This window comes from Pelodiscus sinensis, chromosome 28, assembly GCF_049634645.1.
Source record: "Pelodiscus sinensis isolate JC-2024 chromosome 28, ASM4963464v1, whole genome shotgun sequence".
Lineage (NCBI taxonomy): Eukaryota > Metazoa > Chordata > Testudines > Trionychidae > Pelodiscus > Pelodiscus sinensis.
This window is the reverse complement of record NC_134738.1, coordinates 15,058,533-15,159,680: the sequence shown is the minus strand read 5'-3', so window position 1 is coordinate 15,159,680 and position 101,148 is coordinate 15,058,533. Positions and strand designations below refer to the sequence as shown.

The following is a 101,148-nucleotide window of genomic DNA, read 5'->3' as shown; positions in this document are numbered from 1 at the left end:
AATGGATTTATAATACAGATGAGTTCCCCAGTGGGGATAAGAACTGCCCTGAATCTAGGCCCCAACAGGCCCAAACTCACACGTGAATTGAAATCCAAAAAAGTTTCGCTAACTCTTTGTTTGAAATGTTGACCTGCTTTCTCCCTGTCCTGCAGGGGGATGTCAGGACATGGCACCCTGCATGGCTTCCAGCCCCGATGGTGTGGAAATCCCACAAACATGTGTCCTTGCCACAAGATTTTCAGCCTCCGTTCTTGACCGGAGGAATGCAGAGAGGAGCTGCTCGGGTTGCTGACCTGGACTGACCTGCCAAACCTAAGCACTGGAGCTCCCTGGTCAGTGGTTACCTGGGTATCAAGCAGAAAAACTTGCCGTGGTTGAATCTGGCCGGCAACTGGCTATGGGCAGATTCGGAGCAAAGCCTTTCAGAAAGCCCCTGCCAGAGCGTATCCCGCTCAAGTAACACTTGCTTTGTTTTTCATGCTGGCGTTAATCCCATGGGTCGTCCTGGGATTACTTCCTGTCCCTCTGGGATGCTTCTCCTGCTGTCTCCTTGACCGGACGCTGTGGGCGAGCTGAGCCACGGAGCTTGGGAGAGAAGCAGCAGCCGTGCGGAACCTGGGCCCTCCATGCGCAGAGGGACGGTCGGTGTAGGCCAGACTCGACACAGGTGCCGTAGACCCCTTGCCGCCCCCCCGAAAATGCCCTGGAGCAATTCAGGTCACTCCAGGAGGGGCTGCCTGGCCCCTTCCTTGTCACACGCTGAGGGAAATGGCCCCTTGGCGCCACGGCCAGGCCAAGGCACTGCTCAGAGCCCCCCTAGGTGGTGATGCTACTGGCTGGCGGTCCGCACGGGGCGACCCCCCAGTGATTGGCACACAGGGCGGGGCAATCTCTTGCATGGGGCACCCAGTGGGGGGGGGGGCAAAGGGAGCAGTTGCCCCAGGGCCTGTCAAAGGGGCCCCCTGACTCCTGGCGTTACTATGGCAACGGCAGCAGCCTTTACATTGCTGCTGGATTGCCATGGGACATGTACAGGGGGAGGGGCTGCCCTTAGCCCCGCCCCTTGCAGCTAAGGCCCCGCCCCTTGCAGGGGCACAGAGCCGGCCCCCCCACACCTTGCCACGGGGTGGCTGTTGGCCCCACTGCCCGCATTACAGCAGCATCTGACCAGTTCATCAACCTGGATGCGCTTCTCTTCTTGGCCCCCCCGGGGAGGCAGGGCCGCGCTGTTCTCCCATCGTGCAGCGGGGCGCTGAGGCACCGGAAGACCCATCCCAGACCACACAGCAGGACTGCGGTGGAGCAGAAGCTGAGTCGCTGGTCCGAGCTCTAACCACTGGGCTCTTCTTCCTCTCGGCCACACATGGCGTAACTGTGAATTAGCCTCTGACTTAAAGCCGAGTCACGGCCCTGTTTTCTCTGCATTCTGGGTGTTGGTGCAGCAGGATTAAAATAAGGAACGACACCACGAAGCAATGGCTGCTCCTGCAAATATATATCAACAAAAGGCCACTGGACTGCCGGTCCCCGGAGACCAACGCTCTTTTCTGACTCGTGGAACAGGGCCAAGCTGGGCAGCAGCAGGACAAGTTACCCTCTGTCTTCCTTCTACCCGCCCCAGCACACCCCAGTCAGAAGAGAAAGCCTCTTCGCGGAGCGGGAGGGGAATTCAGTCCACGCCGGCCCATGCCGTCCTTGGCGTCTCTTCTGAGACCCGCAAGTGATGGTGGGAAATGTCACAGGGCAGTGGTCTCCTTTAAGGGGAGTCTTTCAAAGAAACTGGCCTGTCTTGGCCCAGCTGTAATTAGCTGCCTAAGCAGCTGGTTGGCAGCACATTGGCTAATGAGCACCCACGGCTGGGGAAAGGCTACTGGAGGGAAGGGCGCTCTACGCCAAGGGGCTCTTCTGGAGGATGGCAAGGAAAAGGGCTTTAGGAAGAGCATCCAGCCTTCGAGGAGCTGCCTGCAGCCAGGGGAAGGGCTGCGGTGGGCAGGGAGGCTAGACGGACCCTGTGGTGGGAAAAGAGCCTGGGCATGCGGGTGATGGACTCAGTTCTGGTCTTCACTACATCCTCTGGCAAGGAGTTCCACAGGTTGACTGTGTGTTGTGTGAAGAAAAACTTTCTTTGGTTTGTTTTAAACCCACTACCTATTAGTTTCATTTGATGAGCCCTAGTTCTTGTGTTATGGGAACAAATAAATAACTTTTCCTTATTCACGTTCTCCACATCAGCCATAATTTTAAAGAGCAGCCATAAATCATTAAGCGGGGGAATCCAATCACTGAACAACTTCCCAAGGGTCGTGGGGGATTCTCCATTGCAGCCAAATGGGATGTTTTGCTGAAAGATCGGCTCTGATTCCAAGGGGAGGTATTTGGGGCATGATCGCTGGTCTGTGCTGTGCTGGAGGTCAGACGCGATGAGCACAGCAGTCTCTTCTGGCCAGGGAATCTCAGATACACTTGGATGGACTCTGCCTGCCTTCTAATTAGCCAGGGCGAAGGGCTCTCTCGTGTCCCTGTTGTACTTCCATTAAAACACCAGACTCTGGAAGGGGGAGGGAGGAAGGGGCTGTTTGATACGCAAACGCCGTGAGGAATGTATTGACAACCCTGTTGGGGAAACTAAGGCAGGGTGTACCTGTGGGGCCACATCTGCCATGAGTCTCTGAGTGAGGCACTTGGGGCCAGATTTTCCAAAGTGCTCAGTGGCTCCCAGCCAGACTTGTCAAAGGCCCTGACACCCCACTCATACCTAGAATGCTGAGCTGCGTCGTAACGCTGTCCCGGGGGTGTTTTCCCAGGGGAACTGGACCGGTGCCATCCAACTCGCTTTGCACTGGCCGTGGAGAGACGGGGCTTCGGTCATGACCAAACTAGGCGAGAGTGGAACTGCTGGCTAAGCAGTGAAGGTCCCTGTAAAGATGCTGTATTCCCCCGCCCCCGTCTCTCCAGGGCTGGGCAGTTATCAGACCCAGATCTCCCCCAGATCTCCCCAAGTGCAGCTGTGACCCATGATGGAAGAGGCTGTTCAGAGAGACACGGATGGCTCTTGATTTCTGTCCCGCTCACGCTGGAAGGTAACAAGTGATGGCTCACGCCACTGCCTAGCTCAGACGTCTAAGCTCTCTGCTCTAGCCGACTGCGGCGTTTCCCTGACGCCGGGCGCAGGGAGTGGGCGTTGTCATTTACCAGCTGACAAGCGTCACCTCTATACGTGAGCTTGGAGCCTGGCGCTGACGACCCTCGGAGCGTCATTCATTCGATTACCACCCGGGGGAGGAGCTCTAGGGACTTCGAGTAAATCAGAAACCTCAGAGACGTCCAACCCCCCGCCCAAGGCAGGACCAAACCCATCCTCCCTGCCAGGGCTTGGTCCAGCCGGACTTAAAATCTCACTTCGACTCTGTTAATTAAATTAAAGTCGAAATCCCACGACTCGGGCACAAAGGTCCCGCCAGCGGTAGCCCTCCAAGCTCCCCAGACACTGCGTCTAGGAGGAGACCAGCAGGGAGGCTGAGGGCAAGCGCATACAAATACAAACAGTGACACGGATGGGTTTCCCCTTTCCCCGGAGGAGCTGGATTATGATCGGCCCTCTCTGCAATCGGAGCCGTCCCCGGTAGATCCCGGTGCTCCGCAGCCACTCTGCCATTTCTCGGGCTGTTTGCATGAGTCTTATGAAACAATGCCGGGCTGCAGACAGCAAGGTGCGGGCAGGGAGGTGACATCCGCGGTGGAGTCACTTCCATCAGATACGCTGTGCTTCTGGCCAGGCCCTGGCTGGACTCCCATCCTGCCCCAGCAATGCAAGCCCTGCTCATTGGAGGTCTCCTCCGGGCATGGGGAGCCCTGTGCTCTCCAGACGGACATTGGGAGCCTGAACCGAACTGCTGGCCTGTCACGTAAAAACTGCTCCTGAGTATTTTCCGGCCCTGGTACGGGATCGGTTCCCACTGCAGGAAACCCTGGCAAGCAAGTGGTCTGATTCTCTGAGGCTACGTCTGCCCGGCAGGTATCTGTTGGCAGAGCGTAGGCTAATGAAGCGCTCATTAGAATTTGTCGCGCTGTCATTTGCATATTTTGCGAAAGAGGTTTTTGTGCAAAACCAAGCAGTGTAGATGGGTCTGTTTTCCCAGCCCCCCCCCCTCCCCCCCATTGCACAAGACCCCTTATGCCTCAAAAAAGGAGCTATACGGGATCTTGCACAGAAGGGTTTTTGCATAAAACGGGCCCGTCTACACTGCTTGTTTTTGTGCAAAGCCCTCTTGCTCAAAAAGCATCGGCAGAGATATGCAAATGACAGCGCGACACATGCTAATGAGCGCGTCATTAGCATACGCTCTGCTGACAAATACCTGCCGTGTAGCCGTGGCCTGATTGTTACAGAGCTTGTTGAGCTAGTGCCGTTCCTAACACCTTGTGTTAAATGCCCGTGGCCCATAGATGAGCCATCTCCCCACAGCTGGGCAGGATGTACTTGTCCGATAGCCCACGGGGCAGTAACCTCACCCACAAGGCCTTCACCATGGTTCCTTCTGCCCCCCCAGCCCTGGGCTGTGTCAGCGTCTCCAGGGAATAAAAGCATTTTCTGCCAGTGCCTGGGTGCTTTTTGCCGCATGCTTTACACAGCAAATGGAAGTGAAAAGCTTCCACCGGCTTTACCAGGATCCAGCTCTTTGTGCGGCAGCGGCACCAGGGGAAATGCATTCACCGGCCAGGAGGAAAAGCCCAAGATGTTATTACATTCCGGGGTTTTTTTTTATGACTGTCAGGACTTTGTTTCTTCCACCCACTGTGAGTGAGTGAGCTCATTCCCGCCACTCAGCTATCTCCACTGAGGGAGACTGTAATGGAATAAACATCTCCGCTGGCGCCGTGAGGCACCATTCCCGGCGCGAAAGGTTAGCAGCCTGCGGTCTAGTCCTGGGGAAGAGGGACCCGTCAGCAGCCCAGGCATTCAGCACAGACGTCTCTGCAGACTGGGCGGATTTCATATCTGGGCATGTCGCTCCTTGGCTGGCCACGTGACGTGGGCCCAAGTTCCGCCAGGTGCGGGGACAATCGGTGTGCCAGCGGGTGCGCTCTCCACAGCCGGGGTGGGGAGATGTGGCCCTGGCTTGCCTGGATCCAGCCCCTGAGGCGTGTGGCTCCCCCGCAGCATTGGGAAGCCCATGCTGGCGCTACAGCCCCCGTCACCTTCACCGTAGGGCTGGAGCCCACAAAATCTACTAGCGTGGGCCCCCAGTCTCCGGTGTGGGAGGGGAACGTGGCGGGTGTCTTTCTGCGTCTCAGTCGGGGGCCACGTCCGGGAGGGCTTGGGGTTTTGTTTTTACTTTATTTTATTTTTTCTTCTCACTTGTGTGTGGCCCTGACTGATTTTTCTGTGGGTCAGCAGCCCCTGACCCAAAAAAGGTTCCTCTCCCCTGGTTTACAGGCAGGGGTGAGCAGCTGCTCGCACAAAGCAGTCCCACGTGCGTTCACGGGACAGCTGGATTCTAGCATGCCCCCCTGGCCAGCACTGAGGGGGGCTCACAACTCGCGTGTGTGTAAAACGTGGAAGAGGCTGGGCCTGATTCTCTGCTCTGCACTTTGGAGAGATTCTTATTTACACGAAGGCCACAGGAAAGGAGCCTTGGAGGGAGGGCAGATGTAACATTCTCCTGCTTTAAGGCCTCTGCTGCCTGCTGTACCGCCAGGCGCGCCGTGCGGGGGCGCTGCTTGTCCCAGCTGGCCCTGCACATTCTGCCCCTCCGTGTGAAACAAACAGTGTTGCTGACGCAGCTCTGCTTGTGCTGGGACGTCGCCCGGCGCAGCCACGAGGGCCACAAACGACAGCTCGGCTGTGCCCCCAGACTGGGCCTCCGTGAAAATCAGGCCCCTGTGTGTGCTCATTTAGATCAGTGCAAAGCGGGCATAAAGTACTTCCAGCAGCAGTTCACACTCACTTTGCACGGGTGCAAACGACCGGGCCCAGTAATCATCATCCTCCTTTGTCTGGCTTGTCCAGTCACCTCTTTATTGAATCATGGGCCTGGAAGGGACCTCGAGAGGTCGTCTGCTCCAGGCCCCTGCCCTCTCAGCAGGACTACGCGCCAGCTAGATGATCCCCGACAGAGGGCAAGGGCTGTCTCTTGCTGTGTGTATGTGCAGCGCCTTGCACATGGGGCATCTGGAACCCGTATCGCGCAGAGCCGGCTGATTGACGGTGCCATACCCAGTTTTTCTCGGTGCCTGGGAAAGCCGCTTTGCCGCGTTACTAAGTGGCTGTGTTCGGAGAGGCAGAATTCTACGGGCGAGATCCTCAGCCGGGATATGTCAACGGAGCTGCACGGATTTACACTGGCTGTGGCTCTGGCCCCATGGTCTGGGAGTTCCAAAGCAGGCATGGCAGGTTTCCACGGGTTTGTGGGCTCAGCAGAGCTGCTTGAGCCTACTAGAAATCGTTTGAAGCCAGAGAGAGCTCCTGCAACCCTGGGATGTTCTATTCTGCCTGCCAAGAGCCAGTAGCAGATTGATCTGCTTTGCATCTAGCTAATGCCTTATCCTGGGATGCGTTTGTTAAGAAGGATTAATGGGATGTGTCAGCCTTAAACAGTTAATGAGGGCTCTTTTGCACATAGCATCTGCCTGTTCAGGATGGATCAGGGCATGGGATGAGGGCAGTTTCGCTAGTTTCTATTGGCTATCCCTGCAGTATCACAGCTGATAAGTGGCTTGTAAGAGCTGCACAGGACAAGTTCCAGCTGACACTCACCCAGCACAGCTCCTGCAGCTCTTTTTTGCCTTCACCTCGGAGAGCTGACACCTGAGGATTCCTGGCCTAAGGGAACCAACAGAATTCTCCATTAAGCCCTGACCTCCTTGAAGTCATTGGAAAATCTCCCAGTGCTGGATGAGATGAAAGCCTTTGCTAACTTCATCTAAGCAACGGGCTCAAATTGCAGCAAGGGAGGTTTAGGTTGGATATAAGAAAAACTTCCTGTCAGGGTGGTGAAACACTGGAATAAGTTGCCCAGGGGGGTTGTGGAATCCCCATCACTGGAGATATTTAAGAGCAGGTTGGACAGATACCTGTCTGGGATGATCTAGATGGTGCTTGGTCCTTCCGGGAGGGCAGGGGACTGGACTTGTTGGCCTCTCGAGGTCCCTTCTAGTTCTAGGATTCTGTGAGTCTTGATTCTAAAGTCTGGCTCCCACATAGCACAATGTTAGGAAGATTGACCGAGGAATCTGCAAAGAGCCTCAAAAGCAAATGTTCACCATTCTGGTCACTGGGCAGAGAATCTGGGGAATGTTTTCTCCCAGGTCTTACCTGAACTGGCTTATTTCTTAACAAGGGCCTTTGATTTGGTTGGCTTTGTTTTGATTTGAGGCACAGGCTGGACCGAAATAGCCGAGGCCCCAATTCTGGAAAGCCCTTAAGCACGTGCTTCTTTTTCAGCAGGTATTTAAGTTGCATTGAGGTCAGTGCAACTCAAGCAGGAGCCAAGGGGCTTGCCTGGCTCGGTGCCTGTGGAAGACGTGGGTGTAAAGAGAGGAGGGAATCGGGGAGGGAGGGAACGGGCATGCCGCATGCATCCAGGTGTTTTGCCCACTTGGAAAGCTCTCCATCGATGTGAGAATCGGCCTGCTGAGCAAGCTCAGGGTTTGTCCGGCAGCGTCCTGATTTCCTGTCTCTAAAGCGAGCTCTTGGGCGGGTCAGAGACGCAGTGAACGAGCTGTCGGAGCAACACGCAGACTCCTGGCCGGCTCTCTGAAGGGACCCTCTGGACAGATGCGCTGGCACCGACAAAGCTTTCATCATCCACATCTGGCCCAAAGTAACTTGGCTGAGTACGGGCCTGACGCTGCAAAGCAAACTCAGTCCCAGAGCTCCCGAGAGGTTCGTGGACTGAGGAGCGACTGGCTATATTGTGCCCCATGGCAGCAGCTTTCGTTAGTCATCACAAAGGGGAGCATCCTGCTGCCGCTCAGATCAAAGAGATTTTTGCCAGTGACTTCTCTGGAGCCAGGAGTGGCCCATTTCTCTTCGCGCTCCTATGCGGAAGGCCAAACTTCACAGCTGCGTCTGCACATACGGTTGAAGTCTCGTGCCAATCGGGTAATTAGACAAGATGAAATTTAATCCAAATACGCTCGTGCATCTCAGCCAAGACGTTTGGTGCAGACGTATCCCGTTCGAGGGAGTTTTCATCAAAGCCGGGTTATTTATTTTGGTCCAGGGCTCTCTGATTACTTCTGAGCATTGGAACAGTCCTGCTGTCCATCTGGAAACAGAGACCCACGGTGGGGCAGGTAACCTCTTCGATGGGACGAGGTTGTGGAACCTCCATCGTTGGAGATTTTTAGGAGCAGGTTAGACAGGCGCCCTAGGGGTGAGCTTGGAATTGATAACTTGGGGCTCATTCTTTATCCTATAACAAACCTGAGGTTGTCAAATAATTTGTGTTGACGTTAGTCATCAGAACCTAAGAGTGACCAGACGGGTTCTGACCAAAGGTCCAGCTAGCCAGTGTCGTGTCTGCCACAGTGGCCAACGCCAGGTGCCCCAGAAGGAATGAACAGAACAGGGAATCTTCCAGCGATCCCTCCCCTGTCACCCAGCTTCCGACAAACAGAGACTAGGGATACCCTCCCTGCCCATCCTGGCTACTAGCCATTGGTGGACCTGACCTCCAGGAATGTATCTAGTCATGGAGTGTAGGGAATTATTTGCAAGGTTCCATGTACTAAGGAATGAGCCAGTCTGGTTTAATAGGGACAGTTTTAAACCTCGCGCATGCTTGTGACCGATTTGGTATCCTGATCTGTTGTCTATGCTGCGCATATCCCTTGGCCATCCTGTATCTCCTCAACTCTCCCCGTCAGACCTTTGGCACTGCGGTGTGGAGCCGTATGGCGTATGTGTTTTACATAGTCACTGACAGGCCCTGAAAGAGCACGGACCATGCTGTCGACCTCATCAGCTTCCTGTACCATGCCAGGGCTGGGCGGTCCTGCCAAATAGAACCGGAGCATCTTGTACAGCGTGTAATACACTGGGCTACACACAGATGGTACTGCCTGTGTGGGGCCAGGTCCGTGAGAGGGGTTAGCAGCACCTTTGGGCATTGCTGGCGTTTTGAACACCGTGGGAGGAATCCTGGCCCTATTAACATGAAAGGGATTTTTGCTTTAACGGGGCTAGAATTTCACCTTGTGGTTTGGAGGTTTCCATAAGGTCCTTTCCAATGGAAGGGTCTGTCCCATCCTCCCTCTGATCCAAGCAATCTCAGGCACACAGAACACACGGACGATGTTCCAGCTTTGTCCTGACCCTTAGCAACACTTGGTAACACAAAATGTTCTAATGTAAAGAGCACATAGGAGAATAGCCTCATGACAGAGCCATGGCTCCAAAATGTGCATTTCTATCTGTTTCTCATTTAGCGAGCAGGGAAAGGTCTCAACCCCCACTGGAAAGACTTGGGCTTTCTCCACTGGCAAAGAGCGCTGGTGTTTTCCCTTCTGTTTCTGCAGAGAACACAGGGCAGACTTTGCTTTTCTGTCCCCCACAACCTTATTCAATGTGAAGTCAGAAATCTCACCTGTCTCCCCGTCCATCGTGTCTAGAGCCTGATCTTTCTGCTGTTGTCTATAATGGAAAACATATGTGCGGGGAGGTGACGCTCCCTGGATTTGCAGACAACTTCTTGTCTCACCCCCTCGCTGCCAGGCCCACTCAGACAAAGCTTTCTGCTTATCATAATGTCCTGACACGGTTCCTCCTTCGTGCAAAAAGAATGCACCTTGCTTCCAGAGCCTTCTCCCGCTCCGGAGCGCTGACCGTTATCAGATCTCTCTAGAGAGCTTCTCCCTTCCAGAATCACTTCACGGTTCTGGGGGTCTTCTACCGGCAGAGCGGGTCTGTTCGGAATTCAGTCGCAGAACCAAGGCAGCCTTTGTCCACAGGAACGTCCGCTATTCAGGTGCTCCGAACCCACAACCGGAGCCACGTTTTCCCGAGCTCAGCTCCTATCTAGGCACCTTGTTTTGAACCTGCCTTATTTTGGAGCCTAAATGATTGCCAGGTTCTTCTGAAAATGAGACTCAAGTCTTGGGTGGTGCCGTCTGCTCCCCCGGCCATTTGCGCCTGCCACGCTCCTTACGCGTTCGTAACTAGCTGCTTCTCCCCTTGTTGCTGTCCCGAGTTATCCAATTACAGACCGGGAGACTCAGGGCAGGCTCTGCACCCCAACATAGGCTGCAGCTACATGCACGTGGCTCCTGGCCCCTGGCCCCTGGCCCCTGGCAAGTAACCTTAGCCTCTGCCCCGAGCTAGGAGCTGTTCTTGACTCTCACATCCCAGGTAGGGATAAAAGCTACAATTCACTGTTTGCATTCAACAAACATCGGCCGGGGGTATAATACTTGTGCCAAAAGCTGCTCACAAACGGGCTCGTTTCAGAGCATGTTGTAAACAAAACATTTGCATCAGCCTCCCATTCAGAACATCCTGCTGTCCCGCGTGGCCTTGCAATGCTGATGAAAAACATTGTTTTCTCAAAATCAGCTGGGCTGGTCCACGGGACACGGTGGAATCATCACTCAGCTCAGCAGTTCTCTAGTGCTACCCCCGGCTGCATCGACCTAGCGCTGTGTCTCTCTGGCCATGTCTCCATGTGCGGGAAGATGGACGCTGCGGAGATCGATTTTCTGGCATTTGATGGAGTGGGTCTAGAAAAGACCCGCTAAATTGAACACTGAGGGCACCTCCATCAGCGCTGGTCGTCCTGCTCCTTGCGAGGAGCGTTTCTGCCATCGCCCTGGTGCCAAAGCTCGGCTTGAGGCACGTCACCTCCAGCTGCATTTGTACGTAGCTGGGATTGTACACCTTACCCCTCCCTTTCCCGTCGCGTGGACCTGGCCTCAGCCGTAGGGAAGAGCCCAGTGTCCTCCCACGTTCAGTGACCTTAGCTCAGTGGTCCCCAAGCTTTTGGGGCTGCCGGGCCGGGCGGGGGCAGGGCTGCGCATGCGCCATGTGCTCAGGGGCGACACCGCACATGTGCCGCGTTCTCAGGGTGGGGGCCACGCATGCGCCGGGTGCTCTGGGCCCACGGTGCAAGAATGGCTCGGGCCGGCCCTGGTCATTAGGCAGGCACACATAAATGCCCTGGCGGGCGCCATGGTGCCCACGGGCACTGCCTTAGCTCATGCTGCCCTGCCCAAGCTGTGCCCCGACTCCTCTCCCTCAGAGCCTGGCACAGGGTTGGTAGGAGACTCCTATCGGATGTACCGGCCCAGTGAGGTGGAGATAGGCATGACGTCCGGAAGTGCAGGGCTCTGTTCCCCGCTCCGTGTGGGGTGTCCTGGGACAAGGGGCAGGCACTGCTGTGTTAGAGACAGGAGAGGTACGCGGGAGACTCGCTGAACCCCTCAGTGCAAAGGGGGAAAAAGCCTTTTGTTCCCCAATGCCCAGAAGCGGCCTGGGCCCCCGCTGTGATGTCCCGCCCCCAAGACAGAGCACCACACTCAGCTGGGAGAGAATCGGCTGCAGAAAACAGCACCTCCAGCTTCCACCCGAGCAACGAGCAGGCCCAGCTCGGCTCCCGTGTCTCATAAGAACATAACATAAGAACGGCCGTACTGGGTCAGACCAAAGGTCCATCTAGCCCAGTAGCCTGTCTGCCAACAGTGGCCAGCACCAGGTGCCCCAGAGAGGGTGGACCGAAGACAATGATCAAGCGATTTGTCTCCTGCCATCCCTCTCCAGCCTCTGACAAACAGAGGCCAAGGACACCATTTTATCCCCTGGCTAATAGCCTTTTATGGACCTAACCTCCATGAATTTATCCAGCTTCTCTTTAAACTCTATTAGGGTATGTCTACACTACAAAGTTAGTTCGAACTAACGGACGTTAGTTCGAACTAACTTTAATAGGTGCTACACTAGCGCTCCGCTAGTTCGAATTTGAATCGAACTAGCGGAGCGCTTAGTTCGAACTAGGTAAACCTCATTTTACGAGGACTAACGCCTAGTTCGAACTAGCTAGTTCGAACTAAGGGCTGTGTAGCCCTTTAGTTCGAACTAGTGGGAGGCTAGCCCTCCCCAGGTTTCCCTGGTGGCCACTCTGGCCAACACCAGGGAAACTCTATGCCCCCCTCCCGGCCCCGGACCCCTTAAAGGGGCACGGGCTGGCTACGGTGCCCGTGCCAGGTGCAAGCCTGCCAGCACCCAGCTAGCAGACCCTGCACCTGGCACGGCACAGAGCCACCCACCCGATGCCCCCCAGCCCACCCCCTCTTGCCGGGACCAGGCTGGCGGCTCCCGGGAGCTTGCCCTGGACCGCAAGAGGCGGGCACCTTCCTGGGCTAGTGCGGACATCGTGGACCTCGTCCACGATCTCCGCACTAGGCACAGGAAAGTGGCCGTCTAGGGCAGGAGAGCTGCCAGCCTGGCCACCCAGGACCAGGTGTGCATGAAAATCAAGGGGGTCCACTGAGACCCCCGACCCTGAGCCCTGAGCTTACAATGGCCGTCCTGGGTCAGACCAAAGGTCCATCTAGCCCAGTAGCCTGTCTGCCAACAGCGGCCAACCCTAGGGACCCTGGAGGGGATGGACCAAAGACAATGACCAAGCCATTTGTCTCGTGCCATCCCTCTCCAGCCTTCCACAAACTTTGGGCAGGGACACCACTCCTACCCTCTGGCTAATAGGACTCCATGGACCCAACCTCCATGACTTGATCTCACTTCCCTTTAAACTCTGTTCTAGTTGTAGCCTTCACAGCCTCCTGCAGCAAGGAGTTCCACAGGTTAACTATTTGCTTTGGGAAGAAGAACAACTTTCTCTTACTAGTTTGAAGCCTGCTACCCAGTCCTTTCCTTTGGTGTCCTCTAGTCCTTCTTTATGGGAACTCAGGAAGAACTTTTCTGAATGCACCCTCTCCACCCAACCCCTGCTTTTAGAGACCTCTATCCTGTCCCCCCTCCGTCTCCTCTTTTCTAAGCTGAACAGTCCCAGTCTCTGTAGCCTCTCTTCATCTGGGACCTGTTCCCAACCCCTGATCATGTTAGTTGCCCTCCCCTCTCCCAGCCTTTCTCTTCCCCTCTCCCACCTCCTTTTCCCAGTCTCCCCCAGTTTTTTTTCAATAAAGACAGAGTCAATGTTGGAAGAAACGTTATCTTTATTTTGTACATCAATAAGAAGGGGGGCTAAGGAAGGGTAAGTGGAAGGAGGTGAGGGAGGAATGGGGTACGAGCCCCCGATGGGGAGGACTGGGCTGGCTCTGTGGGCTCCTCACGGTGGAAGCTCTCCTGCAGCCCCCCAATTACTCCCTCTCCCCAGATGGCAGCCTGCGGCAAGTGCAGCTGGGCTGATGGCCGAGTGGTGTGATGTGCCCAGTGTGGGCACTCAGGGCACTCCAAGCCAGAACTTCTTTGCAAGCGGGGCACCCCTTAGAACTGTGTGTCCGGGGTGGGGGTCGGGACCCTTTAAGCGCAGCCCTCGGTTAGCCTGAGACAGCATCTCCATGCTCTAAGTCCTCCTTTTATGCCCTGCCGGCACTGCTTCCGGCCATCCTTAAGCCCTGTTCAGAGTCCACTCAATGTGGACTTGCTAGTTCGAACTAGCAAAACGCTAGTTCGAACTAGTTTTTAGTTCTAGATGCGTTAGTTCGAACTAGCTTAGTTCGAATTAACTAATTCGAACTAAGTTAGTTCGAACTAGCGCTGTAGTGTAGACATACCCTTATAGTCCTAGCCTTCACAGCCCCCTCTGGCAAGGAGTTCCACAGGTTGACAACACGCTGTGTGAAGAAGAACTTTCTTTTATTAGTTTTAAACCTGCTACCCATTATGTTCTTATGTTATGTTCTTAAGACACACTGGCGTTTGCCACGCTCCAGCATCGGGTTATGCTCACGCTAGCCTGGCGCTCCAGTGAGGTTCCCTGGTTAATAATGTTCCCCACCAGAAGTAGGGAGCAGCAGAATGTGTATAGCACGGGGAATGTGCTGTCTCCAACAGGGGTTGCTGCTAGCAGACGGGGGATTAGGGACCTTGGGAAGGAATGGGAAGCCACTGTCCAATATATAGGAAAGATAAACAACAAGGAGCCCTGTGGCACCTTAAAGACAAACAGGTTTATTTGGGCATCAGCTTCCGTGGGTAAAGCCCGCTCCATCAGAGGCGCGACATGGAAATGTCGGCTTGGCAGGGACGTACACACATGCATAGAGGGGTGTTACGTTGCTATGGGGAGGGCCGGTGCTAACGGGGACAATTCAATCAGGGTGGATGCGGCCCGTTCCCAACACTCAGTGAGGTGTGAATGTCCAAGGGGAGGAAATGACTTTTTGTAGAGCTGGCCACTCCCAGCCTCTACTCACTCCCAGGCTGCTAGTGTCAAGGGGGTGGATTCATACGCCCGCGGTTTCACCCTGGCCTGGTTCTGAAGGTTTTTGCTCGAGTGCAGCAACTGTCGGGTCTGTTGCTGGGTGCTCAGGGAGACCGAAGTGCTCTCCCTTTTGAATGTGGCCGTTCTAGAGGTCTGACTTGTGTCCTGCTTACAGGCAGCCTCCCCATGTGGAACAAACACTCACCGGCAACTGCACACACACGCCGGAAACACGCAGTCCCTGCCCCAACCCCCGGTGCCAACTCTGCTCACATGTCTACTTGAGTGACAGCGTCCAGCACCTAACTCGTCAGCCACACCGTCAGGGACTCATTCACCTGCATTCATGTGCCATGCGCCACTGGCTGCCAGCACTGCCCCTCTGCCACGCACGTGGGACACACCACACTGCCTCGGGGAAAAGAATAAATGGACACAAGTCAGACCTCAAGAACGGTGAGTGAGTGAGTAGAGCTGGGAGTGGCCAGCTCCTACAAAAAGTCATTCCCCCCCCTTTGGGTATTCACACCTTCTCACCGAGTGTTGGGAATGGGCCACATCCACCCTGATGAACTGTCCCCCTTAGCACCAGCCCTCCCCAGAGCAACGTAACACCCCTCTTGGCAAGTGTATGAATCCCTGCCAAGCCGACGTTTCCACTTCACGCCTCTATGGAGCAGGCTTTACCCACAAAAGCTGATGCCCAGATAAACCTGTTAGTCTTTAAGGTGCCCCAGGACTCCTTGTTGGTTGTGCTGAAACAGACTAACCCAGCTCCCCTTCTGAAACCCGTCACCGCAGGAAGGGCAGTGCGTGTGTGTGAAATAGACCAAGAATGACCTGCTGAGCTTGCACTCACGGCTCTGCGTTTAAAACACGGGACTGGCCACGACGGGGTTTCCTGGGAGGGCTGCTGGCAGGTTTTAGGAAAGGGGGGTTTGAAGGGAAAGGCTGGTGGCCCCCACCCCGACTTTCAGAGCCCAAAGGCTGCCCTGCTCGCTGGCGCGGGCTTGGAACATCCCAGCGAAAGTTTTGGTTTTTATGGAAATCTTTGTGGACAAAGTGGAGTTGTTTTTAGCTTTTGGAAAAAGGCCCATTTTAATCAGAAATGATCTTTTTTTAACAAAAAACGAAAACACATTGTGAATGGTTTTCTGTGAGAAGATGTCTTTTCCCAACTCACGCTGTAGCCACCCCCGAGTGCTCTTATCACGGGACTGGCCTTCCGGTGTGGGACCCATCGTACTGCCTGCCCGTCAGCGTGCCATTTCGCTCCCGCCGGCCTCGCTCTCCCCTGCCCGTGGTAGCATCTGTGCACCTCGCAGCCTTTTACGTCTTCAGCCTCATCATGCTTCTGTAAAGCGGCAGAGCTCTTATGCCCACCATGCAGATGGGAACTGAGGTACTCAGGGCGTGCACACACGGCCGGTAAGACTATGGGATTTGAATGGTAGAGGGCAATGACATGTTGCCATCTACCCGCCCGGTGTGGATGCTGCTGGTGCTACCTAAAAGGTACCTAGTTTGTGTTCCTGTGGTCCTCTTTCACATGAGACTGCAGTCACGCAAAGTCGATACCTTTCACTTGGCACTAGCAGTGTTGATTTCGAGTTCTCACTTGGGCTCTGGGTAGATGTCGCCTCTGTAACTCGCGCAGCGTCACACAGGAAGTGGGCGGGTTCGTAACATGTCTAGCGAGTGATCTCTGCTCACTGTGGGTTACATAACTGCGTAGTGCAGTGGTTCCCAAACTTTCCGCCATCACGCCCCCTTTTTGAGTTGTGAGAAACCCTCACGGCCCCCTCCCAAAAAAATACCAGCATCACTTGGAGTGGGATTGACGGAGGGTGTGTGTGGCTGGGTCGCCTCGTGCCCCCCCGGAATTTCTTACGCCCCCCCAGTTTGGGAACCCATGTGTGCGTACTTTGTTACAAGTAAGAGATCTGACGAATATCACCTCTCTCTCTGCACGTGGCCTGCAGCTTGCAGCTTTGCTCTGTTCATGAACACTGTGTATTTGATATTCAAAATTCAAGCTGTTTGGTTGGAGACATGGTGCATGCAGTTAGCTTTCTTCCTCAGTTGGATAAACATAATCGTTAGAACCAGGCGGGGCTGTAACAAGAGGGGAGCAAGCGGGGTGCTCACCCCGGCCGCATCATGATCAGGGGCACAAATATGCAATACATAAAAATAATAAGCTGCAAAAGTAAAGAGCATGATGCCTGCTAACCTAAGCGGGAGAGGAGGGGGGTGCATAATTAATATTTTTTCCCGGGCACAAAAACACCTAGTTATGACACTGGAACCAGATTTCTGGTACAAACATCGGAGTTATGAATTTGAAATTGACATGCTGCAAATATTCTTCAATATGTGCTTTTAATTCCCGATTTCAGCAAACACTCTTGACAGCAAATTCCTGGGCTGGAATTTTTGCCAACAAAAAGGACTAATTAAAAAATGCACAAAAAGTCACAGACATTTTTTGCAACATTTCCTCAATTCAAATACATATATATTGACAGCCAGTATTACCTCACCATACAGCTGTATAGTGACTCTCCCTCCATGATGTGTGACTACACTATTATATTGACTGCCTGCACTGCACTGCGGTATAGTGTTATATTGACTGCCTGCACTGCACTGCGGTATAGTGTTATATTGACTGCCTGCACTGCACGGCGGCATAGTGTTATATTGACTGCCTGTACTGCACGGCGGTATAGTGTTATATTGACTGCCTGCACTGCACTGCGGTATAGTGTTACATTGACTGCCTGCACTGCACGGCGGCATAGTGTTATATTGACTGCCTGCACTGCACGGCGGCACAGTGTTATATTGACTGCCTGCACTGCACGGCGGCATAGTGTTATATTGACTGCTTGCACTGCACGGCGGTATAGTGTTATATTGACTGCCTGCACTGCACGGCGGTATAGTGTTATATTGACTGCCTGCACTGCACGGCGGTATAGTGTTATATTGACTGCCTGCACTGCACTGCGGTATAGTGTTATATTGACTGCCTGCACTGCACGGCGGTATAGTGTTATATTGACTGCCTGCACTGCACGGCGGTATAGTGTTATATTGACTGCCTGCACTGCACTGTGGTATAGTGTTATATTGACTGCCTGCACTGTACTGCGGTATAGTGTTATATTGACTGCCTGTACTGCAAGGCGTTATAGTGTTATATTGACTGCGTGTACTGCACGGCGGTATAGTGTTATATTGACTGCCTGCACTGCACGGCGGCATAGTGTTATATTGACTGCCTGCACTGCACGGCGGTATAGTGTTATATTGACTGCCTGTACTGCACGGCAGTATAATGTTATATTGACTGCCTGCACTGCACGGCGGTATAGTGTTATATTGACTGCCTGCACTGCACGGCGGCATAGTGTTATATTGACTGCCTGCACTGCACGGCGGTATAGTGTTATATTGACTGCCTGCACTGCACGGCGGTATAGTGTTATATTGACTGCCTGCACTGCACGGCGGTATAGTGTTATATTGACCGCCTGCACTGCACGGCGGCATAGTGTTATATTGACCGCCTGCACTGCACAGCGGTATAGTGTTATATTGACTGCCTGCACTGCACTGCGGTATAGTGTTATATTGACCGCCTGCACTGCACGGCGGCATAGTGTTATATTGACCGCCTGCACTGCACGGCGGTATAGTGTTATATTGACCGCCTGCACTGCACGGCGTTATGGTGTTATATTGACTGCCTGCACTGCACGGCGGTATAGTGTTATATTGACTGCCTGCACTGCACGGCGGCATAGTGTTATATTGACTGCTCATGTCACATCGCTGCCTCCGCATATTATACTGACACAAATCCCACTGCACAGCGCTGCTTAAATGTGCCATTCCTGAGTGGCTCGTTTGCACTTCTCTCTCTGATTTCACCCAGTCCTGGGCCCCTCCTTCAACTCGCTGTGCTCACAGCATCACGGGAAAATATGCAGAGCCTTCTCTGTGTATTAATAGTTATAAACAGAGAAGTAAGGAGCCTTCAAATAGCACTGGATATGTTTAACATCCAGAGCTGTCCTTACCCATGTGCAGAATACCCAGTTGTGTAGGACACCTGAAAATTTGGGGCACGGCTGGGTCTTAATGTCCATCCGCCCGCCTCTTCCACTCCCCCCTGCACTCACCGCACCAGCCCCAGGGCACTCTGCTTTCCACTGCCGCGGAGAATTGGGGTGTTGCGGGCCAGGAGGGTGGCTCAGAGGGGTGTAGCAGAGCAGGCTGGCCCTATGTGCTACATCTTCATCCTGCCACCAGCCACTTCCCTCCATCATTAGCCACTGGTCCCCCCACTCCTGGCTGGGGGGCAGGCAGCAGGCGGGGAAAACAGAAATGACGGGACAATTTGCCTGTTTTAAGAGAAAGTTGAGACACCTTCAGGAGAGTTAAAATCCAGGACTGTCCCTTTAAAAATGAAACACCTGGTCACTCTAGCATCCAGGTATGCGCTTCCCACCAGCTCCCAGGCATCAGTAACACACTTTATCTGCTGTGAAATGTCCCAGTTCCCAGCGGGATGACTTCATTGCAGTGCATTTATGAAATACAGAACAGAGATTCCAAGTGGTTCTCTAACTCGGCTGAACTGGCAAGTCTGTCAGCCCGGTTCCCTTCCCCCAGTAATTTATGAAACGCGAGTGCAAGGTAGAACTGCACTTGCAACACTGTTTTCCAGGCACTTTAGCCAAGAAGAAAGCATTTGGATACCATCTGAGCCCACAAGCATACAGTGTGAGCGGCTTAACTATGTAACAACACTGTCTCCTCCGGAGCCTGAAAGTTCCTGTGGGAAACTTGGTAGAAACCTTGTGGTCACTGGAAACCGTGAGTTAAGAGGAACCAGCTTCTACTAGCTCATTACAAAGAATAATGTCCCCTTTTAGTCTCCGAGAGGGAGCTGTGCTAGTCTGTAACTTTAAAACCAACAGGTGGTCCTGTGGCACCTTAGAGACTAACCAAAATATTTAGACTCGTGAGCTTTCATAGGTAAGACCCACTTCATCAGATGAATTGGAGTGTAAATAACAGATTTCAGGGTATATATAAGGCAAAAGCATTTATCTGTCAATTACTGGATCTGTGTTAAAGAGGCTAATTAAGTGGGCTGGATGTGTCCCATTCATTGCTCTTGATGTGAAAATATGGATATAAAAGGCAGGGGAAAATGGCTTTGTAGTGTGTTAATCAGTTAATATCTTTATTCAAGCCCAGGGTAACAGTTTCAGATTTGTAGATGAATTCAGTCCCCTTTTAGGTACTCTTACCTTATTAACTGTTGGAAGTGGGCCACATCCACCCTGATTGGATTAGCCTCATTAGCACTGATCTGCCAGAGAGTCATGATTAAAGGGCTAGAACACATGACCTATGAGGGGCTACTGAAAGAATTGGTTTGTTTAGTTTGGAAAAGAAAACCCTGAGAGGGGACATGACAGCAGTTTTCAAGTACCTAAAAGATTGCTATAAGGAGGAGGGAGAAAAATTCTTCTCCTTGTGTGACGGCGCGTTGGGGGTCCCCCGTCTCCTGCACCCCGAAATGGCACAAACAGACCCCACCAGTAGAATTGAGGGTGGTTTATTGCTCCTCCAGGATACAGCATAGCACAGATGTAATCTGGTTACAGGAACTGGGGCTAAGAGGCCTCAGTGCCCCCTTTGAGATGGGGGGATCCCAGCCCCCTCCCCAGTTCCTTCTTCCCTGCTTTCCAGCCAGGAACCAACTCCCTCTCCTATTCCAGCCCTGCCCCCAGTCAGGGCAGCATTCCACCTTCCTTTGTTCCTCTCCATGGGGGTCAGCTGGCCAAACCAGTTGGGATACCCTCTTTGCATAGTGACTCATCGCTTGTCTGCTCGGTGGTGCTACAGACAGCAGCCAGAGAGTTAGCAGGTTACCCCCCACTACGTCACACCTTGGCCTCAGAGGGTAGGACAAGAACCAATGGGCTCAAATAGCAGCAAGGGAGGTTTAGGTTGAACATTAGGAAACACGTCCTAGCTGTCAGGGTGGTGAAACACTGGAATAAATTGCCTAGGGAGGTTGTGGAATCTCCATCACTGGAGAAATTTAGGAGCAGGTTAGATAGACACCTGTCAGGGATGATCTAGAGGGAGCTTTTTGAGGTCCTTTACAGTTCCAGTGTTCTATAATTTCCATGTAATGTAACGCTCCCATGCTTGCATGTATGTAGAAATCCCTGCCATACTGCAGCTTCCACTGCATCATCTGATGAAGTGAGTTGCAGCCCACGAAACCTTCTGTCCAAATAAACATTAGGGTATGTCTACACTGTAGATTTTTCTCAGAAAAACGGCCATTTTAACAAAAAACTCATTACGTCCACACTGCAATTGTGTTCTGAAAAAAAATCAATCAAAAGAACAGAGGGGTTTTTCCAACTTTGGTAATCCTCATCCAATGAGGAAGAAGCCTTTTTCCAAAAGAGCTCTTTCCCAAAAAGGTGTGTGTGGGGAAGAGGGAGTTCTTTTGAAAGAAGAGGAAAGAGGAAAAAGCACAGGTGCCCTGTTGGCCACTCCGCCCATAGCAATCACAACTGAAATGTGAGAGAGTGTTCATTCAGTGTGGATGCTCTCTTCCAAAAAAGCAGATCACTTTTTCGATGCACTTTTGCAGTGTGGACGCCTTCTTTTGGAAGATGGTTTTTTGGAAGTTCTCTTCCAGAAAAGCTTCTTCTGAAAGAAACCTGCCATCTAGACGTAGCCTTAGTCTCTAAGGGTATGTCTAGACTACAGGGTTTTGTCGACATAGAGCATCTAGACTACATCCAGTTCTGTCAACAAAGCAAGCCGCTTTGTCGACAAAGCAGTGTGGACGCAAAGGACAGTGTAGATGCAATAATGCCTTCTATCAACAGAACTCTGTCGACAAATGGCGTTATTCCTCGTAGAATGAGGTTTGCATACGTCGACAAAACTGCTGAGTTTTGTCGACGTTATGTCGACATAACTCAAAGGCAGTGTGGACGCAGGTATAGTTTTGTCGACAAAACCCTGTAGTCTAGGCACAGCCTAAGGTTCCCCAGGACTCCCGGTTGTATTGCCTGAAACAGACTAACCGCTCGGAGACTGTGGGCATTAGTTACTCCTCTAGGCTACTTGGGGTATTTGCCAAGACGGCGGGAGAGGCTGGTTCCATGTGTGTCTCCAGGAATTGCCTGAGCATCTCAGACCAAACATCTGCCCCGGCTTTTATCTCATTAGTCACGCAAAGAGGAATGTCCAAGCTCAGGGCTGTTTTCCAGGGTCCCGTTTCACCGCTGGGAGGTCACTCTCTGCCCAGAAGCGTTCGTTAAACTGCCAAATGAGCTGGGAAACCCATCGCAGCCTGCCCTCCCCTCTGATCTCCGCCATCCCGCCCCGCCCCTGCAGAGGCAGCGTGTGGGGGAGAAGGCCCTGCAGTGTCTCGGAACTCGCCCGACAGAAAACCCCAGCCCGGGGCAACGGCTTGCTTGGAAAAACATTTCCAACGAGATGGCACAAAACGTGGCCCCCTGCTCTCTCCCCACCCACTTCCACTGGCAGAGGGGAGCAGAGACGGGAGGGAGCAGCAATCCAAGACTCCGCAGAATCCTCTTCCCTCCCTAGACACACGCTGTACAAGGGCTGGAGGCAGCTCTACCACCAGGCAGAGCCAGATTCCAGGGAGGAAGTAAGTGGGAGTTACCAGTGCTTCCCATGGCCGTGAGCTCCTTCTGAGGGCCTGGAGGTGTCTGGCTCTGAGCTGCCAGGCCCAGAAATCGGAGCCCAGTCCTGACACGCCCTGGCATAAATTAGGGTATGTCTACACTACCCTCCTAGTTCGAACTAGCGGGGTAATGTAGGCATACCGCACTTGCAAATGAAGCCCGGGATTTGAATTTCCCGGGCTTCATTTGCATAAGCGGGGAGCCGCCATTTTTAAAACCCCGCTGGTTCGAACCCCGTGCAGCGCGGCTACACGGGGCACGAACTAGGTAGTTCGAACTAGGCTTCCTATTCCGAACTACCGTTACTCCTTGTGGAATGAGTAGTAACGGTAGTTCGGAATAGGAAGCCTAGTTCGAACTACCTAGTTCATGCCCAGTGTAGCCGCGCTGCACGGGGTTCGAACCAGCGGGGTTTTAAAAATGGCGGCTCCCCGCTTATGCAAATGAAGCCTGGGAAATTCAAATCCCAGGCTTCATTTGCAAGTGCGGTATGCCTACATTACCCTCCTAGTTCCAACTAGCGGGGTAGTGTAGACATACCCTTACATACTGCTTTGTGGCTCTTTCCCTCTTGGGGGTGGGTTCCCCTGGGGTGTACGAACCCCGGGCCCTGTAATTCCAGGGCTGCTTTGATTATTTTCTCTGCCTCTCAGATGGAAAAGCAGACTGTCAAGAGTCTTTACTGTGCTTTTCACTCCAGAGAAGCCTACAGGGGTATTAAGTGTTTATAAATCGGCCTGGCGGGCCGCCAGCCTGCACTGTGCCAAAGTCGCACATACGGGAGCATTCCTGACAATTGCAACAGAACTGAAACGTTGCGCGAGTGAGTTACCAGGCTCAGCTACGGAGCTGAGCGTCATCATGCCAGGAGAAGGACGTGCCTGCCAGCCACGGACTATGGTTCCTGGGGATGGAGATGGAGCAGGGCCCCGGGGGGGGGGGGGGGGGGGGGGGGGAGCAGGCGACAGGGAATCTGGGTTCTGTCTCTTACTCCCCCTTGCAGTGAGTAAGCCCTGGTCTACACTAGGGCAAAATAACCCCCCTTCGGTCGAATTTATAAGTGGAGCATCCACACGACCCAGCCCGTTACTTCGAAATAAGGAGCCGCTTATTTTGAAATCTGGGCTCCTGCTTTCCATCGGGGAATAGCGCTAATTTCGAAATAGCGGTAGTATGGACACTCCGACGCCAGAGCGATGGGAACTAATTACCCCCCAGTGCCCTGGGGCTCTAAGTCGAGGTAGCGCATCTACACTAATGGAGCCTGCCTGGGTCTAATATCGAGGCTCCCCGTTAGTGGGGACATGCCATGTTGAATTTGGACCATTGGGAGTTATTAAGTCAAATTTAGTTATTGCGAAATAATTTTCTAGTGTAGACGTGGCCTTAGTGACTTGGGCAAGTCCTTCTCCTGGGGTTCTCTGTAAGTTTGAGCTCAAGATCCCAACCTACCTGGGGAAAGTGGGTGAGACCTTTTGTTGACAGGTAGTCCTACAAGCGGCAATAGAATCCTGCTCGCCCATGCAAACAGTGGTACAGGAACATATGTCAGAGGGGGGGGTCAACATTCCCTCAAATCTTTTCCATGTGTGGAATAAATGTTGCTATGTGCACTGAGGAATGTGCAAATGTGCACCACCAGAAAAAACACAAACCTAGCTGTGGACATTCAGCTGATCAGCTTTGCAGCCTTGGAATCTCTCTTGAGCAGCTGCACAAATGAATGGCTTACAGGGGAGATTGGCGGGGGTATTGAAATCCAACCCTCTTATGCCCCTCCAGCATGTGGGGCCTGTAGCCAGGACTCCAGGGTGGCAGCAGAACCCCCTGGCATGCCAGGTCAGCTACTGAGCCAGCTGGCATGGAGGGCGGTAGTTGGGACCCTGGGCAGCTGGAACCCCAGCCCCTGGACAGCAGCTGACCGCTCCACCAGAGGTGTGGGGGCAGCAGCCAGGACCCCTGCATGGGGGGATGTCAGCAGAGGCAGCTAGAATGTGGGGTGGAGGCCGGGAGCCCAGAGATACTGCAGCACCGCCTGTACCCCTAGTGCCTGCGCCTATGTGTGCACACTTTTCTCTCTACGGAGAACAATGACAAATACACATTTTAAGTGGCAAAGATTTGCCCCAGACTGTGCTTTGACTGTCCAGTTTCCATCTTTCTCTGCACCTTGGAAAAAATTATTTAGTTGCCTCTCCCACGTAGTATTTATACAGCCGGCTGGAGAACAACAGTTCCATTTGGCAACAACTTTTGAGGAGCCAAAACTTGTTTTCATTTTGCCTTGGAATAGGAAGAAACCTGTCGAGGGCTTTGCAAAATGGAATTGTTGGAAAGGTCAGAGACTGGATTCGGGTCTCTCTCCTTCGCTCTCTCTGGCAGTGACCTGAGACTTCAGAAATCTTCTCGATGAAGAACTTTAAGGAAACTGATACCTCCCTGTGAAACATTTCAGCTTGGACAAGACGGTGGGTTTTTTCTGTGCAGAAATGTTTAGCCAGAAATGTTCCAACCAGCGCCACTGAATATGTGTGAAACAAAATACAGGACTATGTAGCACTTTGAAGACTAACAAGATGGTTTATTAGGTGATGAGCTTTCGTGGGCCACACCCACTTCCTAAGATCAAATAATGGAAGAAAATTGTCACAACCATATATACCAAAGGATACAATTTAAAAAAAAGAACACATATGAAAAGGACAAATCACATTTCAGAACAGAATGGGGATGCGAGATGGGGGGGGGAAGGAAGGTAAATGTCTGTGAGTTAATGGTATTAGAGGTGATAATTGGGGAGGCTATCTTTGTAATGTGTGTGTGTGTCTGTGTGTGTGTCTGTGTGTGTGTGTATGTGCGTGTATGTCTGTGTGTCTGTGTGTGTGTGTCTGTGTGTCTGTGTGTGTGTCTGTGTGTGTATGTGCGTGTGTGTCTGTGTGTGTGTGTGTATGTGTGTGTGTGTGTGTGTGTGTGTTTAAAACGTGATTTGCTGTCGTATCACAACAACGAAATAAGGGTGAGTTCTGTGGCACCTTAGAAACTAACCAATATGTACAGAATCCTGAGCTTTCCGTAGCTCCTGACTGTGCACTTTGGTTGGTCTCTGGTGCCATGGGACCACTCCTTGTTTCTAAAGTGACGGACCGACCCGGCGACCCCTCGCTGATTATTCTTTCATTTCTATGACTGTGGTCTGAAGGAGCCCTAGGACTGGCTCATGCCCCCCCGTGGTTTGTGCTCTACAAACACAAAACAAAAAAGGGTCTCTGGCCCCAAAGACCTTCCAATCTCAGCTTGAGGCAAGAGGCTGCAGCTGGATGCAGACCGACAGGGGTGCCGGGGACAGTGAGACAGTAGGGACCGTTCCGCTGGCTTGCAGGGTGAGTGGGGGAAGATGACACCGCAGACAAGAGGATCCAAAGCTGTTCTCCAGGCTGAAACATCTGGTATTGGACATCCACGCAAGAACACATCCCAGGCACACCCCCTGTATGGAGCACTGGCATTGCTAACGATGCTCCGCAAGGCAGTCAGCCGTCAGGCAGGCCCTGGACTGATTATAGCTGGCCTTAGTCTCTGAAGTACCCCCAGAGCATTCGCGAGGAGGCGTGTGCAACCCTAACGCCAGGAACGTGCACATGATGATCTTCTCCGGGTCCAGTGGAACTGGGCTCAGACCAACCACAGCTATTTGCTGACACTAGAAGAAACAGTTTCCTTAGTGGGAAGGAGGGGGGGGGGGGAACCTAAGTCCCGGGGACCAGATGCAGCCACTGGCTTGTCTGGATGCAGCCCCTGAGGCTTGGGGCTCCCCCCAGGATTGGGGAGCCCACGCTAGTGAGGGGCGGGGCTGTTTGGTTCTCACTCGTGTGCAGCCCCTGACTGATTTTTCTGTGAGTCCGTGGCCCCCACCCAAAAACGGTTCCGGCCCTGCCTTAGTCCTACCCCAGTGGGGCCATGTTGAAGGCAGATAAGGAAGCGGGAGTGAAAAGAAGTGGCTTCCCTGCTACAAGTGAGCAGAGGGGAGGGGGACCAGGGGGGTGCGGGTAACTCAAAGCTTGTGGGACAGGGGTCTGGAAGCGGGGCCCTTGGGTGAGCCAGCAGGGGAGACTAACATACCCTGGCACCTCCCTCCCCCGCAGAGGATGCCAGGTGGCCTCGGGGACTAAGCCTCAGCGAGGCCAGGGACAGGCTAATTCCCAGAATCACAGGGTGGAAGAGCCCTCGGGAGGCCTCCTGCAAAGTCCCAGCGGAGAAGCAAACGCCCCGGCCCCGGCTTCTGCCCCCCTCCCTGCACACCCGGGACAGAATTCGGAACAATTGGCTCGCCCCCGCTGCGCTTCCCAGCCCGCCCGGTCCCGCTTCCCCGCGCTGCGCCCAGGCAGAGAGAAGCGAGGAGGCGGAGGGGACCCGTTTGTAGCAGGGGAGCTGCAGCTCGGACAGGAGCCCGTCCAAAGGCCCCGGGCTGGGGCACCAGAGAGCAGGAGCAGCGCCAGCGCCGCGCTCATCCAATCTCCGGGCCCTTTCGGTTGTCCCCGACTCCCCCTTCCAGCCGGGGCAGCCCCGGCCCGGGCTCCGCCTGGAACGCGCGGCTGGGTTGCTCCGTCTCCGCCCCGGTGAAGGTGCAGGGCGATGGGAGGGGGAAGGGGCCAATGTTGGAATCTGCGAATTTAAACTCCCCGCGGGGCCGGCGGGGAGAGGAGGGACGGGAACGGGCGTGATGCGAATGGGCGTGTTCCGCGCTGCTTTCTTCTTCCCCTACAAATGGGGCAGCGCCGCTGCGTCCTGCGCCTTTAAGGGCTCCTCCCTTGAGCAGCGCCACCGGGGTGTGTGTGGGGAGGGGGTACATCCCCTGCGGCAGCCTTTTCAGTGCTCCGGGGAGATGGCTCGGGCTCGAGCAGCCGCTCACACGTCCAGTGCGGAGCCGAAACTCCGAGCGAGGCGGGAAGTTTGCTCTTAAAAGCTGGCGCCCCCGCGGAGAGCCAGAGGCGCGGAGACAGGGGCGCACGGGGAGGCGCGGAGACGGAAGCGCACGGCGAGTGGCGCACGGCGAGGCGCGGAGACGGGGGCGCACGGCGAGGGGCGCACGAAGCTCCCCATGTGAGATGGCTCCTTGGCCCCAGATCAACGCCACCTCCTGGGAGGACGCAGCCGCCAACTGCACGGGTGCCGCCAGCCTGAGCCGGCAGTGGGCCATCGGGGCCGCCCTGAGCCTCACGGTGCTGGTGACCGCGGCCGGCAACCTGCTGGTGATCCTCGCCATCGCCAAGACACCGCGCCTGCAGACCATGACCAACGTGTTCGTCACCTCGCTGGCCAGCGCTGACCTCATCATGGGCTTGCTGGTGGTGCCGCCAGGGGCCACCATCGTGCTGAGCGGCCGCTGGCCCTACGGCACCCTGGTGTGTGAGCTGTGGACCTCGCTGGACGTGCTGTGCGTCACAGCCAGCATCGAGACCCTGTGTGCCATTGCCGTGGACAGGTACCTGGCCATTACTTCGCCACTGCAGTACCAGATGCTGGTGACCAAGGGCAGGGCGCGGGCTGTGGTGTGCCTGGTCTGGGCCATCTCTGCCTTCATCTCCTTCCTGCCCATCATGAACCACTGGTGGCGGGACGGGGCCGATGAGGATGCGCTGAACTGCTACCAGAACCCGAGCTGTTGTGATTTCGTCACCAACATGCCCTACGCCATCGTCTCCTCCATCATCTCTTTCTACGTGCCACTGCTGGTCATGATCTTCGTCTACGCCCGTGTCTTCGCCGTGGCCACCCGGCAGATCCGGCTCGTCGAGCGGGACAAGGTCCGCTTCCTCCAGGAGCCCCCCAGCCCCAGCAGCAAGGGCCCTAGGGGCACTCGCTGGAGGAGACCCTCCCGGCTGCTGGTCATAAAGGAACACAAGGCGCTTAAGACCCTGGGCATCATCATGGGCACCTTCACCCTCTGCTGGCTGCCCTTCTTCGTGGCCAACATTGTCAAGGTCTTCTACAGGTCCCTCATCCCCGGCCAGGTCTTCCTCTTCCTCAACTGGCTGGGCTACGTCAACTCGGCCTTCAACCCCATCATCTACTGCCGCAGCCCCGACTTCAGGAGCGCCTTCAAGAGGCTACTGTGCTGCCCCCGGTGCGCGGACCGCAGGCTGCATGCCGTCTCCAGGGACCTCAGCCGGTGCCCGTGCGCCTTCACTTCTCAGGGATCCTCCCCGGGAGACAGCAAGCCCGTGGTACTGGGGCAGCCCCCCGGGCAGGAAGAGGATGGGGGAACCAGCAGCAGCAGCAGCCGCTCCAGCAGCAGGAGTGGGGAAAACATCCTCTCCTACCTCCATAGCAATGGGAACGGCCATGCCCAGCGCCCCCTGTGGGAGATGCAGCTGCAGGGCACCCAGACCACTCTGTGTCTACAGATGGAAGAGTAGGTATCAGTGGCCACAGCTACGGGGAGGGGGTTTGAGCTGGCTGGGGGCGAGCCCCTGGGTTTGCATGGGGTCAGTGGAAAGTATTGGGAGCTGGTGCTTGGAGAAGCTAGAACCGGCTCCATTCGTGGAAGAGGTTAAGCCGGGGATGGTCAAGGGATAGCCAAGGTCCAGAGAACATTTGAAAAACACGATAATGAGTCAATGAAAAGATTTGGGGGTTTGTTCAAAACCAGCCAGTGGTCCCAGCTTTGGCCCTGGCTGTAAAGCACAATTGCAGAGTCCACCCTTCCCTCCAGGCTCAGTGTCACCGGTTGATTTAAAGCAGGCCGAGATTTCCATTCCGCACAGGGATGCCTGGCCTGAGCTAATCCCACGCAAGCTGTCCAGGAGACTGTTTATCCATCCCTGGAAAAAAGGTGTTTTCTGCCAGCACCAGATGAGCCTGGGCCAGAAGCTGGCGCCGTTACAGTGACCTCGCGCTTTGGAAATGAGACTCCTTGGGAAAAAACCATCCCTATCCAGTTAGGCACTTCCAAATTGAGTTTGTTATGGGAAATCCCTGACAGTATCCAGTGTCAGGATGGGAAGGAGGGCCAGTGCTGTAAAGGTTTTAAAGGCAGATGGTACCTAGTGGGCTTCTCAAAAGCACCTGTCTTTGCAAACCTGGCAGTTAATCTAGAATTCCCTGCCTCCCGTTTGATTTGCCTAGTCATTGTTTTTCAGTCCGATGCAACCTAATTGTTTCCAGATTTCTGGTGCCCCCGTCCTAGCTTAAAATGAGAGCTTCTTGAGAGGTTTATCAGCTAAATATAACGCCAGCAATAAACAGAAAAATATGATTTGTTTGTTTTCCAAGAAGCTTTACTAAAATTAAAATTTTACTAAATAAAATCAGCTGTGTAAACACGTACACGTCGGGATTGCCCTTCATAAAGAACAGAAGACTTCGGAGTTTGGCCCCTTTTAGCCAATCAGAACATCCAGTAACTTCCTGCCAAGACCAGGAATGTTAGTTGTATTTTTGCTCCGTTCTGGAGCTGAAATAAGTTTTTCGTGTCTCTCTAGTGCGATGCTCGTGTTTCTCACGTGTTCTCTGGGGAGGCACTTCCAACCCCAGGCTGAATCCTGAAGACCTCAGTCAGTCCATACACATGGGGTGCGTCTAGACTACAGGGTTTTGTCGACAAAAGTGGACTTTTGTCGACAAAACTATACCTGCATCTACACGACATAATGTCAACAGAACTCGGCAGTTTTGTCGACGGTGGTCAACCTCATTCTACGAGGAATAACGCCTTTTGTCGACAGAAGGCGTTATTGCATCTACGCTGTCCTTTGCGTCCACACTCTCATGTCGACCAAGCGGCTCACTTTGTCGACAAAAGCTTGTAGTCTAGACATAGCCTTGGAGATCTCCCATTACAGCCGACTGGATTCAGTCAGGACTAAATACATCAAAATCGACCTGTTTCTATCTGCTAACATAACCCTGTCACCACAGTGTTTAAACTCCATTCCCAGGCTAGATATCCATTTCTGATCTGTGACCCAATACGCCAGACGCTTTGAAAACATAAGTTCATAGGGACAGTTGCCAATTCATAATTATTTTTGTTATTTATGATTATGAATCAGACTGTTTATTTTCAGGACAAACCATGAAGTCTCGACTGAGGCCTAGAGCTGGTTAGTGGGTTTCTGTGGGATTTTCTGGGAATTTTTTACTGGGTTTGCAACAGTTTGAAATTTCTTCAAAATATTTCAATTGTGAAATGTTTTCAAGCAGCTCTCAGGACAGTCACCCTGCCCGGCCACATGCACATGGCACTTTTCAGTGAATTTGTTAATTGGAAAGAAAGACGGGGAGGGTTGTTGGTCACAGACAGAACTTTCGGGGACGTGCTTTTCCTTGACGTAGGTTACTCTGGCTAGTCCTTAGCGAGGCAGAGTTCCAGTCAGCTGTAACGGGAGATCTCCCTGCGTATGGGATGTCTCAGGGCTTCGGGTGTCGGTCTTGTGTTGACAGTGCAGCACCAGAGAACACAGCACTTTGGGCCACACCTGAGAAGTCCAAGGCCCCTGCTGGCAGGCTTTGCCGTGTGACTCAGACAACACGAGGGCAGAGTGAGTGGAGAGATGAGTGAAGCGATACCGCAGAAGCAGTGGGTTTTAAGGCGGGATTGATCCATGACATGGTCCCTGGGTAATTTCTCATGGAAGCGGTCAGTTTCGTGCATGGCACGCGTGAGTAGTGCACAGAGACTAGCTGGGAGGACGTAGCAGGTGAGAGCAAGCTGAAGATCTGGAGTGTCTGTTCCGCAGCGCAAATCCACCCAAATGAAGCCGAGTTGCTCTGCGAAACACGCCGCCCCAGGTGTAATTTCTCAGGGGATTCAAGGTGAAATCTTGCGGCCATTGAACTCAGGGGCAAAACCCCCACTGACCTCAGGATTCAAACCAGGCTCTTTGGCCTCTTTAAGTCTCGCTTGTTTGTCTGGCTGTTCCCTTCATGTGGCCGTTATGAAGACAGGCAAGGAAGCGAGAGGAATTACCTGCCAAAGAGCCCATGATTAATTTAGTGTCTTGCTTTTCAAAGATTTACCTGCACTGAAGCTCCTTGAGCAGCTTGAAAGGGAAGGAAGAAGAGAAGGAAGTAAGTCTGGATCTCTAATCGCTTGGAAAATGCTGTGATATTCCTTAGGGTTTGTGGGGTCCTGTTGCTGTACTATTACACTGGCGCCCTGTGCCCGATGCAGCCCGGGGCGGGGGATGGTTTTTAGGGCTGTGATTCCATCACCGGCAGCCCCGCGCTAGGGAACTAGCTTTAAAGCAGAATTGAAACGCGGGTCCTGTCGACTCGCACAGTCAATTCAGACACGGGCAGGAGGGACCTGGGATTGGCAAAGGGCTGTTCAGCGGCTTCACTCCCACTGGAACGGCTCCTTCCCAGGCTCCATGTCTGCTCGCGGCTCTGCCAGGCGGTGCCACTTGCACGTGAACTAGCCCCTCTCCGGAGGAAGCAGAGCCCCAGAGCAGGGATGGGAAGAGGCGGGAGGGTGGACACTAGGACCCAGCGGTGCCCCACATAGCTGAGTATTCTGCACATGGGTAAGGACGGCCCTAGATAGTCCCGCTACTATAGGTTGTAATTCCCTTCACCGGGGCTTCCTGGCATCTGTGGCCTGGCATGTTCCTGGGTCCCAGAGCCCAGGGCGAGGGAGGTCTGGTGGTGGGGCAGGAGTGCCGTAAGAGGCACTGGCCACTCAGCCGGGAGCACAGTGTGGGGGTGCTAAGGGGGGAGGCCAGAGAGCAGGGCAGGGAGTGTTGGCCCAACGGGAGCTCCCTGGCCCCAGCATCTGGGGGGCTGTAGCCTGGCTACGGCTGTGGACCCCCGGAACCAGCCAGCGAGCCCCGGCCCTGTCCCTCCATCCTGGCCACAGCGCTCCAGGCCCGGTTGCAGAGCCAGGTGGCTGCAGAGCTCTGGCCATGGTGCTCTGGCCCTGGCAGTAGCAGGGCTGGGGAGAGCCCCAGGGGACTGAGGCAGCAGCGGGGGCAGGCGGGAGCCTGAGCCCGGTGGCAGCAGGACCATGAGGGGAGGGAGCTTCCTTGGTCTGGCAAATCCCCTCGTTCGGGACCAGTCAGGTCCCCAGGGTGCTGGACCAGCAAGGTCCAACCTGTAGCAGCATCACGTTTTCAGAAGAGCTCAGGGTGCTGAGCACCCACGGTTGGCATCTGCAGGCCGGCTGAGAGGAGGGGCCAAGGGGTCAGTCACCCCGGGGCCTCAGGCTTCAAAGGTGTCTGGGACTCCTGGCCCCCACTGCTACTGAGGCAGAGAGTGGGCCCTTTAAATCACCGCCGGAGTCCTGTACATTCCATGAGTCTCTGAGGACTGGGAGCCTTGGCCCCGCCCCTTCCCCAAGTCCCCGCCCCTTCTGGGAGCATGGAGCTCCTCCGCACCTTGCCAAGGGGCCCGCACAGGCTGTCGGCTCCCCTGGGTGTCAGGTTTCCAACCGAGCTCAGCACCAGCCAGACCCCCAGTGCGCCCAGCTCGTCTTGCAAACCTGGTCACGAATTTCAGCGTTGTGCATGGAATTTTGCATCTTTCCGCGTGATTTAGACAAGGACGCCAGAGCCCTGAATTCCCTTTTGAAGTTGTTTTTCCCAGCGAGGTAGCATTCAAATCCATGGCCACCGCTTTACATTTCCATGGGGAATTATCACATCATTACCTAGTAATGCTCCGTAGATAAAGATCATAGAGCAAATACATAGGGATAGCAACGGCCCAGATCCTCAAAAGTATTGAGCTTCCTGTCTTTGCTGACGTTAGGAGCCTTAAAGCCGTCGCGGCGCTGAGCCAAAATGCTTTGACACCCCGTGGGAGGGAAGCTCTGTAGAAATGTTTATTTCTGTAAATCGGTTTGGATGAAAGGAGCACCAGCGATGGGGGGAATGTCTGGAATTCACCGTTGGGTTTGGAAAATGTCAAAAAATTCCAATGTGCCTTTCTCCAAACTGCCCAAGGATGCAAAATGGGGTTTCAGAACAGACTTCCCCATAAGAACGCTGGGACCTCTGCTCGGAGTCAGAACTAGGAAAACCCATCAAATCCAGGTGTTTCAGAACCTCAGAGGGGAGCTGTGATAGTGCGTAACTTTACAAACTACCAGCAGGCCGGTGGCGCCCTAGAGATGAACCAAAATATAGACGATATCATGAGCTTTCCACTTCCTCAGGACGCTCATGATACTACGTATAGCTTTGCTAGTCTCTAAGGTGCCACAGGACTACTCGTTATTTCAGAACATTGACGATCATTCAGTCCAAATGGCACATAATAGTTGAAGGCAAAGATGGCTACTTATTTGGTCATTATTGGTGCCTTTAGCTCTAAGGAGAACCACCCCAAACCTTTGCCCAAAATGTCACCTGGAGGAGACTCTTTTCTGAGACTTTTCTGAGAAATTCTCTTCTCGTATTTGGTTTTTTTGTTTGTACTGGCCCCTGGGTCTCCTGGGCTGAAAGCAGAGACAGCGAAATGTCACCAGAATATACAGAGGTATCTTGGCCCATCCAAAATTGGGAAGTCCCAGGAAGCTTTTGGGAGAAGACAGCTCCCATGAGATTCCTACGTTAGAAGAGCAGACACCAAGGGTATGCCTAGACTACATGGCGCCGTCGACAGAGCCATGTAGATGAGTTTACTAGACATAGGGAAATGAAGCGGCAATTTAAATAATCGCTGCTTCATTTACATAAAATGGCCATGGTGCTGTGCCGATCAGCTGTTTGGCGGCACAGCGCGGTAGTCTGGACGTGCCGCGGTCGACAAGGGAAGCCCCTGTAGACTGCTACGTTATGCCTTGTCGACCGCGGTGCATCCAGACTGCCCCGCTGTGCCGCCAAACAGCTGATCGGCACAGCGCGGCGGCCATTTTATGTAAATGAAGCGGTGATTATTTAAATCGCCGCTTCATTTTCCTATGTCTAGTAAACTCATCTACATGGCTCCTTCGACAGAGCCATGTAGACTAGACATACCCTAGGATACCAACCTGTGTGGGGTTTGCTTGTCCTGTCTTAGCTGCAAGTCACCTAGGCTCACTGGAAGCGCAGGATCTCGGTGTGTCAGGACAGCCCTGCATGCTCCCAAGTATGGTCTGGATCCTGATCCAACAAAGCGCTGAAGCACATGAGTAACTTTAAGCACATGAGTAACTTTAAGCACACACGTAGTCCCTTTGATTGCTCTGTTACTTTATATATCACTAACACGCTTGAGTTACTATAGTGTACATGCTTCTGTTCCACAGGATGCATTTCTTTAAACTTCAATGGGACTTAAGCGTGGGCTTAAAGTTAAGCATGTGCTTAAGAGCTTTGGGTATGGCTACACTACCCACCCTGGCTCAAACTAGGGTGGCTAATGTAGTCATTCAAACTTGTAAATGAAGCCCGGGATTTAAATATCCTGGGCTTCATTTGCATGTTCCCGGGCGCCACCATTGTTAAATGCCCGGTAGCTCAAACTACCTGCCCGCGGCTACACGTGGCACAGGCTAGATAGTTCGAATTAACACTCTTAATTTGAACTTCCTAGCCCGTGCTGTGTGTAGCTGCGGGCAGGTAGTTCGAGCTACCGGGCATTTAAAAATGGTGGCGCCCGGGAACATGCAAATGAAGCTCGGGATATTTAAATTTTTCTTGCAAACTACAGTTAATTCTTTCTCTTTCTTTCTTCCAGGGATGTGTCAAAGCCCCTCTCCTGGGCCGTTGCTCTCGGTTTGTGTGTCGGCTCCTACCCCCCCCAAAGATGAAGACGCGCAGCCCCCTAGTCTTTTTACTTTTGAGGTTCACTCAGGTATTTTGAACGTCCGTCCCTTCATTTCCTGCCTGCTTTCCAGGCTTGGACACTGCATAGAGGAAATTGGACCTGAAAGACACGTGTGACATAGGGGAGGCGTCTTTGGAACCGGTCTTCCCTGTACACATGGCAAACGGGCAGGAAAGAGGTGGTCTCCCGCTGTCGTTAGTTATTTCCAGCAAGAGCCCCTGACAGACGTTGGACTGATTCCCAGGTGCCGGCGGCTGCGCCTAGAGAGGTTACTGTGACTTCGCCATCTCTTGTGATGGCTGGCTAGAGTCAGGGCTAGAAGGAGCCCCCGCGCCTGGAGATGGGACGTTGGACTCAAGACGAGAGACCTCCCTCCCCGAGGCTAGGCAGCTGAATTTGAGTACTGCTCGGGACACGGGTTACATGAGGAACTGACCGAGCTCCCGGGGACCAGCGTGTGTAATCAGCCTCCAGAGAGGCTCCAAGGGAAGGAGACGCTTCCTGTATCGACAGCAAGAGAATTCCTACCTCAGAAGCAGCGAGTCGGAATGCAGCTGGAGTCTGAATCTGGGAGCCAGACCTGGATTCCCTTCGAAAGGGGCCCTGGCAGGGCGGGGGCTTCAGCAGACCCCTTTGTGCTGCCGTTCGTGGCTGTGCCCGGTGGCTGCGCCGTGCTCCCGAAGCAGAAGACACGGGCGCACGGGGCTGCCCAAGCAGGCCCAGGACGTTGGCTGCGTGAGCGTGTGTTTGTCTGGCCGTGTTACGTTTCTCCATCGGATGCGACCGAACCGACTTCATTCGCCTTTCCTGGCGCTGACGCTGCGTGCGTAGAACACGGCCGGGGCCCAGGCGTCTCACGAACCAGAGACCAGCCCCATATCTTCCCTGCCAGTCTGGGCAGAGACAGCTGGGGCTGGGCCAACACAGAGGCAGGGCCGCCCCGTGGCACACGCAAAATACGCAGCAGTGTCGGGCACCCGAAAACTTGTGACACCCCGTGTTTGGGTGCCCCTATGCAGCCGCATGGGCTTGTGTGCCTTTGGATGGTCCCAGCACCTCCTCTGCCTGGTCCCTCTCTGGCCCCTTCCCCCTTCTCTCCTGCCCATGGTAGCCCAGCCGGGTTCTCCTTGCCCTCCCCCTGCCCCCCAGATGTGCCCTTCTGCCAGCAGCCGGCCACTAACTGAGGGCTCCCTTCTGCCAGCCTTGGGGTGGAGAGGGGCTGCGGCAGCACGTCGGGTTCCCCTCGATCCTGCACCCCGTCGGCAGCAAGATGAGACTCCGCCAACCAGTAGAATAGAGGGGAGTTTATTGCTCCCCCAGGACAGCACAGACGGGATGTGGTTCCAGGAGTCAGGGCCAGGATGCCTCAGACCCCTTGGATTAGGGGGTCCATTGTCATCACTAGATCGTCAGCCCCCAGCTAAGGCTGCTTCATGTTCCCAGCCAGCAACTGCCCCTTCCCCCGAAACCTCCCTTCCTTTGTTCCCTGCCTGCCCTCAACCGGTCGGACAGGTTGGGTCTTTGCCTAGTGACTTAAGGCAGCCGTCCTGCTGGGCAGAGCTACAGGTACCAGCCAGTAGGGAAGTCCGAGGCTCCTGGCAGAAGCCACGGGGCCCCATACGTTGTAAGGGCAGCCCTGCACAGAGGGCATGTCCACATTGCAGTGACAAACCCGCAGCTGGCCTGGGCTTGTGGGCCTTGGGCTCAGGGCTGTTTAATTGGGATGCAGAGATCCCGTCCCCGTGCGGAGCCCTGGTTCTAAGACTCTGCAAGGTGGAGCCCAGACCTGAGCCCGAATGAAACCGCCCCACAACGAAACCACCCAGGAGCTGGCGGGAGCTGGCCCGGCCAGCCGCGCGTTTGTAACTGCAGCGCAGACCCACCTGCAAAGGCCCGGAGCTGCAGAGGGAGCCTGCAGTAACACCGTCAACAGCGCCACACACAGGAGAGAAAACCACAGGAGGGGACATGGGGAGTGTGACGTAGTGGGGGGTACTTTGCTGGTGGCTGGGCAGTGGGTTGGGAGTGACCTCCACTGGCTGCTGGCTGCAGCACGGCCCAGCAGGGCAGGGGATGAGTCATTATGCAAGGGGGCTTCCAACCTGTCTGACCAGTGATCTCCCAGGGAGCGGAACAATGGGAAGAAGGGGAGTGGAGCCCTGGCTGGGGGCAGGGCTGGAAGTGAGTTAGGTTTCTGGCTGGTATCATGGAGGAGACAGCCCAGGGAAAGGGGCTGGAATGTAGGGGCCCAGTCTCCCCCATCTCAAGGGGGGCTGAGGCGACCTAGGCCTGCCCTGGAACCAGATTACATCTGTGCTGTGCTGTATCCTGGAGAAGCAATAAACTCCCTCTAGTCTGGGCTGGTGGAGTCTGTCCGTGCCACTACGGGGGTGCAGGAGATGGGAAACCCCAACGCGCTGTCACAGGGAGTCACTGAATATTTACCTCCCCCGCTCCTCAAAGGCCCCTAACTCCCATGAATTTCAGTGGCACTGAGCACCCAAACACAGGCGCAGTAAATCAGACCTGCCGTAGACGGTTCAAACCCACCAGCCTCTTGCAACAAGCAGCGCTGCAGGGCGGAGGTTCAGAATGCCCAAACTTCCTAGCTCAGGGGTTCCCAAACTTTTCAGCATCACGCCCCCTTTTTGATTTTTGAGAGACCCTCATGCCCTGCCCCCTAATAGCAGCAAAACTTGTTGGGCAAAAAAAAAGGAACTGACCGGGTGAATAGCAGTGAAACTTAGGGGGGGAGATGGACGGGGAGGTGGGGTCGCCTCGTGCCCCCCTTGGAATTTCTGCACACCCCCCAGTTTGGGAACCCATGTCCTAGAACATCACCGGTGCACCAAGCCGAAGGGGGCACTTGGAATTCTCTGCGGGTTGCTACACGGAGGCCCTGTGAGCAGGATAAGGCTCTTTTGTCTGCCTGGGCACAAAGGTCCCTTGGCACATTTCGGGAGAGTCCGAGATTGGCCAGGCTCCCCCCCGTCGGTGCAGTGGGATATCGCCCTCCGCTCCGGAGGCAGCTGCACTGTGTTGGGTTCGCCCAACGTGCTGGGCTGCTCCGGATGAAAGGTGTTATTCTAGCTAGGACCCACTCAGCCATGGAGATATAAACCTGGACAGGGGACAACCATCCAGCGAATCTCTGGTTGGGCCTTGGAAATAACCCCGCGGAAAGGTGGTAACCCCCGTATGTTCTGTGCACGCAGGGCCGGATCCTGCAGCACCGGGAGCGAGCACCCTGCAGGGCTGAGCCGCAGGGTGCCACCCATTGCTTTTGCTTTCTGAGGTGGGTCCTGTGAGCTCTAGGTCTCAGATCCGCAAAGGGATTTAGTCAACTAAAGTCTACTGAAGCCCAGGGGAGTTAGGAGCCTCCGTAGCTTTGTGGCCCACGGAGGCGCTCAGCATTTGCAATTCCCTGTCATCGGAGCGAGAGCTGCAGGTGCTTAACACCTCTGAAAGCCAGGGCCCCAAGGCCTGTTCCAGTCTAGTGTCAGGCCCACGCCCCGAACTGTGACTGCTGGTCTCCGCGAATAGCTGTACCAACGGTACCCCCGAATGGAGATCGAGTAGATCCGCCGAGTTACCAGCACCAGCGTTCCGGCCTGGCTGGCCCCGCACGGCCCTCAGACGCAACCAGGGAGCAGCAGAGACCAAAAGATAAAGCGCAAAGGCAGCCCAGTGCCGTGCACGCGCCTACAACAGGCCGGGAAGCAGCCCTTTTCTCCTGTCCCGCAACGTGGCGCCGCTACAGCCACACAGCGCCGGCAGGTCTGGCGCTCCCTGAAGCAGCCGCGGGGTTTGCCCTTGGGGTCTGAGTCTCCTTTTGGCCACAGCATCCTGCTGTAATCTTAGAAAGGGGGCCTGAGAGTGGCGCATTTCCTCTCCCTGCCAGAGCGGTGAGAAGTGACTGAACCCTTGGACTCTTTGCTGTAGACCGGTGCAAGTAGCATCATGTACAACGGTGCCCTGCATGCATGCTGATGTGCAGATACCCTGCTTGCTGGTCAGAGCTTTCTGAGATGGTTTTGGTTGTAAATATGACGGGGACTGTCTTTTTTTCCGCCATGTGAAATAAGCCTTCCAAAATTCCCAATAGTCACTTGTAAATAAATATATAGATCCACCTGACCCCAGGAGGGCACTGAAGTGTTTCTTTTAAATGGGGAGACCCGTCTGCGGCTCTGCTGGGGGCGAGCTTTGGTGCAGTCTATGCTTGGGGCCAAAGTAGCTGCCCTGGCTAGACTCCCCTGCAGAAACCCTAGTTCTGTCTCCGCTGGGGGCTTTGCTGATGCCAGAAGTGGGGTTCCACAGGGATGCTGAGTGGGGCGTTCAGAGATTTTCCAAGGCACAAAGGGCAGTTTGGCTCCCAGTTCTCAGGGCTGGTTTACACTGGGAATTTCCTAACTGCATGGCTCACGGGTGAAGGAGGGAAGTGGAGTACCTGCCAGGGATGGGAACCCCATGGCTCCGAGCCCCAAGACTCGGGGCTCCCCCTCCAGCATCAGGGAGCCTGCACTGGCACGTCAGCCCCAGCCCCCCCAGGACTGGCGTGCGAGCACCATCTCCCTGCTGCTGGGGGGGAGCCATGAGCCTTGCAGGCCGGAGTCAGGCAAGCTGGGACCGGGGCTGGATCCGACCGCTCTGCCCGGTAGGGAGGAAGTGACTCCTCTTCTCCTCCCTCCCCCAGATGCAAAGCGCTGCCTGGAGGCTTTTCCCCACTGCTCTGATTGGCTGCAATCGGAGTGGCGGGGAACACGGAGCCATGCGCATCCCTGGGGAGCTGTGCCAGGTGAGCACTGCCCTTGCCCAGACCCCACACCCCCCCTCTGCTCCTGCTCCCCCCTCCTCGCCAGACCCCACACCCATTCCCCGGCAGCCCCTCCCACACACTGAACCCCTCATTTTTGGCCCCATTCCAAGGCCTAGCGAGTCCCTCGAGGGGACGTTTTTCAGAACAGGTGAGATGCTCAGGGACGGGGGAGGGTTACTTGGTCCTGCCTCCATGCCCGGAGTTGAACTAGGTGGCTTCTTGGGGTTCCAGCCCTTTGTTTTTATGGGTCTATCCAGTACGTAGTGCGGGAAGCTGAACGGTTTCTCCTCTCAGGGTAGCACTACAGTAATTCCCAGAGCCATCTACTGGCACAAGGGAAAACACCATCCCCCCGACCGTGGGAGAACCAGTTTGGCAGATCTGCCACCAGGCCAGGGTTCTGTTAATGTGGATAATGAGGGGTTTGTAACATTGTCGCTCTCTCTTTGATTTGTGATCGTTTGCCAGACACATTGGCCAGCACCCGGCAAGGACAAAGCTGCTGCACATTGAGTTCAACTTCATTTTTGTTTGCAAGTTCAAACATTCAGCCTCACCTGTCCCCCGCAGACAATTGGATGAATCTGCAGAGTTCCTGGGGGAGGAGGGGTACTGAGACTGTTACTGACTCATTTAGAAACAGTGGCTAATCATTTAGCCTAAAGCTTAAAAAAAACCTGATCATGAACTTCAGAAAGTAAGAAACCTGGCGGGTTCTTTAAGGGCCGACTCCTCAGCCCATGTCACTCCAGACACCACAGGGGTGATGGCACCTGCCGAGTTTCTGAACCTCCAACAACAGCCACAATCTAACTTCTCAGCAAGGCTCAAACCAGCCCCAGTGGGTTCTGCCGTCAGGCCGGGAGGCTCGTCACAGACACTGGTGAAATCAAACACCCTGCAGTGTGCGTCACTTCATCGCATTATTTACTAGACTAGAGACATGCTAGAAGCTGCTGTTGTTGGGACCGGTCCCAAGCCCAAGGAGGTCAGTGGAAAGTTGCCCAGTGACTTCAGTGGGTTTTGTATCAGGCCCCTGCCAACATTCATGCAGATGTTTAACTTTATGTAGTCTGAGCACTTCCCTGGGATGACTTGGCATGTGGGCGAGTATTTGCGAGAGCCAGGCCTCCATCTCTAATCAAAGTACATCTGCTATGAATGGCCAGAGAGGGGTTTTTAAAACATCTCCAATTTCAATTACTTCATCGCCACTCTGCCGGGACCACACCCTGCTGCCCTGGAGCAAGGCATGCAGGTGAGCTAGGGATGGTTAATTTCACCCACAGACAGGTGTGTGTCTTTCATCTGCATTTCCTGTTGCTCTTCTGCTTGGGTCGCTCCCCAGCTCACCGGCCCTTCACCGGTTATCAGTCTGGGCTCACAGATTAGGAAGGGGGCTCTGCTCGGCTCATTTGGTTTGTGAGCACACTGATGGAACAAGCATTTTACAGACTGCAGGTTTGGAGGGGGCTTTCACTACTAATTCTGACTTTGGGTGGGGGCGGAGATCCATATGCTTGTAGGTTTATGAGCGTCTCAGATTGTCCTGGATTAACCCTTCCTTTGGTAGTTGAACTCCCAGCTGCTTCCACTCACAAGGGGAGGGGGTGAGACCAGTTTGAGCAACCTAATGCTGCTAGGGAGGGTGCAAAAGGCAGCGCGTGTGCTGCGCAGGACTCGAGAGGCTGCGGGAAGGCTGGCAAACTCTGGGCACTTCAAATGAGGCTGCGGTAGGAGGGGACCCTCACCTGTCCTGTTCAGTCTGTTGCCTTTAGCCCTGAAGAGACTAATGTCCACTCTGGCCTGCGAAGGGGAGGGGCTGTTCTCTGCGGGGCCCTTACTTTGCAGAGCTCCCGACTTCATCCAGGTTTGGGAAATCATCACGGGAGCTTTACTAGCCCAGGCAGAGTCAGCTACGACCTGACCTGACCGGGGTGCCTGGGAAGGGCTAGAGGGAGGGGGTTTGACTCTTCCCCCCCCCCCCCCCCCCCCGCCACACCTAAAATGGCAAGACTAGAGTCCTGCTTATTGCAGGAGAATAAGCAAATTCCTCTTTAAAAAATGTCTATTAACTCCCCCCCCCCCCCCCCCCCCGTGCTGCTCCTCACTGGCTCTGCGACTTCCGTGCAGGACCGTCGACTCCAAGCGGCTCAGCCCTTTCTCTTGGTGCTCCCCACCCCCCGATCCATTTTGCTCTCCCCGTGGCGTCATTCCCCAGGGTCCGTTCGCTGTCCGGGTGGAGGCCGTTCTGGGGCACAATGAGCTCCCCTCGATTGCTGTCTAGGACCGGCTCGGAGGAAGAGAAACCCGTTGCCGTCTTGTGGGGTAAGCCTGCGCCTGCGGAGGGGAGAGCGGGGTGACCTGGTGTCCATCTGTGTGGCTGGTATCCCCCAGCAGGAGGGGGAGGGGTGATGGGAGCAGGTGGGGTCAGCCGTGAAGGGGTGGCTGAAACATCACCCAGGATGGTATAAAACTCTGGGTGCACCTGGATGTTTCCCACCTCAACGGCCGTGGGTGACGTCCCCATCCTAGAGCGGATCGGCCCTTCCCTCTTCTGAGGTGGGCTGCCTCCTACCATGCTGCCTGGTGGTCGGAGCGCCTCCCTGCCAGCCTGTAAGGCAAGGGAAGTGATTATTCCCCTTTATTCGGCGCTGGGGAGGTCACATCTGGAGTGTTGCATCCAGCTCTGGGGCCCCACTACAGAAGGGATGTGGACGCATTGGAGAGGGGCCGGTGGAGGGCGACCAGAATGGAGAGGGGGCTGGAGCACTTGATCTACGAGGAAAGGCCGAGGGATTTGGGCTTATTTAGTCAGCGGAAGAGAAGAGTAAGGGGGGATTTGAGAGCAGCCTGCAGCTCCCTGAAGGGGGGTTCCAAAGAGGCTGGAGAGAGGCTGTTCTCAGTGGGGGCAGGTGACAGAACAAGGAGCAATGGGCTCAAGTTGCAGTGGGGGAGGTCTAGGTTGGAGATTAGGAAAAACTATTCCCCTAGGCAGGTGGGGAAGCGCTGGGCTGGGTTCCCTAGGGAGGGGGTGGAGTCTCCATCCCTAGAGGTGTTTCAGTCCCGGCTTGACCAAGCCCTGGCTGGGCTGATTGAGTCGGGTTGGTCCTGCCTTGGGCCGGGCTGGACCCTTGACTCTTGAGGTCTCTGCCCGCCTGGGATTCTCGGGCTCTAACCTACCCATCTGTGCTGAGGAGTGGGCCAGCCCCGGGGCCAGACGTGAGGGTGGCGGGGCAGTCGTGCGACCCGAACGAGTTCCTGCCTTGGCGTCTCCACACGCTGCTGTGCTGGCTTGTGTCTCCGGCTCTGCGCTCTATGAACCTGCTTCGTGGCTCCCTGCGCTCGACCGGCCTCCTGGGGATTCGTGCTGAGCCTGCCTCGCGCTGCCGCACGGAGCTTTGGCAGGCGGCGCCCTCGCTTCCCAGGGTCCCTGCTGCTAATTTCGTTCCCGCGCCTCAAAGCCGGCGGGGAGCTCGGCTTGTTTGCTTTGGCTGGGCCTGAATGGAGGGAGGAACCCAAAGCCCGGGAGGCACTGAATGGTGTCGTCAGTAAGCCCTTGCCTGGAATGTCCACGGAGGAGCAGAGAGCTGTGAGGACGGCAGCTGCTGGGGAGGAGGACAGGAACCACGGCTGAGTAGCTCCAGTGCCCCGGCTTGCACTCTGCAAGGGGGCGGGGGGAGGCCGGTCTGTAAGAGCCTATAACGCCGCCGAGCTAGGGGCCAGCTTCCCGCCAGGCGACACGTCCGCTGAGCAGCGGTGGCCCAGCCAGACCAGGGTTGGGGGCAGGGTGATCGGGCGGGTGACTGCCCAGTGTTCCGCAAGAGATCGGACAGGAGGGTCTCGCTGCTGCTTTCTGGCCTTGTAGTTTCTGCCAACAGGAAACGCCCGGCTGTGCCTCGGGCCTGTGGTGCGTGTGTGTAACCCGCCCACCTTCTGGGTGTGGCGCGCTGTCCCTGCTCGCGGTCCCAAGACCATTTCAAGAGAACAATGAGTCCTGCTGGCTTCTCGCTCCTGCACTAAGCTCCAGAGGTCCCCGGTTCAGTTCCTGCCCGCGTCCCTTCTGGGCCTGGAGGGGTTCCTTGGTTCTACAACTTCCCTTGGCAGCTGCATTTTTTTTTTCCCTTGTGTCCTGAGGGGTTTGCGTAGGGCCGTACGGCCTCCTGCAGATCCCGCTGTGTCGTTCCCGTAGGCTGTGAGCTGAGCACTAGCAATCGGAGGTGTGTGGTGATGGAAGACGATGACTTCTTGGAACACCTGGTCTTGCTGAAAACGGTAACTGGCTGGCGGACTTGCCTGCCCACCGGCTCGCACCGGTTTCCTTACCTGGGTGTAAACCCCGGAGTGGATGCTCCCGTTTCAGTCCAAGGGGCTTAGTTTGGTTTAACATGAGCCAGTTGCCGGCCGAAAGGTCGGAGAGGCCGGCTGGCAGTGGGGGCTGGCATTGGCCCTGGGGCACACCGAGGGGAGCAGCTTCCTGAGGGGGCCTTCTGCTCTGTCCTTGCAGATCTGCCTCAGCGCGGAGGCCAAGGATGAACCGCACGTGGTGGCTGTAGCTTCGAAAAACACCTGCGGTGACAACAGGCCGGTCCCCATCGCTTCCCTGAGACTCTCTGTCCTGCCCATGGTAACTCTGCGGGGAGCCCTGCTGTGTAACGCCGGGAGACGCTCTGCCCAGCAAGCAGCTAAGCTGGGGGAGCTAGCGCAGAGCGTGCTGGTGTACGCTGCGTGGCGTGTCCCGCCTCAGGCGAATCCTGCAACCTCGGTGTAGAGACTGGGAGTCAGTGGGGTGCGGTGGTGAGGCTAGGAGCTAGGCGCATCTGCGCTCTGCTGGCGATTCTCTGTAGCCACGGTCAAGTCACTTAGCCCACGTTTGGGATGGAGCCTCCTGTGGGACCCACCACCTGAGCAAGCTTTCTCCATGTGCAAAGCAAAGATGCGCTTGTCCCCCAGTGTTGTCATGGAGGTGAATCTGTGTCGTTCTGCACGGTGTAAGGGGAGCAAACTCAGCCTGTTATGCGGGTTGGACTAGCGGATGACAGATCATCTCTTTGAGCCTCGGGATCTAAATGCACCCAGAGAGTAGAAAGAGAGATGCCCAGAGACCGCTTAAAAGTGAAAGCGCATCGCCGTAAACGGGACACAACCTGATCGCGACTAGAACCAGCTGTTACTTCCCCACGACTTGGTGGTAGCACTCGCCCAGATGTAATAGTCTTAGGCAGCTTTCAGAAAATATCCAAGCGAGCAGAGTTGCTCTCTGCCACCCGCCTCCCCTGCTTTGCTTTCCCGGCTGGTGCTGAAATCCAGTGAATTGTAGCCGTCTGGGCTGTAGCTGTAAATTGCTAGAAATCTCCCCAGCTCATGACAGGAGAGAGGAGCGAGAGGTTTTACTGTCAGACCCAGGGCCTGAAGCAGATGTTTGGCGCCAAGCCCAAAGGTCACAGAAGGGCTCTGTCGTCTTTGCAGTTAGACGCTTCTGTGCACTAAGTCGCTGGTTGTTTAAGACCCACCTGCTGCCAACAGCCGTCTCCGGGCCGGGGTCCTTGTGCCCACGGCTAGCTGGGAGAGGCGCTGGCGTTCCGGGAACTCAACAGCTCCCCCGGCTCAGAGAAAGCAGGGGCCTGAAGTCCCTTGTCTCCCTGCCCCCCGTCCCGGAGCTGCCAGTGAGGAGTCCAATGAGTGCAGCGTCTGTCTGCCAGTGAAGACCCACGTTAACCCCTCTGGCCCAGCAGTATCTGCAGGTGCCATCCCCGGGCTGTGTGTGTTAGTGACTTGGCCGTGGCTTTAGCCGCCTGCTTGTGCGCTGTGTGACTGGGGGTGGAGCTGCCCCCAGGCTGTGCCCTCGGCCACACCTGTGCCTCCCCCTGGGTGCCCTGCAGCTGGGGTGTCACTGAGGGCAGAGGTTGGCTGGCGCCCCTGCAGGCTCTTCAGTGAGCAGAGGAGTCCTTGTGAAGCCCCCATGCCCTGGAACGCCCCCTCCCCCCCAGCTGGCTTTCCTGCATTGCTCTCCAGCCACCGTCCTCCTCCTCCATAGCTCAGTGATTTTTTTTTTTTTTCTTGTAAATGTTTGTTTCAGATCAGTCTGGATGGCTTCGAATTCGTCCCTCCTGTTGCCTTTGAATTGAAGTCTGGGACTGGGCCGGTTTATCTCAATGGACAGCACCTCATCTGTGAGTAGAACTGGCCCCCTGGTACCTGTAATGCACTGGACCGACAGCACTGCCGAAATGGGGGGAGGGGTCTCCTGGGGGAGGGGCACTCTCCTTATTTGGTCCCCCTTATATCCCTTTTGCCCAAGGAGGGAATTTCTTCTGCTCAGTTCATATTTCTCTCCCTTTGAGTAGAAAAATACCAGCTCCAAAATGGATTTCAGCATCAGGTTGCCTGGCCATATCCTGCCAGGACCAACCACAGTCCAGGCGTCCAGGAAAAACAAACCCATTCACAGATTGTTACCTTGAGCACTGGGCCATTAACATTCCAGAGCATCAGTCCTGGCCCTCGGGAGCACATTGGAATTAAAATCAGATCCACACTTCATGTTTCTAACCTCACCTGCAAGAATGATACAAGCACAAAAATAGAATATGCGGATTCGACAGATTACAGCTTTTACAATGACATGTCCTGTGATGTGCTTTGCATAAAGCACCTTTGAGTTATGAATATGCATAAGCTAATAAAGGGGGCGGGGATGCTTTGGATGCTAGCCTGCACAGCCCCTTAAAGAAGCAATGGCGGTTGGTGGTGGAGGGTTGTGTTGCCTGTAACCTTCAGTTCTGCTGTTTCGCAGTGGAAGACGATGCAGCCTATGAAGCAAGAGGAGGACGTCTGGCAGAGGAATGGTCATTCTCTTCCGCCGCACTGGAAGATTCAGTAACTACATTTGTAACTAGCCGAGTGGTGTGTGGTTTGGTTTGTAGTTGGTGTGAGCAAGAGGGGAGAACACTCACTCTCTCTCCCGGCTTTTCAAAGTTTAACCTGCTCTTTGTTCTCCTTCCAATCAGACACGCTCTGATCAGGAGGACTTGTCTTCGTGCAAAGCAGAGGAGAAGCTGTGACTACCTTGGTGCCATGGGCAGGTAATCCGAACGACACCTCGGCCTGTGGTGTTGGGCCCCGACTTGGCCTCTAGACGGCTAATATCTGGGGTCCCTTTCCTGTTGGGTTGCCTGCTGTTAGGTCTCTGAAACATTCGCTCCAGGCGTTAGTGCTTCAATCAAACCCCCTCTATTCTCTTTGCTGCCTCTCTGCTATGGCCGCAACAGATCCTGAGGCCGGGGGGGGGAGGGGGGGAGGGCTGGTGATTCATAGACATCTGAGGCTGGGGGAGGGCCGGCTGGGTTCCACCAGGTACAGGGTAATTCCTACAGTGTCTCACGCTGTGTCCAGTCCCCTTGGTAACTAGCCCAAAGCGGTGGGCGTCCGGCCCTTCCCTTGGAGTACAATGCCGCTGGGCATAGCGCGGATCTCCTGGGGGGGGGGGGGACACCCGGCATTTCCCTCCAGCATCGTTTCCTAGCCGTGCCCCTGTGCCATCAGCCCTCCCTAGACCGGCCACTGCCATCGCTCTGTTGGAACAGCCCCCCACCATGGCACACGCCGGCTGCTCCACCGGCTTCCCCTGGGTGCCAGCCAGGGTGGGAGACCGTCCGGGGCTGACGCTTCCAAAGCTCCTCCCGGTTCTTCATCCGACTATGAGGCTCCGACGTGGCAGCCGCTGTGGAGAAGAGGCCTTGGGTGCCAAGATCCTCCTGAAAATCGGATCCTTGTATCTGGGCAGGGGCTGGGAGGAGCCGGTGTCACGGGCAGGGAGACCCCTCGGCATGGCAGGAGGCACCCGGGATTGGTCCGAGCAGGCACCGAATCCAATGGGTGCGCTCACTGTGGAGGGGGTGCAGCTGGAGGCCTCGTCTTTCCCTGGCCTTGCCCCCAAGCTAGCTCTGCCTTCATGTGCGGCTTTCCTTGCAGGCCGGGGGATGCTGCCCTGCTCCTTGCTGCAGCCAGCGTGGAAGGAACCTGCAGGACGCTGCGCCTGGAGAACTCCCGCCTGGAAGCCAGGCCGTGCCGCGCGGGGCTGGTTTAACGCGGCTGCTGTAGAACTGCTGCCCCTCCCCTCCAGTGGCCTCTTTCCCTTATTAAACCTCCTTCAGTCCTCAGTGGCTCTGTTCTGGTGCCTGGCCGGCCGGGCTGCTGCTCAGGAGCCCTGGCAGGACGGCACCTTCCCTGCCCCCAGGAGCCAGATGCGGGGCTGTGTGGCTCCGGCGCAGTGAGGCAGGCAGCATCCTTCCTGAGCGGCAGGCAGGTCAGACGGCTCCTCTGCTAGGGTCACAGGGGAGCTGGCTCTGGCGGGAAGGGACTTTGCATGTTGAAAGGACGCCCCCCATACTCTGTGTGATCACCCCTTCTCCTCCCGGGCCCCTCGGCTCCCTGCTTCACCCCTTCTCCTCCCGGGCCCCTCGGCTCCCTGCTTCACCCCTTCTCCTCCCGGGCCCCTCGGCTCCCTGCTTTACGTGTCTCGCTTCCTGGCCACTCCTGCCGCAGCCGCTGTGCCTGAAGCGCACGATCTGCACCTCTGCTGCCTACCGCCTCTCCGCGGGGCCCCGCTCTCTCCAGCCTCTGCTAGCTCCCCATTTCAGGCCAGTCCGAGGGGAGCACAGAGTCTCTCCAGACCCCTTCTCCCCTCAGGAGGGAGGGGGACTTGAAGAGGGGAAGGGAGGGTGTCTCAGCACGGGAGAGTCCCCTCCCCACCAGGTGGTGGGCTGTGCGCAGGCCAGCTGAGGCCCCTGCCTGAGTAACCCAAACCGCCCCTCGGGGCGGTTCCCTGTCTCATGCAGTGGCAGGGAGGCCACTTACTGAGAGAGGGAACGAGTTTGCTCTGTGGCCTGTGAGAGCCAGCTGGTGTGTAGCTCCTGCTGTAGAACGCAAGACCAGCCCGATGGGATCCGACCAAAGGCCCATCTGGGCCAGAGTCCTGTCTGGACAGTGGCCAATACCAAGTGCCCCAGGGTGAAAGAACAGAAACAGGGAATCCTCAAGTGCTTCCTCTCCTGTCAGCCAGAGGCTAGGGATGCCCTTCCTACCCATGCTGGCTATCAGCCAATGCTGGCCTTGTCCTCCATGAATTTATCTAGTTCTTTTTGGAACTTTGTTAAAGTCTTGGTCTTCACAGCATCTTCTGGCACAGAGTTCCACAGGTTAACCACTCGCTACATGAAGAAATACTGCCTTCTGCTTGTTTTCAGCCTGCTGCCTCTTAAGGTAGAGATTCACACTATAAGCTCCAGCAGTCTGTGGTTCAGTTCTGCCTGTGGGTGTTACCCATGAGAAATAGGCAGGCTGTGGCAGCACCGGTGGTACCCCCCTGATCCTGCACCCTGTCTGAGCAAGATGAGACTCCTCCAACCAGTAGTATAGAAAGGGTTTATTGCTCCTCCAGGACACAGCACCGCATAGACATGATGTGGTTTCAGGGGTTAGGACCAGGATGCCTCAGCCCCCTTGGATTAGGGGATCCATTGTCATCACTAGACCCTCAGCTAAGGCTGCTTCATGTTCCCAGCCAGCAACTACCCCTTCCCCTGAAACCTCCCTTCCTTTGTTCCCTGCCTGCCCTCAACCAGTCGTGACTTAAGGCAGCCATCCTGCTGGGTAGTGCTACAGGTACTGGCCAGTAGGGGTCACCCCAGCCCACACATAGCCACCAGTGGAGGCCCAGGGGCTATGGCCTGTCCACTACATCACGGGGCAAGGACCCATCTTTCCTGGGTTGTGAGTCGCTGTGGGGGGCAGGAAGCAGGGGGCTGAGCAGGATGCAGGAACACACGTGCCCAGAGGAAAGAACTTAGGTGCCCAGTGAGTTGATGCCCCTGCCGGGGGAAGCCGCAGCCCAGCTGGAGATGGGAGGTTCACCGAAGTACCTAATGGGACTGGCACCTGCTGTAGGTCTCACACACCCCTCCGCACCCCCCTCCCCCTGCTGGTGCTGTGCCCCAGGGGCTGTTGGGCTGTTCAGAACACTCACCCGGAAGCCGTTTCCTGGGCAACTCTTGTTCCAACATTCCACTCCTGTTCCAACGTTCCACTGGCCGGCAGAGCCCTGGGCAGCTGGTGACCCTTTTCCAGGTGAAACCTGCAGGATCCTCCTGCTGGGGTCTGGGCCATGGCCGCGCTCTCTCTCTTCCTCGACGTCCCGCTCACCACGGAAGTCAACTGGCTCCTGGATGCCTACCAGCAGGATCCCTCCCCCCACAAGGTGTACCTGGACCACCGGGGTAGGTCCCATGGGCTGGGTGCTCAATCTTCTTTGACTTTAGGGGTCCATGGGCAGCAGCCTCTGCCTGGAGCCTCCCCCGAGGGCCTGGAAAATGCCAGTTCGAGGAGGCAGAACCGCGTGAGCTCTGCTCATGCCCTTGTGCACAGCGGTGGGACTGGCCAGAGGGGTGAGCCACCCCCGGGACACACGTGGCATCTCTGCTGGGCTCATGCACGGGGCAACTACAGCCCCTCCGGCTGCCTGGGCCCCCTTCTCTCGGCACACAAGCTTGGGAGCTGGGAATGACACCCCAGCTTGCAGGGTAATGTACGCCCCCAGAGAGAGTTCTGGCTCTGGGGGGCTGTCCTGCTGTGAGTCTGGGGTGGGTTGCTTTTGGCTGGCGCAGGAGCATGTTTGCTCACTTTACCAAACAAAATAAATTAACGTAAGAACAGCCTGACTGGGTCAGACCCAAAGATCCATCCAGCCCAGTGTCCTGTCTGCCCACAGTGACCGATGCCAGGTTCACCTGAAGGAATGAACAGAACTGGGAATCCTCAAGTGATCCCTCCCCTGTCGCCTATTCCCAGCCTCTGACACACACAGGCTAGGAATCCCAGCCCTGCCCATCCTGGCTAATAGCCATTGATGGGTCTAGCCTCCATGAATCTCTCTAGTTCTTTTTTGAGCCCTGTTATAGGCTTTGCCTTCACATCCTCTGGCAAGGAGTTCCGCAGGTTTGCTGTGCAAGATGAAAGCCTGGCCCTGTTGAAATCAATGGGAGTTTTGCCCTGGATTTTAATGGGGTTCAGGATTTCATGCTCAGTATGTTAAAGTAACAAACTTTCTCTATGGGGTGCTGCCCTTCTGCCTCTGACACCCTCCCCAGGAGTAATGGGAATAAAGAAGAGACATGAAGTCACAACTCGGCAGAGCAGCGTGAAGTCACAGGTGGCTGGGCTTTCACCTTGCACAACCAACCTGTGGAACTCCTTGCCAGAGGATGTTGTGACAGCCAATCCTATAACAGGAGAGCTAGATAAGTTCGTGGCTGTTATGTCTCTGGTGCACCGGGTCGCTGCAGATGGAACAATAGTTTGTAGGGCTGTGGAGTCCTGCAGGTGAGCAGCCCCCAAGCAGTTGCTGGGCACAGCTTCTGCGGCGGGTCCCTTATCCTGTTGTCTGCAGTGAGATCTGGCACTGGCTGTTGCCCGAGCGTGCAAACCATGATCCCTCTGGGGCGGGGCTTGAGGTTCCCTGGTGCAGGTGTGGGAACAAGAGCAGCTGGAAGGAACCTGCTGCTGTGTGGGGATCTTCTCTGGGCCTACACACCATGCATGGGGCTCCAGGGCTGCAGACCCGCCCTGCCCCGCCCCGCCCGGTGGCAGTTGTCCTGTAGCATGTGAATTCAGGGGAAGGCTGCAAAACACAGAGCAGAACGTGCGTTAGGGGCAGCAGGGTTCAGAGAGCCAGGGGCTGGGGTGCAGCACAGATCTTAGAGGTCACCAGTAGCTGGGAGCAGGGCTCTTCGTGCCACACCACAGTCCACGGTGAGCGTGCAAGGCAGCGGTAGGAGGCTGTGCTGCTGCCGGCTGTTGAAAGGGGCCATGGGGCACGGGCCGCCCGTGGACAGCTCGGCCTGCTCCTTCTGCTTGCAGACTGCCAGACGGAGACCGGCAAAGCGTGGGACTACCCGCCGGTGAGCCAGACCCTGCTGCAGATCTCCACCGACCCCACCCTGGATCACGAGGACCTCCTGGAGCTCGGCTTCTCCGCATTCACCAGAGCAGCCACGGAGCTGGCGCTTGGCCGGGAGAGCCGGGCTCTCGTTGAGAACAGGGTATGGAGGCTGGGGGCCTAGGCCATGTGGCTGCAACCTTTGTGTCCAGAAAGGCTGCTTCTCCCCAGAGAAACCAACTGCTCTCCTCCACCTGCTCCAGGCAGGCAAACCCCAGGGCCCATGGCGTAGCTTCATGGCCCTGCTCTGTGCTTTGCGTGTAACCTGCGGCTGCTTCTTCAAGCCTTTAGGAACCAGCTGCCCCACCTACACCTGCCCCTTTGCTGTAGGGCCAGTGCACCCCTCGTTTGTACCGCTATAAGGCTCAGCGAATAACCGATCCAGGGGTGCGGTCACACCGTGCAGTGGCCGGCCCGCTTGCAGTGACTATCGATCAAATCCACCCAGAAGTGTGGCCAGTTCCTGCTGCTACCTCCCGGCAGACCCAGCACCGTCTAGACCATCCCTGATAGACATTTATAAAATGTACTTCTGTAAAATGGGCTCGTAACCCTCCCATATCTGTGTGGGCTTCCGCTCGGCACAGGGGACTGAGGTCTCCCTGGGTGTTCGTGCGGCACCAAGCACCACTGATGTCCAATGAAAATTGCAGATTCCTACAAACCCAGTTTTGCCTGGAAAATCTCACTCCAACGTGGAGGAACAAGAACACTGAAAACCACTGAGCAGACCTTGTGGCCCCAGAGGCTCTCGTGTGCCGAGGCCTCCTCACCATGGAGGCACCGAGCAGAAAGGAAAAAATAGTTTCACCAGCGTTGCCACGATTTTCAGTTTCAGTATTTTCAGTAACAGTGAGTGGCCCTGTGGCACCTTAGAGACGAACCACACTATTTAGGGTAAGACCCGCTTCATCAGATGAGTCTGGGGATATTATCCAATATGAGATCTGGTGCAGGGGTCTGACGCATGCAAGTGCTTGATCCTCGGTATTTTGGTTTGTCTCTAAGGTGCCACAGGGCCACTCGCTGTTAGACGCTGAAAATCGTGGCAACGTTGGTGAAACTCATTTTTCCTTTCTGCTCGGCACCTCCACGGTGAGGAGGCCTTGGCACACGACGGCCTCCAGGACCAAAAGAGCTAATCATCAGCGCCCACTGGTCTAGTTGGGCAGAGGATGCATGTGGTCACTGCGGCACTGTGGGAACAGAGTTCTACGTACTCCTGGGGGGCGGGGTAGTGTCCGGAGCTAGTCTGAATATGTGGGATGGGGGAGAGGACTACAAGGGGTATTCTTCAAAACCCTGCGCGGTCCAGGCAGTCTTAGCCCAGCTCGTCTCTGGCTAGTATTTCAAGCTTCCTTCTGGGGAGACCGTGTTCTAGTTGATTCAGGATGCAGCCACCCGGAGCCAGTTGGTCGAACGGGCGGCCGAGGGGGAAGATGACGCCCTCTTGTCTCCGTGGGCACCAGGCAGGCAGCGTTCACACCATAGGCGGGACGGGAGCTGTCCGCATCGGAGCTGAATTCCTCCAGCGCTGGTACAACAGAAGCAGCTCGGGGCCCGTGGCGGTGTACGTGGCCTTGCCGCAGTGGGGTAAGTGCTCGAGCTCCGGTATTGCTCTAGGCGTGGGAGGCGGCAGCACCGTGCGGATGCGATGGGATGTCACTGAGCTCAGCCCTGGGGCAGCCCCAGGCCTCGTTTAACTCTGGGCCTCTCTGTGGAGCCTGTGGTGGGGACAGAGGGTGGTTTGTAAGCCCCCAGACGTAGCGTGTAGCTCATGCAGTCCCCACGGGGCCCTCCTCTCCCGTCACTTCTAACCCCGTGCGTACAGGGCCCCGGCTCTGCATTAGGAGTCTGGCACCTCACACGACAGCGACAATATGAAGAAATTGCAGGGCCACCGCTGGGTCCCGGATTGAACATGAGCATGCCAGGCCTGGCTACCTGCACACTGCTGCTCTGGCAGGCCCGGGGCACAGGGCTCTCACTATTTCAGTTCCTGTCTTCTGCACCTGCGATGGGGTGGAGCAGGCCCTGAGGCCCCCTGCTAGAGGCCCTGTGGTCCTGCCACATCCCACCCAAAGAGACCATAGAGAAGTCCTCCAAGTAGGCTAGAGTGGCAGCGGAGGGCGTAGCCAATCAGGGCCAGAAAGGCCTTATAAAAGGACGGCAGAGCAGCAGTTAGCTGGACAGCAAAGCAGCAGTGAGCTCAAGGAATGCAGGCCAGGTGACCAGGTGGCTGAGAGAGCAACAGCACCATGGACAGCTCCCAGGGGAGGCTGGTGGCGCTCTGAGGTCCGGGTGAAATGCCTCGGAGATGGGAGTCCAGGGGGCGAGCGCCGCCCTGCCCACCTGCCCCGCTCTCTGCCCCCGCAGACAGCCTCCGGTGCATATTCCAGGACGTCGGCTTTACCGAGCTCCGCTCCTACCACTACTGGGACACGGCGCGGCTGGCCGTAGCCGCTGAAGAATTTCTGCAGGTGCTGGAGGTATGGAGCTGGCTGGAGCTCTGCAGGGGGCCTCTTGCCCTAGACCCCTCCAGTCGCGTATCACAGCTGCCCGGTGCCTGCCTGGCCTAACGCTCAGGCGCTCTTGCTTTCAGAGTGCTCCGGAAGGCTCCATCGTGATGCTCCATGCTCCCGAGGAAACTGGCCTGACTCCCAAGCAGTGGGAAGACGTCGCCAGGGTCATGGGGGTAAATCTGAGGGGGGGGGAGGGGCGACAGAGCTTTTCTCTAGCTCTTGTGGCCCCTGGGCGGGGTCTCAAGGTGTCTCCGCCCCCAGAAGAAGCGCCTCTTCCCCTTCTTCGACGTCCCGGCCCAGGGGCTGGCCTCCGGGGACCTGGACAGAGACGCCTGGGCTCTGCGACACTTCGTGGCCCAAGGGTTTGAGCTCCTCTGTGCCCAGTCCTTCTCGAAAACCTTCGGCTTGTACGGTGAGTCCCCAGCACGTGGGGCCGGCCGGCGGCCGCCTTGGCGTTCGGAAGCAGGGTTTGGGACGTGGGTCACTGCTCCCTGCTGCCCTCCCGGTCTGGCCTCCCGCCGGAGGCGCTGGCTGGGCGCGTGCTCAGGCCAAGGCTCGTGTTTCCTGCCCCCATGGGTGCCGCGAGCCGGGGCTGGGCCCTGGGACTCTGCTGGCCTCGTGCGGCGACGTCTCCCGGGGGTGCGAAGGGTGGCGGGCGCCGACGGGCCCTGGGACTCTGCTGGCCTCGTGCGGCGACGTCTGCCGGGGGTGCGAAGGGCGGCGGGCGCCGACGGGCTCTGGGACTCTGCTGGCCTCGTGCGGCGACGTCTGCCGGGGGTGCGAAGGGCGGCGGGCGCCGACGGGCTCTGGGACTCTGCTGGCCTCGTGCGGCGACGTCTGCCGGGGGTGCGAAGGGCGGCGGGCGCCGACGGGCCCTGGGACTCTGCTGGCCTCGTGCGGCGACGTCTGCCGGGGGTGTGAAGGGCGGCGGGCGCCGACGGGCTCTGGGACTCTGCTGGCCTCGTGCGGCGACGTCTGCCGGGGGTGTGAAGGGCGGCGGGCGCCGACGGGCCCTGGCCAGCTGCTCTCTCGCTAACAGTAGCAGCGAGGAGGATGGAACCACCTGGGCATCAGCGCCAGCTGCACAAGGGAGGGCCCATCCCGGCCGGTCAGGGGGCTGGCGCAGCCCAGGCAGCAGCGTGCTCCCGACAGGCGGCATCTCTCTAAACCGGACCTCTCTGGTCCGGCAACAGCTGTAGGCCGGAAGGACCATGTTGGTTCCAGGATCAGAGTCCCAGCGCTCTGCTGGGGGTTCTGAGGGGAGACGCGAGGCCCAGCTGGGCTGCTGGTGGGGGAGAGGGAACCAGAGAGTCTGGTGGAGGGGGGAGGGCAGTGGGCCAGAAATGACCTCCCCGGGCCCGGAACAATCCCACATCCGGGACCAGGCAGGTCCCCAGGGGGCCGGCCCAGGGAGGTCCCACCTGTGCTCGCTTTAGCTGGCGTACAACTAGCCGGGTGCCGCAGGCATGCCCCAAGTCCTTGCTGGAGCTCAGAGCGGGCAGCAGGTGTCACTGCAGGACGCGGGAAGGACGCCGGGCCGCTGGCAGGGAACAAACCGAATGAGCCGGCTCCCTTTCCGTGGGGGGGTGGGCTGGGGGCTGGCGTGGGAAGGGCAGTGCCGGGGCAGGGCTGTCTGTGGGGCCAGAGAAGGGCCCTTTGCACATGGGGAGGGGGGACGCAGGCCCTACATGCCAGGCTGCTCTTGTTGCTCCGGGCAGACGAGCGGGTGGGGAACCTGATCGTGGTGGCGAGGGACAGTGGGTCGCTGGTCAGAATCTGCTCCCAGCTGCAGGAGCAAGTGAGGGCGACGTGGGCCTCCCCCACCAGCCTGGGCGCCCGGGTCATCGCCACGGTGCTGAGCAACCCGGCCCTTCGGAACAAGTGGTAAGGGGCAGAGCACGCGGCCGCCGTGGGGACCCTCCTGAGGTTCACTGCCAGCCCCCCCCCGACATGCCTGTCCTGGGGCAGCCGAAGGCACTTGGCAAATTGCAGCCACGCCGGGAGGAACCCTTCGGAGCGCGTGCCTGACCCAGAGCACCTCCTTCTGGCCAAGCACGGCGCTGAGGAAATCTGCCTCAGTTTCCCCTTCCCTCGGGCTTCCTCGAAGCCCCCGCGCGGCTCAGGGAGGCAGAGCGTGCCGCCTGCTGGGGTCCAGGTCATGGAATCCTGCACGAAGAGAGCTCAGACTCGCACCCCGGTTCCAAACTGAGCAACCTGCTCCCGGGGCACCGGCCTTTCTTCCAGCACCCCCAGTACCTGCCGGCATCTGCCCCCTCCTCTGCAGCTGCCTGCCCCTTTGTCAGGCTCAGGTGCCTGCCTTAAGCCCCTTTGGGCGGCTGGAGATCGGTCTGGGAGCACCTGGCCCTGCGTCCCTTCCTGCGCGGGCTGCTCGCCTCCCACCAGTCCCTTCTGCGAGTGCTGCATCCACCCGGAGCAGCCAGGACCTGCCTCGCCGCAGGCCCTGGGAGCTGCCCTTGTGGGGCTCAGGAAGGGCCACCTGGTTCGGCAAAGTCCTCGGCGCCTGGGAAGGGGCAGCGCCACCCCCTCAGCCTGGGTCTGGGCTGTGCAGGAAGCAGAGTCTCCGGGCGCTGGTGGAGAAGATCCTGCTGATCCGGGAGAAGCTGAAGGCGAAGCTGCGGCTCCTGGGCACGCCGGGCTGTTGGGAGCACCTCACGGCCCAGGTGGGGACGCGCAGCTTCACCGGGCTGCTGCGTAAGTACCAGCTCCCCCCAACCCCAAAGCGCCTGGGCCGCCACCTCCCCACTCCCGCGGCGGCCAGGGCCCAGCCTGTGGCCTGTCACCCGTGGGAGCTGGGCTGCCGAGGTTCAGAGCCCTGCTGGGGTGGCTTGTCCGGTGGGGCCGGGAACCGGAGCTGGGCAGGGGTCGGGCCTTTTTCGTGCCCCTGTTCCAAAAGGGATGGGGAGGGGGAGCCCTTATCGGGACCGGTTAACAGGTACCCGGGACAGCCCCATGGGGTCCGGAGTAGGCCGCTTCTTGTGCGGAGGGGCTGATTCCTGCGGCCGGCAGCCCCATGCGTGACGTGGGAGGGAGCCACTCAATCGGCTAACCGGTTACACCTTAGCTTTAACTCGTTAACTGATTAACCAGGATTTTACATCCCGAATTCCAAAGCCAGCCGGAGGCCAGGGGTAAAAGCCCTCAGTAGCCCTGTCGCAGCAGGGTCTGTGTGCCTCCCGAGCTGTCCGGGGTTTGCCCTCCCAATCTGTGAGGGAGCAAGGCAGTGCTGCTATCTCTAGGTGCAGAAGAGAGCAGTAGTCCAGAGACTAAGTGACATACCCAGGGTCAAACAGGGAGTCTGTGGCAGAGCAAGGAACTGGCTGTGCATCTTCCAAGCCCTAACTAGTGGACACCCAGGGCAGGACTGATGCACACTGGCAGGGGACGGGGAGGGGGGATTAGGCCCGTGCTCTGGTATCTTTGGGTAGCCGAGACTGTCTCCTCTTGCTGCTGCTTACACAGTACGTCCAAAGGGAACCCTGCCTCCCCAGTGTCCCTGTCGGCTGGAGACGGGATATCGTCTCTGTGGCTGCTCCCGAACCCCTGCCTTAGTAGAGCAGCCGCCAGCCGTCCCCTCTTCTCCAGGGGCCTGCGCTGCTTTACGTTGTGAGCGCGCCCTGGCAGGCCCTGGGTCTCGCCATGCGTGTGGGCGGCACCCAGAACCATGGTGCCCTTAACTCCTAGGCTCGTCTGGGGTCAGTCAGCCGCACCCCGGCTCGGGACTCACGTGGCTCATGTCTCCTGCCAGCGTCCCAGGTGGCGTTCCTCGAGCGCAGCCACATCTATCTCCGCCCGGACGGCCAGTTCAGCCTCTGCAGCATCAATGCGCACAACCTGGACTACGTGGCCCGGAGCATCCACGAAGCCGTTTGTGGCTCAGTGTGGCCCGTGCAGGGTGGAGACGGAGCAGGCGCGGCGTGTCCTGCGCGGCCGCGGCGGGGTGTGGCGCAGCACTTGGGACAGTGACCGTCCCCCGCACCCCTCGTTCTGGCTCCCCACCTGCCCTGCGGTGCCGCGCTGCCTCAGTAAAGTCAATCGTAGGGCTGTCGGCTCCTCGCCCCGTTCCGGCCTTTCTGCCCCGGTGTCCCTGGCGTTGAGCTGGGTCACCTAGCAGGGCCCTGCCAGGCCTAGAAAAGAGCCCTCAGCCTGTGCCCGGGCTCGGGGTGTGGGTGTAACGAGGGGCTGGCTTGTTTCTACGTGCTCCTCTTCTGGGCGGCTCTGCCCACCCCCCGTGCTAATCCCCACAGAGACTCAGCCGCCCGGGCCCAGGAGAGGGGAAGCCGAGTCCGCGGGCAGAGAGCGCCGAGCCAGCGCTGGGCCTGAAGGCGGCTGCCCGGGAGAGGTCGTTCAGGCCGAAGGTGGACGGGGCAGTTGGTTCTGATTAACGCCTTGTGATTAGCGCAGGCAGGGCAGAGACGGGCTCCTCGAAGCAGCCTCTCCGCCCCCCCAGCCGTTCAGAGGGGGCGGCTGGCTGGGCCCTTGCCCTGTGCAGAGGACTTGAGAGTGGAGAGCTGCCTCTTCCACCGACCCCTCCGCCACGCCAGTGCCTGGCACCAGGTGTTCCTGGTAGCTCCTCTGCAGTCTGGGGGTGTCCCAGGAGGGCAACATGCGCCCTGTCGGTGGGTTTTCTGCTGACCTGCCTGGCCAGCAGGCTGCTCCATGGCGGAGCGCTCGGTGCCTGCTTGCTGCAGGCTGGGTCCCCCCCGTTGTTCGACAGCACGGCCTAGTGGGTCCTCAGTGCTCATTAAGCTCTCATTTACCGGGGCCCAGACCCACGCTAGCCCCCAGGTTACGCTTGCTCTTCCTCTGCTTGTGTTGTGGGACTTCAGCCCTTGGGAGCTCTCAGCCCCGCTCCCTCCACCAGCGCCCAGCGTCCGCCACGAGCCCTGTGGATCTGCCGGCAGCAGCTGCAGCTCTAGTCCCTGGGCAGCGAGCGGGCTGTCCCGGGCCGTGACGGGGCAGCACTGCAAGGAGAAGGCACGGCCTGCGCTGCTCTCCCTGCCCTCTCCCCGTGCCCACGGGGCCCAGCGTTTTCTGCCCAGAACGGGCTTGCAAACCAAGCCAAGGTTCGGATGTGTGACCCGAATCTCCACGGTGTCGAAAAGCCATTTGGGGGCTGATAAGAAGCTGCGTGGGACCGGCTCGGGCTGGGAAGGCTCATCCGCAGTCCAGGGGAGCCTTAGGGTTGTGGTCCACAGTCGCTAAGCGACTCAGTTTCCCCTCTCGGAGCTGGTGGGGGTGGTCCCAGGCTGGCTTGGGGGCCCGGGGCCCTGCCCGCTGTGTTGCTCCTGTGGGTCTGTGCCCACTCCCCGCACTGTGCGCCGCTCCCCTCCCTCCATCCCAGGGCCTGCGGGCGAGGAATCTCCTCTGGGTCTGATTACACGGTGTTTCCTTTGCTTTGAATGGCTTCCGCTACGGGTAATTTCAAGGCAACAAATTGCTTTGGCCTGAAGCCAGAGGCTAAGAGGGGGAGAGTCGGGAGGAAGGAAGGGCCCTGCCGGCATTCCTCTCCGGCATCCGGCCCTAGAGCAGGGAGGGCAGCCGCCTCTTCTGAAGGAGCACCGCAAGGCCGCTGTCTGCGGCAGGGGGGCACCGCCACACCACAGCAGCCCAAACAGAAGGAAAAGCCAGGAGCGAGGAGAGAGCAGGAATTAAAACGCATGAGTCCTGTGCTGTGGCCCTGGGTAAGCTGAGTGCTTGGGGGCAGAGAGATTCAGATGCTGCCCAGCTGGTTAGCAGAGCACCCCCACCTGGCAGCATGTTGCTATTGGTGGTGCACATCTACATGCCTGGCGCACCGAACAAAATTTTATTCTGCACATGGATGGGAAAAAATGAGCAGGAACATGGGTCCTGCAGCTGCCTAGAGCTGGCCATGAAGAGGTGGAGGAAAGCTCCCTGGAGCCTCTGTGCTGCTGCTGTCTCTGCACAGGGACCGTTACAGCCCACTTCCCTCTAGCTGGTGGGATTATTAGTCCATCAGCCTTTATCGTGCAATGCAGAGAGACGACGCTTTCGCTTTGGTTTCCAGCCCTTCGCCGTGTCAGAGCCGTCACGTCTGCGCCGTCCTCAGCCCGCCCTTTGGGGTGCACTGGGGGGCAACACAGTGCTGAGTCCCTTAGTTTGGCTGCATGCCGCGGCTTTAGGGACCTGCCACGCTTAACCCTTGCGAGGGGCTTTAGCTGAGCTCATTTCTTTTCTCTCTGAACTTGGTGACTTCAGTGGGGGGGGCGTGGGCGGGAGCGAGACACCGCGGCCTTTCGATTTAAATGTTCTGTTACCGCTAATGCTTACACCAGTGTGCCCAGACCACGGGTTGAGTCAGAGAGTTTCCGTACGGCTGGGCACCCTGCTTGGATCATCTTCAGTGGAAAGTTTGGCTTAAAAAGGTCAGAGGATACAGATGGTGCACAGTCAGCACCGCTCCAGGGTTAGGCAAGTTAACAGGAGAATCCTAGGGCTGGAAGAGACTCAGGAGTCAGCGAGTCCAGCCCCCTGCCCAGAGCAGGACCAACCCAACTCAATCAACCCGGCCAGGGCTTTGTCAAGCTGAGACTTAAACACCTCTAGGGATGGAGACTCCACCCCCTCCCTTATTTATTAGTTCCCTAAATAGAAGAACTAGAGGACACCAAATGAAATTAATGGGGAGCAGGTTTAAAACTAATAAAAGAAAGTTCTTCTTCACACAGTGTGTAGTCAACCTGTGGAACTCCTTGCCAGAGGAGGCTGTGAAGGCTAGGACTATAACAGGGTATGTCTCCACTACCTCCTAGTTCGCACTGATTTGAATTTCCCGGGCTTCATTTGCATAAGCGGGGAGCCGCCATTTTTAAAACCCCGCTGGTTCGAACCCCGTGCAGCGCGGCTACACGGGGCTCGAACTAGGTAGTTCGGACTAGGATTCCTATTCCGAACTACCGGTACACCTCGTTCCACGAGGTGCTGGCCACTGTCGGTAGACAGGATACTGGGCTAGATGGACCTTTGGTCTGACCCAGTCCGGCCATTCTTATGTTCCCTAGGGAACCCATCCCAGTGTTTCCCCACCCGCCTAGGAAATAGCTTTTCCTAATATCCAACCCAGACCTCCCCCACTGTAACTTTAGCCCATTGCTCCTTGTTCTGCATCCGTCACCACTGAGACCAGCCTCTCTGGAGCCCCCCTGCAGGTAGTTGAAGTAGAGCTTAGATATTCGTGACTGGGTATTTGGCAGGTCTCACAGGGCGTTAGCTGTGTGCTAATGGAGCTCTACCATCTCCTAGAGCTGGAAGGGACCTGGAGAGGTCATTGAGCCCAGTCCCCTGCCCTCACAGCAGGACCAAGCACCATCCCTGACAGATTGTCCCCGATCCCTAAATGTCCCCCTCAATTGAGCTCACAACACTGGGTTTAGGAGGCCAATGCTCAAACCACTGAGCTCTCCCTCCCCTGCAGCAGGCAGCCTGTTGGTGCGTTAATTGCCACCTGCTGGAGAAAACTGCCCCTCCGGTGCTGGCCCCGTTACCTGGCACACGACGCAGGCCAGGCCCATGCACCAGCTGTTTATGCCGTGCAGGTCGCTGGGCACTGAAACGGTGCCGGTTCGCCAGGGGCAGGCTGCTGCTGCTCTGTTTATCTGCACCTCTGCAGGAACAAGCGATTGTCGCTCCCATTGGCCGCTGTTCCCGACCAATGGGAACTGCAAGAAGGGGCGTGGCCCAGAACACGGCATCCTGAAGGCGCAGGTAAGTGTAGCATAGAGACCCGCCAGGGGCTAACCCCAGGGAACTGGATCCGGCCTGTGGGCTGGTATTTGCCCCCCTTGATGCGGAGCCTGTTTGGTGGGATTCAGCCCTCCTGCAACTCAGTGGCGAGGTGCCAGCAGATGTGGCACTGGCATGTCAAAGAGGACAGCAGCAGCACCCATGGCAGGAGGCAGCATGACCTGGGGTAACAGCTCCAGCCTGGGACCCAGAGCTCTGCATCCGGTCCCCAGCTGATCTCACGTCACCTCTCTGTGTCAGTTTTCCCCATCTGTGGAATGGGGCTAACTGTCCTCGCTTCAGGGAGGGGTTTGTAAGGACAACGCTGTAGGGAGTTGAGAGGTGTCGGATCCTATGCTGAGGGGGCTTCTTCATCCCGTAGCAGCCGCAGGGCTAACCAGAACAGGGCAGCTTTGACATGTTCCTGCTCTAAACACATTTTGGCAATTAGGCTGCAAACACTCGCTGACGACCATTCTGTGCCAAGTCGTAATTGCACTGACAATTGCCTGTTTATCTGAGGAAAATTAAATTTTGTTCCAGCGTCATGTGACGGGCGAGGGAAAAGCATAGCAAAGGGGTCTTCTGAATGAGCGGAAAGGTAATTAAAGCTGCTAATTGAGATTAATTGCCCAAATCCATTAGACACATGATATTAACAGCGCTCATTTCTCTCTCAAGAGGTACGCTGAGTCCTCAGGCAGCGTGGGGATGGGAGGTGGGCAGCAAAGGGGCTGGATATATTGTAATCCCAGATGGAAATTAACTAGAACAATTTATTTCTTTGATTTTCCAGTAATCCCTAACGAGAGGCAATCAGAGGAAACCAACCCCACAGCGGGGTCCCAGTGGGCCCGATTAGTGTACCAAGCACACCCAGGACATCAATAGCCAGTGTGGTTGTGCTTGCATTTCACAAACACGAGGATGCAGGATCTGGCCCTGCACAGACAGACCTGGGCATGCGCTTTGCTCAAAGAGAAACCGCTCGTGCTCTGAGACTTCAGCACCTCTGCTGCCCAGCTGGGCTCCTGCTGCAGGCTCCAAAGCAGCCAGACGAGACTTCCCCGTGGGTGAGTTCTGCCACCCGCAGGTGCTTGCACAGATGCAGGGCAGCCTCTCGCAAACAGGGCAGTATGGAGCGGGGAGACGGGATGGGGGGGCCGCTTGGCTGGAATGGGAAAGCAGCAGCCACACACACTTGCCTCGCCTAACTCGCCCACCTCACACCCAGTGGGTAACGATACGAAAGTGAAGGGAAAACCTGATGTACGTTGCATAGCAATAATGTAGACACCCCTCCACTCCACCAGCTGGTCTTATTACCCAGAATGCACCAGGGCCATTTTGCAACATTGCTAGTGAGGGAGGATGGGAAATCCTGCCGGATACCCGCAGCGATGAATCGCTTCTGTGGAATATAACATGGATTGAGTTTGAATGTTCCTGATGGTCATTACGCTATATTGCCTGGTCATGGGAGAATAGTAGTAATCCCTTGTCCTTTCAGAGTGCCTTTCTTCCTAGCATCAAAGCTTCCTTTACTAGCGTTAAGTACAAGTCTATCTAACTATCTGTCTGTCTATCCCCATACACCCCCTCTATCTATCTATCTATCTATCTATCTATCTATCTATCTATCTATCTATCTATCTATCTATCTATCTATCTCCATACACCCCCTCTATCTATCTATCTGTCTGTCTGTCTGTCTGTCTGTCTATCCCCACACCCCCCCTCTATCTATCTATCTATCTATCTATCTATCTATCTGTCTGTCTGTCTGTCTGTCTGTCTGTCTATCCCCACACACCCCCTCTATCTATCTATCTATCTATCTATCTATCTATCTATCTATCTATCTATCTGTCTGTCTGTCTGTCTGTCTGTCTATCCCCACACACCCCCTCTATCTATCTATCTATCTATCTATCTATCTATCTATCTATCTATCTATCTATCTATCTATCTATCTATCTAACGCCACTGACAGCTTTTGGTCCAGTTGTGTCCAGATAGCACAAGAGGTATTTAGGGAGGTCGAATGCCATTGCCAAGCACAGGAGCTGGGACCAACCCTGTTCTTCCAAGCAGTGCATTTCGCGGGTAAGAGGGTCGCTGTTCAGCCCCGAAGCTTGTCTCGGTGTGTTCCCCTGGCTCTGCTTTGCACAGGGCGCGGGGGCCCTCCTGGCATTCCTCACTGGGCTTTGCGGATGCTTTGCAAGTCAGTCCTGGAGCTCGTTAGCAGATGCCGAATGCTGGGCCCACGCTGGTGCTTTGATGAAGTTACGGGGTGGAAGTGAAAATGAAAGGAGATTGAAACTGGTAGTAACCTCGCAACAAATAATTCATGTTGTGTTGGCCTCTGAGGCTGTTTTGCTGGTAACTAATCAGAGTGGGGGCTGGTTTTCCTCCACCGAGTGATGTGTTTCTCAACACCCCCCCCCCCCGTTGTGTGGGCGTGTTCCCTGTCGCCCACGTCAGATGGAGATTCTGCTTTGGAGACGTGTTTGGGGGAGAAAGGTGGGGGGCGCTTTTTCATCACTATGCAAATGAGCTCTTCTGAAATGCCTCCCTGGAGGGGCTTGAACGAATAGTGCTATTTCGAGAAACCAGAGCGAGCAACGCTCCATGTAAACGTGTCCCCACGGACCCCACTTCACTTTGTTGCTGACACCTCCAGCGCTGGTGGCATGTGGCTAAGGCAGGAGTGGGCAGAGGGGCCAGGAGTTCCACCCGCTGGGCCACGGCTTCCTTTTGCTCCAGAGACAGAGCCCATGGGGCCTACGCTCCTGCACCCGTTCCCCACCTGTCTCACGGTCTGTCCGGCGCCATCGGTGTGCACTGAGCCATGGAGAGGGGCCATGGTCAGGCCCCAGAGCTGCACCGCAACTTCCTTGCCTCCTAGGGTTACCAGATGGGTTTAAAAAAAATACTGGACACACTTGATCTTGCCGTTTGGGGCATTTGCGCTCCCAGCCGTCAGCACGCCCGGTCCGGATACGCACAGAGACCCGCTTGGGGCCATGGACCGGAGATGGACCGGCAATGTTCCTCCCTCCCGCCCCCGTGTGCTGGATCCTGAGTTCCTTATGGAGCCCCCCCGCCACCTTGGACAAAAATCTCCTGTTAACCTCAGATGAATAGTTCTGCCCGGTGCATTGTGGACCAGCTTTAATGAGCAGACGTGTGGGGCGCCGACTGTCCATTGCCTTTAAGGGGCGTTGGATCGGGCCTTCTCTGGGTTTGTGGTTGTCTGCTGCCAGCCTTCCTCCCAACGAGAAACGCGTTTCTTCCCGAGAAGCCCCACGGACCGCAATGCACAGGGCAGAGCGTTACTCAGAGCGAGGGCGTGGGGCCTGGTGTCCGTCACCCCGTCGGTGTGCGGCAAAAGTGAACAGTTCGGGGACGCAGAGGGAACGCGGCTGCAGGGTGCGTTCTGCGGGTCTCTCTTCGGAAGAGCAGGAGCAACACCTGGGGAGCTCAGCACATCACCTGCACAGGTGGCATCCTTGGCTGCCCCGTGTCCCCGCTGGACCCAAATGCTCTGCTGTGCCAGGGGCTGGAATGACTCCCTCCGGCAGTCGCTGGGGTCTCTTCGTGCCAAAGACGCACAGGGCGAGGCCTGGCGGGCGTGTGGATGGCTGCATGGAACGGAAGGGTTCAGGGTCAGCAGTCGCTGACCAAAGGGTGGGCACCATTGGGCCAAGATACAGCAGAGTCACATTGACCCAGGGGGCTGTCTCCCAGGGACACAGGGATCACCGGCCCAGAGGAGGACAGAAGGGAAGGGAAGGGAAGGGGGATACTGGATTTCCTTCTTTGGTGGGGCGAGGAGTTTTCACCACGGACTGGTGACATCGTGCTGTGACCTGATCAAACGTGGCTTCATCTGTTCACTTTGCATGACCAGTTTTGCTTCTTCACCCGTGTCCCCTTTCAGCGCAGGAGTGTTGTCCCAGCTCTTCCGAGAAAATCCAGGTTTCCAGATGCCTCTTAGTTGGCTCTGTTCCTCGTGGCTGAACTTATGCAATCTACAGGAGAGGCAGAAGGGGACAGTCGTAGGCAGACACCTGGAAGGAGAGGCGGGGGGAAACGCCATTCCCTACTCTGCCACTGATTTCCTGTGTGGCCTCAGGCAAGTCCCTTAGTCTCTCTGTGCCCATCTGTAAAATGGGAATAAAACCACTGCCTTACCCCCACAGGAGTGTGGATTCTGAGGTGCTCCAGTATGACAATGATGGGGAGCCAGGTACACACATGGATGGATCATTTATAACTTGCCTAGGGCCTGTAGGAACACTGTTGCAGGGCAGTGTGGCAGTGGCTTTCTGCAGCCCACTTATGCTTCCCTGCGTGTGGCTCTTGTTTAAAAGTTGCCCTTCGGCAGGTCTCCACAGGCTGAGCCCAGCCCTTCCCTTCTGAGAGGTCTCTGAGCAATGACCAGGGGCCAGATTTTTGGGAAGGGTCTGTGGATTTTGGGAGACTTGCATGAAGCAGCACACGGCAGCTGCCCCATGCTGCCCGGCCCCTTCCCTCTCCCAGTGCTTGCCGACTGCTGTTTCAGCTCAGCTGCTTCCCCACGCAGGGATGGGCATCCAGGAAGATGCTTTTCATGTTCTTTGTTGTTCTCCAAAATAGCATCTCGCTGGCTTTCCTGGAGGCCTCACTCGAGTATTTACCAGCTTGTTTAAGATTCTGCAATCTTGGAAATGGGGATGAGAGGCAGACATTAGCCAGAATGGGGGTGGGAGGACAGAAAGCGGCTGCACCCATTAAAGAGGGAGTTGTTAATGTTTATGGCTGTGCTGGAAAGGAAATAATCTTTTCTTTGGGCTAGCACATGGCCCCCGCCTCTGCCTCTTACCGGAAACCCTGTCCCTTTCCAATACATAGCCCCACCTTCAAGTAGAGCATGGGTTCCCAAACTGGGGGGGCCTGAAGACATTCCAGGGGGGGCGTGAGGTGACCCAGCCCCCCCCCCCATGTCAATCTCCCCCCCTAAGTTTCACTTCTATTTTTGGTTTTCAAAAAGGGGCTCATGATACCGAAAAGTTTGGGAACCACTGATGTAGAGCGTGAAATGCAGCTGCCTCTGGGCTGGAGCGTGGTTAACAGAACACAGCAGAAAAGGGTGGTAAGCAAAGGAGGAGGATTAGGGCTGTCACATTGGCAACTGCAGGGGAAACTGAGGGAGACAATTTGGCAAAGGGACCAGAGTTAACTCCCTTATGCTGCCCGAATGTACCAGGTGATCTGGGATAAGCACTTGCGACTAGGCCTTTGGCTGCTTTGCACCTCAGAAAGATCGGGCTCCCAGGAATCCCCACTTTCAAGGGCCTCTTGCTTTCTCTTGGCCTCTCTTGGCAAAACTTTCCTCCGCTCCTTTTTGGTCCCTCTCTTCCCTCTAGGCATGACAGCCTTCTCCTCCATCCCTGCAGAACCTGCCCTTGGGGTTGCCATAGAAACAGTGGATGGCTCACTGTGCCGGGCCTTGCAGAAGGACGCCCCAGACAAAAGCGCTTTGCAAAAAGAAAACACTTCAGGCAACAGCTGGGGCCCGTCAGGAAAACGGTCAACAAGATGTTTCCGGAGCGAGGCCCACGGAGCCTATAACAGGCGACCGCGGAGAAGACTCGGAATTGGACCCGGGCGTCAGCGCTCTGCCGAGTTCACGCCTCGGACCACGTGGGGCCCAGCCAGCGGAAGCTTGTGCCCAAATAAATTTGCGAGTCTTTAAGGTGCCACCGGACTCCTGGCGGGTTCACCAGTTTTCGGGCCAGGGTTAGGCACAAGCATCTGGCCTTTCCCCCGGCGCTGGGTCAGCGCAGCCTTAGGAAGCCCGCGAAGGGAGGTAACCAGAGCGAAGCAGGAGAGGGTGAAAGCTGCAAGAGGGCCAGGCTCTGAGGACGCCCGGCTTGGGCGAGGAAATCTGACAGCGCCGTGCGCCGCTCGAAAAACGCCGGTGGCCATGCCCGGGCTGCGCAGGGATGAGCTGCCGATGGGAGGGACTCGGTGCATCGGCCATGGCTGAGCTGGCTTCAGTTCTGCCTCTTAACTCTGCTCTGCTGTCAGAGGAGAGGTCCCCTGGCCTGTCGCCTACTTGGAGGACAGAGGCTTGGCTGGCCTGGCTCCGCTTGCTTTGAAGCCCTGGAGGCGTGGGCAGTGGGTGAAGCATGGGCCGGGGACGCAAGCCCCCAGCCCCACCCCTTCTGCCCACGGGCATGGGGGAGTCGAGCGTGGCAGGCCCTAAAGCCAGAGCTGTGAATCCTTGGTCTCAGCCCCTTGGTCCAGTGGGGAGGAGGAGAGCGTCTTGGCCTTACTGACCGGGGCTAAGTACACACTGCTGCTTGCCACGGTGTGTGACGGACCGGGCCGTGTCTGGGCACCGCTGAGGGCGTCCGCTCAGGGCGAATTGCTCAAATCCGGGGCTCCTTACAGCCCCCGGACTGGTGACCTCTCCAAACAGGCCACACACCAGTCCCACAGAGCGCTCCAGCTGCCTGCCTGAAGCCTCATGAGCAAAGCCCCCCCGACACCCCAGCAATATCCGTGCCCCAGATGGCCCCGGGCCTCATACACAGGTGGGGGGTCCTAGCACCCAATCCCACCTACCCCGAACGAGTTCTGTCCGGTTCCAAGAAACCAGCCACAGATCCCTGGTCAATTTACCCTCTGGACCTTACCCACAAATCATGCTGGGCCAGTCCTTTAGAATCTATATCTAAAGGTTTATTACCACAAGAAGGAAAAGCATGAGAGTGAGGTTGTTAAAGTATCATACATTATATGCATTGAATCTCCCAGTTCTTGATGCAGGCTCTAGCACAGATGTTACAGCTGCTGGCTTAAGAGTCCTTGTTGTACATCCTAGGATCAGGATGGGTTCACAGGTCTTTCTGGCTCTTCGATCCCTGCACTGCTGCCTCTGGGATGAAGTGACAAGCTGAGTACAAAGATGGAGTTGACCACATGGACCCTTTATACGTCCTTCCTGGTCTCTTCTTGGCTGCAGCAGGTCACCTGGCCAGCGGCCTATCCCTGTGCTCCCTGCTGGCAGCCCTCAGGTGTCAGCCCCCATTCTTTAGGTGTGTCCTTGGCCCATTGAGAGCCATTGTCCCACAGGGCCTCGCTAATTAGCATGTCCATAGGTCGGGCCCTGCCCAATGCTCAACCACATGCAGGGAAATATTCAGTATCCATACAAGTACATGCTAATAATTGCACACACAGACATTCTACAATCACATGAACAGTGTACATAGGATTAGCAGACAGTAAGCTTCTATTCAACACCCCACATGGCCCCCTTTTATACCATTTTTGGGGCCAACACTCCCACCTATGGGTGCAGCAGTGATCTGGCTGCTTCCCTCAAATTCGGTAACGTGACACGGTGTCACTTAGCGGTGTGAAAAAATCACCCCCAACCAGCCATGCAAGTGGCATGGCCTAAGCACTGGTGTGGATGCTGCTACCACCGATTGCTGGGGGTGGCTTAATTAAATCAACAGTCTTGTTCTCTCCTTTCATCTTCCAGCAGCTCCATTAACAGCTCCACAGGTGCCCTGTGTGGCTGTAAACTCGCTGCCACAGCCGTGACCTAAGAAGTAGGACTCCCGGGTGGCTGCGCCTGCTTTCCAGGTCTGGTAAGACGCTTACTTAGCTTTTGTAAAGTGCTTTCAACTAGTCAGATTAAAACACCCACCATGGGCTGATTCTAAGTCCTTTGAAAATCAATAGCAAAGCTGCCACTGACTTTAAGACCTGGAAAGCTACTGTCTGGAGCAGATTATTAAACAATCCATTTGCAAGCACCGTGGGGATTAGAGAGTGATAAGGAATAGTCAGCATGGATTTGTCACGAACAAATCATGCCGAGCCAACCTCATTTCCTTTGTTAACGGAACGACTGGCCCCGTGGATGGCAGGAAACGACCGATAGGCGACGTCTTAATTTTAGTAAAGAGTTTGACACGGTGCCACACAACAGTTGCTTAACCAAAGTAGGGAAACGTGGAGATGAAATTACTTTGTGATGAGTGCACAGCTGGGTGAAAGACCATATTCCACGAGGGGTTAGCCATGGTTTATTGTCAAGCTGGGAGGGTGGATCTAGACCGTTAGCCTTAGGTCTAACACTAGTCAATATTTTCTTTAATGGCTTGGATAATGCTTATACAGTGTGTGGCAAACACCACGCTGGGAAGAATTACCGTATTTTCCGGCGTATAGGGCGACTGGGTGTATACGACGACCCCCTATCTTTTTAATTAAAAGATAGGGTTTCATCTTATACCCCAGCGCCCCTCCGCCTCCTTTGCTCCCGGTGTCCCTGGTCTGCTGGAGATGGTCCCCAGCAGACCAGAGGCACCGGGAGCAAAGCCGCCAGGAGCGCCTGGGCTGCCCCCCCCCTCCCGCCGGAGCCCCTCCGCGGCTTTGAAAGCCTCGGGGGAAGCCGGCGGCGGGGCATCCCAGGCGCGCATGGGCTGCCCCCCCGCCGGAGCCCCTCCGCGGCTTTGAAAGCCTCGGGGGAAGCCGGCGGGGGGGCATCCCAGGCGCGCATGGGCTGCCCCCCCGCCGGAGCCCCTCCGCGGCTTTGAAAGCCTCGGGGGAAGCCGGCGGGGGGGCATCCCAGGCGCGCATGGGCTGCCCCCCCGCCGGAGCCCCTCCGCGGCTTTGAAAGCCTCGGGGGAAGCCGGCGGGGGGGCATCCCAGGCGCGCATGGGCTGCCCCCCCGCCGGAGCCCCTCCGCGGCTTTGAAAGCCTCGGGGGAAGCCGGCGGGGGGGCATCCCAGGCGCGCATGGGCTGCCCCCCCGCCGGAGCCCCTCCGCGGAGATGCGCCTGGGATGCCCCCCCGCCGGCTTCCCCCGAGGCTTTCAAAGCCGCGGAGGGGCTCCGGCGGGGGGGCAGCCCATGCGCGCCTGGGATGCCCCCCCGCCGGCTTCCCCCGAGGCTTTCAAAGCCGCGGAGGGGCTCCGGCGGGGGGGCAGCCCATGCGCGCCTGGGATGCCCCCCCGCCGGCTTCCCCCGAGGCTTTCAAAGCCGCGGAGGGGCTCCGGCGGCGGGGCATCCGGCGTACAAGACGACCCCCGATTTTTGGGGGATGTTTTTTAACATCAGAGGTCGTCTTGTACGCCGGAATATACGGTACAAGTGTTTGGGAAGAAGCTTAGAATGCAAAACGGCCTTGAAAAATTAGAGAATTGGCCAGAAATCAACAAGATGAAATTCAATACAAAGTGCAGCATCTGTCATTTAGGATGGAAAAATCAAATGTGCAGCTGCAAAAGGGGGAGTAACTGGCGAGGTGGGAAGGACCGGGGTGTGATGGCGGGTCACACGCGCCACATGGATCAGTGACACAATGGACTTGTGAAAAAGGCTGAGAACACTCTGGGGTGTATGAACAGGAGCGCTGTAAATAAGACATGGCAGGGGACTGTCCTCTTCCCAGCTGCAGCGATGAGGCCTGGCACTGCACTTTAGGAGAGAGACGAACGAACTGGAGAGAACCTAGAGAACCAAAACCCTCCAAGGGCTCGCAAACCGGAGCGATGGGGAAAGGTTTAACCCCCTGGGTGTAGTCTTGAGAAAAGAAGACTCCGGGAGAGAGGGGGGTGATAAGTCTTTTGAATACATGAAGGTCTGTGGCAGAGGCTGGCGATCGCTTGTTCTCCGTGGGCACTGAGGACAGGACCAGAAGTAATGGGTATAATCTGTAGCTGGGGAGGTTGAGGTTAAATATCGGGAAAATCTTTCTTAGGGCATTCAGCTCTAGAGCAGCTTCCAAGCTGGGGAGGCTGCAGATCCCCATGGTCAGATGCTTTCTAAGAAGAGGCTGGAGGAACACCTGTCCGAGCTGGTCTAGGAGTGCTTAGCCTTGACCAGTGCAGGGGGCTGGATTTGAGGACTGTTCGAGTCCCGTTAGAATCAGAGAATCCCAGGGCGGGCAGAGACCTCAGGAGTCATCAAGTCCAGCCCCCTGCCCAAAGCAGGACCAACCCCAACTCAATCATCCCAGCCAGGGCTCGGTCAAGCTGGGATTTAAACACCTCTAGGGATGGATATTCCACCCCTCCATAGGGAACCCAGCCCAGCGCTTCCCCACCCGCCTAGGGAAATTTTCCTAATATCCAACCTAGACCTCCCCCACTGCAACTTGAGACCATTGCTCCTTGTTCTGCATCTGTCACCACTGAGAACAGCCTCTCTCCAGCCTCTTTGGAACCTCCCTTCAGGGAGTTGAAGGCTGCTCTAAAATCCCCCCTCGCTCTTCTCCTCTGCAGACTAAACAAACCCAAATCCCTCAGCCTCTCCTCGTGGGTCATGTGCTCCAGCCCCTTTATCATTTGCTCACTCTCCTCTGGACCCTCTCCAATGCGTCCACATCCTTTCTGTAGTGGGGGGCCCAGAACTGGACACAATACTCCAGATGTGGCCTCACAAGAGCCGAATAAAGGGGAATAATCACTTCTCTGGATCTGCTGGCAATGCTCCTCCTAATGCACCCTAATATCCCATTAGCCTTCTTGGCTACAAGGGCACACTGTTGACTCATATCCAGCTTCTCACCCACAGGAATCCCTAGGTCCTTTTCTGCAGAACTGCTGCTTAGCCAGTCGGTCCCCAGCCTGTACCAATGTTTGGGATTCTTCCCTCCCAAGGGCAGGACTCTGCACTTGTCCTTGTTGAACCTCAACAGATTTCTTTTGGCCCAATCTCCAATTTGTCTAAGTCATTCTGGACCCTATCTCTGCCCTCGAGTGTATCTACCTCTCCCCCCAGCTTAGTGTCAGTCGCGAACTTGCTGAAGGTGCAACCTCTCCCCTCGTCCCTTCCAGACCTACCTTTCCCTGGTTCTGGGATTCCATAAGGAGAGTATTTTCCAGAGTCCAGTTCTGGCGGAGTCTCTCCTCTCCCTGGAAACTGGCGCTAAGCGGGTCGGTTGGTTTCCGAGGGGGGGCTGAGAGGCCGGGCGAGCGAATACGGCTTGGAGCGGCATGAGGCCCATGTGCGGAGGGAGGGTTGAGCTGCCTAAGAGCCCGGCGAGGAACGGAAACGCAAAGCAGAGGCGGCTCCGTGCAAATGGGTCAGACAAGGGCTCCAGCTCGCCCAGAGGGAGTGAGCAAGGCCCCCTGCCCTGTCGCCCAGGCCAGCTTCTAGGTGCTCTCTGTTCCTCTGACCACCTTGGCTACTCGCCCCTGCAGGACCGCGTCTCGTTGCAGCGCTCCTGGGCACACACCCAGCGAGCTCTCTGCCTTTGTCACAGGCCCCTGAACTGAGCTAAGACGAGCAGAGCTACCCGGCGCTGCCTGCGTCCTTCAGGGCAGGGGGCTGGCGGTGTGGGGGGAGTGGAGAGAGGGTTGGGGGTGAGGAAGGGCTCGGGGGGGGGGTCCCATCTGGCACAGCCCTTTTCTCCACCCCAGGCTCTCGGCTGCCCAGGGCCCTTTGCTGATTTCTTCACTTGGTGGCCGCAATCAGCGAGTGCTTCCCACCCCTCTGAGCAGGCGGGAGGGGCTGCCGAGGGGCAAGGCAGGGGAGGGGTTTCAAAGGCACGGCCGGGCAGCTGGGCTGCGGCTCAGCCACGGGGCCCACAGATGACGTGCGAACGCGGCGTGTTTTCCAGCCGCTCGGCACAGAGGGGTCTGTAAGTGAGAAGCCCTGCGAGGTCGAACAGGCCTTGACCTGCCGGCTGCCTGCTCTGCTGGGATGAGACAGAGCCCAGCTCGTGGAGAGCAGAGGCAGGCGGCACACGTTGAGACAAGGCAGTGCCGGCATCTGCATGGGGTGGGGGCTGCCCCCCAGCGTAGCCAGACCCACATCACACTTCCTGAGGCAGACAAACTCGTTATTTCAGCCGCAGCATCCTGCAATGAGACTCGCCAGAGCCCTGCATGGCCAGGGACTGCCGGGGCATGTGCCGCGAGCAAGCTGGTTTTTACTCGTTATCTCTGACGCAGGTGGTAGCAGACGACTGTGTTTAGAGCTGGCTTGGCTGATTGCTCGGGGAGGTGTCAGGGTGGCATTTGGGGGCTGACCTTTGGAGCCCTGCGTGGATACAAAATTGGTATTCTCGGCCGCAAGCGCATCTGCAAAAATGAGCCGTGGCTATAAAGCAGATTTCCGCAAGTTGGCAGGGTTCTCGATACAGACACTGTATCCCTATCGAACGCTGCAGAAAGGAGCCATGTCTATCCGCAAGTTGGCAGGGTTCTCGATACAGACAGGCTACATCTAGATTGGCAGGATTTTCTGCAAATGCTTTTAACGGAAAACTTCTTCTGTTAAAAGCATTTGCAGAAAAGAGCGTCTAGATTGGCACGGATGCTTTAAGCACTTTTTGCGGAAAAGCGTCCGTGCCAATCTAGATGCAGTTTTGTGCAAGAAAGGCCCGATCGCCATTTTCGCCATCGGGGCTTTTTTGTGCAAAACAATACCGCATTGTCTACACTGGCCCTCTTGTGCAAAAGCATTTGCATAAGAGGGCTTTTGCCCAAACGGGAGCAGCCTAGTATTTCCGCAAGAACACTGACAATCTTACATGAGATCGTCAGTGTTCTTGCGGAAACTCAAGCAGCCAGTGTAGACAGCTGGCAAGTTTTTCCGCAAAAGCAGCTGCTTTTGTGGAAAAACTTGCCCGTCTAGACGCAGCCACACCGTATCCCTGTCGAATGCTGCGGAAAGGAGCCGTGTCTATCTGCAAGTTGGCAGGGTTCTAGATACAAACTGTCTACCTATATCCAAATGGATATGTGCAAAGTGAGCCATGAACAGCCGCACCCACACTGTGGATCCCCGCGGATACCTGTGGACATGCAGGGCTCTACAGGTCCTCTTCTGTTGCTGCTTTGTGGGTCTCAAAATGGAACAAATAGCCCTGCCTTCAGAGATGTGGGCACGCTGGAGGAAATGACATACGACGGTAGCCAAAGGCAGTAGAGCCTCCTTCGTGGCCAAATGCTACAATTTAAAGCACAGCCTCTTGGCTGGAAACCAGTAATTAGTGCATTAGAGGTTACTAAGCATCTCCCATTGGTATTTTTAGCTATAAAAAGGTGCTCGGTGTTGACAAACCACATCCTTTTGTGACTCAGCCTGAGAGGGGAAGGAGCAAGAGGATTAAATAACACCACTAAATGAAATCCCTCATTCGACACGCTTCCCAGGGCCTTACTGCCCTGTCTCACTCATGGCCAGTGACATAGGAGTGCTGAGGTTGGGAATATGAATTTTACTTCCGTGAAAAAATGTTGAGGTTTTGGAAAAAGAATTGCCCTGAATTGGGGCTCAAAGCCAACGCCCGGCATTTTTCGGGCAAGTGAGATTCTGCATTATTTCATTCTAGAACCACAGGGACACTCCACAGCGACACTTCCTAACTGAAAGATCCCCCCCGGACATCCACGCTTCCCTCCAAATGGGGGCTATAGCACTGACCTTCGACTCAGGAGATTTAGGTTCCATTCAATGTCCCCTCAAATTTTTTTTACCCAGTGTGCAGAATAAATTTTGTTTTGTTCATCAAGGCATGTGCAGGTGTGCACCACCAGTAGAGACACAGGCTGCCGGCTGTGGGTGCTTGGTTAATCCGCTGAGCGGCATTTGAATATCTCCTGGATGGCCACCCAAGCACCCAACTTATAGGGATCATTGGGTCCAGTCCTGGCTTTGCTTCTACACCCCCCCATGACTGTGGGCCATACGCTCTCTGAGCCTGTCCAGCTGCAAAATGGAGACAACAATCCTTCCGTTTCACTCTTGGTCCTCCTGCATTGTCTCTTTAAAAAGCCTTTTTGGCCACTCAGCTCTCCGGGCAAGGCACAGGGCTGTGTGTGAGGTCCCCGTCCCCCCTTCTGGGGTAGATACTTGGTCTGGGCCCATCCCATTGCCCCCCCTCTCTCAGAGTAGTCCACTCCCTTAGCCTGTTTCCTTCCCACCCCAGTCAGTGAGTGGTGCCTCCTGGAGACAGCATCCTAAACTGCTCAGCACTCTCCTTTGTTTGTCCAGGCACCAACTGAGCCGCCTTTAGTCTTCCAGTTCTTCTTATATAGGCCCTCCTGGCCCCTGATTGGCTGGTTTCTTCCTAGCCACCCTAGCCACCTGGAGGACTTCTCTATGGCCCTTTTGGTCTTAGGGCCTCGCCCCATTACTGGCCCCTAGACACCAATGCAAGACAGAGGAACGACAATGGGGAGCGAGAAACAGTGAAGCTGGAAACTCCCTTCGCAGGCGCCCGGCCCGCGTCTTCACCGGGTCTCCTGGGGCTCCTGACCCCAGCTGGTGCATTCGCTCCAGTTGAACACCCCGCCCCCGTTAAGATGCAGAAACAAGGACCAAGCAAACTCCCCCGCCCACCCCCTTGCCCTTGCTGGTTTCTCAAGTGCTGGCCCAGCTGGTTCCCTGGGTTCAACCCCCCAGCCTGGTGTCGATCCCACCATGGCTCTAAAAAAAGAAACAAAACCAAACGGGTCTAGAAAGGTTCATTAAAGGGTGAGACCCCCCCCCCGCAGGCTCCGCGGACAGGAAAAGCAGGTAAATTACTAAGGCCTGGCGCCGATCTAGCACCTTTATTCTCCAGAGCCACCGGCAAGCGCTAACGAAGACACCTGCCCCAGACCTCCAGGGGCAGGTCCGAGGCCTGGGGCAGGGGACAGGCCGGCCCCCAGCTCTCGGCTTGCTCTCTGGAGCCCATTGCGGGGGGCTGAAAGCACCTGCTGCTCTGCATTCAGAGCTCAACACAAACCCCATTGCTTTGGCCAGGCTTGTTACAGCCCGGGGGCCGGGGCTGGGCCTGGGCTTGCCTGGATCTGGCCCCCGAGTCTTGGCGCTCCCCCCCTAGCATTGGGGAGCCATGCAGCCCCTGTCCTGCCCGGACCCCGCACCCCCACTCCGCTCCTGCACCCGCTCCCCCCCCGCTCCCAGCCTGCTCCTGCACCAGACCCCAGCCTGCTTCCCAGACCCCCCTCACACACTGAACCCCTCAGTTTTGGTCCCACCCCAGAGCATAGAAGGGCCCCTAAAATCTCCTAGCCTGGGCTGTGGGCGTGAGGGGGATGTGGGGAGGGTCTTAATGCTTCTCAGGGAGGGTTTTTTCTTCTTCTCACCTTGGTGCGGCCCCTGACCCAAAAGAGGTTCCCCACCCTGCTGTAAAGCGCCTGCAGCTCACGCAGCAGCTCTCCCCCGGCGCTGCATCCAGCAAGCGAACTCCGAGCCTGCTTGCCGGGAGAGAGGCAAGAGGAGAGGCCGGGGGTGTGGGTTGGTTTGTGACCCGTGGCAGCGTGGTGCGCCCAGGAGGGAGGGGGATGCATTTCCCTGTCGGGGGGGGATCGATGGGCACTCCCTCGGGCGGGGGGTTCATCGGGTTCCGGTCTCTGTGCCGGCGGGAGGGGCGAAGTGGCTTTAGCAAAGCCCCAGGGTCGGTGGCAGCGCGGGGCCCGAGGCAGCGGCTCCTCGCTGCAAAGCGAGTGCACGGTGAGCCAGTGCAGTGGCCGCACGCCCTCCGCGGACCCGGCGCCAGCCCTGCCCAGCTCCGGGCCAGCTCCCTGGCGACTGGACGGCGGCTTCGAGAGGAACTCCCTGCTCTGGGTCGCGCACGGACGCTTTGGACCAGGGCGGATCTCGGGTGCCTCCAGCTCCGTCTTTTCCCGGTAGGTGCTGGGGGGGCCAAGCCAGCTCCCGCATGGTGGCACGTCACAGAGCTTGGGGAGAGCCATGGCAACGGTCAGTAATTAGCTCTCCCCAATGCCATGGAAACAAAAGTGCAACAAGCGAAGCGAGCGAGCAGGCGGGCTGCTGGCTCCGGGATTTCCAAAGGGCCTGGGACCCGGGGTCACCAGTTCCAATGGCGCTTAGCAGCTGCTGGAGGTCTCCATGACCTTGGGGAAGGTGGACGGGTCTCGGCGTGGTTCCGGCAGGCAAGGGGGGCAGGTGGCACTGTCTGGTAGCCTCAGCAGAAACCAGACCAAATGGGCCACGTGGAGGCAGGTCCGCCAGGTCGGTAGCATCTTGCACTCAATTTGCACTAGTGAAAATAGTGCAAGGCAGTGGGGAGCTGGGCTCCAGCTGCGTGTGGTGCCTTGTGTGCACCATTCAGAGATTTCTTCCGTTTCTCCCCCTTGTTTTCTCATTGACCGAACAGCTGGGCGCGTTCTCTGTCCTTTCCCCAGACTTGGCAGCTTCTAGGCTGGTGCCTTAACAGCCGGCCGTGCAAAGGCAACGCACGTCCTCAGCGTCACAGCCGTGGGCGCTCCCCTTCAGACGTCCTCACGGGAACTGGGGAGGGACAGAACTCTGTGAAGGCCAAACGAGTATCCTCCTCCTCCCATCCCCCTCCTCCGAGCTGGACATCTGGGGCCTGGAAAAGGGCGTTTTTCTCCCCAAGAGCAGCAGGCTGTACTCAGCGGGGGTTTTGCCAGTGAGCTTGGCACTGTCCAAGGCACAGCCGTGCAGGGCCCTTCGTCCTCAAATCATCCAGAGGGAAATCCACCCCCTGTGCCATTGCTGCCCTAGCTGGGGGAGGCGAAGGGAGGATGGGGGGAGATTCCTCCCTTGCACGACAGGTGCAGCCTCGGCCTTGGCTTCCCCCACGTCCCTCCTCTCAGCCTGGGTGGGCCCCTAGGGCTGAAGGGGGTGTTCAGACTCCGGGCCAGCCCTGGAAACTGACCTGCTCTTTACAATGCGGTGCATTCCTGGGCCAGGCTCCAAAGCCTGGGGGCGGTGAGGGGGGGCAGTCCGTTGAGTGACCTCAGCAGGCTTCAGATCCTGCTCTTCATCAGCTGCTGCGCTCCACCTCAGAGGTGGCTGCCCTCTGGAAGTGGGAGCGGCGGAGGATGATCCGGAGGAAAGGGCCTTGCTCTCAGGCTTGGAAAACCCGGTTTGTGTGACCTTGGGTAGGTCGTTAATCGGCTCTGCGCCTCGGGTCCCATCTGTGGAAAGGGGATTGATGCCCGGCCCAGCCTGTGAGGGCTCCGAGACTGAGGTGAGAGGCAGCTCTCCATATATACGCCCAGGGTCTGTCTGGGCTTGTACGGTGCTATCTGCAAACTCAGCGACAGTAGCATTAGGAGAGAGATGTCGCTCCGCCGGCCCTGTATTCTGTAGTGTGGCTGTCACGCAGACAATAACCCCAGAGCGCTTCGCGAGGTTCTGTGCACAAGAAATCTCTTCTGTGGTTTAGAGGCAGTCGGCGGGGAAGAAAGGGAAGCACATCTTCACGCCAGCAGGGCGCTCCAGCCCAGACGTGATGCGGCGGAGTCTCTATTTCACATAGAAGATGTTTCAGCTATTGCTCTCTGGCAAGCGCCGGCTCCCCCACGGTGTCTGCGTGCTCCCCACAGCGGCCGGTCTCGGAGCGAGCGCTGGCCAGAGCTCCCATCCAGGATGAGTAAGGAGACAGCGAGACGAAAGCCTCGTCCCGGAAGCAGATGCAACAGGGACTCGCATGCCAGAGACCTCCAATCTCCTCTCGGTTGCCCCGTGGCTTAGCCGTGATAAGGATAGTTGCCAGGTGTCCGATTTTCTCCCCGACAGTTGGGTATTCAGATTCCCCCGTCCGGTAAAAAAAATGCAGAAAATACTGGACATGTGAAATGTCCGGTATTTCCTGTTTCCCTCGGACAGAAGCCCAGTGGGGACAATTTTCCCCTGACACGTCTGGCGGTGGCGGCGGAGTGAGGGGTGCGGGGCCATTTAAAGGCAAAGCGCCCTCTTTTTTTTTTTGTTTAACAACTTTGGTCTCCCCCTTTTTTTGTTCGCATCAGAATTTTTTCTCTGTGTCTTTTTTTTTTTTTGGAGGAGGGGTGTTTGGTATTTTTTGGTAAACCATCTGGCAACCCTAGATAAGGAAAGTCTTGTCCCCAAGGACGCGGCCTGTCAGAATTCAGACATCTGGTCTCCTCTGGACTCCAAACCCATCGCTCTCCTGACAGCCGGACGCTCTCCAGGGAGAGAGCTGTAAGTTGTGAAGTGGCTACAACGTAGCCCTGGAGTTGTCTTCACAGATCTCAGCTGGGGATGAAAGACGCAGGGGGCCAGCGGGTCTCTCCCCGGCACCGATCAGTCAATGTGACGATTCCCCGCAACACCCTGGACAAACCTGGTTGCATGAAGTTAAACCCTGTTGAACGAAGTGTCGCTGTCTTCAGGGAATGACGCAAATTTATGGGGGTGCTGGGGGATCGTAGGGAACTCGTCTAGGAGACATGATGAGAAGAAGCTTTGCGAAGGGCCGTGAGCTTCAGAGAGCTTTTCTCACCAAGGGGCTTGGATCAGAATCCTCCATTCCTGGGGTAGGTTTCCTAGGAGATACGTGGGAGGAGGGGACGCGAATGTCTGTCTCGGATCTGCTCTCCGCTCGCCCCGGGCAGCAGGCCGTGGCCGGCAACTTGCTGATTTCCAGGGTCAAAAGGCCCAAATGGCATGAAAAAATGAACTCTCAGGTTCCTGGGATGCGTCTCCTGAACTCGTGACCACAGGCTCGTGGTGGGACTGCGCCGGCCAGAGCCTCGTGGCAGGTGGGGCGGCCCCCGGCGTGGCGGCTCTTTCTCTGCTTTCCCGTGTTTGCGTTTCCCTCGGGACTAAGAGGGAAGGAGTTCGTGTGGGGACTTCCCGGCGCCGCTTGCCCTGGGCTCTCTCCGAGGCAGTCGCGGGAGGCCTGCGGAGGCTGTCTGACTGCTGGAAATTCAGAGTGCAGGCAAGAAACGGGGTGACCCAGAACTAGCCTGGGAGGGAGGCAGGGGGATGCTGCCTGCACCCAAGAGAGGAGATGGCTGGGGAGTCGGGGGGAGGGTGCCCAGAATTGTGACAATCAGGTTCTCCAGCTGCCTGCCTAACGCAGTTAAAACTGATCACGCTAAAGGGCAGATGTTGGGGGGGGTGTTAAATCCGAGTGGCTCAGATTACGTGACGCTCGGACGAGATGGGGAATGAGTTTAAGCAGAAGGCGCTGTAGGGTAACAGTCGCTTTGGGTTTGTTTTTCAGGAATTCAAACCACTGTTAGGCTACATCCTCCCTGAAAGGCTATTTCAAGACACTGGAGTGTCCCGACACCGCTATCCTGCGTTTTCCCAGCACGCCGTTATTTCGGGCTCGCTATTCCAATGTGCCTGTAACCCTCATTCCATGAGGAGTAAGGGACGTTTCGGAACAGCGCTTTATTTTGAAATGTGGCGCTGTGTAGACCGCGCCTAATGACAGAATAAGCTATTTCAAAATAGCATCGAAATAAGAGAGGCGATTCGTGTAGCTCAAATTGCGTATCTTATTTCAAGTCCCAGTACAGCGTAGACGCACCCTTAGTGAGCAAGCTCTGAATTGAACGAGCAATGGGAAAGGAGATGCGGGGTAAGAAACCAGGTGTTGTGAAGATTCTTCCTCCCAAAGGGTACGTCTAGACTACAGGGTTTTGTTGACAGAAGTTTTGTCGACAGATACTGTCGACAAAGCTTCTGTCGACAAAGAGCGTCTAGACTACATTCAGTTCTGTCGACAAAGCAAGCTGCTTTGTCGACAAAACCCTGTAGTCTAGACACAACCCTACATGCAATAACACCTTCTGTTGACAGAACTCTGTCGACAGAAGGCGTTATGCCTTGTAAAATGAGGTTTACCAGCGTCGACAAAACTGCTGAGTTCTGTCGACGTTATGTCGACAGAACTCAGTGGTAGTGTAGACGCAGGTATAGTTTTGTCGACAAAAGTCCACTTTTGTCGACAAAACTCTGTAGTCTAGACACACCCAAAGACTCCCAGTACCCTGGGATCCTTTCACCCGTGGCTGAAATGTGGCCACCTCTGGGGTGGAACACGGTAGCTGAATGGACACTCATGTGCCCGTGAGATGAAACGTCGGTGGCACTAGTGTTACCAGCTGGAACTGGACTGATGAGGGGTTTGAACTTTCTGTGGCTCTGCCTGAAAACGGGGCTTGTCCCTTAGCTGCTCCCTTGGCCTTTGACTGTCCCTTGTTCAACACGTCGCTGTTGGTTCACGGACCTCACCGAAAAGCCGGGCGGACCTGTACTGGCCGAGGCGCAGGGCTCAAGCCATTTTTTTACTTTCAAAACTGATGCCCCAAGCAAGAGATGCCAAACCCCGGGGTGGGGCCGGCCCAGCCATGTACGAACGAGGAGGTTGCCTAGGCCGCCAGGCGGTGGGGGGCACCAGATTAGACAGAAGTGACTTTCTTCTCTATTTAAAAATATTAAATGGTATATAAAATATACGACTATATTTATAATGTACACACTATTATACAAATATATTACAATTCGTGTTACTTCTTATGATTGCAAATATCAAATATTGTACTTGCCAGCAGGGCATCGTCGCCATGTCAGAAGTCGGGTTATTGATTTCACACTGTGTATGTAAATATAGTTAAAGCACGGCACAGCCAAGCTTCCAAAGAGCGCTGCCTGGGTTTGCAATCTCGGGGTGAGGTCTGGCCGCTCAGTCATTCGCAGTGGTCCAGACCAGTGCTGGCCAGTCACACAGCCGAGTCAGTGTTGCTCGCCACGTAGGGCACGTCTTCACTCCACGGAAGATCGACACTTCCGCAATCTATCTTCCAGAGTTTGATTTAGCGAGTCTAGTTAAGACCCGCTAAATCGAACTCAGAGGGCGCTCCTGCCAGCGTTCAGTACTCCTGCTCTTGCCAGGAGTAAAGGAAGACGATTGGCGGGTTCTACATTGCTGGAGTTCCACACCTTAGTGTAGGCCTGGCCATAGTGAAAGCCAGTCAGCAACCCATAACTGCAGTTCTGCCATGTTATGAGCTGTGATCGACCGTCCAGCGCAAAGCCCTCAAAACCAGACTTCCCTCGGTATCAAGGAATAAAGATTTTTGCTTCCCCAAAATCAGTTCCTTTGGAAGGAGGACGGTAGCAGCTTGAAATGCAGCTGTCTAGAGCGCTGCCCAGAAACACTGCACGGCTCAAAACGGTTCCAAAAGCATCAGCTCCTGAGCGGCTCCCCCCTCTCCAGTGTGATTGCGTTCGGATTAACGAAAAGTAGAAAGCAATCAGTACAACTCCTTCTTTTTATTTTCACCTTGTTCATTCCGAATGCCAAGTAAAGAAAGGTAACATTTCATTCCACACGTCTCGTTTTTCTCTCTACTGAATGGAGGGGGGCTTCAAAGTCGTAGTTCAAGTCCTTTGGGCTGGCCCAGAGGGTTGGGACGTTGAACGGCTGAACCCAGAGGTGCCTGGCACAAATTAAGCCCCACTGAGAAGGGCTTTTGGGGGGTGAGCAAAGAAGGCCTTTGACATCTCTGGCTGAGTGCATCAGCCTGGGATTTTCGCTCCACCTCCTCCGGCTTCAAAGGAGTCACTTCTAATTGCCAACTGAGAATCAAACTCGTGCTGCTGTTCTGGGAAGGAGCAGGGAGCGACAGCAGCCAGATGGGGGAGCGAGCGGGCTGGAAGCATGGCTCTCCGTAAGTTCAACACACCGAGGTGAGCATAGTTGGAATCCAGAGCCCCGAAGGATTCGAGAGCAGGCTGAATTCTCTTCCTCCGTCTGACCCACAAACCCCTCCAGGATCGACCACGGCTGCTGGGGGCCGTTGCTCCCTGCCTTCACTCTGCACCAGGTCAGTAGAGAATGTCAGGGCTCTGGGATTTGCATGTGTAGATGGAATATTCCACCCAAATGGAGATGCAGGTTTTTCTTTTTCTTTTAAATGCTCTGGGAGCATCAACCCAGTAGTGAGCAAGCACTGTGCCTCTTGGGTGGGACCGGTTCTGGTGTCGGATGCGACTGCGCTGGAGAAGTTACTTAGTTCCTGACCACCGGAGTCTCGATGCAGAAATGTCCGCGCGGGGACAACGGAGACAGAGCAGAGGGTGTCTGGCTGTTTGGTATCCTCTCAGAGGCAAGGAAAAATGTAAAGGAGGATTCATCCTGTTGTTGAGCCAGCTAGTTCCTTTCCGCAGGTCATATCTGGGAGCAGAGTGGAAAGGTTTGTGGATGCGTCTATGATGCAAAATCTGTTAGGGATTCACAGAAATAATACTTTACAATTGCCTTTATTATTATTAGCATTGTTTATTTTGAAAGCATCCTGCACAATTGATACAATATTTGATACTTGCATTTATAAGAAGTCCTGCACAATTAAAAAAAGGATCAAACCATCCGGGCTCAATAGAAATCCGTCTACAAATCTGGTCGATTTCACTGAGTCTACTAAGCTTTTTCTATCGGGTTTGCGAGCCATCCTATGGAATTCTAGAGCAGGGCTAGAATTCTTCAGTTTCCTAACACCTATAGAAAGCATGTGGGTTTTGTTCTATTGAACTAGATAAGACTTTGCTGTAGAGTTTACAGAGTGGAATAATTAGCTGAGAAAGAAAAATGACGGGGCTCGGGGAAGGGAAAAAAAGGGTGACCTTTACTAAAAAGGCTCTTCCACAGAAGCGCGGGAGACTAGGCATTAGAACAGTGCGTGTCAGATCAGACTGAAAAATAATATGAGCTGCTTTGTGGGAAAAACATATATTTTCAGACCAAAATCAAACCTGCAGAATCCGGAGTGCCCCTGTGTGTGTGCACTCTGAGTGACAGCAGCAATCCGGGAATTGTCTCTGGAAGCGAGCTGTATACAGCCCTGCGTGGGGTACAGCAGACGTTCTCATGGTATCGACTCTACCAGCGGGAGGGCTTTGTCCGTGGGGCCGTGCCCTGGCTGGCCAAAGCTCCCAGATAGACAAGGCTAAGAAGCAGTCCTGTGGCACCTGAGAGCCCAACAAAAATATTAGGTTGTGAGCTTTCCTGGGTAAGAAGGGACACGCGTGGTGGGGGTGATGTGGAGGGATTTGTATCCCAAGACACAATCGGACTCTGTGTCCACTGATTTCTGTCGTTCTTTCCAATCCTAGCTCTGGGGCCTAGCCCTCTCTTCTGGGACGTGTCCCATTTATCCCCAGAGGACTATTGAATCCGAATCCCTCCTCATCTAAAGCTCCATTTCCTCACCTTCTTTCCCAGGGCTCTGTCGAACAAATCCCTGCAGTCGAGCCAGGCAAACGAAGCAGGGGACGTTGGAGACCAAGAGGTCAGGTTACGAGGCAGCTCCAGGGACAGGACTGAAGGGAACCGAACTGGCCTCAGTTTTGCAGCTGGAGCAGAAACAGTGGGTGAGACCTGGTGCCCCGTGAAGACATTTCCGTGCGACTCTCGGGGTGTGAGTGTGAGTGGCCGAGCCCAGAGGAGGCTCGGCGGGTGAGACCGGAATACCTGTTTGCACAGGGATCCTCACACGTGGCTGGAAACGCTCTGCAAAGCTGAGACATTGACTCAGGACTGCAAGCCACGCCTGACCTCCTGCTCCAGCTAAAAGAGACGCCCCCAGAACAGATTCAGCCATAAATGACATGCCCAGGGGTTCCTGTGTCTAGGGACTGCAGGTGAACGGAGCCCTGGTTACACCCCGTAACGAAAGTCACTAATGCCGACCCCTTCTGCTCTTGTCTAAGTTGGCTTCTCAGTTGACTGGGAGTCATGGAGCCTCTCGAGAGTTGGGACAAGGTCCCGACCAACGAGAGCATCTATGCGATCGTCCTCAAGAACAGCTCCAATTCCAGCTCTCAATTTACGGGCGTCCAGTTGATCCAGTCCTTCAAACCCCTCATCATCCCCTGCTACGCCCTCGTGGTGCTCGTCGGCATCTTCGGCAACTACCTGCTCCTCTACGTCATCTGTAGGACCAAGAAGATGCACAACGTCACCAACTTCTTCATCGGGAACTTGGCTTTCTCCGACATGCTGATGTGCGCCACCTGCGTGCCGTTCACCCTGGCCTACGCCTTCAACCCGCAGGGCTGGGTCTTCGGGAAGTTCTTGTGCTACTTCGTGTTCCTGATGCAGCCGATGACGGTCTACGTGTCTGTCTTCACCCTCACGGCCATCGCGGTGGACAGGTAACTCTCGTTCCTAGCCAGCCCCCAGGGAAGGATGGTTTACCCTCGTTGGATGTGGGTGAGGGCGGGCTCGCCGACAGGGGGGAAAAAGGGGGGCTGCCCTGGGGCCTGGTGATTCAAAGGGGCCCGGGGCCCTGGCTGCCTCCGCTGCTACTGTGATGGTGGCTGGAGCCCGGGCCCTTTAAATTGCCGCCAGAGTGCCACACTGGGGAGGGGCATGCTGTGCTCCAGGTGGTGATGAGGGCTGGCTGCCCCAGCCCTGCCCCCTTGACTGAGGTCCTGCCTCTTCTAGGGGCAGAGAGCTGCCTCCCCAACACACCTTGGCAGGGACCTGCAGAAACTGTCGGCGCCCCTGGGCGAGGACGTTCCTTAGGAATTTTTTGGCCTCAAAATAGCAACAATTTTTCATGAAATATCACTAAGGAATCTTCGTCATTTCATGGCAGCCCATCTCGCAGCCTCAGAATGTAGCTTTTCGTCAAACAACGGGTTTGCCTCGCGGTGGCTTTGCCTTGCGTCAGGATGTGGGACGCTTTGCAGGTTGCATGAGTCACTGTGAAAAATGATTTTCAGCAAAAAGGCCAGGTTTTTGCACAGAAAAAGGATCGTTTTGGAGATGAAACGAAATTGAACATTTCGTAATTTCAGTAAATATTTATAAATCTTACTACTTGCCCTTCCATCAATCCCACTGTGCATCTTCAAATGCGGAAATGTTACTATAACAACCCTCCCAGCACTGTAACGACAATGGGGGCAAAATGATTATCCCCATTTTACAGATTAGGAAAATTGAGGCCTAGAGTGATTTAGTTGTATTAATATATTATAATTATGTTTAACAAATGTGCTGAGACAAAGCTCTTCCTTAACCTGAGGGGCAGTGAGGGTGTCCTGCACTTTCAGGTGGCTTTTCTGCTTCAAATCAGAAGAGAGCCTGCACATTTCAAAATGCTCTAGGAAGGAAGACGTTGATGTTCTGATTTTACGGTCAATACACAATACTCGAGGCGAAGCAATTCAAAGCAAAGAGTTGCTTCCGAACGAAACATCAAACCGGTTGTTTTTCACTGCTGAGAGCCTTTGACCCCTCCCTCAAACAAAAGGGGGGGGCGTACGCTACGGCTCTGAAGTTGAGACCACTGCATTTTGCCCGGGGGTTCCACTGACGTTCTTCCAACCCGCTGTAGTTCTCCCTCGTCTGTACGTCTGGCCCCTTACAGGTGTGGGAGGGGGCGCTGGGCGCGTCTGGACACCAGCCTTGAACTTGTTGTGTACGATGGGAATCCGCTGCCGAGCGTGAGAGGCTCCGGGTGTGTGCAGCGGCTGGGCCTCCGTGAGCGAGAGGTGCTAGCGACATTGTCCCGGACACAGCCGGGAGTCCCCGCGTCTCGGCCCCAGCGAATAGGAATTTCCCTCCCTCTCCTCATTTCCCTGCAGTTCCCCTTTGCTGCAGCTGTCTCCTCCAGTTCTGGGCAGTGCGTGGAGCCGCACTGTCTCGGTCGCCCCAGCTGAGGGGTCCGTGTGTTCTGCAGCCGCCCTGCTGCGGTGCAGATTCTGGGGCCCCGCGGGGGAAAGGAGGGGAAGTCGTGTAACAACCGGGAGGGGGTGGTTCTGCCGTAACCCCCGCTTGGTGTTCCCCTACGAGGGCTGCACAAGGGAGCCGGCGCAGGTATGAAACGGAGGAAGGGGCTCTTGGATCTGGCTCACGCTGTGGGTTTCAGGATGGTTCTGGAGGGTGCTCAGCTCTGCACAGGGTCAGACCCTGGGGGGGGGGGGTTCCACTGAGCCCCCTGGGAGCCCTTTTGAGGATCTGGCCCTTCGTGCCTATGGGCCAAATTCACAGGCCCTCCCTCGGTTTCTGCTCCGGCAGACGTTCCCGGGAGGCCTGCCCGAGTGAGGACTGAGTCAGAACCTCCAGCTTTGGCCCCGGCTGGGGTCAGTTGTTTCTTGCTCTCGAATGGCTTGATCGGGAGAGGCCTGGAGTGGCCCCGCCCCCATGCAGCAGGCGCCAGGAATTCGATCCCCGCTGCCCCCGACGATGAAGGGGCGACGGAATTCACAGCCCCCTTTGGAACCGCCCCCGGGCTCCGGGAGCCGTATGTGAACTGCTCCGTTTCCTTCCCCACAGCAGCGCGAGGGAGCGAGTCCCCGGCACGTCCAAGCTACAGGCGCTTGGAATGGGAAGTGTCGTTACTGAAAAGACCTATCGGGCTCTGCCTGTGCCCATCACCAGAAGTCTTCAGGGCTGCGTCCCATTTATCGGTACAAGGCAGGGGTGGGCAATAGTTTTCAATGGGGGCACTCCAAGATTTTGGTAAGTGATCAAGGGCCCACACTTTTCTATGGAGGGGGTGCAGGGTCTGGGACAGAGGTCGGGTGCAGAAGGGGCTCAGGGTAGGGGACTGGGGTGCAGGAGAGGGGCTGGGGGCCGAGAGGAAGTTTGTGTGAAGGAGGAGGGGTGACTTGGGGCAGGGGCTTGGGGGCAGGGTCCGGCAGGGGGGATGGGTGCAGAAGAGGATTCTGGCCTGGAGGAGGGTTGGAGGAGGGGGTACAGGGTCTAAGAGGGAGTTGTGAGCTGAGGGGGGTAGAGGGTTTGGATGGTGACTTGGGCAGGGAGTGGGGGTGCAGGAGGGGGTGGGGTGCCAGAGGCAGGCTCTGTCTGGGAGGTGCTTCCCTAGGCGGCTCCCAGCCAGCAGCCCAGCAGGACCCTCAGGCAGGCTCCCTGCCTGCCAGCAGCCCCAGACTGCTCAAAGCGTCTGGCTGTTCCATGTGACTCTGCACCACATGCCGGGGGGAGGAGGGAGAAAGCTTTGCATGCTGCCCCCACCGCCACACTGTCTCTCAGCTCCCATTGGTCAGCTTCCAGCCAATAGGAGCTGAGAGGTTGTGCTGGGGTCAGGGTCAGTGCATGCAGCCTCGGGGCGCAGAGAGCCGCATGGAGCCGTGAGAGGCGAGGCGCTGCTCTGTGCCCTAGGGCCAGATGAAAAGGCTTGGTGGGCCGGATTCGGCCCACGGGCCGGACCTTATCTGCCGCCGATATACGGCCTGATTCACACCTCATTCGTGTTTCGTGCCCGTGTCACCTCACTCATTCCAGATGAGTCACGCCAGGGTGAAGCTAACTAGTGCAACGGTGAGTCAGGCTCATTAGTCAGTCAGTTCTCTGCGGTTAATGTTCCTCCATCCCCACTCTCTTGAGTTCGTGCACAGGGCCGACTTATCCATTAGGCACAGTAGGCACAGTGCCTGGGGCCCACGAAAATGTTTTAATTTCTTTTAAAATCAGAAGGAAAAAAAAGAACTTTTACGGTCGAAGAAAACGTGTTAATTTTTTTCTCACATCAGGAAAAAATGAAACTTTTAGGGCCCACAAAAATCTATTACATTTTGTCTAAAATAGAAAAAAAAATGTTGAAATATTTAAAGTGATATCAAAAATAATTTTTAATACTTTTTTTTATGGCGGAAGGGGCCCACAAACGCAAAAGTGCCTAGGGCCCACGAAAGTCATAATGCGTCCCGGTTCATGCACCTTCCCACAGTTACAACGCCCGTGAGTGCAACGTTCCACTGGGCTTGAGTCTTGCTGACTTCAGGAGGACTTAACACAAGCTCAGCACATGCTTCCGGGCGCTCCAAGGGCTGCGTCTACACCGGGCAGGTTTGGCCACAAACGTGCTGCCGACAGGTAAAGTGAAAACTGGTCCAAGGGTTTTTTTCGGCCTCTCATTGTCGACATTCCATGGCTGCCCCCGGGGACAGACAGAGCAAAGCATTGTGGGTGAGCATCCCACAGGGCAGCGCTGTGGGAAGGCCGAGCTGATCTCTGCGCTTCTTGGGATTTTCTCCGAGTTCTCCCCCAGCTGAATTAGGCGGGGTTGTTAGTCTGGTTTAAAATGTGGCCGGAGTACGGCTCAGAGTAGCTTTGCACAAAGGGCTGCTTGGGCAGCGTTCCCGTCGGCCGGGGCTTTCTGGAGACATCGGCAGGAGCCCACTGTTTGACACAAGGCCTCGCCGTGGAGAAAAGCAAAGCCCCTCTTACTTCATTCTTCTGCATTAAAAGCTTTTCTCCGCGGCTAATTCGGTGGCGGTGCCTCTGCGGCGATAATCACAGCTCTTAGGGGCTGGCGGCCGTGTGGCGCGGGAAGGGGATCGTTTCCGGCTGCTTTGACACCCCCTGCCAGGTCTTTCGGCTTGAATGTATCGCAGTAGAAATGCACCGTGCCTGAAACACGGAAAGCAGCCGTTAAATGTTTGACTAACTCGAAAATGACAGCCTGGGAGCGGGGGGGAATCTCCTTTGGAGCGTTTGTGCTCAGCCGTGGGATTTGACCACAGCTCATCCTCCGGAGTCAGGAGGCGTTTTCTCGGCTAAGAGCTGCCAGAAGCTCCAGGGATTGTAACGAGTGGCACAAGCTGAAGCAGGTAGAACTAGAGTAGAGCAAGAACCCATCGAGTCTGACAGCTTGTCTCAGATGGCTGCCAGGGCTGGATGCCTGAGGAGAGGCACTTCTCCTTGCTGAGCTGTACTACATATATACGTTACAGCAGGAAATGGCTTTTATTAGACCCTCAAGTGAACAGTTTAGACCCTGAAACCTGGAAGGTAGTTCTTGTAATTTTACCTTAGCTCATGCAACTGCTGGCAGATGCTGGTCTTACCACACTCGCTCTTTGCCTTAATAAAATCTTGTGACGGTGAGTTCCAAAGGTTAACACAGAATGAACTGCCTTCTCTCTCCTTTCATCAGTGTAGAAACTTGATGCTCTAAAAAAAAAATGTCATTTATTTTTTAACCTTCTAATTTTTTTAATTCAGCGAATGCCCTTTTGTTCTCGTGCCTTGGAATGAGGCAAACAGGAGAAACCAACTGAGAAGGGGTGGGCCTGAGCTAACCCTCAGCACCGTGCCTGCCCCCCCACCAGCCCTTAGTGCTGCCCGGTGCTTGCAGTGACACAATTTTAAAAGGCCCGGGGCAGGGGGCAAGCGCCCCATTCCCCCTCCCCCATTGGCGGGCCTGCAGCTGGTCCATGCAGCTGGTCACCAGAACGCTTGTGAACTGCTCCAGCTGCACCTTCCTTTGCCCACGGAGCAAACGGCAGCACCGGAGAGACCTTCCGAGAGCAATCTGAGCTCAGCTGGATTCCGCCCCAGCTCCCGCAGGAAGCCCCTTCCCGTACCTTGCCGAGGCCTGAGCTGGGTCTCGCCAGGAGCCGGGCCCGACGCTGTGGCGGGGCTCCCGGGAGAGCAGCGCTGGGGGCCGAGACTCACCCCCCTTCTCTCCCTCTCGTTGCAGGTACTACGCCACGGTGCACCCGCTGAGGAAGCGCATCTCCGTCCCCACCTGCGTGTACGTGGTGGGCGGGATCTGGCTGCTGTCCTGCGCCCTGGTGGCCCCCGCCATCGCCCACACGTACCACGTGGAGTTCCAGAAGGAAGGCTTTGCCATCTGCGAGGAGTTCTGGATGGAGGAGGAGGAGGAGCGCCTGGCCTACGCCTACAGCACCCTCATCATCACCTACATCCTGCCCCTCTCCGCCGTCTCCCTCTCCTACATCTGCATCACGGTCAAGCTGAGGAACCGGGTGGTGCCCGGGCACCCGACCCAGAGCCAGGCAGAGTTCGACCGGGTGAGGAAGAGGAAGATCTTCCGCCTCCTCGTGCTGGTGGTGGCGGCCTTCGGGGTCTGCTGGCTCCCCATCCACGTCTTCAACATCATCCGGGACATCGACATCAACCTCATCAACAAGCACTACTTCCTGCTCCTCCAGCTGCTCTGCCACTGGTTCGCCATGAGCTCCTCCTGCTGCAACCCCTTCCTCTACGCCTGGCTGCACGACCGCTTCCGCAGCGAGCTGAAGAAGATGTTCACCTTCCGGCAGAAGGTCGTCCCCGCCCAGAATGGCGTCGCTGTCAGCGTGGTGCTCTGAGGCCTGGACCCGGGGCCCTCTGTGTTCCAAGGGCCCCGCATCCCGTCTCTCCCTTGGCATCCCCACCCGACGCCCGAGGATCCACGCGCCCCCTCCTGAAACGCGGGCTCCTCGGAGGTGGGCGAGTGGCGGTGATGGACAGCGCCCGGCGCAGCCACCCCAGCGTCCCCAGACCCCAGTGATTGGTGCCGTTCTCCACGACTGTGATGGGAGGTTACGACTTTCAGTCACGGAGGGAGAACAGGTCCGGGCTCTTGCAAAAACGGCCACCAGGTCTTTCCTGTGTGCAAAGCAGGGGGTCCTGGGCAAGGTTCCCTCTAATCCTTTCCATCCATGTGCAGAATAAAATGTTGTTGTGCACCAAGGCACGTGTGAACGTGCACCAAGGCACGTGTGAACGTGCACCAAGGCACATGTAAATGTGCACCAAGGCACGTGTGAACGTGCACCAAGGCACGTGTGAACGTGCACCAAGGCACGTGTGAATGTGCATCAAGGCACGTGTGAATGCACCAAGGCACGTGTGAACATGCGGACTCCCATTTGAATCACTCCTGAGTAGTCGCACAAGCGCAGGGCTCACAGGGAAGGCTGGTCTGTCGTCTGCTCCCGCAGAGCCACGTCCTTTAGAAGGGGAGGATGCTCCGAACTCCCTGAGGAAAGAGCACAGGGCGTTTCCCGTCTGCGTTGGCCCCGGAGGTCACCCCACCAAGAACTGACCTGTGAGACCCACGTGTGCTTTTTTACCCAGGGTACGTCTACACTACAACGTTAATTCAAACTAACTTAGTTCGAATTAGTTAATTCGAACTAAGCTAATTCGAACTAACGGATCCAGACTAAAAATCTAGTTCGAATTAGCGTTTTGCTAATTCGAACTAGCATGTCCACATTAAGTGGACCCTGAACCACGCTTAAGGATGGCCGGAAGCAGTGCCGGCAGGGCATCAGAGGAGGACTTAGAGCGTGGAGCTGCTGTCTCAGGCTAGCCGAGGGCTGTGCTTAAAGGGTCCTGACCCCCACCCCGGACAGACAGTTCTCAGGGGTGCCCCGCTTGCAAAGCAGTCCTGGCTTGAATTGCCCGGACTACCCACACTGGGCACATCACAGCACTCGGCCATCAGCCCGGCTGCACTTGCCGCAGGCTGCCATCTGGGGAGAGGGGGCAATTGGGGGGCTGCAGGAGAGCTTCCACCCCCAGAAGCCCGCAGAGCCAGCCCAGTCCTCCCCATCGGGGGCGCGTACCCCATTCCTCCCTCACGTCCTTCCACTTACCCTTCCCTAGCCCCTCTTCTTAATGTACAAAATAAAGGACAATTGTGTTCAAAAATGGAATCTGTCTTTATTGAACAAAACTGGGGGAGACTGGGAAAAAGAGGTGGGAGAGGGGAAGAGCGAGGCTGGGAGAGGGGAGGGCAACTAAAATGATCAGGGGTTGGGAACAGGTCCCATATGAAGAGAGGCTACAGAGACTGGGACTTTTCAGCTTAGAAAAGGGGAGACAGAGGGGGGACAGGATAGAGGTCTCTAAAAGCATGAGTGGGGTGGAGAGGGTGCATCAAGAAAAGTTCTTCATTAGTTCCCATAAAGAAGGACTAGAGGACACCAAAGGAAAGGAATGGGTAGCAGGCTTCAAACTAGTAACAGAAAGTTGTTCTTCACAAAGCAAAGAGTCAACCTGTGGAACTCCTTGCTGCAGGAGGCTGTGAAGGCTAGAACTAGAACAGAGTTTAAAGGGAAGTGAGATCAAGTCATGGAGGTTGTGTCCATGGAGTGGTATTAGCCAGGGGGTAGGAGTGGTGTCCCTGCCCAAGGTTTGTGGAAGGCTGGAGAGGGATGGCACGAGACAAATGGCTTGGTCACTGTCTTCGGTCCATCCCCTCCAGGGTCCCTAGGGTTGGCCGCTGTCGGCAGACAGGCTACTGGGCTAGATGGACCTTTGGTCTGACCCAGGATGGCCATTGTAAGCTCAGGGCTCAGGGTCGGGGGTCTCAGTGGACCCCCTTGATTTTCATGCAAACCTGCTCCTGGGTGGCCAGCCTGGCAGCTCTTCTGCCCTAGCCGGCCACTTTCCTGTGCCTAGTGCGGAGGTCGTGGACGAGGTCCACAATGTCTGCACTAGCCCAGGCGGGTGCCCGCCTCTTGCGGTCCCGGGCAAGCTCCCGGGAACCGCCAGCCTGGTCCCGGGAAGAGGGGGAGGGCTGGGGGGCATCGGGTGGGTGGCTCGATCCGTGCCAGGTGCAGGGTCTGCTGGGTGGGTGCTGGCAGGCTGGCACCTGGCACGGGCACCGTAGCCAGCCCGTGCCCCTTTAAGGAGTCCGGGGCCGGGAGGGGGGCAGACGAGTTTCCCTGGTGTTGGCCAGAGTGGCCACCAGGGAAACCTGGGAAGAGCTAGCCTCCCACTAGTTCGAATTAAGGGGCTACACAGCCCTTAATTTGAACTAGCTAGTTCGAACTAGGCTTAATCCTCGTGGAATGAGGATTACCTCGTTCGAACTAAGCGCTCCGCTAGTTCGATTTAAATTCGAACTAACGGAGCGCTAGTGTAGCGCCTATGAAAGTTAGTTCGAACTAACTCTGTAGTGTAGACATACCCCCAGTCAGCTCAGCCGGGGGACTCCCCATCAGAAGGTGTCGCTGAGGAACAGAAGCGCCCAGGAGCAGAGCGCCAAAGGGATCCCAGCGTCATGCTAAAGCCAGGCACTAACTGCGCGTTTCCCCGGGGCACCGGGCTGTACACCTGTCCGTTGGGGGGTTTACACTTTCCTCAGCTGCGCCCGGTTTTATCCACCGAGGGAGACGAGATTGCGGATTAGCTGGATCCCAGGGCCGGGCCGGCCTGGCAGTTCCTAGGTTTGTACAGCTTGCTCGGGTCTGAACCATCCTGACGGCCGACAGACTCGCCAGGACCCTGAGAAAGGCGGGCGGGGGCCTAGCTCCGCGGGACCTTGGGCGGGGCCAGGGCAGCCCGTTCCCAGCGCCACCCGGACTGTGCCCCCCACCCGCTCAGCACCATGCGGAGTGCGCGCAGGACTCTGGCAGGGACTCAAAGGCCTCGGACTCCAGACACCCTCCTTTGAATTGCAGCCCCTCTTCCCCCCCTGCGGCAGCCGCATGACCAGGGCAAGAGCCTGGGCCAAAGTGGGTTTGTGTCTAATGCCGATGGGAGGAGCGAACGGATGCTGCGTCGTACTCAGCCTGCGTACCTCGGTGCGCACCCCACCTCCCCCCCAGGAGCTGCTCTTCCCTGCAGGGGGGCGAAAGGCGCCCTCATGCGCAAAGCTTGTCCTAGCTGTTGGACCGGCTCTGTCCAGCTTCCTCAGCACCCCTGAGCCCAGAGGAGAGTCGCCTTTGCAAAGGGGGGACAGACCAGCGGGGAGGCAGGCCCTAGTGAGGTGTAACTGACGCGAGGCTCCCGATCACAAGGAGTTTTTTCCTCTTTAGGTTTTCTTGCCTGCTCGTTGGCTGTGGGGGGCGGGACCCAGCCCCCCGACTGAATTGGCCCCGTTAGCGTGGGGCCGCTGCACCGTAATGGAGCAGGCTCCTCTGTGCATGTGTCGATAGCCCTGCCAGCTGCCGTTCCCACTTCAGACGTCTAACGAAGTGGGCGCCGGCTCGCGAAAGCTGATGCCCAATAAATGTTCATTTTTAGGGTGCCGGGGGACTCCTCGTTCGTGCTGAGACAGACTCGCACCCCCTCTTCCCGCCCCCCCCCCCCCGAGGCCTGGCCTGATTCTAACGATGCCTTCGCTCGTCGGCTGCTCGCAGGGCGGGTGTGCGTGGAGCCTAAGAAAGCCGCGGCGCAGACTGGAGAGCCTTTCCCCCGGGATGAGTCCTTGGCGGTGATTAAAGAGAGGCTGTGTCCACCCAGACATCAGGGAGCTGGCGACGGAGAGGCGGAGGGGCAGGGGAACGTTCCCCAATGGCTTTCGAACAGGGCTGGCGGTCAGAACTCGGGTTCTTCTGCTCCCGACCAGCAGTCCCTGCGCCTCCCTGGCCTGGGGTGTGGCTCAGAAGAGGTCCCGGGCCCAGAGGAGGTCCCGCCGACACGCGGCCAGCCCCAGGGACACATTCAGGCAGTGAGGGGGAGGAAGGAGATGCTGGGTGACGTCGTCCCTGCTCCACTTCCGTCTCGCTCTTCCCCCCTCCTCTTCCTGTCCCTTCGAGGTCCAGCGGGTCTTCCGCCCAAATTCTCCACCCTCCTGCTGCTCCTAGCCACAGGCAGAGGCTGGCCTGAAAAGAGGGATTTGTTCCTTCCCTCCACGGCCCTGCTCGCCCTGCCTGCAATGGAACCGTGGCGGGTGGATGGGACGTGCGGGGCCTTGCTGCTTTGTGGAACCGGCTCTGACGCTCCCCTCTGGCAAGGGAAGCAGCCAGCCACCAGCCACCTAAGAGCTAATCACCTTCTGCAGGTTGAACCTCTCCAGTCCGGCCCCCTTGCGACCCGACCGGTGCCGACCCAGAGAATTTGCCGGACCTCAGGAAGTCTGTATTGTCTGGCAGCAGGACCGACACTGCCCCTGCTTGCTGGGCTCTTAGAAGACATTTGGGGGCAAATTGGAGCGAAAGATCAGCCCAGAGCACTGAGCGCCAGGCCTGGTGGCCGTAAACAAACCTTGTGGGACCACGGGAAGCCTGGCCGCACCCCTGCTAAGTGGACACCCGGCTCGCTGACATCATGCCAGACCCTGGACGTTGCTGGACTAGCGAGCTTCAGCCTGCACCTGTAATCTACTTACACAGGCCTTGGAGAGCCCCGTGTTGAGGGACTCCAATTTAGCCCCTGCCATGCTAGCCCCAGGGAGTGCTCAGTAGCAGCACCCTTAGGTGCACTGCCTAGAGTGTGCTCTGTAGGGCCCCAAAAAGTCCCCGTCTGTCACTTGCGGGAAGAGGCTGGAGAGACCAGGTGCCAATTTCTACGGCTTGTCTGTGACAACACCAAGCTGCGCGGTGTGCATGGATTTTGAGTGGATAAGGCCTATGCTGCGTTCATGCGGCCCACAAGGCCCTAGCAAGTGCCAGCATGGATGTCAGTGTCTGTCAGGGTTTGGGCAGATGGAATTCGTCCAGGCCTGGGTGTGACGGCGCGTTGGGGTTTTCCCGTCTCCTGCACCCCCGTAGTGGCACGGACAGACTCCGCCAGCCAGTAGAACAGAGGGAGTTTATTGCTCCTCCAGGATACAGCACAGCACAGATGTCATCTGGTTACAGGAACTGGGGCTAGGAGGCCTCAGCCCCCCTTGACATGGGGGAGACTGGGCCCCTAAATCCCAGCCCCCTTCCCTAGGCCGTCTCCTCCATGATCCCAGACAGAAACTAACTCTCTTCCAGCCCTGCCCCCAGCCAGTGGCGGCATTCCCCCTTCCTTTGTTCCTCTCCCTGGGGGGTAGCTGGTGGGACAGGTTGAGAGACCCTGGCCTAGTGACTCACCCCCTGTCCTGCTGGGCCTGTTACAGACAGCAGCCAGTGGGGGTCACCCACAGCCCCTGCATAGCAACCAGCAAGGTACCCCCACTACGTCACACTGGGCCAGCCTGTGGGACACTGGGAAGGATGCCGCAGGATCGATGCATTTCTCCCACATGTCCTTTCCCCTGTGTGAGGAGGAGGAGGAAGCAGAGGAAAAAGCCAGGGTGGGGGGGCAGCAGAAGGAATTGCAGGTGTGAGCAGCAGAGACTGGAGGAGAGCAGCGGTCTCCGTTGCGAATTCAGCGCCGCTCTGACGCTGGGAGAGAACTGTTTAAAAATGCATCAAAGAATCATTTTGCTTGGAAATGTCAGAGTGCCTCCTCCCACGCGGCGATCCCCCTGGGGGGCTTTCGCTGCCTCGGCGGGTGGGAAGGGAACGAATGCTGGAAAGGGACCAAGCGGGAAGGAGGAACGAGCCTCTTCTGTCAGCAAGCAGGAGATGCAGGAGCAGGTCTCCAGAGCTTAGCAGGAGAGGGGCCCACGCAGCCCTCCAGAGGCCCCGTCCTGGGCGGTGCTGTGGCCTCGTTCCAGCGCCCCTTCGGATCAAGCGAGGGCGCCTCAGCACCTCTCCGGAGGGGCTTGCCGCCTGGCAGGATCCAGGCCACTTTCTCTCTGTCTTCTCCAGATCTCTGCAGAGCACAGGACGGGGGAGGAGAATCTGCCAGAACATCAGAGCGATTGCTCCCTCCGGAGACTCACTGGGTTGCTTAACACATTCCAGGGCCGGATCCGGAGCGGCTTCGGGCTTTCTCCGTTCCTGTGCGCTACCGAGACTGAGAGCTCCTGGAGGGGAAAGAGCTTCCTCCCTCGGACACCACCCCACCCCGCTGCTGCCCCGGCCTCCCTCCTCCAGGGGCACATGGGGCTTTTCTGCTCCCCATCTCTGCCCATCGGTCCCTAAACAGAGTAAAATCCCCAGTGAAGTCCTGTCTCAACGGCCTTGTGTAAACACTGCTCCGATTGTGTGAGAGGCGCTGGACTGGCCAGCTTGTGACTTGCTAGGGGCACAGAGGGGGTCTCCTTCCCAAGGTACCAGCGCTCCCCGAGCTGCAGCTGGGGTGGGAGAGCTTGCTCTCTGCCTCCTCACAAGCAGCACACACTGCCTACCACACTGGTGTGTCACACTGGTGCCGTCATGCTGGTGCATCACACTGGTGCGTCACACAGGTGCCCATCACACTGGTGCGTCACACAGGTGCCTGTCACACTGGTGCCCATCACACTGGTGCCCATCACACTGGTGTGTCACACTGGTGCCCATCACACTGGTGCGTCACACAGGTGCCCATCACACTGGTGTGTCACACTGGTGCCCATCACACTGGTGTGTCACACAGGTGCCTGTCACACTGGTGCATCACACTGGTGTGCCACACTGGTGCCCGTCACATGTGCCCATCACACTGGTGCCTGTCATACATGGGGCCTGTCTGCGGCCCAGTGAGGCATTAGCAGTCGAGGGGTGGGAGGGTGGCTGGGCTGCTCAGCGCTGCAACTTTTTTGGAGACAATCTGGGCAGTTGCGGCTCTCCCTCAGAAAACCCGAAGCACCCAGCGCGGGGCAGCAAGGGGCTACCAGGCCCTGGGCTGAGGCCACGTCGCTTTCCCAGCCTGCAGCCTCGCGCTCGATTTCAGCAGCTCTCCACACACCCCTGGGTTCTCCACAAAGCTGGGTCTGCCCCTCTCCTGGGCTGCAGCCTGCTCCTTCGGAAGGGCCGACCTCACGCTGGCAGGGGCGGAGGTTCCTTGTGGCCATTGCAGTGTTTGCCTCTCCCGGCTGAGTCACCCAACGGCAGGTTTTGGCTACAACATGGGGTCAGTCTGTTCCTTCGCCCGCCTCTCGCTTTAACCCTTTGCTGCCTCCCAGTCTTTCGCGTCCTACGCTGCCCGCTTGATCCGGCTGGTTTGCACCTGGCTGCCTGCACGTGGCTTTTCTTCAGCTTTGTGCTTCTTGGGAAAACATCCCGGGACTTCTTTTTACGGCTCCTCCTGCTAGATGCATTCCCACGCTCCATACCCGCCGGTGGCTGTTTCTTCTCCCGCACTCTCTCGCATTGCCTGCATTGTCATTCCGTATTTCCCCACGGGCTCCCGTGGATTGATGCATTTCCACTGTCAGCCTTTGGGATCCCAGTACTAGAGCCCATTGCTACAAAATTAACCGGATTACAACCACTGTGCCAGGAGCAGCCCATTCAACAGGCCAGAGTCCTCTGCTGCCAATGAATGTACAGCTGTTTCCTCCCATTAGCTGATTACCAAACATCTGGAATGCATTGACGCCCACAGGTACAGCATCGGCTGACACAGCCCAGGAGCAGAGGGCGAAAGGGAGAGCTACAAAGTCACATACCTCGTGCCAGCTCCCAAAGCGAAAAAGTATCAAATTATAATAGTTCCGACCACTTTAATCAAGGGGTTAATATGAACCGTGTCTGGCTGAAGGGGGCGCTGTTGTTCCCCACAAAACAATTACAAAATACTGGTCGTGTGCTGGAGCTGCAGAGGGAAAATACAATGTGTAATTACACAGGCAATAGGTACTAAATGCCCCTTTAGCTTAAGAGCTGCAGCCTGCTCCTCTAATGAATTGGCTCACAGAGACGTTCATCCACACCTGGCCTAGCTATTGCACAAGGGGCCATAAATAATAAAAACCTTTCAGTTTAAGGTCTGACCTATAAACCAGGCTATCTGGATCTGGGTGTGCCAGCGGGCAGGCCGGTTCAGGCTTTCACTAGCCCAGCTGCACGTATTTTCGTTCCGCGAGCAGCAATGCTAGGCTTGTTGTGCCTCGTGCTGAGGCCTCCCACCTTCCAGCCAAGCTTAAAGTTGGGGAAAACTCCGGAGCGTAGCCCAAACTCGAAGCATCACAGAGCCACGCCCCAAAAGGTGAACCCTCCAAGGCAGCACACAGGCATGCAAAGAGGAGGATGAAACGGATCCAGTGGGGCTCAGGGGGTGTCTTAGCCCAGATGAAAATGACACAAACATGGATGTTAATGCCAAAACCCATCTCACCGTTAGAGTCCCTTATCTCAGGTCTTCTAGCCGTGTGTGGCAGGTCGATTGTCAGCGGGGAATCACTCCACTCTAATGAGAGAAGGTGGGGGCGGGACTCTCTTGTATTGGACCAATTTCAGTTGGTGAGAGAGACAAACTTTTGGGCTTACACAGAGCAGTTCTCCAGGCCTGGGAAAGGTACTTAGTCTCAGAGTCACAGAACCCTAGAAATGGCAGGGACCTCGCGAGGTCATCAAGTCCAGTCTCCTGCCCTCCCGGTAGGACCAAGCCCTGTAGACCATCCCTGACAGGTGTCTGTCTAACCTGCTCTTGAATATCTCCAGTGATGGAGATTCCACAACCTCCCCAGGCAACTTATTCCAGTGCTTAACCACCCTGACAAGTAGGAAGTTTTTCCTAATGTCCAGCCTCAACCTCCCTTGCTGCAGTTTAAGCCCATTGCTTCTTATCCTAGCATCAGAGGCCAAGGAGAACAATTTGTCGTCTTCCTCCTTGAAACACCCTTTTAGGTACTTGAAAAGTACCCCTGGCATCGCCCCCCAGACTTCTCTTTTCCAAACTAAACAAACCCAGTTCTTTCAGCCTTCCCTCACAGCTCGTGTTTTTAGACCTTTAATCATTTTTGTTGCTCTTCTCTGGACCTTCTTCAATTTCTCCACCTCTTTCCTGAAATGTGGTGCCGAGAACAGGACACAATACTCCAGCTGCAGCCTAACCAGCGCAGAGTAGAGTGGAAGAATGACTTCTTGTGTCTTGCTCACCACACTCCTGTGAATGCAGCCCGGAATCATGTTTGC

At 56.4% G+C, this 101,148-nt stretch overlaps 4 protein-coding genes across 14 annotated transcripts; all 4 read left to right on the top strand.

Annotated features, from left to right (window-relative positions):
• The first annotated feature begins 26,958 nt into the window (after positions 1-26,958).
• Positions 26,959-39,575, top strand: ADRB3 (adrenoceptor beta 3). The gene is made up of 3 exons (XM_006134045.4): positions 26,959-28,562; positions 31,163-31,219; positions 34,811-39,575. Exons 1-2 carry the CDS (start codon positions 27,256-27,258, stop codon positions 31,185-31,187), a joined length of 1,332 nt encoding a protein of 443 aa, XP_006134107.1. The 5' UTR covers positions 26,959-27,255; the 3' UTR covers positions 31,188-31,219; positions 34,811-39,575.
• A 1,451-nt stretch (positions 39,576-41,026) lies between these two features.
• On the top strand, positions 41,027-47,881 carry LOC102460539 (nucleoplasmin-like). 5 transcript variants are annotated; one of them, XM_075910803.1, is made up of 8 exons: positions 41,027-41,180; positions 41,941-42,047; positions 43,912-43,994; positions 44,227-44,346; positions 45,799-45,892; positions 46,516-46,625; positions 46,730-46,804; positions 47,694-47,881. In XM_075910803.1, exons 2-7 carry the CDS (start codon positions 41,981-41,983, stop codon positions 46,781-46,783), a joined length of 528 nt encoding a protein of 175 aa, XP_075766918.1. In that variant the 5' UTR covers positions 41,027-41,180; positions 41,941-41,980; the 3' UTR covers positions 46,784-46,804; positions 47,694-47,881. The 5 variants fall into 5 exon arrangements, with proteins under 5 accessions (XP_075766918.1, XP_075766916.1, XP_075766917.1 ...); XM_075910801.1 differs by having other exon boundaries at positions 41,038-41,180; positions 41,853-42,047; XM_075910802.1 differs by lacking the exon at positions 41,027-41,180 and adding an exon at positions 41,328-41,589 and having other exon boundaries at positions 41,853-42,047.
• A 1,905-nt stretch (positions 47,882-49,786) lies between these two features.
• GOT1L1 (glutamic-oxaloacetic transaminase 1 like 1) lies at positions 49,787-60,468 on the top strand. 5 transcript variants are annotated; one of them, XM_075910795.1, is made up of 9 exons: positions 49,787-49,996; positions 51,636-51,817; positions 53,184-53,307; positions 54,091-54,203; positions 54,317-54,409; positions 54,501-54,648; positions 55,955-56,120; positions 56,695-56,948; positions 57,939-60,468. In XM_075910795.1, exons 1-9 carry the CDS (start codon positions 49,885-49,887, stop codon positions 58,349-58,351), a joined length of 1,605 nt encoding a protein of 534 aa, XP_075766910.1. In that variant the 5' UTR covers positions 49,787-49,884; the 3' UTR covers positions 58,352-60,468. The 5 variants fall into 5 exon arrangements, with proteins under 5 accessions (XP_075766910.1, XP_075766909.1, XP_075766911.1 ...); XM_075910794.1 differs by having other exon boundaries at positions 49,788-49,996; positions 54,498-54,648; positions 57,939-60,463; XM_075910796.1 differs by having other exon boundaries at positions 49,791-49,996; positions 54,498-54,648; positions 56,806-56,948; positions 57,939-60,455.
• Positions 60,469-77,404: 16,936 nt separating this feature from the next.
• LOC102460780 (prolactin-releasing peptide receptor-like) lies at positions 77,405-93,124 on the top strand. Of its 3 annotated transcripts, none has more exons than XM_014578991.3 (3): positions 77,405-77,651; positions 84,995-85,926; positions 91,227-93,124. In XM_014578991.3, the coding sequence occupies exons 2-3, from the start codon at positions 85,508-85,510 to the stop codon at positions 91,858-91,860; spliced, it is 1,053 nt and encodes a 350-aa protein (XP_014434477.1). In that variant the 5' UTR covers positions 77,405-77,651; positions 84,995-85,507; the 3' UTR covers positions 91,861-93,124. The 3 variants fall into 3 exon arrangements, with proteins under 3 accessions (XP_014434477.1, XP_075766888.1, XP_006134109.1); XM_075910773.1 differs by lacking the exon at positions 77,405-77,651 and adding an exon at positions 77,671-77,997; XM_006134047.4 differs by lacking the exon at positions 77,405-77,651 and adding an exon at positions 81,565-83,597.
• Positions 93,125-101,148: the final 8,024 nt, after the last annotated feature.

Bases quoted from the DNA above. Each gene is read 5' to 3' on its own strand.
- ADRB3 (XM_006134045.4), top strand. From the start codon at position 27,256: ATGGCTCCTTGGCCCCAGATCAACGCCACCTCCTGGGAGGACGCAGCC. The intron at 28,563-31,162 runs GTAGGTATCAGT...TGCTTTTCAAAG, and splicing joins CTGTGTCTACAGATGGAAGA to ATTTACCTGCACTGAAGCTC.
- LOC102460539 (XM_075910803.1), top strand. From the start codon at position 41,981: ATGAGCTCCCCTCGATTGCTGTCTAGGACCGGCTCGGAGGAAGAGAAA. The intron at 45,893-46,515 runs GTGAGTAGAACT...GCTGTTTCGCAG, and splicing joins CAATGGACAGCACCTCATCT to TGGAAGACGATGCAGCCTAT. The intron at 46,626-46,729 runs GTGTGTGGTTTG...CCTTCCAATCAG, and splicing joins CATTTGTAACTAGCCGAGTG to ACACGCTCTGATCAGGAGGA.
- GOT1L1 (XM_075910794.1), top strand. From the start codon at position 49,885: ATGGCCGCGCTCTCTCTCTTCCTCGACGTCCCGCTCACCACGGAAGTC. The intron at 53,308-54,090 runs GTAAGTGCTCGA...CTGCCCCCGCAG, and splicing joins CGTGGCCTTGCCGCAGTGGG to ACAGCCTCCGGTGCATATTC. The intron at 56,121-56,694 runs GTAAGGGGCAGA...GCCTCGCCGCAG, and splicing joins CCGGCCCTTCGGAACAAGTG to GCCCTGGGAGCTGCCCTTGT.
- LOC102460780 (XM_014578991.3), top strand. From the start codon at position 85,508: ATGGAGCCTCTCGAGAGTTGGGACAAGGTCCCGACCAACGAGAGCATC. The intron at 85,927-91,226 runs GTAACTCTCGTT...CTCTCGTTGCAG, and splicing joins ACGGCCATCGCGGTGGACAG to GTACTACGCCACGGTGCACC.